Source organism: Gopherus evgoodei, chromosome 2 (assembly GCF_007399415.2).
Source record: "Gopherus evgoodei ecotype Sinaloan lineage chromosome 2, rGopEvg1_v1.p, whole genome shotgun sequence".
Taxonomy (NCBI): domain Eukaryota; kingdom Metazoa; phylum Chordata; order Testudines; family Testudinidae; genus Gopherus; species Gopherus evgoodei.
Genome location: NC_044323.1, coordinates 212,855,085 through 212,999,263, shown reverse-complemented (window position 1 = coordinate 212,999,263; position 144,179 = coordinate 212,855,085). Strand labels below are relative to the sequence as shown.

Genomic DNA, 144,179 nt, shown 5'->3' with positions numbered 1-144,179 from the left:
ATTCAGGTTTAAGAAACCCAGTTTCTGACCTACACCCCTTTATTACCAAAAAAATAAAATAAACCATAACTACTGTAGTAAGCAAGGAACTGAATTCAATTCAAAAGGGGAAATTAATTAAAAACCCATTCTTGAAAACTTCTGCAGAAACATCTGGCAATTTAAACTAAAATGCTTTTTAACTACTGATAAGTGTCCTTGATAAATTGTTTTTTAAAGACACGTACAGTTAAAGGGACATGAACTATGCTAATCATTTTTAAAGTGCAGTTCTACTCTGACATTGTGGAGTTCAAGGTTTATTACATTGCATTGATTCCAGATCAAATTCTCTCCATTTGCAGGTAAGAAGGGAAGGAGGATGGTCTTGTGCTTAAGGTACTGGACTTTATCACTGAGGGTGGGGGTTCAGTTCTGAGTTTGGCCACAGATTTCCTGTGTTTTCTTGGATTAGTGCTTCATCTCCCTGTGTCTCAGTTCCTCCTCGATAAACTGGAGATAATTCTTAAGAAAAAGTGTCCTTAATTCGACTTAGCTAACACAAGTTAATTCAAGGTAATATCCTTGTGAAAACAAGGCAGTGTGTAGTTTTCACACAAGTTAGCAGGTAAAGATAATACTTATATTCCCCTTTAGCCTGTAACTTGACCTGATAACTCATGTGAAAACTACATGCCGCCTTGTCTTCACCAGGATTTTACCTCAGGTTAGCTAACTTGATTTAAGAATACACGGGGTTTTGTAGTGAAAGCAAGGCGATAGCAAGATGTTTGGGGTAGGGGCTGTCCCTTACACAGCACCTAGCATGCCCTTAGATTTTTTTTTTTTAAACTACAAGTATTTTGCAAGTTACACATTTCATTTTAGCATTTATTCATTTCATTATTATTATTCATTTCATTATTATTATTATTATTAATATTATTCATTATTATTATTTATTCATTTCATCATTATTATTCATTTCATTATTATTATTATTATTCATTATTATTCATTTCATTATTATTAGCAATCATTCATTTCATTTTAGCATAGCAATAGTCTATGATTCTATGATTCTATGATTTCAGTCAGCTTGGACAATAAAAACACATTAGTCATCTTTGCTTATGATTCTAGTCAGCTTCCCTTTCTGGTTCTCATGCATTAAAATAATTCAAAATTGAAAAAGCTGCAGCCATTGCAGGGGACCTGTTATCACCACAGCCACCGGCTATTTTGAGTGAGCACCATCCCTCTACCAGTCTCTCCTAGATGTGTCTTTACATGGATTATTGTGCTCTCTCACCCACCCCCAATAAGCCGCTAGGAATCTAGTCCCTTCTCCAATTGCATTGTGTAATTTCAGAAGAAAGATAGAATTTTTCTCTGCCACATTGATTTACAAGAAAATGGTGGCTGTTTGAAGGTACTCAGAGGTTTGGAATGTTAGAATTAGTGCAAGAGATTTAGTAAGTACAGGGCAAATGAGCTGGTCAAAATACATACAGAACAATGTGATAAATATTATTTATCACATGCATCTGCCAATTTTCACATGGATATCACCACTGCATATGGTATATACATATTTATACACTAGAGAGGATCAAACATTTCCCATCAAAGAGTGGTTTTCTTTTAAGAAAGTCAATCACTTTTTTGTGTAAACTAACATTTTCATAATAAATTCCCATATTCAGTAATTTTACAGATTTTCGTTAAAAAGCTGAAAATCCAAAACCTAAAAATGCTTTCCCAAATAAAAACCTGAAAAATGTCCAGAAAATGAACAAAAAATGTTTTGGTTGTGTCCATTTTTTTTTTGCAGAAATACACATTTTCCAACCAGTTCTAACACACACACACCACACACCCCTAAAAGCATTTGAGAATGTTGCAATTTCTTTTCTTCAATTCTGCACGCCTTCCACCACTTGTTTTACAGAAAATATAGATGAAATAACTATTGTCACATAAGAAACATGTGAAACACATGAATGTACATATTTTCAATGCAAAGTCATTCTCACTGCCCGCATGACAGATATTTGTAAAGAATATATTTTTCTTCCTTATATTTATTGAATATCATGAATGTCCAATACCATGTTCCTCAAAAGGTATGAAAAGATCAGGATTGTTAAGTGGGTTTGCATCTCAATGGATCTGATAAATGAAACAGCGAGGGGGGAACGAAGCCCTTGCCCAGATTGGCTCTAAGTATCAAATATAGTCTTAATAAAGATCCAAATGCACTGTATAGATTAGAAAATCCTTCCAAACAAATCAAATCCATTCTGTCGAAGTTATGTAATTCATCTGTAGTTTGAAAAATGCATAGTCATCCTCACTGTAACTGCACACTGACCTAATGCCCAGCTTTGGGGTTGTGGGGAAGGGGAGGAAACTATTTTATTTTCCACCTGGTGGGCCGGAATATATATTTTTAAGAACTATCCTTTACCTGATTTACACACTTCCTGTTCATGAAGGAGGAGTATGTCTTTTATACCTGGCAATGGGTCCCTGTTCAGCGTGCAGTCCTTTGACTTCTCTAATACCAACAGCATCCTTCAGCCCTTCACCTACTTCATCACCCTCAGGCACTTGTATGATGTGAATATTATTCTGTGCCTCATCATCATCGTAACAAGTCCCAGTACTTTCTGAGCAGCATTCTATAGACTGACAGATTTGTGGAGTGCAAGACTCAGCCGCACTCACTGGCACTTGAGAAACAGAATATCCAGAATCTAAATCTGAAAAGGGAGTGAATGATGTCAGGAGGCTAAGAAACAGACTCCCTCTGGGGAGGTAGCAGGACAGGGCTTAAATATCCTGACTTTCCCCTCCCACCTGCAGCCTCACATATAACTGATGTTGGCTGCTTTGAAGAAGGAACTCTAAGAGTTTGGGGCATTGCAAAGTTCACCCTCCACAAGACTGGTGAAGGATTTTTGTGATAGGATTTATAATTAGACACTTCATTTTAAAACTCCCCTTGTTCATTTCTGAAATTGCACTCATGTAAAATGTCCCTACCTGGAGAGTCCTGCAGTTGTTCTCCCCGTATTTAAGTTATTACTGGCAGGCACTTTGGGAAGCCTGGAGCAAGAGGCGCTATCCACAACCAGGTTTCAGAATAGCAGCCATGTTAGTCTGTATCCGCAAAAAGAACAGGAGTACTTGTGGCACCATAGAGACTAACAAATTTATTTCAGCATAAGCTTTCGTGGGCTGTAGCAAAACTCCAACCCAGGATTTACCCAGGATTTACCCAAGATTTCCACAAGCTAACAAAACCTGCATGCATCAGACAAGTCAAAGACTCTCACAGTCTGTCAATTAATTAGTCAACACTAATTCACCTGTATGACAGCCCTGTGTAAAACCCAGACTCTAGTTTCCTAGCTCTCCATGAGCAATGATGCTCAGACCTCTTAACACCCCTGCTGAGCTTTAACAATGAAGCTGCCACCTGGGAATAAGCAGTTAAAGATGCACTCTGGCATAGCTTTCCAGCTGACAATATGCATCACAAAGGGTACATCACACTTTCAGAGGCAGAAAGAGAGGGGAGAGAGGGTACTGAAGCCAGCGGAAGCTTTGGGTGCTCAGCACCTCTGCAAATCAGGCCCTGGGTGCAGCGTATAAATTATGATATTGAATAGATCTCTCTCCCCCTCTCTTTTTACCAAAAATACTGGCTACGTTGTTAAAGCCCCACCTGAGTTAACTTTAACATGGCCACAATTTGGCAAAACAGCATGGGCCCTCTCCTCAGTGTGATCAGATGGCAGTATTGCTCATTGAATGTTCAGAGAATGAAAGGATTAGCAGCTCTCCCCCCTGAGGCAGGTGAGCCTAAACCCATTCAGACTCTCTTGCATGTCAGTTTACAAGTAAAACATAAGGTATAAATGCAGCTATTGTTTACATGAAGCAGCCATTGTGGCTGGGGAGTTAGATTAGCAATTTGCCCTTTGTAAAAGGATTAGCCGAGCCCTATTGTTTCAATGTTTATTTATCAATTTGCATTTTAAAAAGGGCGCATATCTGACTAGGGTCCATGTTCCCCATGTAATCTAGGCTGCTCCATTTACTTCCAGGCCCCAGTGCCAAAGATCTGCCAGAGTGCCTGTAACAGACCAGAAATCAAGCTGAACTAAATCCTTCCCATGACTACTTCTGCTTGCACTCTAATATTTTATACTAAACAAATGTGCTGTTTTGTTGCTGTGATGTATGCGTGAGAGACTTCCATCCGAGAGAAACCCTCCCATCACTGCGGGCTGGACCAGAAAAATGCTAGCACTGGCTTTCTTTGTTGTACATTTTGGGGCAGGGGAGGAGGGGATTTCTTCTATCTTTTTCTCCCCATACTATCTTTTCTAATAATTATTTAATTTACTTATAATTATTTCTATTGTACTCATTATAGTTTGAAAAACTGGGCCATGGCATATAGTCCATGTCTTCTATTTGCAATATTTGAACAACAAATGCCAAAACAATAAGTCAAAAACCTTAGATAAGATATTATAATTAGCACTTCTATCATATGTGTCATCTTCAAAGCAGTTTACAAATACTGACTAATGATGACGACCACAGTGCCCACAGGACTTAGGTTATTACTGTTCCCAGTTCACCAATGAGAAACCAAAAGAAGAGGAATTAAGTGACTTGCCCAAAGCAGATGCCAGGATCAGTATTGACAGTGCCAGGATTCCAATGTAACCATTTCTGCCTTTCGATCCTGCACTTAGGCTCTTTGATCACTCTTCAGGTTAAACCATGTCAGTGGTCAAAGGCCTTTGGGAGCCTTATAAACAAATATTTATTATTATAGCTACCAATTCACTACCTGCACATCACAGTGATCCTATGTAGAAGGGAAAGATTTCACACGGAGCAATTTCAAGTCTGGGGAGATGGAGAACTCCATTACCAAGCTAACTCTAGTAGGAGTGCAGTGTGGCCGTTTGGCAGACAACAGCTGTGAAGTTTGTTCAGGTGAAAAATCCTTCATAAGACAGAGCAAAGACTTACTGAGGGCCAGTGGGAAAGAAGGTTTAATTAAAGCGACACCAGTTTGCACACATGACGGTATGATCACATACAGCCTGTGTCATACAATAGCAACCTAGGAAGTTATCATCTTCGATGAGAGAGTTTAAAAGATGAACATAGACTCACTCATCTGTGCTGTTAGGATAGTCAATTAAAGTACTGGCTAGCTCTCAGGAGGCACACCAGAAAAATCTGGCATATATTGTATGAAGGGATAACTGCTTATTTATACAGAGCCACTGACAGGTATTGGTTTTGTTTTATAAAGCCCTAGGGGGCATGGGGCCTGCAGAGCAGACAGATGCCTCGCTGCCTGTGCCGCACTGCCACAGCTGTGTCAGTGGAAGTACCTGAGCAGAAGCCTCACTCATAAGAGGGTGCGGGAGCAGCAGGGAGGGTGTTCTCTGTGAGGGCTTCCCAGTTTTGCAACTGACTGCTCCGACCCCCTTGGTCTGTAAAAGCCTAGCTTGTTGACTTTCAGGCATGTTGCAAAGCCTATTTGTTTTCCCTGGCCATGTGGGAATGGGAAGGTTCTGGTGGGAGACTGTAAAGATCTTAAACTATGTTCTTTGCTGCTGGGTTATTGTGGCCATGAATACACTGATTAATGGTCAAAGGAGGAGTTAGATAAATGGTTTGTATAAAGACTGTGAATTGAAGAATTACCAAGAAGTGCTTAGAGCCAGGGTTAGGTGTTCCTTTTTGATGGATGTGTGTTCATGTAATAAAATAAGTAATAAAAAGCAAGGGGCATGGTGTTTCACAGACAAGAGAGACAGACGCAGTCCCACAGAGCTTACTATTTACATGTAGACATAGTACCATGAGTGACAACCGCAATGTGAGGAAGAGAGGACAAGGATAACAACAGTAAACCTCGTGACTGTTCTGCACAGTATGCATTACACAATTTGGCTTTTTAAAACAATTACACATTTTTGGGTTATAAATTAGTTGTGCTGTTGTAATTCGAGTATGTTTGACTATGAAAGAGTTCGAGTTATGGAATCAATCACAAAAATTAATATAGGAAGAGTAAATTATACACACACAAAAACATCTGTGATCAGCCATAGAAAGTGTTCTGTATATACTCAATAGAGACAAAAGTTCAGGCCACTCTATTCTGGGCCAGAGTCTGGCAACACTGAGAATCTAACAGAGCATTAACCCCCATACAATTCAGCTCAACTAGGATTGGTAGTTTGGAGGCTCAGGGCTGATGAGGTTGGCTGGTGGCAACCCAAGGGCACCCATAATTGCCCCTCTATTCCTCAATGCAACAAGCTTACATCCCACGATACAGAGATAGTTCCTCTCAGGACAGGCACAGGACAGCCTCCTCTGCTTTGTTTTTCATCACACAGTATGATCAGCCACTCATGGTAAATATGTCTCTAATCATCCCTTAACACAGCAGTTCTGTCTACTCATTTTCCAACATCCCCAGCCTTTGCTGCTACGATGCAAGACAGGTTCATGAGAACAACCTATTTCTGTACTCTTGTACATACTCCATTATGTCCCAAGCTGTCCTGTTTAATGGTGGTGAGGGTGGTGTATAGCATTGGTTCTCAACCTTTTCCATACCAGGCATCTCTCCCACCGAGCCAGAACTCCTCTCCCATTTGCCAACATGGAAAAGGCAGGACGGTTATTACATCCCCAACACGTTTGTAGTTACCCCAAGGGCCTCACCGTGTACAACGCTGCCCAGACTAGCTAGAGTAGCACAGTTCAGTCTAAATATAACTGAAAATGCACAGTTTAATAATGGTGGTGGGAGAGGCTGTAACAGGCATTGATTGTTAAAATAAGGACAGACTGAACTGGTTACCAATATCACCTGTTCTAAAGAGGGAAAGAATGGAGGCGGGGGGAGTCAGTTATTCAGAGTTCAGGATTTGTGGCCTTTTTTCATAACGCTGGCTAGAAATAGTCTTGTGACTCTAGAGCATGTTAATGTTTAAGCTCATTTATTTCCCTGTACTGTATTAGCACTAGATTTTAGCCTAACTCAATACTTTGCTCACAGAACCTCTCTCTCTGGATTTAAATGAGAAAACAGAAGTTAATCCACGCTCAATAAAGCCACATTAGCTACAGACAGTGGTCATGGGTCATGTTCCAGCAAGTTAACAATGTTCCCTGCCTTGCACAAGCACACGGGTCTGCACTGTGACTACTATACCAAAACTAGAAATTATTCTGACAGAGTCACTTACCACCATACTTCAGATTGGCTTTATGCCTCATGGCTTGTTTCTTCAAACCTGGCATTTTGGGCCCAGTGAGAGGCCAGAGTCAGGAAACTTTTTATTTTGCATTCCAAAAATATCCACAAGTAAACCAGTAATGGTTAAACAAACAAACAAAAACCAGCACACCACCAAAGCAGACAACAGTATGAACAAGAAGCCATTTTAAAAGCATATTAAAGGGAAGCAGAGGGGACCTCCCAAAACCAACCCAAGGAAACCATTCACTGACACCATGAGCAAAGCTTAGGAGCTGAGTAAAGTTCTCTTAGAACCATTCATATCAGAGGATGATGGAGAGGCCCCAAATAAATATGCCATAATAATGCATGGATGTAGGGAACCATGCTGAGTGTGCTCTTTAGAGAAGGGACTGTATGTGTTATTTGTTTGTACAATGGAACTCTAATCGCTGTTTGGGGTCCTTAGATGCTATAGCAATAGCGATAAATAATAGCAGAGCACATCAAAACATAGCATTGTACTCATAAAACTAAAAAGCTTAGCTCCAATAGATGGTTTATATTCCACAATATAAAGGGAGCTCTGTCACATTCTAGAAATCCTGTTAGCATAATAGCAGCTTTAGGTCCACCTCTGGACCTGTACTGTAGAAGTACCAGAGGACTAGACAGTGGAACATATGATGGACTAGGTGGGTACTAGGTAGGGTGACCAGACAGCAACTGTGAAAAATTGGGACTGGGTTTGGGGGTAATAGGTGCCTATATAAGACATAGTCCCAAATATCGGGACTGTCCCTCTAAAATTGACACAGCTGGTCACCCTAGTACTAGGAAGTCAGACCCTGCGAGGTGGGAGGGTCCCAGAGCTCAAGCTGCAGCCTAAGGCTGGAAGTCTACACTGCCATTAAACAGCCCCACAGCCCAAGTCAGCTGGCATGGGTCATCCGCAGGATTTTAATTGCAATGTAGACATACCCTTAGTCTAGCTTCAATGCAGGATAAAATTCTGGAGACTATGATAGGAAGACAGACAGTTTGATGATAAAAGTTTTCCCAAAATTGGAACCCATATAACATAACTTAACAAAAACAAATCAGGCCAGACCATTCTACAGTAACTTTTAAGAGGTCAGTAAGCCAGTAGGGTTATTGACAAGGGAATTGTATCGTGTCTATTTAAACCATAGCAACATGTTTCACAGAATACTGCATAAATGATTCATTCAGAGACTGGCCGAAGTAAAGAAAAAAATAGAAGCATACAACAAATCAGTTCATAGGGGTTATAATAATAAGCATGAAGTCATTGTAAATGGCAGTGGGTCATAATGGGTAGAAATCATTATCAGGATTATTTCTGAGGCTTCTTCTTTTCATGTTATTAATGACCTAACAGCAATCCTGGCTGTTCTCAGAGTGGCAAATTTGATTATGAAACCAACATTTATAACATTAACACCTTCAGTGGCACATTAGAACGTTATCACAAAACTGTAAACAGACTGGAGAAGTCATTTCAAAACTGGCTGATGGATTCTAATACTAGGAAAGTGTATAGAATACATGTATAGAAATTTATATCCTGCAGGTAAAGAACAGGAATTTAATACTAATGGTTAAGGAAAGGGACTTGAAAAATCAAGTCGGCACTAGCATGAAGCTGAAACATGAAGCTTCTTTGGGGCAAGACAGCCTACAGGATCTTACAGGCTGCACTGAAAGAGAAAGGAGATGATGCCATGGACAAACCCCACGTGGAGAGCTGCATCCAGTTTTGGAGACTTACCTCAATGAGAACATATGAACTCTGCAGAAAGTCCAGAGTAGAGCTGCTAAACTGATCAGAGATATGGAGGTTCTTAGCTATTATGATAGATTCAAGTGTTTAAATCTAAACATTATGGAAAATGGGAGGCTTGGGGGGACATGAAAGAATCTTCTTGCAGTATGTGAATATGAAACAGGATCATAGACTTAAGTAAAAATCTACTCCAATTAAGTATGAGAAGGAATATAGACACACTGAAAAACTCAGAAACAAAATGTAAATTTTAGACCCTACATATAGTCTAAATAGAGGCGCCTTTTTTATTTTTGGGGGGGCCTTTGGAGAATAATCATCAAGGTGTAGGGGAGGACAAGTATTTAGATATCAAAGGTATATCAGGGTGCAAAATGGTATCAGATGCTCAACTATGGTGATTGTTGCAAGGGATTCACAAGTGATCACATCATTTGAACTTGGGCAGGATTTTTTCTTCAACTCATGTTGGCAGGGATCAGGGGTTACCCAACACTCAAGGTTTGAGCAGCAATCATCTGTTAGCCTCAAACTTTTATGACTAGGGTAGAAATTTTATGTCCATTATTTCATATTTTTGCAATTAAATCTAGGTAGGTTGTTAACACAGGCAACAATAAGCAGAGAAGCAGAATTTACTACATTAACATGCACATGCCCATCAAAGCACAAATAATAACAGCTAAGAGGGCAGAGCTGGCTGAAAATTTGTGCTTATAATAGGTATTGTGAATTTTGGCAATTTTTAAAAGTTCACGAATACACTTTTTCATTGCCATGCTCTATTAATGGACACAAATCACAAATAAATATTTGTTATGAATGTTGGCTCTTTTTTTCAATCAAATAATTACCTATGAATAAACCTTAGCATTATTTGATCAGCTCAAAGAAGTTTTATTCCACTGTTGCTGGATATCTCTTATGTAATCTTTCACTGTATCATATGCTGCCTGTGTAGACAGACATCATTGTTTGCTTGATTTCTTTTTTTTTTTTTTTTTTTAAAAGTCAGCTGAAAGGTTGCTGGGATACCTAGCAAAATTCTAACTCTAATAAGTTTGCTCTTTGAGGATTCTAGTTTTGTTGTTTCTTAACACTGTCTGTCTGGTTTGTTGTCTGTATGGGGGGATTGTTGTTTTTTTTTTTGTATTTTTTGTTTTACTAAAAATTGTCTTTGGTTTGGCTTCCCTCACTCCTGATCTTGTCTCCATTATATTATGACTTATGGAACGTGCAGTCTGTCCTTTATTTTAGAGTTTGACTATGATAAGGTTAGGGTTAACGAGTCAAATTTTCAAAAGCACCAAGCCACTTAAGAGTAAGTCTTACTGATTTTCAGTGGGTAAGTCAGGACCCACGTCAGTTAGAGTTTTCAGCTGCCTAACTCAGCTGGGTGCTTTTGAAAATTTAATAATAGCTTGCTTGGTTTCCCTCTTTTGCCAATATGCCATGTATCTGCAATTATTATTTATTCCTCATGTTCTTGTATATCTACTTTGCCTTCCATTCAGCAAGGCTTAATTAAAAAACAGGTAATATTTCCATTCAATGGAAGTGTGGGTCTTTCTGAAGAAGAGTAGATCTGGAAGCAGAACACATCAGCTGCCCTAACATTCTTAACTGCAGCCAAGAGAAGGAGATAGGTAAGAAAAAGTTCTGAAACTGAGGGTACTTACAGAAGACAAGACAAGACTTTGGCCTCCTCCTCATAAATTTCATTTTTCATAACAGCTCCTTACAACCAGAAAACATTGGCCACATTGTAAATTGGGGTTCCAGTTTAAACAGTTTATAAAGGGTTGATACATGATCCATAGCTATTTTAATAAATGCTTAATAAATTTGCAGATTGTTATAGATTTTTAAATGTCAATAGATTGCTTATAATCATAACTCGTAACCACATAACACTTTCTACAAATGTCTTTATAAGCATCTATAACACATACTGATGTCTGCAAGATTGTAACCTTTACAAACCAGTTATAAACAGAATCGTAAAGTGTGATCAAAATCATAATAAGCCAATAGGGCAAACATAGCCATGTGGTTCAATCTGAGTAGATTGGAAGAAGGAAGACAGGAACTCTATCCAATATATTTGGATAGGTACATCTTATCCCAAGCAGAAGTAGCAGCAAAATTTTCCTAAGGCCGTGTCAGTGATGGAACATTACCTTAGATTAAAACTGCATACAGACCATTTTACTACCATTCAAGCTAAATGTAGGGAGGTTTACTGAATAAATTAAATAAGCAATTGTGATTACCTGTGATATTAAAGACAGATAAGGTTGTGTCAACTAAGCTGGAATGTCCTGGTTTTATTTTTTTCAGCAGTTTGGAGGACTATGAAAGTAAAAGTGTGACATCTCTCCGACACTAGGGATACATTTCCCCCATACAAGAGCTAAAGATATATGTAAAGAAAGAAAGAAAAAGAAGAATATATCTATGTCCTACTGGGGAATAGAGTTTTAATGAACACACAAAGCAAGTAGGTGACATCTTTATCAGCCCTCATAAACCTTGATTGAACACACAGTGATAAGGCCTGTTTAAACTGTCATCCTCATGATAACATAGACAGAGTAAGCTTGGGCCTTAGCAACAGACCTGGGTAAGGGAGGCCTTTCCAAAAGTGCAGGCACCCTTAGGTAATGTATATCCTGTAAACAGTTCAAGCTTCTGCAACTGGTTTATTTGTGCGATTGTGGGTGGGGGTGGATGAGCATGTACATGCATAATTTCTTGTGGCACCAGCTTTAAGGGCATTTTCTTCAGAGCAAATCTGTTTTTGGCGATGGTGAATAGTCTGGGATGGATGGATGCTGTGAGCTGGGATGACCTTTAGCACTTAGATCTGCAAATACAGAGAACTTCATATAAGTGGTTTTAAAGGATTTAAGAGAAGCCTGCTCTGGTTTTCTACCAACATCATAAATGAGGTGAGTAAAACACGGCACTTAGAAGCTGTGTTTAAACTGGATGGACTTGTGGGACCAGAGTCTCCGTTGCAGTCAGTGGAGGTATAACGATTTACAACAGCTGAGCTTCTGGCCTGGAATATCTGGAATGATGAAATGCCTTAATAGTTGTAATTTTCTTCAGCATCTTCTCTTGTACAGTTTTCAAACATCTTCTAGAAATGCCATGGCAAAATATGTGGCTAGTAAGATTTTAATTCTTTATCCTTTCTTTCCTTTTTCTTTATTTGCTGCTTTTGACCAGTCTTGAACTTTTATCCTTTCCGCAAATGTTTTTCCTTCACTCTCATGCCCACAGTGACACCCACAGGCTGAGTTTCACAGAAAAAAGTTACTATAGCACTCTAGCACTTTGCAATGAGGCACCATAAACCAGACACAAAGTACTGGCCTACTGTCAGCTAAGGTGGGAGACGAGATGGCACAAAGGATCAGGCTTTCACCTCTGAAGATTTATTTTGACAGAGATCAGAAAGGAGTATGTGGCCTCACTCCAGTGTACGGCACACAGCAACATCTACCACACAAATTAAAACAATGTTGAGACTCCCAGTACTAAAATAGTGGTGCACTGCTGCAGAACAAGGAGGGAAGACTATCAGAGAAGAGCAAGCTAAGAAAGCTCACACGCCCACGCAAGGGAACCCAGGCATCCTTTCAACATTTCTACATTCTGCATGGCGTTAGCTAGGGTTCTGAGTAGAGCTGGCTAATTATATAATTTATTAGATTTGTAGAAATGTTGAAAGGATGCCTGGGTTCCCTTGACAGAACTAGAAAATACATCCTAAGTGTAGCAGTAGAGTTTAAGATAACCCATCACCGATAGATAAATCAGGCAATTTAACTCTATTTTCAAATTCTTGGGGAAACAAAGATGAAGTGTACAGCACTCTCTGAAAGTCATCAGATTTGGCTATTTCAAGCCAATGTGGGGGAGTATATTCCAAAGATGCTGGCTTGGTATTCTCTGTGAGAGCTCACAGCTCTTTTATATTTATACCAGTGAAACCTTGGCTTGAGCACCTCTGCTGGTCACTCCAGTATGGCACAAGGAATGAGGTGGTCTCTCAGGTAGGTAGGTCTTTGGCCGTTTAGGGCTTTAGAAGTCAAAACCAAAACTTAAACCAGAAGTGCTCTGGCAGCAAAATCCAATACAAAATTCTGCACGTGGCCATCTATGGATTTTTGTTAAAGTATCCAATGTTTCTGTTAGAGCTTCAGAATTGTTCACACAAGTTCCTGAAGGGTCAAAGTAACATAACAACATTGCACACTCGTATGTGACCAAACCTTCAAAGATTCTCAAAGTCTCAGACGCTCAAGACCATAAACACAATCAAACCAAAATATTTACCGCTCCCAAGACTTGAACAGCTCTAGTCTAAGCTACAATTTGAGTCTTAGTTATTGCATGGTTCACACCAACTGAGGGCCTGATCTGAGTCTTTCCATTGACTTCAATGAACTTTAGATCAGGCCCTGGAACTTTACAAACTGTGGGGAAGATTTTTAAAGGCACAGGCCTTGGCACCTAAATCCCTCTGAAAGTCAATGGCAGTTAAGCACTTAATTGCCATTTGTGCCTTTGAAAACATCCATCAGCCCCAAATTTATAGGGACTAAATACATTTACTATCTGTTCCCCAGCCCTATGGGTGAATATCGTTATTTGTTTCCTTTAATGCATTAATGAATGAAGCAGCCATCTTTGCCAACAACCCTTTACAATCATTTGTCCACAGGAATTTCTCAGCGCTTTGCCACGTTGTATAATAACTTGCTCTAGTGGAAGATAGTGTAATTTGGTGGATTATTATTTTTTTACCTCAGTATTTAACTCAGCTACTAAAAACATGAAAATACAAACTAGTTGTTCCTGCATAATTCTAACAGGTGCATTCTTGTATTGTTACTACATACATTCAATTTCACACTTAGCTAATGCCCCCCACCCCAATTTGCTAAAAATCTGCAAGAATAAGTGAATTTAATGTCCACCAAATTGAGAGGCTACAAAAGGAAATCCTCTACTGGATCTGATCCAATACTCCTCGAAATCAATGGTAGACTTTCCACTGACATTTGACTGAACCGTTTTATCCACAGAACACAACAGAACAGCACTGGCAGCAGCAAGTACAAGCTTCCCTATAAAGCTCTGTGACTACAGCTCATCCTTCCTTTGGCATGAGATGACAGTAGTTAACTCTCCATGTCCATTCCGTTGTTGGACTCTCTGCTGAGATCAGTGCCAACTGTGGCAGTAGTTTCTGTGACAGGAAATTCTTTTGTTTAATTTAGGAAGGGGCTAGAGCCCACTAAGCTCATTTCACGTATGCCCCTTAACAGCTGCCAAGATGGCTGCAAATTTCAATAATTATTGACAGTGTTTATTCTAGTTGTAGACTCTAATACGACACTCTCACCTTCCCTATACTAACAGACCTATTCTCCCTTCCCTCCGGTGATGTATTATTTTGATGTGCCTCCCCCAAGCAAGGGCAGCTCCAGGCACCAGCGCAGCCAGCGCAGCAAGCGCGTGCTTGGGGCAGCAAGCCGCGGGGGGCAGCCTGCCGGTCGCTGTGAGGGCAGCAGGCAGGTGGCTTTCGGTGGCACACCTGCAGGAGATCTGCCAGTCCCGCTGCTTCAGTGGCAATTCAGCGGTGGGAATGCCAACGGCGCAGCACCGGTGGACCTCCCACAGGCATTCCGCCGAATCCAGGATTCAGGGGGCCTGGGGTCTTCGGGGCACTTCGGCGGCGGGTCCCAAAGCAAGTGAAGGACCCACTAACAAATTGCCCCCAAGGTCTCACAGGAAATCTGTGGAACAGCTGAGAACAGAATCCAGATATCCTGGGTCCCAGTCCATTGGTGTTATCCCAAAACCATCCTTCCTTGAGCTTGATAGGAAATGATGACTTTGATGGGAAATGCTGTATATCCCAAGTTAGCTAAGGAAAAAAAATGTGACACACATGGCTATTCACACTTGGATTTAAACTAGTACAAACAAAAACAGAATTTGTTCTATTATCCATAAAATGTCCTTAACAAAATAAAAAAGTATTAGTTTGATTTTATTTTGAATGCAGCATGTTGGTTTGAAAGAGTGCAGTAAAGACTTAAGACATGCAAAGCATATGAAATTGGGCAAAAAAACTGGATCGTGTCCACACTTGTGGGATAAAGTAAAAAGCGAATGTATCCTGTCCATGAACACACAAGGTACCTTTGCTGATTCTTTTATACAAAAGCATTTTAGGCAACTTTGTATTATTTCCCACACTTAGCAGCATTAATATTCTTTCTGGAAGAGGGAGCAAAGATTATATATTCATGGAAAAAACTTATTTACACAGGACTTTCCTTAGAGCTGAAAAAACTTAGCCAGTGTGCTCCTAGCCAAACTCCCTAGTGAAGTGAAAAATTCTTCCATCTGATAAGAAACTTATTTTGGGGCAGGGTTTGCTTTTGTTCCTAACAAAGGAATCACTCTCCTTTGCAATGGAGAGGTTTCACTCTCTGAGTTGGATTTGATTTCGACAGCTCTGCTCAGCAGAGACCCACTTTAACCTGATGGCTGATATTCATAGCACAGAAGGAGTGCCGTCAACCCATATTCTCTCAAATCTGATCTGTGTGCTTTCCCCATACCTTGCTGCCTAAGACGACTGGATGTACCACCTTTGAAACTTTATTAAAATAAAAACCATTATTGCATTGGTAAGTAATCCCTGAATAATGTTACCAGGGGATATGTGAATTCTCCATGTTGTTGGAAATGTCACCAAGAATCTAATCAGGGGTCATTAGGGATCTCATTTTTTACACAAAGTCTAGCTCAATTTCTGTGGGTGCCTCTGATGCATCTGAAATGAAGTTAAGTCTCCAGCTCTGTACTGTACTGCAGGATAAGCCATACCTGCCAGGGCACCCCACAGACATTTTCTCTTTTCTGGTGTTAAAAAAAAAAAAGTTTCCCCTTATTCTTGAATGGCAAGATTTTCTCTTGATACACCCCATGTAGTTGCATCAGGGGATAAGCAATACAATAATGTGTACACTTGGGTTTGGAATCTTGTCATTATTCCAGTGAAGTCTTTGTTATGTCTTAATTTAGTATTTAAGAAGGAGCCACCCTGTTTGATTATTAGGATTGGTGGGTGGAGACAATTGACAGCACTGGAGAAGGAAGTCCCCTGAAGATATACACCACTCCCATTACCCTGCTAGCAGCCCTCAACCCTGACCTGGAGGAAACCCCTGTGTGTGTGTCTGCGTGTGTGTGTGGTGGGGGGGGGTAGGAGTTTGGTATCTTTAGTTTATCTGCCAATCCAGGGCTAACTGTGATAGTGGTTTTGTGATGTAGCAATCAGGCAGCTGGAAACTTGACTGAGTCTACCAAATTTACCAAAGCTAAATCTCCTTTTGTTAATTTCCCATTGTTATTAGATCATCGCCTGGAAGTGTGACTACCCCCTGCAAAATAAAGCTATGATGCAAACTGTTTATTAAGCTTATGAGGAGCTACAACTCTATGTTCAATTCAGATTGTGCCATTTGGCTCATTCTATCGGTGTCCACAGTATTTTATTTTTGTTCCTTGCAGATATATTTCTAATATTAAAATTCATTTTCATGCTGTGACATTCTATACCTTGGGTGAGCATGCTGTAACCCCCACATTCCTCATTTTCATATAACCGTGATCTTACATATAAAGCATGCCTTGTAAGGTATCAGGGGAAAGGTTCTGATCTGCTGGAAGTCATTTCTCTGTCCATATATGTAGATCATTAGTGCATACGAATTTATGAAAACTGTGTAGTATGGTTGTCCCTAAAACATGCTGTAAGTTGGGGGAATCAGCCAGATATTAGCTCCCCAGAGGCAACAGCAAGGAAAGTAGCCAGCGCCCGGGCAGGGTGTCAAACAATCCATCAACAGCCATTGTCCAACAAGGGAGCTACAATGCAATGACTCACCTGCATGAGGCCACACCAGGAGAATTGTTCAACCTTGCTTGAAGGGAATCAGTAATGCTCACCTGGCTCTGAAGCAGGGCCACCCAGAGGATTCAGGGGGCCTGGGGTCTTCGGTGGCAGGGGTCCTTCTGCTCTGGGTCTTCGGGGCACTTTGGCGGCTGGTCCCGGAGCAAGTTAAGGACCCACCGCCGAATTGCCACCGAAGACCCGGAGCGGAAGAAACGCTGGGTCTTCGGCAGTGGGTCCTTCACTTGCTCCAGGTGTGTTCAGCGGCACTGAAGGACCTGCCGAAAACTCTCACGGGAGCCCCTGTGGGGCCCAAGGCAAATTGCCCCACTTGCCTCCCCCCTCTGGCTGCCCCCTGCTCTGAAGTGGGGGGGGGGCAAAGCCAAGAGGGAAGAAAGGACATGATAAAAGAGATTTTGCCATGTTCTCTCTCTTCCACCTACATCTACAGACACCACCACCACCAAGCGACTGAAGTGCTGATCAAAGGGGAGAGCCTGGCTGAAGAGCAGCCAGCATGTGGAAAGAGGCATCTAAGTTTGTAAGGGCACTGAAAGTGTTAAGATCAGCTTACAGTGTGTTTTGCTTTTATTTCATTTGACCAAATCTGACATGTTATGCTTTGATTTATAATCACTTAAAATCTATCTTTATAGTTAATAAATCTGTTTATTATTCTACCTGAAGCAGTGCGTTTGGTTTGAAGCATGTCAGAGACTCACCTTGGTATAATAAGACTGGTACATATCAATTTCTTTGTTAAACTGACAAACTCATATAAGCCTGCAGCATCCAGCGGACATATCTGGATGCTACAAGATGGAGGTTCCTAGGGTTGTGTCTGGGACCAGAGACATTAGCTAGTGTCATTCACTTGCAAGTAGCTGGGACCAGCTTACATGCCAGAGGCTGTACGTGAACAACCCAGGACTGGGGGTTCTCACAGCAGAGCAGGGTAAAGCTGGCTCCCAGAGTCAAGGATTGGAGTGGCCCAGCACATCACCAGTCGAGATAACACCAGAGGGGAACGTCACACATCCCTCCAGTGCAAAGGATGTCACTATACAACAGGTGATAGACAGCATTTTCTCTCCCATCATTGCTAATGCTGGTGGTGTTTCACCGGCACTAGAGTAAGAGAAGAATTTCAGACAGTCTTAAGTGCAGATAAACCCCCTTTGCACTATGCTTTCACCTGCGCAGGGTCACTGAACACCATTCCAATATGAACATGTAACCACACGTGTTGCACACACACTTTTGCAGCCAGTCTTCCCAGCTAAGTCTCGCAATGCTTTACCCCACTTTTCAGTGACCATACTGCCTACTAATCACCGCTCTCCTCAGTCCCATGGCATATTGAATTCTGCCGGTCCAAGACCACTGAGGTGATTTCAGGTCTCCTCATTATCCCCCCGATTCCATTATGCTTATGCAACACACACACATCCTGGGTGTGGTGTTCTGTCCCAGCTAGTGGCACTGAGACCACTTAAAAAGAAAGCGATAAAATGAATTTGCTTGACAGCCATGGCCAGGGCTGGCTCTAGCAATTTCGCTGCTCCAAGCACGGTGGCACGCCGGGGGGGAGGTGCTCTGCCGCTCGCCAGTCCCGCGGCTCCGGTGAACCTGCCGCAGGCGTTTCTGCGGAGGGTCTGATGGTCCTGCGGCTCTGGTAGAGCTGCCGCAGGTGTGTCTGCGGGAGGTCCACCGGAGCCGCGGGACCAGCTGACCATCCGCAGAAACGCCTGCGGGAGGTCCACTGGAGCTGCCTGCCGCCCTCCCAGCAACCGGCAGAGCGCCCCCGCGGCATGCTGCCCCAAGCAGGCGCTTGGCGTGCTGGGGCCTGGAGCCAGCCCTGGCCATAGCTAAGAGCCAGTTGGCTTTTAACTCATGTGGTAGAGGCTCAAGCACTAAGCTCCAGAGGTCCCAGGTTCGATCCCGCCCGCCAACAACCAGGGTGTCGGTGTTACAAGTGAGGGCTTGTCCGGGATTTCAACTGGGAAGACTGAAGCTCGGGTTGCACTTCCGCAGCTGGGGGAAGTATGTAACCCACACACCTCCTCGGTGTGGTGTTCTGTCCAATCTAGTGGCACTGAAACCAGAGGGGGAGCGAGAGAGAGTAGAGATAAAATGAGTCTGCTCTACAGCCTTAGCTAAGAGCCAGTTGGCTTTCAGCTCATGCTGTAGAGGCTCACACACTAAGCTCCAGAGGTCCTCAGTTTGATCCCGCCTGCTGATGACCGAGGTCTGTCGGCGTTACACTAGCACACCTATTTACCATAAATACTTACATGGCCTCACAATCCTTAATGCATCTATTCTCCTAATATCCCTGTGAGGAAGGGAAATGCGATTATACCCATTTTACAAGAAGATGGGAAACATAGAATTTAAGTGACTTGCCCAAGGTCAGACAGCAAACCTAGGGTTATCAGAGAACTGAACCCAGATCTCCCAAGTTCTGGGCTAGCACCCTAACCTCTGGACCTTCCTTCACCTCCTAATAGAAACTGATGCAGATTTTGGGTGATCTCCACTAGGTCCCCACCTAAGTGAAATATGCAATCAATGACATGTTATTATGAGGAATACAACTAAAATATTGCGGAGCGGGGGGTTTTGCATTAAAAGTTTTATTAAAATATCCATTTTTCTATTTACAGCATAATTATCTTTAAAATAGGATGTTTAAAACGGTGGCAGCTATAATTTATCAATATTTTTATTTTAGAGATATAATTCTTAAATTTGGCTTATGTGTTCTCTTGCCTTCTATACTTAAAAACAAAAAAAAAGAGAAAGAGAGAACATTAGTATAACATTTAAAGAGTCAGGAGATAAATGCATTTATATTTACCCTTACTGCAGCTCACAATCTAGGCACTGCCAGAACAGTATCTCTAGACACCTTGAAAGGAAAAAAACAGAACAAAGAATATTAGTATAAATTACACATTCAGGGTCTAAGCCAAAATCCACGGATGTTAGTGAAAACACTCCATCAACTTCTATGGGAGATGGACCTGGCTCTTGGTCACTATGCAGCCTAACCTCCTGCAAACAAAACTATCAAATTGGTCTGAGCTACCATTTCTCTCCCCCTATTTCCCAAAACGACCTATATAAACCCCAGAGGGACCACAGCCAATAGGTGGTCTGTGGTGGGCAGAATATGATATGGCAGATCTCTTTCCCCTTGCCCCTAGCCTGAACAATGTCCATCTCTGGATCTTGGAGAAGAAATGGGAAGAGAGAAAATAGTTAATATATCTTGAAAAAAACAGAAAAAATTCACTATCAGACATCCGAAGAATTACGCAAAAATGTTACAAACAATTAGCTTCCCTCCATCCACTAGCCAGTGCTCATTACAGTAGACCTTTAGTATAAAGAAGACAAAAGCAGCATCCTCTTCCCCATCTGCCATTTCATCTGGCTGGAACAGTGTGAGAGCCTAGCTTCTCAGAACACATCAGCCATAAGAGAATCAATAACTGGACTGAACCAAGAGTAATATGGAACAAGTACTACAGTTTCCTGTGCAATGGACTGGGCAAATTCCATGTGGGAATACTTTTAATTAGTTCTGTAGAGTGGATACTTCCAACCAGTGCAAGGCCGTGCTAGTGACACTTAGCCAAGCCCTTTGTGCTTGGAACAGCACATTGTCTAAATAGGCAAATGGATCAGAGATGTTTTTATTTTAGTTGTCACATCACAGAGAGGTGAGAGAAAGGGAAGAGTGATGGTTTTATTGTGCCAAGGAGCCAGCACACAGTTTAGCATGCACATTAGGAAATGCATTCAGTATAATTACTATTTATTTTATACAGCTTTCACACAGACTATCACAAAACACCTTACAATCATTGACATTGTAAGGATTATGAAAGATTAGTGGGGAGAGTATTACAGGGAAAGCAGTTTCAAATGTACTCCATACAAAGAGCCAGCACACTACACTGCGAAAGGGGTGGAGGCCAAATCCCACCACCCTTAACCATGCAAACAATGCTTGCTCACACGAATAGTCCCATTGAAATAAATGGGATTACTCTAAGAACTACTCATGTAAGTAACATTTGCAGGACTGGGGCCAGAATTCACTTCTATACAATGCAACCCTTTCATAGTAAAGTTCCTCAGGTTATCACCAAGGGAATGTTGTTATAAGAGGAGGTACAGTGGGAAGTGAGAACTGCAGCCAGCCTATGGAAAGCCAGTCATTCCAGCTGATCCTCTTCACGTCCCTCTGGGAGCAGCTGTAGCAAGACTCAGTGGGATCTAGGGCAGTCTTAACTTCTCTTCTCCATACCACTGCCATTGAGATGGAGAGTTGATGACAATCACCATATTCTCAGGGGACTAACAAGGTAGAATGAGTTCATAGTGGCAGAGAAATTTCACTATATGTAATTCAGGAATTTCACATTTCCCTATATGCAGTTTTAGAGTGAACTTATGTGTAGAAAGAGGGTCCTACTCAAGACACTCGGTCAGTCACACTTCGAGGCAGCTGGAAGCTGAAGATGCAAGGAAATGACTTTGAGAGGGAAGGAGTGAAAGGTTCTGCTACCCACCGTGAACAGGCTGACAGGAGGAGGCAGAAATTGAGGAGTCTGGAGAAGGAGTTTAGAAGAACTGAAATGGGAGGATGGAGAGAAGGCGAGGAAGAAAGGAGAGAAAATGGTGCAGCTCCCAGAGTTCTCAGGATACTGAGGCCCTCTCTCAGCTCACTGCACACAAGGAAGAATCTCAAGTGGATGCCTGTACCAAACTGAAAAACTCTCACGATTAAACAGACTCAAGCACTTTTTTGAGAAATGACTTTGGTGAAAATTTTGGGAAATTCTCCTGCTAGCCTTGTCGTCTGGTCTGCTTGACCTCTTTCTATGGGGTAGAGTGGTGCAAATGATAAAAGCATTCACTTGAAACAACTGTTTCCAGGTGCCTTGCATGCCCAAAGAGACCTTGAGAATTTGGACATTCCCTTCCGCTGACTAGGCTGATATGGTTCAAATCATGTTTAACCATTAGCGGTGTCACTATAGAATTAGAAGGATGGAGGGAAATATTAATAAAGTCTAGGCCTCTATGAAGTTTTGGGATACTCTGAGACATATAGGAGACTAATGCAGGAGAAGCAGAAATGAAATGTTCCCTTCTCCTATCCACTGGACAGTCTCATTTGAATCTTATCTGCTATTACTTGTTGCTTCTGAAAAAAAATCTGCAAGACTAAATGAATATTTTAAGCTACAGCTAAACATAAACACTCTATTGGAACTTTGCCCTAATCAATAGCAGCAATGTGCATGTCACATGGGAGTCAGAGGATAGACTATGGCTGCTTACTAGTCAGCAAATAAGTTAATTATACTTGCTCCTGCTTGGAGAATGGGACAAGTGAAGGTCCAGTCTGCCCATATTAATGCAATCATCATTATCCTTATACTTAGTTTGCTTTGTGATTATGACACAAAGATCTAAGGTTCTTGTCACAGTGGAGTGGTGTTACTGACCCCTGGTGGAAGAAACGTATTAGTACAGTCCCAATGTATGCAATTTCCACCTAGAAAATAGGTTCAGGTTTTAATTCAAGTTCACAGTTATTTCTTGCAGAATATTGTGCTTTTATTAAAAAGGAAATCTTCCAAAACAGGCAATTTCCACACACAATTCTGTGATGTCCAAGGAGATGGTACATCCTCGTAAGTGGATTTTCCCAGTCTTGGATAGATTAGCACAAATTAAATGTCTCACTTATCTGTGTATGGCAGGAGCAGCAAATTCAGTTTAAATGAATTCACATCACTATAAGTAGTAGTTGCATTAAGTATACAATGGTAGAACAGTGAAAATGCTTGTAGCAATTCTGAACTGTTACTTTCTCAGCTAGCATTGCTCTTGATTTTTAAAGTACCTTAAAATATTTAAGTAAAGAACAGCAGTTTCAGAACTAAAAAAAGTGCTTTTCTAAAAATTAAAAGCAAATTAAGGATTAAAGACAGATTATTTCAAAGCCACTTGGAACCTTTGGAAACATACTGCATCTAAATCCCCTACACAGCTTTGAAAATCTCAAAAATCTTTTAACAATAGCAAAACTACAAAGATGCTTTATTCTTAGAACAAACAAGACTCCCCAAGTCTAAGCTACCTCATTGGCTTGAACAAGAGTGTAATGACAAGATTCTCCCTCCACCACCCATGTATTCTTCAGAACCTGTTGATTCTTGCTTTTAAGTAAGATCTTTCAGATTATGCCCAGGTATGACTGTGAACAAAGTGACTATGATCTTTTTCTCAAAAATATTTCAAAAAACCCTTCAATCCCCAACAGTTACCAAAATATGTATCACATCTTCCATTCTAATACAAAACTTTAACTTGACCTCACATGCTTTTATATCAGTTATATCAACAGTTTAGTACATCTGACTGTCACATACTCCATGACACTCCTGAGGTCACTGTCAAAGTTGTCCATTAGAGTGCAAATTTGAGGTACATATTGCTTTTTGTATCTGTTGACAGCAAAAACCTTCAGGAATGTGTTAACAGTGTTGTACACAATATGAGGGTGAATTGTCATGACAAATCCCAAGGGACCTAGACTCTTTGTGGATGGAGCACCTTCCAGATTGATCTCACAGGATACCAGAATAGCCTTTTGCAAGGTTTCACTGGTCTTTTTCACCTCAGCAGCTGAGAAACTCTTGACCATTTTGGCTACAAGGACAACTGATCAGATCGTCACAGTGGCCCGTTAATACAAAGGTGAAAAGGAATGCACAAATCTTTTCCCTGATTTCCATTCTTTTAAGGTTTTTAGTGCACGGGTGTGTACTGTCACAACTTTAACTGCTACTAAACTGGTTTTTGGTTGCTAATTACCTAGGGTTTTGTTTTGTTTTCTAATATGGCTTTGGTGTACCTCAATGAATAGCTTCCTAGAGTCAGAAAGAGGAGCTATACTTGCCTGTGAATTAGAGGGAGAAACTATGTTGCTGATGCTAATCCTATTTTAACCTTCATGAAGAACACAATGCAATGACATGTCACTGTAAACTCTGTATAAATTTAAAACAGGGATAAAATGTTATTGAAAGCATACCAAGATCAACCTTTCATGTTTGCTAACCTGTCAGCTGGAAGCAACTACCATGAAGGAGTTTGTCTCATTATTTACCTCCCAAAATACCGGGTAGCCTCCCAAACTTCCAGAAATATGATATAGCCAGGAGTGTCTGCATTACTTAGGCAGGTCTATAACATGGGCATAGGTCTGAGTTGATCATTTGCCAGGAGTATGAATGTGACCACCCTTAAAAGTGCTAACACTGTGCAAGCTCATCTATGATAATCAAATGGGAGAATATATGCAAATTCTACTACCTCTGTGCAGTAAGTGTGCAAAGATCTACAAAAATTTGCACTTACACAGAGATTTAAAATATTAAGAACAGATCAAGCCTTTTATTCCTCATGTATATGGCACATGCTAAAGAAACTCAGGATAAGATATACCAAACCAAATAGTTACTTATTTGAATGTTATTCTAGAGCATTCCAAGTCAATTTCAGTCACTCTGGATGTTTTTCATGTTGCTGTAAATGCATTGTTCAATGGAATATTTAAACAATTCTGGTTCTTTAACACAAAAAATTTGGACAAGGAGCTTTCTTCCTATTATAGAGCCATAGTGCCTAGCCTGCTTTATGATGTGAAATTCTAAAACCCAGAAAAGATACCAAACATTTGCTCAGATTACAGTCTCAAAGTATTTTACATTTTTAACTCTTTGTTGAGATATTAAGATTAAGATTTCTGATTTTCAAGAAAGCTGTAATTAAATGAGCAGAAATGAACTGCCTCTCCCTTTCTAATAACCTCTAATAGATGTTAGTTCAGTGCAGTAAGTTTAAGTCAAACCTTGTTTAAAAAAAAAGTCAGAATGAGACTCATTATATAATAAGTTTTATTAACAATACGGTACATTAGTATTTGTTTTGAAAAGCTTAGGCCTTGCTAAGCAGTTTTAATCAATGCAATTATGTAAAGCTATTTGCAGTACAGAAATCAACTACATTCACACACAACTTGAATTTAATCCAGTCAACAGTCAGGTCAAATCTACAATTTACCAAAAATGCAAAGTTGATTTTCTAACAAAAGCAAAAAATGTTGTTGTGGTTCAGTAAAACCCATTTTCTACTACAGAGCAAGTTGCACCCATAACTAAGCGTGGGACAAGAAAATACTTTCCTAGAAGCCCAGAGTAAGACTTACTTTCGTAACTATGAAATGCCATGCAGACTTCTTGTTTATAGAAAGATTTGCTAGGTCCAAATTATGAAGCTAATTTTTGCTAGAAGTTGGTTTATAAAATGATTCTCCTTTCCTACCAAAAATGTCATTATGTAGAATTTTCTATCCATCCTCTCTCCCAAAAGCTATTTGTCTGATTTGGAATACCGTCCTCAGGCTCCTATCATAATTGTTCCATTGGTGCAGTTACCATAAACAAGACTTACCAAAAGCCTAACAAAAGTTAAATCTGCTAACTTTCCTTTACAGAAAGACAAATAAGTGGTTTAAATGCAACACATATACTACATATACATTTATGCTGCACAAACCCAGTTTGTAGATTCACATGTACTTCTATTCTGTAAAGGATCTATGGCTGCTGCCAATTCAATTGTTCTGTCAAGGCACTACACAACCATTAAACCTCTAATATTCTCCAAGATGCACTGAAGAACATTTATGAATGTGTTTAAGTTGTTAAAGCCCTGAGTCAGAACTTTCATACTTACTGCAGCTGTAACTATAAAAACGGCACACAATAAAACTTTATAGACAACATTATTTTACTCCATGAACAAAACACATTCTGTATTGTAAAAGGAAAATAGTATATGAATTCCAGCACTTAGGGAAGGGAAACAGGAATGTACAGTACTATGGGGAATGATACATTCCTCCTGTAGGTCATTTATACAGTCAGCAATAATCCTTTATGTCACACCTAGTCAGGCACCAAAACTGATGTATCAGAACTAAATTGTAGTGTTTAAGAAAACTCCTGCTCCTTTCCAAAGGTAAAGAACGATTACTGTAGAACTGAACACTTGGACAGAAAAAAGGCAGAGTTACTAAAAGTAACACTGCAGTGGTCTGTAAGAACTTCTGTCTGTGATCTATTCAACACAAGTTATGACCCAAGCTCTACACAATTCATCAGCAACTATTAAAAGAGCAAAATATAACTTTTGACATTTGCAATATTGTCGAGAAGCTCAGAGAGATCGAATAACTCAAAGCAACTTTCTCAAACAATTTAGTGTTTACATTAGCCACAAATTGTAAGTAATACTGCTATAAATAAGCAGGCATACTTTAGTAAAACTCCATCTCTAGATAATATCTACACAGTATCAGTGAATATTCTTATCACAATATAAAGGCAAGATCAAATCAGATTCTTTTTAAAAAACTAGTTTCACAAGTCTGTAAAACTAGACTGAAAACATGTTTAAGACTATGTTAACAAGGCACTCAAAACTTTTCTATATTCCAATTTGGCTCAAGTTTATAGTTAAACTAGTTTTTGAAGGAATTTTCACGTTTACAAAGTAACTTGTGTTTATTACCTTTCCAGTTTATTTTTTTATTTTTTCTTAAAAGGGAATTTGTCCTAAACTAATCTAGAACCACTTAACTAGTATTTTAACAAAAAAAGGAAAGTACACAGCTGTGACTCAAATCCTGCAATGTGCCAAATGCCTTGAATGTAGAGCAGGAGATATTGAATATCTTTAAGTAATGGGTCTGAAAAGTCATGGTACATTATTGGGGGAAAAAAATAGCTGAAAAATTAAGTGATTAAGTTCTGACATCTTTAAGCTATTTAGCTTACTGTACAGATCCCTCAAATTTAAAATTAAGGTCTCTTCATAGTTCCTTTACAATACTATTGCAGCCATCTCTAATTTAATCTTACTGATTACCATACAGAAAGGAAAGATGTTCAAGCAAACTTTTGAGCATACTTTGTACCCAAATAATAAACTATAATGTCGATATTTCAAGAAATAAGTCATTGAAGAAGCTCCTCCAACCAATTCTATTCCCAAACAACTTTTAATATTGGGAAATTGTTCTAAGAATAACAAAAGTGATATCTGCAATTCTCAAACATGTGTATTAAATCTAATTGTCTATTTACTGATTCTTTATCAAGTATTTGTTCTGTTTCAGTAAAATCTGTAGTGATTCACTCACAGACGTACACTGACCCATCCTCATCTTTTCCTACTTGCTATGATTCCCACTTATCTTCTGAGCCTAGGATCCACTTCCCCGCACCTCCTCGTTTTAAAACAAAGGTCTCCCATAGAAGTATGCAAGCCTTTCAGACAATATCAGGTTACATACATACTATTGCTAAGTGATGTGAATATACTGTATAAATATGGTCTGATACAGCTGGTTTCTTCAAAGCTACCTAAATCTTTAGCTTTAACATACATTCCAATCTGAAGAGATAGTGTACAAGTCTAAACATCTATTTACATATGCAACAATGTTTTGGCAAACATTTCTTAAAATCAATTAAAAGTCATTTTGAAAGTACTATATCTGACTTCATAATATCAATTGGGATAAACTCTCGCCTGTAAACAGAATGCCAATACCAGCACCTTAAACAATAAGCGCTACAAAGTTAAACTGCTTAATTACTTTTTTTAAAAGCAGTTGTCTAATTAAACTATTTGGCTTGAATTTGTGATATCATCATTACATTTTTTACATGGAATCATGCATGCAACACTGCTCAATCAAGCTGAACACAAAAACAGAAACATAATGAGAGGTCTGTATGTGTTGATGGGGACAAACCAAGGACCATGGTGTGGAAAGGACAGCTCTTGGAGTAGCGTGCGCGCGTGTGTGTGTACACACACACACACACACACACAATCTATGGCTATCTTACAGCAGCTATAGTTTTGTAGCTGAGGAACTGATGAAAAACATAAAGCAAACAGTGAACTGAACTCCTGTAATCAACACACCTGACATCTGACAGAACTCCTCTATCACCTGACATCTGTGCTCCCCACAGATGAAGTATGCTCAGCATTGCTACCCTGGATGCCTTGATTTAGTCCTTTAGGAAAATACTTAAATGCCCTGTTAAATTTGGTTCAAGTATTAGTTACATCATCAGATGGCAACATTTGGTTAAATTAATTCAGACAACCTGAAAAGATCAGGCAAATAAGACACGATAGAGGGTGAAATCACAGTCCCACTGAAATGAGAACACCCACTGACTTTAGTAGAGACAAGATTTAATTCAGACTATTTAAACAGTTGAAAATTGCATGAAAAAATAGCATCTTACCACTGGCTTGTTCCATTGCTGAATGCTAACAAAACCCTATCACAATTTACTTAAATGTTATAAAAATATCGACTGCTATGCAGTAAGTAGTGCATTGAGCTACCATAATGGGGTTTTGAGTTAGAACTGAATTTACCAAGCGATAGAGCAGGAGTGATGATCAACTGTTAATCAGGTACTTTGGACTGAGACTTTATGGAGAGGTCTTTCTGAATAATTTAAGTATGAAATAGTGCTCAAAAATGAGTCTGATCTGGCTTAAAGAGAACCATGTCACAGACACAAGATACAAGAGAATGAAATTCATAGCGAGGGGTCCAGTGTTGTGCCATATTAGAGAGAACCAGTTCTTCTGGAGAATCGTTGACGGGGGACATGAAGCCAAAGGGTCCTGCTGTGCAATACTAGCCACAGAAGCCAAGTGACCCTTATGTTAAGCGGAATGGGCTACCAAATCATTTTCCCAAAAACATTGGAAAATCCTATCAGAACTATTCTGATCATATAAGAACACAGAATGTAAGAATTTTCCCAATTCTCTCAGACTGGAATTCTAAAACCTCAGTTAACCAGGCTGCAACTCCAAAAGTATATAAAATTCCTAGAGCTAAAGCAATTAAATCAGCTGTGGGACTGCTAAACTGAGGATGAGATTTACTGACAACCAAAGATTTTGTATAGAAGATACTGAGATCTGCCTCTTTTAGAATAGGGACTCAAAGCCCCAGGCAAAGCAGAAAGCTATGTAAACGACCAAACACAGAGTGAGATTTATGGTGTATATATACGACTGCTGGAACATCAGAACAAAGAATACTGGACTGGATTGTTCCAACCCGAGTTTAAAAGAGCAAGGAACATTTACATGTTGGAACAGAAATTTTGGGGCATAGATTGTTTTGTCAGCTAATGCATTATGTATTGATTTTCTAAGAAACCACTGTCGAGTTTCCTTCTACCATACAGGTATTCTAACTGCATGATCAATACTTTAAAAGCATTGGTAAATTCTTCTGAGATTTTGGCTGAAGTCTGCAGAATTCCAAAGATCAACACAAGCTTATCACACACTTCAGAAGACTGTGCATTGTGTAAGCATGTGATTTTCCAAGTGAAGAATGCAGACTATGAATCACTTCATTCTCATCTTGATCTTCCCCAGACCAATTCCCACTTTCATGTCCCTGCCACGTGTAACAGGAGTTAAATGAAGGAGACTAATGTTAGCTGCAAGGAAGGCACCTAACTGAATACACTGTATAGTTCAAAATCTTTGAAATAAATTGTCCAAATCAGGACTAAAAGACAAAAAGCACTGATTTCATATTCTATACAATCAGTAATTCAGGTAACTGCTGAACGGCTTTTATATGCCATCATCATTTGGCTGTAATAGCTTCGAATTTAACTTTTTTCCTGAAATCCTGATTACGGTCCCACCACCAAAGCATGAAGAACATTTGGATTGTGCTCTTACTCATGTTTTAGAGCTGCTGGTAGTAGTCAAAGAGCCATCTATAAGTGCAATACAAATCCTAGCTAACTCTGACCAATCAGTTTCTAGTTGCCTATCCATGTGTCAGGAAACCCCCAGACTTATCACCACTGTCTTGCTTAATATTAGCTATTAAATGGTCTCTGCTGGGCTCTGAAATTAATACCCCATTGAGATGAATGGACAATATATACTTTACTTCCTTTGCTGTTGCTACAGTTTCCCTACAGATAATTCTTCTGTAAGAAGGGCTTAATAGAACACCACACTGATTTATGTAAGAAATGCAGTCTGCAACAGAAAAGATGGATTTAAAGAGCAGCTGATTTCTACAAAATTCAAAGGAAAAATATACCACCCAGTTTCCTTAGATCATGAGACCCATAATTTCCTTACTCTCTGATTATACACTTGTTCCTCAAAGATTTTAATCAACTACACTCTTTAGGTGTGAAATTGATAACTCATCTACACTTTATTTTTCAAATACCTCGTAAAGAAAAAAAATCAGCACTCTCCTTTCGCAATTCTATATATTAGGTTTTTTTGTCGACAGGATTAAGAAGTTCCTTATTTAGTTTAATTTGATCCTGTCAGACTGAAGTACAGTTTTGGTGGCATAACATTCCTAAAGCAAATTTATGTTTCTTTCCACTGACATTGTCCTCGAAATCCACACTGAGCATATAGGGCACATTACAGTCAGTTATCCATATGGTTATATTTTGATGTCATCTTATAGGAACTGTATGGTACTGAATACTACTTGGATATATTGTGCTGATTTTGCATTACTGTACCTTTCAAGACAATAGTACTATGAGGCATAACTTTCTGTCATTTGACAATTGAGCATATGCTGAAGAGGTGTCAAACTTGGGCTAAAAAAAATAAACATTTGAAAGCAACTGGCAGTACAAAATCTACATCGCTTGATGGCTGAAATTAAAGTCCATACGTACATATAAAAACTTTAAAGATACCAAAATAGAAAATCATGATTGTCCCTTTACACTTGGTGCTTTAAGGGGGTGGGGGGAAAAGACTGCTTTATTAATTTAGCCTTATCTTAGCTGTCTCTTGATAGTACAACTAAAAGTTGACTGTTCAAATACTGTTTTCTTTTCTGATGTGTTTAGTCTTTAAGCACTTACAATGTAGCACATATGCACTGCAGTATTAGAAATGTTTTCATTAGAACCTTCAACTGCCTTTCAAACATAGAGATTTGATGACCAAAATGTACTGACAATTTGATAAGCTAACAGAAGACACTTTTTTTTATTAATACAAAAGGATTCTTCGTTCTATAGCCTTGCGGCATATAGGGCATTCACTCATTCGGTCTCCACAAAGCTGACATGTTCCGTGGCCACAGAGAAAGATCATATTCTTCAGACGATCCAGACAAACAGGGCACATGGTCTGTAAAAGATTTTGACAAGTTAGGTAGTGGACAGCAATGGTGAGAAAAAAGTATCTAGCATGCATTCTATTAACTGTAGAAAATTTAATATATGCAACTGTTGAGTGAACAGAGATCATTGCCATAGAGAAACCAAGCCACAGAATGACAACAGATTCAATAACCTGCCTTTTGACATTAAATACAAAAATAGAAAATTCACTATTTCATTTAATCCTCAGTATAAAATATTTGTTTCATGAAGGGATAACTGATTTTTTTAAACTTCTTCTCTACAAAATAAGAAAACCAACCCCACGGTAGCTTTCTAAACAAATCTGATGGTGTTAAGTTCACAGCAGAGTAAATAAGCGATTTTCAGCTGCATCCCCCTTTATAAAATTTTAAGGAAACAGGGAACTCTACGAAGCACAGACATTTGTGTATGTAATTCAATGAACAAATTATTTACCACCCGTGCCTCAAATTTCTACCTACTCATTTACCTACCTTTCTCACACACACACACACACACACACACACACACACACACACACACACACACACACACACACCCTTACTTACCTCATGGACTAAGAAATAGTATGAATATGGTTTTGCTTTTAAAAAAATACTTAACCATCCCAGCATACATGCTAAACACCATAGATGTGAACTAACTTGCAATTTTCTTCTGGGAAGTGATTTGCTCACTGATTTGGAATCTTAAGTCAATATTTTCAGAAGCTTTACCAACAACATTTAAGATACCAGCTTTCTGAAGAAAAGTCACTAGTGTACTCCAATATATGCTTTAATTCTGTACTTTCAATGTAACTTGTAAAGGAATAATCATTACTTGCATAGGCCCATATCCTGCATGTATTCTGTTTTTTAGAAATCCAGATAACATCTATGAAAATTTAATGTTTCAATGGAGGGCTGCTCAACTTATCTGAGCCTTTTACCCCTAACTCAGATCCACACAGCAACCCTTTAAAACCAGTTTTTACTACTGAACATAAAGTGAGACCCAATACCCAAAAGGATCTCTTACAACCGTTCACCATGAAAGTTTGTCCCTTAGGAGAACCATCCTTGACTGTGCCTGCAATGTCCTCCACCTACATCATATGCAAAAATTCATCTACAAGGCACATGTTTGTTCCTTCACCATAATCACATTAAAGTTTCATTTATAAATGGTTTATAAAGCGGTAATACATAAATAGATTTTTAAGAAATACACCGCTACCTCGATATAATACCACTCAATATAACACAAATTTGGATATAACGCGGTAAAGCAGTGCTCGAGGGGAGGGAGGGCTGTGCACTCCGGTGGATCAAAGCAAGTTCAATATAACATGGTTTCACCTATAAAGCGGTAAGATTTTTTGGCTCCCAAGGACAGTGTTATATCGAGGTAGAGGTGTAATCAATTGTTACAGATTGTTAGATCAACAGATTGCTTATAATCACAACTTATATCTACTGAGGAGTTTCTACGCGTTCTTAAACGGACATCTATAGTCCACCCGAGACACATACTAATGCCTGTAATATGCTTATAACTGAACAAACGTTGTAAATCTTTTATAAACCATGTATAATTGGACCTTTATTAACAGTGGCCCACATCTCAAAAACAAATTTATTTCACTATCACCTTGCACTTGTGCACTGTTTTTTCTGATCTACTTTTTAAATCACTGCAGGTTTACCAAAGCAGTGTTACACCAGGGAAAGGTATACACATCAACGGCAGTGTCCACACAATGAAATGTACAATTTTAGGCATGCCTTCTATGGAATCAATTAAATGCAGGGACAAACATTCTTTAGTGTACTCCTGATTATCATGGCTCATGACTTCAACGTGTTTACACAGAGTTTAAAATCAGAATTTGGCCAATTATCTCATATTTCAATCTGTGAGATCAGCAAAGCTAAGGAGCTGCCAGAAGGTATCTTCTGGGTAAATCTACACTGCAGTAAGAGACCAGTGGCATAGCCATGGCTGGCCCGGGTCAGTGGATTCAGACTCGCTGGGCTAAAAATTACAGTGTAGGGTTCAGTCTGGAACCCAGGCTCTGAAACTCTTTGGTAGGTCTCAGAGCCCAGGTTCCAGCCCGAACCAAAACATCTAACTGAAGTTTTTAGCCCTGCGGCCCTAGCCTCGTGAGCTCTGAGATCTGAGCTCTGAGATTCATGCTAGAGGTTTTTTATTGCAGAGTAGACACACCCACTGCCGGATAAGACCTTGAACTTTTTGAATGAATTTGCAAATATAAAAAAATTATACATTCTCAACAAGCATATTTCATATTAAAACGTTGTCAGGGCAAGTATGGCATCACCACTGAAAATCATGAATTGATATAACTCAAAATGTATGTAATTATCTTCCACCAAAGCACTGCAAGGGACTGATTGTAAATCAGTCCATCCAGCCCCTTCCTCACCCAAGCCAAATACTCACCGGGTACAACTAACTATCATCCTTGTAATTCATAGTTGTAAAGTCCAAAGTATGGGGAAATTCTTCATTAATTACTTATTAACATTAAATTGCTTTCCTGTGCTGCATGTACATAATTTAATGGTCCCAAAGTATCCCTTTTAGAAGGGATACAAGGTATAAACCCTAAATCTCATCCTGCAACAACAGAATTCAAGTCCTCCCCACTATATGTTCTTTACTCCTATAGTTTGCCTTGGGGTCTGCCTGTATATCTTACAATTAAAATAAAAAATCTGTTTCTCTCCAATATACTACAGAGTAATTTGGAAATGTACATGCACATCATAGGACACTGCAAAAGTGTATTCTGCCTAAGCAATGGAGGCAAAAATTTGTTTTATTTTATTCATTTCATTGCAGCACACAATTCGGAAGAAATTCCCTGGTGGTAGCTCAAACTCGGAAAATAGGTTTTAGTTTAATTGTATGGCAGCACGAGCAGATTGTCCAGATTCTTCCTGCTTATCATGAAAACGGTCAATATTTATTTGTAGAGACCAGTTTCATTTTTCAATGTCATACATGTTTTAGTTTATTTACCTTCACATGGCAGCAGCTTTAAGTAACTTCACAGAACGATCAACCTACCTGCCTGCTCTCCAACTGTACTCTAGTTACGTGACTATCAGTGCATTACACCCTGCTTTTGTAACAGCAGCAGCAGCAAACAAATGGTAGATATTTTGACTATATTTTTAATTTGGCCTTATGCTTTGATGCCAAAATTTGATGTCTATCACCTCGACCTTATATGAATAAATTAGCTGAAGATCTTTTGAGGGGAAACAAATGAAAATTCTGTGCCTAGAGAAAGTATTTGATTTCTTTTTATATATTATGTATTCTTGCTTCTGAACCACCACCATAAAGGCACCCAGTCAGTTCTAATCAGTTGTAATCCACAGAGTTAAGATCGTATGGAAAGCATGAAATTATCACTGGGGTATGATATTGCAAATAAGCCAATTTTAGCAGAATATTTTGGTTTTTGTCTGATATGGGTGCCATATTAGAACCTATAACAATCTTTTATTACATATTACAGTATGTTTCCAGGCACAAGACACAGGTGCACAGTGACATTACAACAACTTTAATTTTAAATAAAAATAAATGACATACGTATGGTGAAGGAACATATATAAGGTATTTATTACAGACAGATGAGGATGATTACGTATGAAATGTGGTGGAGGAACTGCAATCACAGTCAAAGATGGTTCAAATTCAGGGAATCCCTGAAGAATGACGTGGTCATCATGTGGGGATTTTGCTGACATCAGGTCTTGCTTCTGTTTGGCACCAGAAATGGTTTTAAAAGGTTGCTGCACTAATGTATTAGATTATCACTGAAGACATGAGTTGAAACGTAGATATACCTGCTGAAAAGAACAAATAAGTAGTTTTAAGAACACACAAATACTGAATTTCACATTAGAAGTGCAGTTTTAAAGAAGAAAATGAAAAAATATGTTTAAAATGGAACTCTGGATATAACTTCAGGCACATATTTAAGATACAATTGAAGATTTTTTTTTAAAATAAAAAATAACAATTAACTAGAATCTGCAATTCATTAACCCCTCTCACAACAGTAAACAGAAAAGTCATCTAGAAGACAAATTAAAAGGTTCCAAATGAGACAGGTCAGCCAGTTCCCTGAGAAACAAAATAGAATTTCAGAAAAGCTAGATTTCAAGCAGAATCATTTCAACAAAATAACTACTTGACATGGCAGTCAATTAAGAGATGGTCAAAAACAAGCAGCCATATACATCCTGCTCAGAGGCAAAGAGAATAGTCAAGTGACCACATTTGAAAATCAGCCTAAAAATAGAGTACTGGACAGTAACTGCACTGCAAAAATCCAGGCAATAGAGAATATTAAAAAAATATTTTTTGTTAAACACTTAACTTTTTGATGACCAGAAAAACAGAAAATGAAACCAACAAAGTAGCCTCAAATGTTATAGGTGAGAAGGAACTATAGTTTTTTTTGTTTTGTTTTGTTTTTTTAAAGTCTACCTGCCATTATACAGGCACAAATTAGGTTGGAAACTGCTTTGAGTTGAACATAAAAAGATTTTCAATAATGGGGTCTCAGTCAGTTGCCGGGGTGAGGGTAACAATTATTGATAGTCAAATATCAGAGGGATAGTGTGTTAGTCTGGATCTGTAAAAGCAGCGAAGAGTTCTGTGGCACCTTATAGACTAACAAACGTATTGGAGCATGCGCTTTCGTGGGTGAATACCCACTTCATCGGATGCAATCTGACGATGCATCCGACAAAGTGGGTATTCACCCATGAAAGCGCATGCTCCAATACATTTGTCAGTCTATAAGGTGCCACAGAACTCTTTGCCAATTATTGATAGGTTTTCCTCGGAGGTTAATATCTGACAATACATCAGGTCTCAAATTTTCAAAAGGCATTTACAGATGTGGCCCAGAACTAGGTGATTCAAAACCTTCTCTCTGAACTTTCAGGTAGGTCTGTAACAGACAGCCAGGGCTGTCTGGATTAGCTCAGATACCAGCCATCTTTGAAGCACTATACACTACTCTAAGTGCACAAGAGATAAAAAGACAATTTAAATGTGAATTAAAGTTCTCATCAGTCTCTTCTATTAATCAAAACATCTCAACTCTGACAAATGTAGTATGTCTTCAAAGGTAAATCTCCACTGCAGCTGAGCATGCTTCCCAGCAAAGGTATACAGACATGTGCTAGCTCCGTTTGAGCTAGCATGCCAAAAATTGCAGTGTAGCTGAAGGTAGCATGGCAATGGTTCAGGACAGATAATGTTGCATGATCCCAGCAGATAGGAAGAAAAATAATTTTTGGGAGGGACTTTAAAGGGAGAGAAAGGGGACAAATTTAATAATTCACCATGCAAAACATTTGTCCTCCATGTTAATAAGCATTTAATCTATTCTGTACAAAGTATTAACTCCCAGATTTGAAAGCTTTTTGGCTTTCGCATATTATATTAGATGTAAAGAGAACAGCTACTTGTATGAATCATTTCACATTAAGTAATTTAAAAAACAAGATCAGGGTTGTCTGCAGGTCACTATTTTAGCTTTATCAAGCACTTGCAAAGACATCCATATTCAATTTATCTTTTGAAAGTCTAAACCTATCCAAGATTTTGATAAATTTTCCTCCTTTTCCAAGCACAGAATTTAAAAAGCCTTATATTTAAGATATTTTAAAATCTATATAATCACAAATTTAATTACTGCATCTGAAATGTATGTATGTAATGTTTTACACCTATCAATATTTCATATTGTAGCCATATATAAATATAATTTTCATTTGAGTGTGCTAATGCATTGGGACTGTACATCCCCTCTAACCGCCAACTTGTGTTCAAAAGTGGTTTGTTACTGAATAGGCAGGCTCACAACTCCTGCATCAGCTCAGTGCATACAGTTTTGTGAAGAAAAATGCCCAGATTTAATGAAGTTCTGTGAAAAAAATCTTCCCTGTACATTGTTATGAGGTCAAAAGGTAGAGTTAATATTCATTGCCTCCCTTCATCCCTATATTTATTGTTGGGTCACATAAGCCCATTCACTTACACTACAATAGGTGGGCTAAGAAATGAAATGTCAAATGTGGCTACTCATGGGGAGAGGGATAGCTCAGTGGTTTAAGCATTGGCCTGCTAAACCCAGGGTTGTGAGTTCAATCCTTGACGGGGCCATCTGGGGATTGGTCCTGCTTTGAGCAGGGGGTTGGACTAGATGATCTCCTGAGGTCACTTCCAACCCTAATAATCTATGATTCTGTGATTCTATGATGAAGAACACTGTATGTATAAAAAAAAAAGTCAGATAAGTCACAAAAAAACCTTTTTAGCCACACTAGAGCTCATCTTTATTTCACAGAACAAAAATGGCTTTGATTAACTAATCAAAAATTAAGAATTGAAGAGTTTAAACAGATTTCCCTTATTTTGTTTTGGTGTTCAATACAAAGGAACATGTGGCACTTTTACCTGTTCCTTTATGTCTTGTAACTGCTGCTGCAGCTTCTGTACATCTGCATTGACATTAGTGTTGTCCTTGTCTTTCTGTAAAACTGGAATGTTTCCACTTGCTATAATGCAGAGGAGAGTAATATTAAAAGCCTAGAACATGTTATGCAGCCCTTACAACATAAAGAATAATTACTTTTGTCTGCTAATCATAAAAATACTATTTCCATTTATCTGAATTATTGAAGCATTATCTCTAGCAAATATATTTTGATAATCAAATTATATTTATTATGACTCACTAAAATTCCATTCCTGAACTAAAATAATTTATTGGGAAACTTTAACTACATCAGTTTTTGACAAATATTTCCCTCACTGTGGCTGTTCAAATGCTAGCAGTTACCTGGAGGCCTGTCTACATGAATGCCTTCATGGTTGCTACCCATCAGTGATGCTCTACTGGTGAAAATTCTTTGGCAAAAAACCAGTGTAGATACTTCAAGTTATCCACATTGCTGCATTGTTTGGTAATTCCAGACTGGGACTGAATCAATACTGCTAAAAATATGCAAATTTTGGCCAAAGTGTTGAACAAAACTTGATTTGGCTGTGTTCCCACTTATTTCATGTTCACTTTGTGAATGTTTGGGAAACAAGTTTACTGACAGAAACAGCAAGTTTACAGTGGAAAGTTTCAAAAGGCAAATTTTGAATTTTTAAACTTGCATGTTCCCATTGGAAATGTGATTCTGTTATGTTCATCCCGTCAGGGATCAAATATATCATGTCGCTATTCCAATTTAAATTAATCAACAGCTCAAATTTCAAGTACTGAATGCATACAATAAACCACACACAGATACACACTACAAAAAATTATTCACACAACTTGAAATAACTCTCAGAATAATTTAATAAATTCAAGAAAATTATAAACTGTTTAAGAACTAGTCAAACAGAAAAAGGCAGAACTCACTGAATAATTCTGACATCGCGAATTATTTGGCCAGCTTTATCCTAGACAAAATGTTCTATTTCCCACTTCTTCTGGGGCTCCTCTGATTAGTCAAAGAGGCCAAGAAGTCAAGATAACATTTGTAATTTGTATGGGGCCATGTGCTTATGTTTATTTATGTATTTCAATTATATTAACTGACAATTCTTAGAGTTTGTTCCATGTGTCACATAGATATATGGCCATGAAGTTCTGGAAGCTAACAAGAAGGGTTCAAATCATCACTGACATATATACACACATGATGATTCAGCTTCTGGTATCATTCTTCTTTGATATTGAAACAGCCCTTTTCAGACAGGGTCTATGCTACAGTAGCATCTACCACTATCCCATATGGCGAGTGACAAACAGTAGGTGGCAGGCTGACACTAAACTACTTTCTTTAAAACTTTCCTTCAAACGGATGATGTGAGGGATACATGGTTAACCCCCTTTTTTCAATGAAAGGAGAATGGAAGTATTAGAGAAAAAAGAAACACTCACAAATGTCATCAGTGGTATCTTCTGTACCTTTTCCTCCGCAACACAAAATGAACGGCACTCTCCGCTCAACCACTGCCCGGCACTGCACACACTTCTTCATCAGGCTTGCACAGTCTTGGAAAAGCAGAAATAATTTACTCTCAGTAGCCTGTAGTCTCTTTATTCTTGCTTCTGTGATTAATCAATTCGTTTCATTCTATCCACAAACGTACTACATAAAATAGCAATGTGTATTTACACCACCAATGGCTGTATGACAGGAGGGGGGCAGTCAGGGGACAGGGAATGGTGGTGGTGGGGTTTGGATGGGACAGGGGTCCCAGGGGGCCATCAGGGGTCGGATAGGAGGCAGGGGCCAGGCCACACCTGACTGTTTGGGGAGGCACAATTTAGGAAACCCGATGCAGCTCTCAGGCCAAAAAGTTTGCCCATCCCTGTTCTACAAACTACTGACCATCAGCAAAGCCTCAGCAAGATGTCCCAGAAATTCTTGAAATTTCTGGTGACAAAATGATCACTACATCCTCATCTTATTAAACAAAGAAGGGACAGTTTCTGGAGGCTCCTTAAGTGTTTTCTATATCCTCATCAGTTGCTGTAGCATACACATCACATCAAACAGAGTGATCTGTGTTACAGCAGATTCTCTTTGAAAACATGCCCCATTCTAAGTTTTTCAGAGAAAGACAGCTCTTGCTGGAATCTTTGTATGTGGTGTTAATGGAAGGTTTAGTCATAAATGTCTTTTAAAAAATTATTTGGTTGCTATACCAACTAAAGTTTAATTATATTTACACCGCTAGATGCCCTCACAAACTGTCACAAAGGAATTACATGACAGTTTGTGTCTCCATCTCAAAAAAATGTAACGCTAATTTATTTACAGAAATGTACAATAGGACTCTCAAGACTACCACAACCCAGTCAGAATAAAGTAACGCAGGTAGGTGAAGTAAATCTGCTCTTTCAATTTTCTAGTTAAATAGCTACAGTTCTGTTATTTGTCCTCCAAATAATTAAACTTTATTACAGGCAGGTGGTTTTATTGCATTCCAAGTACCGTCAAAGCTCTGATTACCAGACCGAAGTCAATTTACTCAAATACCCTGCAATTAAGTCAACATTTTAAAAGAATTTTTAGTGACTGTTTTTAACAGACATCTTTTGTTGCACAATCATTATTTTGAAAGGTATTACCTGCCAAGACTACTTACTCTCACAAGCACACATGTGACCACAAGGCTGGAAGAGTACTGCTGCTTTCTTGTCTGAACACACCACGCATTCTTCAATCTGCAGAGAAAAACAGTACGGAATAACATGGGAAAGATTCTTCTCTTTTTTCTATCTATTCCATTTATATCTATTTGCTTACTTCCACCACTTAGCAGTGCAAAGGGAATTTAACAAGCTCTGCTTAGTGCCATGTTAGCTACAACAAAACTAGGAAGAAAAACCAGAGCTAATTCACCACCTCAAAGTGGGATTTAAATGAGAGATTATCATATCTGTATCCAGAAGTCCTTGCTGGCAATATTTACGCTCTTTGCATTACTGGTTATCTAGGAATTATAAATCATACCAGCTAGGAGAATAAGACCAAGAGGCTGGCACACACATATATTTTTCTTGGCTGTACGGTGCTCAATTAGTTTAGAAGGACTTTCTGCTGTAATCCAACAATGTGTTGAGTGTTTCTCAACTTTTACCAAGGGTGGACCACATCTTAAGAGAAATAGTCACACGGACCACCCATCTACTGATTCATGAATGCCTGGACCACCACACTTCCCATTCATATAACATCCTTGTGATAACTAGAGTAACTGCTTATGCAGAAAAATAAAGTATTTGGTGTACTTTTTGCTTTCGTAACACAAGTTAGCAACTGGAAACAAAAAGACCGCACCATCTTTCTGCAGACCAGTTTGGGAAACTGGTTTAGTACAACTAAATTATAATCTGAATTATGAAAAATGTTTATATAATAAAAAATGACTTGCTCCGTCAGAGAAGAGGGAAAGTCCTGATTTCAGAATGGGAGCCAGAGAGCAGAGTCTGGGCTACGATGGTCACCAGCTAATCACTGACCTCCTTTGATCAACTCCCACTGTGGCAAATGGTGGGGTTGTCTGGCTGATGGGGAAGAGCACCCACAGACACAGCAGGAGGCAGAAGCAGGCTTTTCTGAACCACTCTTCACCATTGTAAAACCCCTCCCAGCCTCCCTGTCCCTCCCGCCCCCAGGCTTACTAGTGGCATGTTATCAGTTTGATAGTCTGTATGCATGAGGTAGTTTGCCATATGTCATATTAAGGGGAGGGAGGGGAGTTAATAGTTGTCGATGGCACACCTTGGCTTTGAAGCAACTGCATGGTTTGCACTGTGCAGGCACCTTTGGATTTTGAAGCGACTGTATAAGCACTTAATATAACTCTTTTGTCTCCAATTCACAGGACTACATATCTGGTGGCTGATCCTGGTACCCTGGGCTACATTTCTCTCAACAGAGAGAAAATCAGGAGGCCGGGGGGAAGGCAGAAGAGATTTGGTTGGTGCTCCCAGCACCACAGAAGTAATGCACCTTTAATGTAAATATAGTGTAAGCCACATTTGGCTGGAGAAAAAAGTTGGATTTATATGGTGGCCCAGGCATTTGTAGGAGGCCAGATGGATGCCTCAGACAGGGGTCTGCATGGGGTTGGGACCATGGTACAAGACAGTCTTGGTAGGCCTGGATGTTTTAGGATGCTCTGAATTTTGAGCACTGAAAAGGTGGAAGACTGCCGACTAGTTTGGGAGGCTGTTGATCCACCCTTAACATTGCTACCTCTCGGAATTCTTATAATAAAATTGCAGCAATTTGCCTAAGACAGATAATTCTTATTTCTGTCCTCATTAGCCCTCTGTCATTTGCAATGTGCAACAAGCAGCAATATCAGATAAATGCTGCACTTTGCTCTAACCACTGACAAACTAGACGTGAGAGAAACCATGGCAGCTGAGACAGTGTAGTTTGTCAGTATAGTCTGGCTCTTCTTTTCACAAAAAAATCACAACTGCAGGAAGAATAAAATGAGAATATTGAAAACTGTGTTAAGTACCTTTGTTCTGGACTGAACTTGCTCTTTACAGATGAGGCATTTCTTGACCCGTGGTGAGCAGAGGGAACAGGTAGCAATATGTCCACATGGGCCAAATAATGTATCTCTCTTCATGTCTGAACACACCATACATTCTTCTAAAGTTTCTGAGTCATTGCTGATCATAGAAGGACTTCGAGAGCCAACCTGTCCACTAAAAAAACACCTCACAGTCAGGCTTAAGTCAGCATTACAACCTTGTGCATATTCTGAAAACAATTTTTTTAATCATATTGTACATCAAGCCGAGTCATTTGCTCATGTGTATTACTCATTCTAGTTTGCACACATATTGTGTCACCCTTTCTGTTAACTTGCAAGTAAAACTGCTGAGGTATTTGGGTGTCAGTGTCATCACTATGGAGATTACAGTTCTAATTTTACATGAGGTACAAGCAGTGCAATTTTCTGGCTGATAGAAGCATAGCTACATGCCTCGATAAACCAATCTGGAGAACAAGTTGATGATAATGGGTTGGAGAAGCATCTAGAGAGAGTGTACGAGGAGAGAACACTTCTACTCCCATATTTATGTCAATATTTATCTTGGCCTGGGGTTCTCGAACTTCATTACACCATGACCCCCTTCTAACAACAAATATTACTACACAACCCCAGGAGGCCCAAAACCTGAGCCAAAGCCCAATCCCCATTGCATGGGGCGGAGAGGCCAGAGCCAAAGCCTGATCCCCACTGCCTCGGGCGGGCAGGCCAAAGCCAAAGCCCAAGGGCTTGAGCCCCAGCAGGGAGCCTGCAACCTGAGCTCGGGCTTCAGCTTTGGCTGCAGGTGGTAGTGGCTCGGGCTTCGGCTCTGGCACCGGGCCCCAGCAAGTCTAAGCCAACCCTGGCAACCCCATTAATATGGGGTTGCAACCAGCATTTCCTCTAACTTTTTAGATCCATGCGCGGAATGAATTTTGTTATGTGAACCAATATGGAGATGATACGAGACACGTCACCTTCATATTGGTGCACGTAACAAAATTCATGTGGTAGGGGTTGGCCGAGGGATTTGGAGTGTGGGAAGGGGCACAGGGCTAGGACAGAGGGTGGGAGTGCAGGGTGGGGAAGGGAGGGCCCTGGCTGAGAGTGCAGGCTCTGGGATGGGCCTGGGGCTGAGGGTTCAGGGTGCAGGAGGTGGCTCAGGGCTGGGGATCAGTGCAGGGGGTGAAGAGTTTGGGATGCAGGCTGCCCAGGGGCTACAGTGGGAAGAGAGGACTCCCCCCAGCCCTCTCTTGCCACAGCAGCTCAGACTAGGGGAGAGGCGCCTCTCCCTGGCAGCTCTGGAGAGGGTGGGCTGGGCTGAGGGAGGGGCTCCTCTCCTCTGCAGCTCCAGTGGGCTGGGCGAGGTGGAGGGAGGGGCCCCTTTCCCCCAGCTGCAGCAAGTCTGTGGCAGCTCGGTGCTGGGGCCGGCCCGAGAGAGGAGCACCTGTCCCCCAGCCACAACAAATCCGGAGCAGCTCGGCACTGGGACCAGCCCGAGGGAGGAGAGCCTGTCCCCCAGATGTGGCAAATCTGTGGCAGCACAGTGCTAAGGCCGGGCCAAGGGAGTGGCCGCTTTTCCCCCAGCCGGGGCAGCTTGGCACTGGGGCCAGCAGGAAGAGGCACCTCTCCCCACCAACACCTTGAGCCCTTGTGCTGGGCTTAACAGGCAGATGCGCAGCCATGCAGCTTAGAAAGAATTTAGGTTATAACCCACTTTGGGGTCTCGTCCCATAGTTTGAAAACCGCTGACTTAGAACTCTGTTGTTTTTTTTTCTGCTGCATACCCAGCAAAGGGAGCATATGTTAAACAAAACTTTATTCCCAGAGGGCTAACTACGCCAATAAAGGTGCTTGTGCACAAACAAAATAGTCAAATGACTCATGTTCCATGCAGACAGGAAGGCTGAGAAGAAAATACCTGCCAAACACGGGCAGACAGTTAATAAGAAATTTCCTTTTCATTTTATTTAGAAATTTAAAAATCACAATACGGAGATAAAAATGTAAAAGTTAACAGAAATGGCTATATGGATCTGAGAATTAATGAAAGAGCCTTTAACCTCTAAATCACTAACGTGAATCTAACCTGGACAAGCAGTAACTGGAAACTTACTGTTTAATGGGTGGCTGATGGCATACATAAAATATTGCAGTCAGTACTTCCTACAGGATAACCTATTTCATAATTGCATGCCCCACTATTTTTAAGTATCAGTACTTGATACAGAGAAAGAACACTGAAAGGGCATGGATATAAAATTACTCTATAAGATAAGGAGGGATGTGCTGCTCACACTTCAAGCAGAATAGGGAAGCTTGCTCTGTACTGTTGCTCATTTTGCACGTAATTTGTTGACCTCAGTTTCCACTAATAATTTTGTAAACACCACTCAAGACATATGCAGAATATATATAACTTTACTTACCTTTATCTTGATTTTCAGTAGTCTATGATTAATACTTGAAAAAGAGACTGTTTTATTTATTCTACTTCAACTGATCTATCCCAAGGAAATGAAGACATGCAAAACATGATGCTCAGAAATTCCATATTGTGTTTATATACAAACCTGACTTTTTCTTTGTGACATTTAGCCAATGCTTTGCAGAGACTAGGATCAGGGCAGAGGTCAAGAGGAGACTGACCCTTCTTATTACGAATACTGAGGTCAGCTCCGTTAGCAGCCAGAAAGCAGGCAATAGATGCTGCACTCTTCTTCTCTGCTCCCTGGGTACCAAGTCCCATTATTAACTGAAAGAAAGTAAATAGGCAACTGACTTGAGATTCTCTATTTAAATACTTGAGAATATAGTCTTACTACTCAATGAAAATGGACCATTTAAGATGTGCACATATATAAGAATATATTTTCTAAATAGTATTTTGATGAGATCTGAGCATGCATTTTTAACTTATCTACAGTTCTAAGATGAAAACCATTGTACAATTACCCAATTTTCAACCAGATAAGTTCCCTGCATAGACTAATTCATTAATGGCAGTGACATCTAAGTATTCAAAATACAATGTAATTGCTGTGCACCTATATTCTGGAGTCACAGAACCAGTGCTCTCCAAATCTAACCCTAAATCTCTGTCACAAAGCTTAATGGTAGCAAATCATTCTTGTCAGTTTTCTTTATACCTGTTTTTCTAATTATCCTGCTTTGACCAAACAGTTAAGGGAAAGAATGCAAGGCCTTTTGAGTGTGGATCCATTAAGCCATCTTAAGCAAACTTCACCCTTTTAATAATAATAATCTTCTACAGATTTAAAACCTGCAGAGTAGGAACTAGAAGAACAAATGACTTAACACTGAAAATGCGTCTATCCTGGAAAACTAGACAGCTGGAGAACTAGAAGGATGACATCACAAGTACCAAGGAAGAAAAACCCAAAGAAATGAAAGAGGAAGTAATTTCCCTTTCTACTGTGACACTTATTTTGAATTGAATAAAATATCAGTAAATTGGGAACTGAGTAAAATGTGAAGGTAACTATTATAATTAATACAATAACATTATAAAACAGTCAGCTATGGTCCACTTAATTTTAGTAAAATAAACTTTTCACATTAACAACTTCCACTATGAGCAACGGGAAAAGAAATACGTGAATGTGCTCGATGAACCTCATGAGAGGACGTGGTTGTTGTTGTTGTTGTTGTTTTAAGAACTTGCTAGCCAATGCCATCATGTGGGAAAAACAAACCAAGACCCTTTACCTCAAAGTGGACTTACAGCATCCAGTGTAACTGGAGTTTTGTTTCTGCAATAGTTTATTCAGTTGTAATATTTTATATCCTGATTGCCATTTTAGAGACACTGAAGTCAAACTGCAGTCTCAAAGGACTGACAGCTTTAAAACTTTAATTTAACCTCAGTGCTACAATGGAGCAAGAACTTAAAGTTATCTGTTAGCATTTAGTGGTCATTGTCCCAAAGTGAGAGAGAATGTAATTTTGTTGCCAACACTACTACTTAAAAGGACAAATTCTGGGATTACAACTAATCTTCTTTCAAAAGTTTTTATCCAACTTCGGTATTCATATTACTATCCTACTTAAAGCTATAATACAAATTCTTCATCAGATGGCCTTAAAACTACAGTAAATACAATACAATAAAATTTGCATATTTTACATGCCTGCACATAACTCCAACTGATTTGAATGGGAGCAGTACATGCTCATGAAGGTAGATTGTGAACCTAAAAAGGCTTGCTATTGAAACAATAATTTACAGTTAAATCTGTTTTTTTTTAACAGGAGAGGAAATAAGAAACCACACCTGCCTTCTGTTGTACCTAAACTATCTAATAAAGGTGTGTTACAATATTATTGTATATTAGCCTTATTTAGTCAATAACAGATGGGCATCGAGATAGTTTCCTTAGATTTGATTTGACACATTTCTGCAGGATTAACAGCAACAATATTTTGAGAGTGATTCAAGATAGTTTCCAGGCATGCATTAGCTAGACTTTTCAAATGGGTACTGCTCTCATTGTATGAAGTGGACAATTCAAGCAAGATTACAAAATCTTTGCATGTAAGCACCACTCCCCTCCACATCCTGCATGCTTTCCAAATATTTCCTTCAGTTATGCAAAAGTTCTTCTTGTGACAAAGGAAACTCATGTAAGTATAAGTGGGAAAAGTCTGACCTCAGTGGGAGCTGACCTCAGTGGGAGCTGCTGCTGGTTGCTCACCACTTATTTGTGTGTTTAAATATGTATTTATGAGCTTAACATTCAACCAAGATTTAAAAAAAAAAACGTAATCTGTTCTGACAATATACTGCTTCCAAGTGAAGTACACAACTCAAAGAAATTGGAAGACTATGGAATACAATAGTTTGGCAACCCAACCTCTCAAGAATGACTTAATCAGGAACTCTTGAGATGAGGATGAGAAAACTGGTAGCCAAGAAAAAAATCTTCAATTTCATGTAGATGCTGCTAGTGCTGAATCTGAGAAAGAACATTCATGTGTGTCGTGCTTACTGTATGCTTGCTTCAAATTTAACTTCTCAAACACAAAGCATTTTTAGTAACTTGTCACAAAGTTCATTTCAGACCACGGAACTGGAACGAAACCTTTATTGTTCTTTTACTCCATTTATTTAAGAGGAGTTCTGTGTAATACTACTCCAATGTTTCCTTACAGAGGGATAGCTCAGTGGTTTGAGCATTGGCCTGCTAAACCCAGGGTTGTGAGTTCAATCCTTAAGGGCCACTTTAGGGATCTGGGGCAAAATTAGTACTTCGTCCTGCTAGTGAAGGCAGGGGCTGGATTCAGTGACCTTTCAGGGTCCCTTCCAGTTCTATGAGATTGGCATTTATGGAGATACACCTATCATTTAGGACGAACAGTAAATATTTATTAAAATAATATTTCAAATCCTTCTATAAAACACTCTGGCAAGTACATTTCAACTGAGTTAAGAATGTGTATTTTTTCCTAATATCTCTATTCATAACTTTCTGATGTTGACAGGTATGTCTGCTTGATACATCCAATTTTACTTCATTTGATTACTTGTATAGGGGTTACTATTAAAAAGTTATTAAGTATCACAGGTGATTTTCTGAGGTAACAGTTACGTCCCTATCTTATTTATATAGGTTGGTACTTTAGTAAATGTTGACCTTTTTAATGCTGTACAGTGAATTTACAGTTTTGAATAGATGCCTTTTTTTCTATAAAACTTTTGTTTAAACGAAACTGTCACCAAAATATTACATGCAATTACAGTAAAAAATGACTACATAAAACTGGCACTTTGTTTCTCAGCAAATCTAACCTCTTGGTTTATTTTGAATCAAATATTTTAGTGACAGAAAATAGTTTTTAAATCCGTTTACATCTGTTAGTCCTGCAGAGGCAACACAGACATGAATGTGATGTATGAATTCTACTCCTGGTTTCCGTAGCAACAAAAAATTTACTTCCAATTGCAAGGTAAAATTCAATCTTATACCTACACAACCCTATTGTTTCAGCAGGGTTTACAGGAGTAATTGAGGGAGGAAATTCTGCTTTAATCAAGAGAGGGAGAGTGCAATTGGTGTATGTTTGTCCCACAGATTCTTTACTAGTAGAGGTGAAGTTGCATGATCAAGAAAGAATTCCGCCTGACTTTCAGATCCCAGGTGAGTTAGCAGAACTGGCTATGGTGAAAAAAGCCCACTATTTTTAATTTAAATTGAGCAAGTTTGATCTAGAGTCACTGAGAAAAACATTGTTCTACCATAATGTCTAGAATGCTTTTCAAAGCAAAACTGAACTGTAAGGTTATGATTTAAAACAAGAGTCAAGAATTTTGGCTGAGGCACCTTATAATTACACTATGGCATGTTTACGCATCACCCAGTGATGTATTAAGCAATAACTTTACAAATATGTGGATGTTTAGAAATATTTTATGCATCAAGTGCAATAAAAGCAAAAAATCCTGAAATGTAATGTACACACAAGGGCAAATATGCACACACAACAGCAAACGAATGATAACAAAATGGTTATTTTAAAATGTGATTTGTTTTTAAAATCACCAAAGCACTTAACATTCAAAAAGGACTAGTCTAGATAATTTTTCTAAAATGAGGCAATATATCAGTTAAGAGTATTTGACTTTTTAAAATATGTGTCTAAGAAATAACTTTAAAATAATTCATCTCTAAACAGAAGCATTGTGTGTTGTGTTTTAGTCAGGAAGAAGTGTTAAGTCTCTCAATCAGAAGTTTTATTCAAATAACCTCCTTTGCCTTAACTATAACAGCCCTAGTAGGGATAGTTATTATTCTTTGTACTAAGTTATGCCAGTTCAGTCTAAGGGCTTGTCTACACTGGCACTTTACAGTGCTGCAACTTTCTTGCTCAGGGGGGTGAAAACACACCCCGAGCGCTGGAAAGTTTCAGCACTGTAAAGTGTCAGTGTAGACAGTGCACTAGCACTGGGAACTGTGCTATTCCCCTCATGGAGGTGGTTTTTTATGCTGGGACCACACAAGCCACATTAAAGTGCTGCCACGGCAGCGCTTTAATGTTGCCAGTGAAGACATGCCTTTAGAAAGAGGTCTCCTATTTCTCCATTTACGGTATACGGATTTACATCCTTGGAATAATATTTAAACTGCAATGTTGCCACAATAAGATAGTTGCCTTATTTATCTCTCTCCCCTTCTCCCCAACATCCATGACCATCCTTAGTTTTTTGGGCATTAACAATTTAACTTTGATCCTTGTTTTTCATAGTTGGTGAGACACCAGCCTCATCAGAAATTAATTTATCAGGACACAAATATAACATACTAGGTAACATAATTAAGCTACAGCTAGACAAAATTAACCTGCATAAGTTCTCAAAGTTTTAGAGCTAAACCACAAAATACAATACAGGAAAGCTACAAACAAAGCCATGCAAGAGGTTAAATCAAAGCATATTTTATTCTTAATCTCTGTACTGTATTACTGCTTATTTGTTTCTATTTCAAGTAATTTCTTCCGAATTCCTGGCACTCATACAAGTTCACTACCAAAGACAGATTTATGATAATATTTTTGGGCACACAACTTTTTCTTTAAAACAGATGAGTTAATGAGTAAGCATAAAAAAGTGCATATGTAACAATTTGATTTTAATATGGCCCTGCAATTTGGTGAAGAATGTCTAACTAAATCTGTGCTGACAACAAGCAGTTCAACATTACAGAATCTTCAGACTATACTACAGAAAGCTGTGTACTGGAAAGAAAGTAATAAATAAATGAATTTTATTTACTGTGTTCTTTGATGGCTCCCAAGCAGTATCTACCTTGCCCACATCTTGCATGTCTTGGAGCTGGCGAAGCTGTGACAAAGTATGATGCCTCAGGGCTTCATGCAGAGGAGTATCCCCATCTTTATCCTGAATATCCAGTTTAGCACCTGCACGGACTAAGAGCTGAATGAGAAAGAATCTTATTTAGATAACACAAGGAAAACTAGCAATATTATTTTAAGGGGAAAAATGTAATGAAAAATCAGTTATTTTAAGTACCCTAAAAGGCCTGAAAATTATAAAGAAATTCTGATTACTTATCTTACAGTAAATTGACCGAGACATGTTGTCCCTATGTGTATTCCACTCCAGGTGCAAATGTCCTCCATGCACCTGAGAACGGAAGACTTTTCATTAGCAGTGTCTGACGGTCTGTGCTGGTGCCCTCTACCTCTGAACTGAGGGCATAAGGGGCAGCAAGGACCAACAGCCTCTCCAGTTCCTTCTCTACCACAAATCACTTTAGAAAAGAATCTGAAGTAGAGGGAAAGGAGGGTGGGTAATGGAATCCATGTAGGGATCACACATCTCAAACTCCAGTTACCATCAGATAAGTAATCAGAATTTCTCCTTTGTGTGATGGATCTCAGGATATACGCCACTTGAGGTGACTCACAGGCAGTATTCATTGAAGAGAAGGACATAGGACCCCTGCTGTGCCACAGACTGCAGGACTGCTGTGCTGAAGGATATGTCTGCTGACGAAGCTTGTATCAGGGCACAACGTCTACTAAATGTACACAGAGAGGCCCATATTGCCACACTAGAAGGGGAACACCCAAAAGAGAATCTACTGAGGTAGTCTGGGCTTTCACTATCAGCTCATAGCAAAAGCAAGATGCAACATTAAACCCATTCAGAACGTCTTTGTGAGGAGACTGCTTCCCATTTAATCTGTTCAATAAAGGGAGATGAAAAGCTTCAGAGATTTCCTGAAGGATTTGTACTCTATATGAGGAGCATCCAAAGAACGAGACTTCCTGTCTTCTCCAGCTGCATGAAGTTTTGGGCAGAAACCTGGTAGGCTACGATCTGATTTTAGTGGAATTTAGAAAGAGTCTTTTGAATGATCACAGGGTGCAGCCTGAAAGAAGCCTTGTCCTTACAGAAAACTGTGTAGGGTGGGTCTGTGATAAGGACCCCCAAGATCACCTAGTCTTCTAGTGAACTGCAGTCACAAAGGCCATCTTCATAGACAGATGAAGAAAGGAGCAGGAGGCTAAAGATTCCAATGGAAGATTCATGAGTGCTGACAGTATGAGATCAAGATCCCAAGTCAGCATAAAAGTTTCAGTACCCGAGGAGAGGTTCTGGCAAGGCTTTCAAGAACTTCACAGTTGTATAAGGGGGTGAATAATGAACAGTTTACTACCAGAGGATGGAAAACATTAATCACTGCCAAGTGCATTCGCAGCAACATGTGAGGCAGACCCAATCATTTTAAAGAGGAGATAGTACAGAATGCTAGGAATTTGTGAGCCCTTTGGAAATACCAGATGATGCGGGCATCAGATAAAAATTTATTCCATTTTGCAGCATAACAGTTTCTTGTAGAGACTTTCTGCTATTATTGATGATGGACTGTACCACTTCTGAACATGACCTTCTAAGCTTGTTGTCCATCCAAATACTGGGCTCTTAGATTGAGGGATGCTAGGATTGGAATGGGAGATACTTGATGTCTCCATGGAAGTGCCAACTGAGGCTATCCACAGAAGTGTATATTATTCCCGAGAGGTGCCCTGCTAAAAAATGGTGATTTGGAGTTGGCTACACCTATTCCAGAGCTTGATCACTTCTATGCAAAGAGGAGCGGACTTTGCTTCTCCCTGTATGTTATATAGTATACTGTAGTCATATTGTCCAACATGACCTGAACGTATAGGGCATGGATGAAGGGCAGGAACCTTTTGCAGGCTTTGTGGAGTGCTTGCAATTTGAGGAGACTGATGTGATGCTTAGATTTTACTGGGTCCAAGAGTCTTGAACCACGTTTGTCCAGATGCGCTCTCAATTGAATAGGAAGACATCAATAAATTAGCTTCAATGAAGTCTAGAGTTTGTGTGGGAACTAAAAGGAACTTTTCTAGTTTACCAGGAGCCCTGAGGATTGAATGAGGCTGAGAAGGGATAGGGTTGTTGATTGTATATCTTGGTATGATCGACTTGTGACCAGCCGATCATCAAGGCAGGGAAATACTGGAGTACCCTGGCAATGCAGGTAAGCTGTCACCATGGATAGCATCTTCTTGAAAACTCTAGGGCCCCTCAAGAAAACAGAAGGCAAGAACTCTGCATTGGTAATCGTCTAGGTCTCAGAATTCCACAGGGGAAGCCAATAGTACCGGATGCCTAGTAACGCCTCAAATGGCCAACAGTACTGGAGAATGACAGCCCAATGTTGTGTGTTCTGCTGAACAGAAATGGACTGCTGAATCAATCCCTCTATGATTAAGGAGTACACCCACATGCAATTAGCAAGTGGAAAGTTTCCTTAGTGAGCATGTAGCCTAAAGCCATCCATCTCTACAGAACATAAGGTTTAGTTCAATTTTTTTCTTCACAACAGTTTTCTAGCAAAGTCATAAGCATACATGTGATACATATCAGCCTAACACACATTTCCAAAGTAAATCCAAATAAAATCTCTCTCTTAAGAAAAGAAATGATAAAAAATAATGAAGATATCCCATATCATTAGTAACTTATTCTGGCATTGTACATTATAAAACAACCAACTGCTGAAGAACTGAAGAATTCACCATTCTATCGCCTGAAAATACTTACAAATTCTTTACTCTTAAAGAAATTAAGTTGCTAGCCATTATGCGTGTGAAGATAACTGTCAAACATGAGTTGATGCAGCACTACTTTCCCTAGTGCACAGACAGATCACAATATCAGTGTGAAAAAACAGGATGGTCAGTTTCATTGCTGCTATTAAAAAAACTGTTAGCAGTAAAAATGTCAAAATATCAACTTCAGACTTCTAAGGATTGGCAAAAGCCATGAGTAACAGCTAGGGTGACCAGACAGCAGATGTGAAAAATCAGGATGGGGGTGGGGAGGGGTAATAGGAGCCTATATAAGAGAAAGTCCCAAAAATCAGGACTGTCCCTATAAAATCAGGACATCTGGTCACCCTAGTAGAAGCAGAGGCAAAAAGACCCCAGAAAGCAGGGATATGAGGGGGAGCAAGAGAAACAAACCTTCCCTCCAGCAGCCAGAATACTCTTTGAGAGGGATAAGGTAGCAGACATTCCCCCCATCTCAAAACACAAGAGCCAAAGCCTGGAGCGATTTGGGACTTAAACTTCCTCAGGCACCTACTAGTCAGAATCTGATATGCAAGACTGCCCTTCCTATTCCCAAAGCAAGGTCCAGGGACAGGAGCCAAGTAAAAAGCCCTAGCACTCTCAGCAAATGGCATTAGACGGGCTTCTCAATGGGTTACCACTGAATCTCACAAGTGGGTCCTATTCCTTCTTTCTTTGTATTCCTTCCTAGCAGTCGTGACTGGAATGTTTTTTCAAGCTATTGTTCCCACATGAGGGGGACAACCTGCAAGTTCCACTTGTAGAAGTTTCTCTTTAGTTACTGTTGGAGTTTGCTCTCTTTCCTTGCAGAATGGGTAGAAGTAAGCCCTCTATGCCACCAAACATCCCAAAAACTGCATGAATCTCGAGGCAACCATGGAAACCCAAGGTCTCTGCACAACAGCCTGAGCTACCCTTTCCCACAACAGCAGGGCTCTTAAAAGAACCATACTACCTTTAACTTCTACATCATAGATCCATAACGCTACAACTTTGGAAGGAACCCAATAGGAATTAATAATTTTGATTCATGGGAGCAAATATATTCTTTGCATGGCTGCCTAAGTTATTTTAGGGTTTTTAGTTAATCCAGCTTTGAGGTGTGGATACTCTGCTAGGGTTCCATTTCAACATTCTTGGACATAAGCACTCCAATCTGATACACCACATACTACTAGTTCTTCTACATGCCTATTCTCCTGCTCATCTGTTACATTAGCATTGTGCCCACAAGGTGGTATGCCAGCTCTAAAAGGGCACAGAGGCTCACCAAATATAAATTTAGAATAGCCTGAAGAATGCAAGTGACATTGATTCTATGAAAAATATTCTTCTGGTGGCAAGAAGTTCCAGATATAGGGCCATATCACATGCTTCACTGCAATAAGATCACATCTGTCAACACTTGTAAGAAAAAATATTTTCTAATAATGATAAGTACAAGCAGGACAGATACAAAATCTTGTGACGAGTGGTAAATATTAAGAAAAAAATAAAAAGAAAAGAAAGCTAGGTAGGTAAGTTGGGTTATAGGAATAATGGAGAAGCTCACATGCATCAAGTGTTCTTTGCATTGCCTGTGTCCAACTTATTGATGTACTATGAATTTTTATGGTCCAAAAATGGTGTCTTGATATCACATTTATACAGGTTAGCTACTCAATCTTCAGTTTGGTCTAGTATATCAGATGATCTGTCTAACTAAAATTTCCACTGCAGTTTCAACAACAAAAAAGTATTCTTCCTACCTGTCCTAAATTAGTTTTGCATTTCTCCCTGGAAGTGACAGCATTTCAGTAAAGTGTGAAACGTACTATATAAAATCGAAGTAAATATCCTATATGCTAAATATCAACATTCTAATTGGATTTTAATAATGACAGAAGCTCTGCATCATTCGCCCTTGGAAGTAATGAAGTTTTCCTAAACTGGTGCCATCAATTCTCAACTTTAATTTCAACAAGCAGTTTTGGGCACAAACGATTTAAAAGGTAATTTTCCAAATATGACCTGAGTCTGAATAGATACAGTATTATTTTATTAAAACAAAACAGTTGGGAATAGCTCCAGTGCTTGTGCTGCTGCTCATGGCTTTGCCCAGATGCAGAGTGAAAACTGCACCTATTCAGAACACTAAACAGCAGTGAAATTGACAAGAATCAGGGCACAGCCTTGGGGAGAAGTGGCAATACAGGTATTTTTCATCCTAGTCAATAGGGTTAGCTTTCTAGCCTAGTAGGTGTTGAGTACATTTTCAAAATCCTGATAATTGCTACCCTGTTTTGGGAATCATGAATATTACTGTATACTGCGCCCAGGCCTGATTATCAAATTAGGTCTGTGTTCATGGTTATAATTATGTTTGCACTGCATTGTCAGAAAAAAGCATTTACAAATAGCAAGCACAAAATGGTAGATATTTACAACGCACACAAAACTGTGCCCCAAAAGGATGTTCAATATGAAAAAAATCAAGCTTTAACTTATTTCTTTGGCTATTAGGGGACAAACTTCTATCAAGGGTGTTAACCTGAATAATTTCACTACCATCTATTGGCTCTGTGAAGTCTGAACAAGCTGTGACAATAAGTATTCCAGTCTTTTTTATTTTCATTTTATCTAACAAAGAAATGCTACCTGTGAAAAATCACAGATTGAAAATCTGACATCTGTAGTAGTTTCTCAACACTCATCGTTCTCATTCTTCCTTTCCCTCCCCTGTTCTTGCCACATTGTGGGTTTGTATCCTCCGCAAACTGCACACTATGGGTCCCCATAGAGGACATAACCACAGAACTTAAGGTCTGAAAGAGGCATTCCACCTAACAGAGGTTACTGTTTAAGAGATCAGAGACACAAACCTAGCACCTTATATATAAGATAAAGTTAAACATCCTTAGTTGTTTTTCATTTTAATGGCTATACAAAAATCATTTACAATTTATATGCACCTCTACTCCTTTATAACACCACCCATTATAACACAAATTCGGATGTAACGCGGTAAAGCAGCGTTCCAGGGGGGTGGGGCTGTGCACTCTGGTGGATCAAATCAAGTTTGATATAACGCGGTTTCACCTATAACGCGGTAAGATTTTTTTGTCTCCCGAGGACAGCGTTATATCGAGGTAGATGTGTATTAGTAGCGTCAAGAGACCACAGTATGGACCGGACTCCCGCTGTGGAAGGTAGTATATAAAAAATGCACAAGCCCTGCACTGAAGGGCCTAGCATCTAAGACAAGAAGAGACACATGAAGAGTTGGGGAGGAGGAAGGATGTGACAAATGAGATGGTAGGGGCCTGATGGATTTGTTTAAAGCAGGCATTCTGTTTTCAAGGAACAGAATGGAAGAAAGTACTGAGACTGTTGTGGGAGAAGACCACTTTGAACAGTAAGATTACCCATTTACCCCAAAGGGTAGCAAACAGCATGATAGAGAAAATACGTGTGTTTTGTATTTTATTTAAAATTATTTCATTAATATAAAATTATTTAATAAGTTTCCAGTAGGCAGTGTGAAACAGGTGCATCTCGAGAAGAGATCTGAATGAAGAGGCAGTAATAATCTGAACACAGCTCAGGAAGAGTGTTTCAGAGGAGGATGGGGGCTTGCCAGCATGCATGCATGGAACCTGAAAGTAAAAATGGTTATGGAAGAGGTTAACAAATGGCATCTCTAGCAGAGCAGAGGTGGAGAGGACACAACCACCACCAAGTGTGAATAAGTATACACGGGCAAAATTACATAAGGCCCCAAAGGCCATCATAGTAAGCTTGAACTTGATGCAGTGAAAAAGGGGAGTCACTGGGATTTTGAGAGAGAAGGTGGTAAAAAAAAACCTGTAAGAAGATATTTTTAGCAATTCCATTTTGACTGAATAGGAAAAAGATGATGAAATGTCAGAGAGGCCAAAGAAATGGCAGTTGCCATAATCAAGGTGGGAGATAAAGACACAGATGAAAGAGTTTCAGTTGTGTGGACAGAAAGAAGAATTTGGATCTGTTATGCTAGTTATGTCAAGAAGTTAATGCTTTTCTGCATCCAAGCATTCACCTCTAAACCTTAAGTGGTAGACAAGTATATGATTGATACTAAATGTATTTTCAAACTTGCCTCCTCATAAAACATGTTTCTTGACTGGTTGATACCAGAAATTATTTCTTGTATAAGAAGCCCAATGAAAGAAAGATACAATTAAAGTATCTGTCACCATAAGAGCATAAGTAGATGGGGTATTTCCTTTGTCACTCGGTATGCCCAGAAGGTTTAAATGAGTTATCTAAATTCAGGATACATCTTAATTAATCTTAAAGGCTAAAACAAGTGGTTATACGAGGCTCATGAATTCTACCTTCTCTTAATAATTAAAGTCACACTGAACAGAATAAAGCTAATCCACGTGGCTTATTACAGATGGCTTACCCTAACTATTTGTGTGTGCTGTCGTTCAACGGCAAGGTGCAGTGCAGTTTGCTGGTTTACATTCTGGATATCCAGGTTAGCACTGCCCTGAAAAAGATGTGAAGAATGTCAGATTTCAACAGTAAATCTAGAAGTAAGGTAGCTAATTAGAGCAAATACTAAGATTCTGAATGCGATACCTCCCAAATCAAGGAGATTAGAAAAAAATACCAGTGTCATATTTTCTAGAGCACTAGCACTAGCTCACTGCACAATTTCCAAGTTGTTGACTCTAAAGGGTTAAATTTGTTCAGAAAAGTACCGAGCAATTGAATCTCTCTGTACCTCTTACAACTAAGCCAATAAAATAATAATCCAAAGGGCAAACTTGGCACATAGCAAAGGGAATGCAGCCCAATGCTATCCCAGCTGCTTTGGCAAGGTATCTGCTTCAATAAGGTTAATCAAAGACATGAGACATTTCAATCCTCCTGAGAGAAAAGCCTTACCTGATGCACCAAGAGTTCAGCCACTTCCACGTGATTATTGAGTGCTGCCAAATGTAAAGCAGTATAGCCGTCATCCTTCTTCTCATCCACAATCCATGGCCGTGGTAGCTTGGACAGCAGTACACGCATTGCACTGAAATAATTATAAAAAAGAGTGTTATAGGAACATGGGCAGAAACATCTGTTGGATACCAACTGGACTACAATACAGAATCACAAATATTTTATTCGCATATCAGAACTATAAACAAGACACTAAATTCAACTAGCAAATTTTAGAAGTGTATAAAAAAATATACTGAAGAGCTTTAAACATAAAAATCTCAAATTAAGCTGCTTGACTAAAAAGACAAACCCCAATAAATAGCAAGAAAATGTATTCTGTAAAACATCTGAAGAGTTATGGAGCCAGCTTAATTTTTCTTCTGAAAGATCACAGAGCAATTGCAATTACATTAAGCTAAAATACTTACTATTTTCTTTTCTAGACATACATGACATATTTGGAAAGGGGAAGGTTTATGTAATTCTATTAGAAAATATCAATATCTTCTTTCACTTAATTACAAATAAGCGCGTTTCATTGCATTATGCCACTTCAAAATCTCAGATTTTAAGACCCGACTAGGCTCATTATGACTCAGAAGAGAACAATATGGCCTCTCACTGAGAAGAATCCTAATTGCTGAGGTAAAATGGGGAATGACCCAGACAAATACAAACAATTGAAATTATAGGTTGCGCATTAATGCAATATACGTACTGTCATAATAATCAGACCAGCGGTCAAACTACGCCAATATCCTATCTTACAGTAGTCAGTACTAATGTGTGAGAATGTGGTGAAGAAGCTCGTGAGAGTTTAATGAGGTTTTGATAACATTTTCAAGTTTGTGAGAATATAGCAGTTGCCTTTTAAAAATAGTTTGTATTTGACACAATTTGTGACTAGATTCCAGGCAACTCTTCAAAGTAACCCCAACCTGTATCATACATGAATACCATTACTGGATTAACTAGCTTTTGAAACATACCAGATATGTACTTTTGAAAATATATACAGATATCACAACACATTGAACTCATAGGGCTCATACTTGAAGCTAACATTTTTTACTGCAATTATTCTAACCCTAATAATAGTATTTTAAACTAACATAACAATGTTAATTATAGTAATGTTATTCCATGACACGTGTTTTTAGTGGCAATGTATCTAGAAGTGATGACACTGAAACTGAAGCTGCATTGCTTGGGGTGGGGGTGGGGGGGGCAGACAATTCACCAGTATGGAATATCATTTGTTCTATCAAATTTCTATCCCATGTCAACCTCTTATAGAATCGTAGGACGGGAAGGGACCTTGAGGTCATCTAGTCCAGTCCCCTGCACTCATGGCAGGACTAAGTATTATCTATCTAGGCCATCCCTGAAAGGTGCTTGTCTAACCTGGCCTTAAAAATCTCCAATGATGGAGATTCCACAACCTTCCTAAGCAATTTATTCCAGTACTTAACCACCCTGACAGTTAGGAAATTTTTCCTGATATCCAACCTAAACTGTCCTTGCTGTAATTTAAACCCATTGCTTTCTTTTCCTATCCTCAGAGGTTAAGGAGAATAATTTTTATCCCTCCTCCTTGCAACAACCTGTTATGTACTTGAAAACTGTTATCATGTCCTTGTTATTATGGTTAGAACAGACATTCATGCTCCTCACATACCACCCGGTCTGCTCCACTCCACCAGATTGACATTGCATAGCTTTCCCCTCTGAACATGCAGGATTCAGCGGTAGCACAAAGTAATGCAGCCAAATATCAACACTTTTTGCTGACTCATTCTTTAAAATAAAGGTAGCGAGTAAAACTAATCTTGGTTTTGTTTTTGTTTTTTATTTTTAAACTTAGCTGCTTTGGGCTTCATCTAAAGGAAACCCCGCCCCTCTCTTATAGGAATAACCATTAATCCCTACTGATATTTGCTTACTATGTCATCACCAGACAGATGGGATTAGCAGAAGACCCAAGATCTGAGACTGGGAGCTGGATGGGGTACACATTTGCTTCTCCCTTCCTCTAGCATGGGCTAGCAAAAGGGATGTGTGTGAGAGAATCATTCCTGCCCCCCAAATAGGGTGCGGGGACTGTTCAAGAAGACCAGGTATAATTAGGGAATTATACCTGGGAATTCAGAGCAGCAGCAATGAAGCCACATAGGTTAATGAGCTCCCTCTCTCTTCTCCCTGCACGGCTATGTATGGAAGCCTGCAGTGTCAATTCCGCTTCCACTTCTCTCCTTACCCAGGCCCAGGGGATTCATCATCCTCCACCTGAAGCAAGAAATTGGGGAGGAAGGACCACTTGGATTCCTTGTAGTGACAAATCAGACATCTACACAACAGATTAACTCAAGTTGATAGAATGGAGTATGTCAATAGAACAGGTAAAACTTGCCACACTGGACAGTTTCACTGTCACTCACTCTGAACTAAAAGCAGCACTCTCCCCCTTGCAACACTGTACTGATTTAGTTCTAGGGTGGAGCAGGAATAAATTGCACCTAATCCTCTAGCTGTCTTGCTTTGGGAATGGCACCTGGAGAATTGCCCCTCTAGACACCAAAAATCATCTAACAGCTGCGGCTTCTAGAAGAAGCAGTAACTGCTAGAATCTTGTGTTCAGGCAGTCTCTGCTGATGTTGCCCCATTCCCTCCCACCTGCTGTGACTGTATGTAACTCACAGCAGACGCAGATCTTCTCCCTATAAGAGCTAAATTTGTATCTCAATTACAAGTGGTGCCAGTTAAAGACAACTTGTAGGCTGCCATGCAAAGTAGACACTGGTTGCCACACTCTGAAATTCAAATAGCTCTTTATTAACCATGCAAAACTGAGATCTAGAGTCTTCTAGATGTTGCATATAATGGACCCTTCCACAATGAACCTCCTGGCCTTTTGTATTTAAACAAACAGCACTCCTGTAAGGACTTTTAGTTGAGAGGCACAGAGGAAAGCAATGTTCAGACACTTAACCACATCACATACTCATGGATTTACTTTAGGTAGAAAAGAACAACAAACGTAAGTTTCTTGATGAAACTGGAAAAATGTTTTGTTTCCTTGGTAGGTTTACCTTCAGCTGGAGGCAGAGTTGGTTCCTTGCTTCCTCATTGTCCATATTATTTATTACACAGCAAAACAAGATAATGCTTAATAAAATACACATTTGTTTACAGGTCAATTGTAGTTTAGTTTTTATTCATGATACTTCGCAGTATACTAGTAAATGTACTGTACCTTTTTAAAAGTGACATTAAACAGACCTCACTACATTATCTCTACATAACTCTTTGTAGAGATTTTTCTGCAAAATTATGAAGGATATTGTTTAGCGAAGTGCCGATTACCAAGATTTCAGTGAAACTCAGTAAAGAAGCATATGTTAGTAAATAGCGTGCATTACCTCACAGTGCTTGTTAGTCTAAACAATTAACGAATAGCAAGTTCAAGTACAAATCAACTAGCATGCCATGCACTAATCTTCCATGTAGACCCTGCTACTGTGCATTAAAAGTTCCCTAGCACACAGTAGTACAATAGGAAACTTTTAATGTGCAGTAGCAGGATCTATATGTAGAGTTACTGTGTGGAATGCTAGTTGCTGTAGATTTATATCCCAACTTGTCATGTGCTAAATTCATGTAGGCAAGTCCATGGTGTGAGGATACCAGAAATTTTAAAATACAGGGATGGATGGATATGGATATGGATATGGATATATATATATATATATATATATTATACACACACACACACATACATATACACATATACATAGACACACAGACAGAAATTTTAAAATACAGGGATGGATATATATACACACATATACACACACACTCACACACACACACACACACAAATTCTCAGCTGCAGCCAGTTACAGATATCAGAACTTTTGCTATCTAGAAAGCAGCTTTGGGAGTGAGGAGGCAGTGAGAGGGAACGGACCTAGAGCACTGTGGATCACACCTCATCTGGACTGCAGCAATGCAATACACAGTCATGAAACCATCATGCCTAAGGAAATGCCAATTACTACAGAATGCTGCAGTCCATCTCCTCATTAACACAGGCTACCAAAAGCACATCAAACCTGTATTCTACTTTCTACGTTGACTCCACACTGAAGGAAGTACAAGGTACTCAGTGGCCTTGGCCCAGCATTATCTAAAAGCCAGACTAAAACTTCAGAAAACCATGGCTGACAACTCCTCTTCTCAGGCTCAAGGTAACTCTATAATAAGGGTAAAGTCAGTCTGTCTGGGAGACAGGTTCTCTAAGGGGCCAGTCCAAGACTGTGGAACAAACTCCCACAGGAACTAAGGATCATCACAAACCTCACTACCTTCCACTCCAAGTACTAGACACACTTCAAACAGGCCTCCTTTAACAAACATAGTAGCATGTACTCTGAATGCCGCCAACCCCCACCCCAAACTCCTCACACAATTTTTCCCAGGGACTAGATTAGACAGACAGAACATAAACCACATGTGACAGAGTAAGTCACATTGCTTAGTGAACTACCGGAAGGTGCTCAGACACTATAGTAATGAGGATACTAAAAGAACCTACAGAGAATAGAATAAAGAGCAGATAAAATCTGTACCCTGTGTAATTTATATTATTCCTGTTTAGTTCCAAATTAGAACCTGTATATGGTGTATTAAACCACTGTAGAGAAAGAGGCCTATAGGTATTTTAAACTGATTATACGCTTCTAAGGAAAAATCTGTTAAATGTGGTTCTGTGAATAATCATTTGAAAAAGTCTATCACCACAAACCATAACAGAAACTAGTTGACAATTCCTCCTCATTATAAAAGGAAAGCAATGTGAAGACTAAATGACCCACTAGAGAAACCCAGGAACTATACCTTGGCAAGAAACCCATTCCCCTTGTAGCCCCCAGATCCTGGGATTCTTATTAGGCTGCAGTCCCTGGACTGTGCCTGGGAGGCTCCTGCTTTTGTACTGACCTGTAGCTAGCAGAATACTGAAATCTGAAGTTCCACCAAAGCTATTTGCTGGGTGTATTAACTTTCCTATTATTATTATTATTATTATTATTATTATTATTTCTTCTTCACTGTCAGGGTGGTTAAGCACTGGAATAAATTGCCTAGGGAGGTTGTAGAATCTCCATCATTGGAGATATTTAGGAACAGGTTAGACAAAAACCTGTCAGGCATTGTCTAGATAATACTTAGCCTGCCATGAATGCAGGGGACTGGACTAGATGACCTCTCAAGGTTTCTTCCAGTCCTATGATTCTATTTGTCTCTTTCAATTAACCCTCAAACCTCCACACTTTTCCCCCCTCCCCAGAGCCCCCTGACTGCTGAGAAGGTCTAGTTTTTCACTACTCGATCCCTCCCTCCTGTCCATACCCCACTGGCAATAAAGAGTGAAGAAATATCATTGTTAGACCTTCTCCAGCCCAGTGCTGTTTTCTGCACCCTTTTAGACCAGTAACTGCAACACTGCTTCTGCTGCAGCACAGAGCCTTCCCCAATAGCAGCAACACGTAACTGGAGTTTTGCTAACTTAACCCAGCTGCCACTAAGCAGCAGCACAGAAACTAAAGCTATTTGAAACGACAGCAAGACAGCCTGATATTGGTATACATCCTGCAAATTACCTTTAAAACCATAAAGGTTAGGTGGTCTGTTTTTGCTGTAGAGGGTGGGGGCGTTTAACCAAAAGCTCAAGTTCTTCAAGATGTGCCCCTCTATAGGTGCTCCACTGTAGCTGTGTCTGTTTCCCCGCACTGCAGATCAGAGAATTTTAGTAGCAGTGTCTGTTCAGAGCACACATGCGCTGTCCCCCCACTGTGCTCTGCCAACTAACCGGCGTTGTGTGGGTGAATCCTCCTCAGTTCCTTCTCTGTCACAGAGTTTATGATGAGAACTCTGAAGTAGAGGGGAAGAGGGTGGGTCAAGGAGTACCCATGGGGGAAAGATATCTCGAAGAACAATAGTTACTGCACAAGGTGAGTAACAACTTCGAGTAGCATCGCTATGGGTGCTCCAACATAGGTTACTCCCAAGCAGTATCCCCCAAAGGAGGCTGGCACTTCAAAGTCAAGTCTGTTATGGATGATAATACTGCTAAGCCGAATCTAGCATCTGCAGCAGAGTCCCCCAGGAGAGCATAGTGTTCTGCAAAGTTACATGCAGATGCCCAAGTAGCTGCTCTGCAGATTTCTGGTATGGAGACCACCCTTGAACAAGGCAACCAACGAGAAAATTGATCTTACAGAGCACGCCGAGTTCGGACAGAGCTGCTAAATTGCAAATCTGGTAACAGAGTTTGATACAGTTCTAGACTCATTTAGAAAGTCTCAGAGATGAAATTGCTGTGCCATTAGACCTATCCGCAACGGAGAGGAAGAGCATAAGACATTTCCTAAAAGCCTTTATCCTATCCAAAAAGAAAGCCCAGGCTCTCCTTACATCGAGTGTATGTAGAAAGACTTCCCTACTACCCTGGTGAGGTTTGGGATAAAAGGTGAGGAGATGAATAAGTTGATTCATGTGAACTGCAGAAGTCACTTTGGGGATAAACTTCAGGTGTGGTCTGAGTGTGAATTTGTCAGGAAAGAAGACTGTAAAAGGGAGGATGCACCATCAGAGCCACTATCTCCCCATCCCTTCTTACTGAGATAATGGTGATCAGAAATGCAGTCTTCAGTGAAAGGTGAGTTAGTAAACAAGTGGCCATGGGTTCAAAGGGCAGTATGGTCAGCCCTTTTAATACTAAATTCAGGTCTCATTGTGGGGTAGGATGTCTGGGTTGAGGAAAGAGATTCACTATGCCTTTAAAGAACCTCTTTGTAGCTGGGTGCGACAAAACTGAGTATCCTTCTATTTGTTGGTGAAAAGTCGGCTATTGCAGCTTAGTGCACCTTTAGTGAAATAACAGAATCCTGATTTCTTAAGAGTCAACAAACAGTCTAAGACTATTGGTAGAGTGGCCGTATTCAGAGTAATTCTTCTGGAATGGCACCACATCTGAAATCCACTTCTGTAGGTAAGTACGACACGTAGCAGTTTTCCTGCTGTGAAATAACTTGCCTTACCTCCTCAGAGCAGGATGTTTCTATGTGGTGGAACCATGAAGGAGACAGACTTTGAGCCATAATATTTGCATGATGGGATGGAGAGTGGGTCCCTCATTCTGTGAGAGGAGGGAAGGAGTGAGTCGAAGAGTTAGGCTAAGGGTACCAAGTGTGTCTCAGACAGGTGGGAGCAATCAGTATGAAGTTTGCTCTCTCTTTATTTTCAACAGGACTCTCAGCAATAGAGGGAATGAGGAAAGGCTTAAAGAAGGCCTTTGTCCTATAAGAGAAGAGAAGAGGAGAGCATCCCCCATGGAAAGCTGGCCAATGGCTGCTCTGGACCAGTACCATTGACATTTCTTGGTCTGGTAAGTGGCAAGCAAGTCTATTATCGGTGCCCCCCATCGTCGGAATAGGTCATGGAGTATCAGAATATTTCCCATTTGTGTTATGTGGGAATTTGCAGCTGAGACTGTCCACTGTCATGTTGTGCACTCTCAGTAAGTAGGCCGCTGATATTGTAAGATTGGGGGAAATGCACCACTTTCACAGTTTTAGTGTTTCTGCACAAAGGGAGGGTGATCTGGTGTCCCCTTGACAATTTATGTAGTACATGCACAGTATATTGTCTGTGATGATCTTTGCATGTGTGCCTCTGATCAGCAGAAGGAAATGAGCACACGTATGAGCACTACTCTGAGTTCAAGGAGGCTGATGTGAAGACAAACCTCGTACTGTACTGCCTTGTACTGTGAGGTGGTTAAGATGTGTGCCCTACCTTCTGAAGGATGTCGGTGATGAGAAGTAGCGATAGGGGAGTCTGTGCAAACAGGAATCCCATGAAGACTGGGTACTTCCACCAATTCAAGGATGGTTTGATCTTGGTGGGCAGAGATAGCGGTTTGTCTAGGCTGTCTTTGTTCCATCTGTAAACTAAGCTGAACCATGACTGGAGGCATCTCCTGTGAAGACTGGCATGAGCTATCACAAATGTGTCCACAGCCACATGCCCTAGCAGCTGAAGGCAGTGTCTGGTGACACTGCTGGTTTGCACCAGACACTCTCTCTAAACCACGGAGAGACTGAAGAATCTGTGATGTGAGAGAAGTGCTCTCGCTTGGAAAGAGTCGAGATCGGCTCCTGTGAATTCTAGTCTCTATACCAGGGTTAATGTCGACTTTTCTAGTGTGATCTGTAAGACCAGACTTCTGAATAAATCCAAAGTCACTGAGCTTCAAAGGAGTGTTCTGAGGTGACCACTGTCCAGGTACATTATGATGCCCTATAGGTGGGCCACCACTACAGAGAGGATCTTGGAGAATACTCTGGGAACCGATGGAGGCCAAAGGGGAATACTCCATACTGGTAGTGATCCTGTCCTAGTGTGAATCTGCAGTATCATCTGTGACACAGTATGATTGAAATATGGAAGTAAGCAGCTTGTAGGTCAAGGACCAAGAACCAGTCTCCCTGTTCCAACACTGGAATAACTGTTGCTAAAGTAGCAAAGAATCCTGTGGCACCTTATAGACTAACAGACGTTTTGGAGCATGAGCTTTCGTGGGTGAATACCCACTTCCTCAGATGCATGTTGCTAAAGTAGCCATCTTGAACTTCTGAGCCTTGACAAATTTGTTGACTGCCCTGAAGTCTAGTATGGGTCTCTAATCTCCCTGTTTCTTGGTTATCAGGAAGTAACGAGAGTAAAAACCTTTGTCTCTTAGATGTTAAGGTACTGGTTCTATGGCTCATATGCTGAGGAGATGGTCTATCTCTTGTCATAACAGGCTCTATTGAGAAGGGTCCCTGAAGAGGGATGGGGAAGGATGATGAAGAGAATGGAGTACCCCATTGTGTATAATCTCTAGCATCCATTTGTCAGAAGTTACCCATTTCCAGAAGCTGTGGAACGGAGCAAGATGTCACCCATAGAGATGGAAAGGTTGGCCAGCGTTAGATGGCATTGAAGGGAGTAGTCTCACGACACCTAGACCCACCTGTCAAAACTGACATTTTGAGGTGGATGGCTGGAAAGAAGTAGGCTGAGGGTCCAAAGGTTTCCGTTTGGGGAACCTAGACTACTTCTTTTGAGGCTCATAAGAATGTTGGGCTGAATACTGTGATGAACAGGGTCTGAATGAAGGCCAAGGACTATATTTTCTCTTCTGCCCAAGTGTGTAAATTCCAAATGACCAAAGAGTAGCCCTGGTGGCTTTCAGTGTGGGGAGGGAAGGATCCATTTCGTCTGCAAACAATTTTGTGCTTTCGAAGGGATATTCAAAAGGGAATTTTGTGCCTGTGGTTGTTTGAACTTCCTTAGGAAAGCCTAATAAGAGAAACCAAGAGACTTGTCTCATCATGATGGCAGTGGACATGGAACGTACTGTCGTGTCAGGTAAGTTGAGTGCTGACTGGAGTGCCATCTTAGTCACTAGATGACCTTTGGTAATAGCAGCCTTGAATTGGTCCTTGTGAGAATCTGGGAGCTGCTCAGCAAAGGAATTGAGTTTTGAATAATTGATATAATCATATTCTGCCATTAAGGCCTGATAGTTTGCAATACGGAACTGTATGGTGGCTGATGAAGTAAGCCTTTCTCCCAAAGAGATAGAGGCACTTCCAATCCCTATAATACGGAGTGGATTTCACGTGGTGTTGTCAACCTCTAAAGTTCACTGCATCCACAATGACTGAATTAGGGAGATGGTGGGAGAAGAGAAATTCCGTGTCTTTTGCTGTTATGTAATATTTCTTATCAGCCCACTTACATGTTGGTGGGACCGATGCAGGAGTCTGCCATATAATTTTTGCAGGGTCTAAGAGAGCCACGTTAATAGGAAGGGCTACTCTGGATGAGGGACAGGAGTGTAAAATGTCCAGTAACTTATGGTGTGACTCTGTCACCTCCTTTAGTCGTAATGCATCTGCCCCCTTTTGAGCCAGCTCCCGAAAAAGTTTGAAGTCATCTGCCAATGACGGTGGAGGGGGCATCACTGTTTTATCTGGTGATGAAGATGAGATGTTAGTCCAGGGGAGGAAGGGCAACCTCTTCCTCAATATCTGCCTCTTGTACCTCCCTCATTTGTTCAGGAGGCACAGATGCTCTAGCTGTGGTGACCAAAGGAGGAAGCCTCACTGGCTCCTGATAAGCCATGCTACAGCTTCGAAAGGCATGAGGCCTATATGCCTGCCAAGGGTCCCAGTAAGGCCACTGTGATGGTGGGAAAGGCCCTGGTACTTGGTACCATCGCTGCCCATATGAGGGAAGTTGAGGGTCAGAAGGACGGTACAGTTGAGGTCCCTACCGGTAATCAGTACCATAAGGTGCATGAGAGGAGCGACGGGAGATTATGTCCTCCTGCTCGCTGTCTGACTTCCCACTAGAGAATGAGGATGGCATGGCACAATGCCGATGGAGAAACTGGAGCTCAAGACAGACTCGGTACCAGAGACCCAGGACCGAGTAGAGGCAAGTCTAGTGTGTCAAACACAGAAAGGTCTCTCAAGTACCAGAAGTTTGGCGACCTTGTAGGCATTGGCACCAGTAGTGGTTGACAGTGCTGGGATGTCTGAACGGTGCTGGGATGTCTGAATCGATGGAGCTGGAGATGTGGTCCTGGCCTAACAGTCCAACAATGATTAATACAGTAACTCCTCACTTAACGTCATCCCGGTTAATGTTGCTGATCTGTTAGAGAACATGCTCGTTTAAAGTTGCGCAATGTTCCCTTATAACGTCATTTGGCCATCTGTTTTGTCCATTACTTGCAGGGTTCTCTGGAAGAGCAGCCCACCCTCATGGGGGTTTGGAACCAGAGTGGGCTGGCAGCCCCCCTATCAGCTCCCCTAAATTCGCTGTAAGTAGGTGTGAGGCTGGGCAGGCACTATCCATTGCCGGACAGTTCAGGTGTCCCTCTCCTAACTGCAGCATGCTGCTCCCGCCCTCTACCTTGGAGCTGCTCCCAGGAGCCTCCTGTTTGTCGTGCGGAGGGGAGAGGGACGGGGTGCTGTCAGGATGTCCCTCTCCCCCACTGCTGTACCCCATCTCCACAGAGCTGGGGGAAGGGGAGGTGACAACATGACTGGGCTCAGGATGGAGGGAGCGTGCTGGAAGCTGCTGTTGTGTCTGAACATGCTGATCTACTTAAAAGGGCAGTGCAATTAAAGGGGCAACACATCTCTGTCACACACACACGGTGTGCTTTTTTCTGTCTCTCTCTCTCTCTCACACACACACACACACACACTCAGGCACTTTGAAGAGTTGGCGCCTATGCAGCCGTGCATATGCTGTCCAGAGGAAGGATAAGTGCACTCCAGCAGGATAGCATGGGTTCATCATCACGTTTAGTTTCCACAGGGAAGTGTTTGCAGCCACTGTCGTGCATCTATTTGTTTCCTCCCTCCTGCCTCAGTCCATGCTGCCTTGTAGAGTGTGACGCTACATTAACAACATGTTAACCCTTGAAGGCTGAGCTAAGTGCTAGTTCATCATTTAGCAGCAAGGCATTCCTGGGAAAATATCCCATCCTCTGACTGCACCACCTCAACCAAGCTTCACAATCATCATTGCTGTGTACAGTATTAAATTAGTGCCTTGCATGGTATCAAGTATCAGGGGGTAGCCATGTTAGTCTGTATCCACAAAAATAAGGAGTCCAGTAGCACCTTGAAGATTAACAGATTTATTTGGGCATAAGCTTTCTGCATCTGAAGAAGTGAGGTTTTTTACCCATGAAAGCTTACACCCAAATAAATCTGTTAGTCTTTAAGGTGCCACCGCACTCTTTGTTGTTATAGAATTAAATTGTTTGTTTAAAACTGTTTTAAAAACTTATATTGCATATGTATATATTATCTTTTTCCCTGGAACCCAACTCTCCTATTTACATTAATTCTTATGGGGAAATAGAGTTCGCTTAACATTTCGCTTAAAGTATCATTTTTCAGGAACATAACTACAACATTAAGAGAGGAGTTACTGTATACTGAAGAGGTACCAATGCCGTTCTCTATACCGAATTAGCCTTCCCGGGCAGAATCTCTACTTCCTCTTGTCGGTACCAACGTTACTCTGTCTGTGCCCATCAGGCAGCCCAGCGTGTTCTGTTAGGACTTTTCTGTGCGAGCTCTGGGTACAGCAAGCTCAGTGGCCATTAGTACCAATGATACCCATCTTTTTTGGCTTGATCGGGGCTCACTGTGAGGACTCATGGCTCTTAGAAGCCTTGTGGTGGCTCATGGTTGTCTTCTTAGGGCATGTCTTCACTGGCAATGTTAAAACACTGCCGTGGCTTGTGTAGTTGCAGTACAGTGCTGGAAGAGCACTTTAAAAAAAACCTACCTCCATGAGGGGTATAGCTCCCAGTGCTGGTGCGCTGAAACTTGCAGCGCTCAGGGGCGTGTTTTTTCCCAGCCCTAAGCAAGAAAGTTGCAGCACTGTAAAGTGTCAGTGTAGACAAGCCTTAGGCTAACCTTGCTTAGGGCTTGGCTACACTTGCGAGTTAGAGCGCATTAAAGCAGCCCCAGGCGCCCTAACTCATTACCCATCCACACTGACAAGGCACATAGAGCACTCTGACTCCAGGGCTAGAGCGCTCCTGGTACTCTACCTTGGTGAGAAGATTAACATTTGGTGCGCACTGGCTGAAACGCCCGGGCATCAGTGTGAATGAGATGTTGCATTACTGCGCCTTGATCAGCCTCCGGATACGTCCCATAAGCCCCGTAAGTCAAATGGCCACTCTTGTCATTGTTTTGGAATCACTGCAGGCATGCCGACATGCCCTCTGAAAGCTCTGTTTCTGACAGCCGGCATGCTTATCTGCTCTGAGACAAACAACCACTACTGTGGAATGCTGTGGGGGGGCGGGGGAGAGAGGTGTCAGTTGCTGTCTGAACTTACAAGACAGCATGCTGACATGCTCTCAGCCCCCCTCAAAACCCACTCTCCCCCTCCATACACACAACACACTCCCTGTCACACTCCACTCCACCCCCTTCATTTGAAAAGTACGTTGAAGCCACTTGCATGCTGGGAAAGCTACCACAATGCAATGCTCTCTGTGGCCACTGCAAGAGCAGCTAATGTGGCCATGCCACTGCGCTTGCAGCTGTCAGTGTGGACAGATTGCAGCACTTTCCCTACTGCGCTCTACGAAGTGCTCTACATCTGCAAGTGTAGCCATGCCCTTAGACGTAGAAGGCTGTGGTGAGGATTCCCGCCATCCTGAGTCTTGGCGCAGTTCTGAAGGCAGTTAAAAAGCCACTTCTAATAGAACAGAAGACAGTTTAAATTCAAGATTTTTAAGGATAAAAGAAAGGTAACGTAAAGGAAACTAAATAATAGTTAAAAAAAGGAGAATGATTAGCAAGTCTTTTGAAAGTTAACAATCTGCTAACAGACAGCTAAAGCTCTGTCTCTAGCCAGGGGCGGTTGAGAAGGAATTGAGGAGGATTGGCTCTTGCAACACTCACTAGCTTTGCAGCAGAGCACAACGGGGGAAAGTGCATGTCCGGGAAGAACAGATGCTGCTTACAAAATTCTCCAGTTAGCAGCACAGGGGCGCCAATACACCTACAGTGAAGCACCCACAGGGACACTACTCGAAGAATGTATGTTTCCTATAGCATTTAACTACCTATTTAATGTCCACTTAAGTGGAGGTGTCTATATACATGAGAAATTTTAGTTGTTAAAATTACACTTAAAGACTTTAATAGATTACATTTTTCAGTCTGTCAATTTATGAGATATCAATTGTTGTGGGAACTCTGGATTTGAGGGATGTGCCATTTTATTTATTCATGTATAGATATAGTACAGTTTTAAAAGAATACAAAATTAAAATAGGAATGTAGTGTGATACTCAACCATCTATTGTGGGGACTATTTCTTTTGGCTAGGTGAAACCTGGGTTTCATGTCAAAGATACACATAATCCAGTGTTTTTGTAGCCGTGTTAGTCCCAGAATATTTGAGAAACTAGGAGAAGTAAAAGACAAGGTGGGTGAGGCCTGAAGAAGAGTCCTATGTAAGCTCAAAGGCTTGCCTCTCTCACCAATAGAAGTTGGTCCAATACAAGATATTACCTCATCCACCTTGTATTTAAAAGATATGCACAGCTAAAAAAATAAGCAAAAAGCAGAAATAAATTGATGAGCTTCCTCTCCTGCTAAACACATACTAAGAGAAGCCCAAGTAACTGCTATGTTAGTCTGGTCCAGATACTGGTACTAGTTACTAGCTCACTGCTGAGCATGCTTTTCAGTTTGGATGGACAATTGGCCCCACAAATACTATTCTAAAGAACTCTAATTTTTCCTCAATGTTCAGCTACACTCTAGTTCTAATTTTAACTGTTACACTAGTTAAACTACCAAAATAGAGATACTGAAAGAAAACGGGGGTTTTCACAAAATCAAGTTTTTCACAAAAATTAAAAATAAATGTCTCCACAGATTTTCAATTTTCAGGTTTTTGATGAAAGATTAACTTTTTTTGCTAGGAAGAAAACATTTTCTGATCAACTCTATAAGAGACTTATCTGATTTCCTGAGCTGTGGCAAATAGATACCTCTGGAAGTAGATTTTTAATATGGGAATGTTAGTGTTCAGTATTCAAGTCATAAGCTTATTTTCACAAATAGGAAGCAATGAAGGGCTTCCTATCTCCTTGTGGCTCATTCACTTTTAGGGAGCAGAAAAATGAAGGACTGCTGCAAACATATCCAGATAGGCAATCACAGTTGGAGCATCAAATACAAACAGTTTGATCAGGCAAGAAGTTATTTTTTAATTTATGCTCCATACCTCACAAACCACACAAGCACCACCAGCTGCCAATTCTGAACTCAGGCTGTTTGGATCCCTTCCCCTCCTCTTGTCAATCAGCTCAACACACCATCTCCTTGCACAAAAGTGGCCAGTAAGGAATGTTGCAGGGATTTTTTTTCTCTCCATTTCTGAGTTCTCAGAACACCTATTTTTTTCAGTTAGAATTAACTGCCACATTCATTTCAAGGGCAATGAAAAGACAGTGTTCTTAGATTACTTGTAGAAAGTGATTTGTACATGAAAAATTCAACTTCAAGCAGGGAATTATATTTATAAGAGCGATTCTGTATGAGAAAGCCTGGCTGAGGTGCAGACAGGAGCAAATATTGGGACATAACAATGGACAAACACACATATCAATCTTTCCTTCACATTATATTTAACAGTAGTTTCACAATTATTTAGTTTAAGAAAAAACTAAATCAGTTAAAATTTTTAGCTAATCTCTAAGTCAGGGATCAGCAACCTTTCAGAAGTGGTGTGCTGAATCTTCATTTATTCACTCTAATTTAAGGTTTCGCGTGCCGGTAATATGTTAACATTTTTAGAAGGTCTCTTTCTATAAGTCTATAATATATAACTAAACTACTGTTGTATGTAAAGTAAATAAGGCTTTTAAAATGTTTAAGAAGCTTCATTTAAAATTAAATTAAAATGCAGAGCCCCCCACACCAGTGACCAGGACCCAGGCAACGTGAGTGCCACTGCAAATCAGCTCGCGTGCCACCTTTGGCACCCGTGCCATAGGTTGCCTACCCTTGCTCTAAGTGAATTAAGGAAAAATCCAATTATTCAAATATTGTGGGTGGGCACTGAAGAATTCCAAAATCTGAAAATTCCAAGTTAGTTCTTTTTGAGAATGCACTCCGCCCATAAATGAAATCAACTGTCACTTCACAAAGACCCTGACTATTGAGTAATGAGCAGCTCTGAATGTTTCAGAAGGGATTCTATTCCAGCCCTTTTTGTCCGTAGGAGTACCAAATGTAAGGTGTATTATTTGAGAGATTCAAGGGTGGGTGGATGAAAGCAGAAAAAAATTAAGGGGTACATTCTTAAACTTTAACAGGGGCACTGAGGAACCCTCAATACACCACTTTGGGAAAAGCAGGTGAAAACTTTGGAATAAAGTTATTATGCCTACAAGAAGTGAATAATACATACATTTTACATTTATTTTATTCATATAGAAAAGATTTTTATACACACCATGCTGTGCACTAGCTGTTAAGTAACAATCTTATTGTTGTTACTCCTGTCACTTCTCCTTCAGTCCATCCCTACTATTATGTTGCCCCAAACTTCCAAAGTATCATATCTGAAGTTAGATTGTAAGCTCCTTGGGGAATGGACTATGTCTTACTATCTTGTGAACTGCCTAACACACTTGTGTGCTGTAAAATACATACTGAATAGGTTTCTATTGTGTAATGAAAATTATAGCATCCAAGGTTTATGATTAATAGCAGGCAAGCTACTTCTACTTTGCTGCTCTTAGTGAACAACTTGCAGGTGGAGGACTGTACCTGGTGGATGCCATCCCTGAAGGGAAAGGTTGGAGGATAGCATCTCAGGATTTCTTTCGGCCAGTACTAAGCAGTTGGGTCAGAGGAAGAAGTTAAGAAGGATGTATGACAAAACTCCTTGAATCTTGCTAATATTTCAGCCAAAAATGGCAAATTCTATAGGATTTCCAGTGGTTTCCTTTCCTAATTACCTTGTCCCGTAAGTCCCTGCTCTGGTTTCATAATGCAACAGTCTTTCCTTTATTATCATACTGCTTTAGCTTGTAGGACTTTATACAGCTCCTACCAAAATTCTAACAAGTAGATGATCAGCATTCAGAACAGTATTAACTTGGACAGCCCTGTGTTACACTAGAAGGCAAAGTAATTTTGATGAACAAATGTTACTTTCCTTTTATGCAACATTTGTTTCAGCATTCAATTTTCAAAGTCCTAATGAAAACAGACAACTTATTACTGTATTTACCAGGAACATAATCCTGATGTATATAAAACCTTGCTTTCATCTCTCACGCTTGCAAAACATGCACAGTATTGCCCTAAATACTGTTTTATAGAGCAATAAATTAAGCAATAACCATAAACAAAGTTAGCTTGTGTAGGTTATACTGCTCATCTAAAATTTGTGAAGATTCTAGATAAGATTTTTCAATGCTTTAAGATACTAAATTCATGCCACCCTCCCTAAACTAAAATTGCATTTAAAGATTATTACAGTATTAATATAAATTAAGAACATAAGACCTGCCATACTGGGTCAAACCACAGCCCATCTTGCCCAGTATCCTGTTTTTGACAGCAGCCAGTACCAGAGCTTCAAGGGGAGTGTAGAGAACAGGCCAATAATGGAGTGATCCACCCTATTTCCACTCCAAACTTCTGGTAATCAGACATTGAGGGTCACCCCAACTATGTGGTTGCATTCCTGACCATCTTGACTAAAAACCATTGATGAACCCATTCTTCATGAATGTATGCAGTGCGGTTGTAGCTATGTTAGTCCCAGGATATGAGACACACAAAATGGGTGAGGTAATATATTTTATTGGACCAACTTCTACTTGTAAGAGAGACAAGCTGTCAAGCTACAAAGAGTTTCATGTGATTAGTTGTGCCTTGTGTGAAAAAGTACTTCCTTTTGTTTGTATTAAACTTGCTGTCTACTAATTTCATTGGGTGATCCCTATTTTTTTTTATTTTCTCTTTCATACTTCTCTACTCACTTTTTCTCACCATTCATGATTTTATAGATCTATATCCAGGATTGGCAACCTTTGGCACACAGCTGGCCAGGGTAAGCACCCTGGCGGGCCAGGCCAGTTTGTTTACCTGCCGTGTCCGCAGGTTCGGCTGATTGCGGCTCCCACTGGCTGCGGTTTGCCGCTCCAGGCCAATGGGGGTGGTGGGAAGCTGCAGCCAGCACATCCCTCAGCCCACGCCACTTCCCTCAGCCCCCATTGGCCTGGAGTGGCGAACCACGGGCAGTGGGAGCCGCGATCAGCCGAACCTGCAGACGCGGCAGGTAAACAAACTGGCCAGGCCTGTCAGGGTGCTTACCCTGGTGAGCCGCGTGCCCAAGGTTGCCGATCCCTGATCTAGATCATATTACTCTGTCCCCAGCTGTTTCTTTTCTAAACTGAACAGTCCTATTCTTTTTAGTCTGTCCTCATATGGAAGCCGTTCTATACTCTTGATTATCTTTATCACTCTTAACCTTTTCCAGATCCACTATATCTTTTCTGAGAAGGGGTGACCAAAACTAGACACAATATTCAAGGCATGGATGCACCGCAGATTTATATAGTGGCATCAATAGTTTGTATTATTTTCTATCCCTTTCCTAATACCTCCTAACATACTGTTAGCCTTTTTTACCCCTTTTGGACATTTAGTGGACATTTTCAGAGAACTATCCATAGTGTACAAGAGGATGTTTTTTCTACACCTCTGGGCAGCAAAGGTTTTGACAACGTGTTAGTGTAGGCATGGCCTTAGTCATTTTTCCAATTTAACCTAGTGTTATATACTAGAACTGGTTGATATTTTCTGAATTTTGGATTAAAATTCAAATGTCCAATTAAGTTTCACTGAGAGATTTTGATTTTGGAGAGAGTGAGAAAACTACAGTTTACTTTTCAGAAGGGTAAGAACCTCATGAGAACAAAAGGGAAAAGTGGGGGGGGAGAGGGTTGTGAGGGGGTCCTCCTCCCTCAATATTTGCCATTTACCAGTGCATTTTATGTGGGCCCAGCTTTGGACCCTACTCCCCACCTGTTTAGTATGGCTCTAACAATTTCAACATATTACACTTTCTGCAATATCAATCAGCAGATAAATATTGCTTAAACGTAGTTTTTATCTATAGACTTTTTGGTGGTGTTCATCAACTGTATATGAGCATGTCACAAACAGTAATGAATTTATTATTCACAGACTCTGAGGTAAGGAAGTATCCCCACTTTATAGATGGAAAACTAAGGCAGAGAGATTAAGTGCTTACCCAGTGTCACACAAGAAGTCTGTGACAGAGTGTGCATACCCTGCACTGGGCCGGAAGGGATTAACCTCACACTATGGGTGGAGGAAGGGCCCCTCAGACTGTACTGGCATGCTTCAAATGCTGTGCTAGTATAAAAGGGAGTGGCCTGGCTCAGTCTGGTCTGACCATTGGAGAAGAAGGACTATTGGTTGAGGCTTCAGCTGAGGAGCTGTCACAGCCCTTCTCTGCTGGAGCTGGAGATCTGCAGCCATTGGAGTCCCAGGGAATTAACTCAGCCGAAGTGTCCAGAGACTCCACTGTCCCATGGACTGCAGCTTCAGGAAGCGCAGTAGGAAGTGATCCAGGAAGGCTGAGCGAGTGGTATCTTGTACCTGTGCAAGGTCAGCATGTTTCGGTGGGATTCCCTGCTGACTCAGTGGTGGACTATTCCACTACTGTTAGGGCCCTGGGCCGGGACACAGTGGAGTCGGGTGGGCCCAGGCCGCCACTCTCCTGGTGATGGCCCCCCAGGTACTGGCCATTAGGCCACACTATCCTGTGTCGGACGGCTGCCATATTGACTCTGGCCACTAAGCCACACTGCCCTGAACACAAGGGCTGCGGTATTGACTCTAGCCACTAGGCCACACTGCTCTATGCCCAAGGGCTGCTGCTTAGACCCTGATCCATGAATCTCATTGTGGCAAGTCCCAAGATAGTCTGGTAGGCTGTAGCCACAGTATCAGCACACACCCTGCCCACCCCGACAAGGGACAGGGCATGCATATACCACCACAAAATCTGAATGACATTGGAAGAGACCCAAGATCTCTTGATTCAAAGGCCATGGCTACACTCACTTTACAGTGCTGCAACTTTCGCGCCCAGGGGTGTGAAAAAATACCCCCCTGAGCGCTGCAAGATACAGTGCTGTAAAGCGTCAGTGTAATCAAGGCGGCAGCGCTGGGAGCACAGCTCCCAGCGCTGCACGCTACACCCGTAAGGGATGTGGTTTACATGCAGCGCTGGGAGAGCTCTCTCCCAGCCTGCCGCTCTGACTACACTCACACTTCAAAGCGCTGCTGCGGCAGTGCTCCCGCAGCGCTGCCGGGGCAGCGCTTTGAAATTCCAAATGTAGCCATACCCAAAATCACATACTTTACCAACGACATCCTTCCTCTCTGGTTAAGGTTCTAAAATAAGACTGAGAATAGGAGAATATTCTCTTTCAGCAATGACAAAACAGCCCAATAATTTAATTACATTTTGAGGTCTATCATTAAGGAAAAGGACTAAAGACTTGTATGAAAGAAAGATTAGGACTCCAATCAGTCATTTTACACTCCATATTAAACTTGCCAGAATGATGAGTCACAGCAATTTTCCTATTTAAAAAGGTTAATAACTTTTCAAGTTTGACTAATCAAGTAACCATTGATGATATTCACTGGATCTCAGCTAGCTGAAAACTAAAATCTAGGTTCTCTTTTTCAGTTCTTTGAAAGTTTTTTTAAAAACATTAGGATACACTTGTTTATGGTGTTATCTTTCAAGAACCCCTTGTACAATTTAGCTCAAATTTGATAGAAATATACATTCGCCCTAGGCCTAATCCACTAATTTTAAGGCCACTGTGTCATGTGGATTTTGAAACAAGTGAGGGGAAAGCCACTGAATTTATAATGAAAAGCTCAGATGAAGCCTCGGCTACTGAATAGGATGTTGCTGCACAATGTGATTAATTCAAGTTACACTCAAAGGAGCAAAAAAAGGGGAGAGCCTCAGAAAATACTGGTCTCTTCCAGTCAATCTTTTGCATTTCAACCCTTCTATCCTGAAAATACTGTAACTCAATGTATTAAAAGCAACACTTGCTTATGTCAGGATGGGGTAATGATGCAGTGATTTCTTATATTTATGGGGCTTATATTTAATCCTAAACATTGAACTGTTTGGTTATATTTGGCATTTACTCTTTTCTCTCTGCAGGCAAAAATATTTATGATGCACCTGAGTGCATATAACTGTTTCCCAAAGAACCACAAAGCATATTCTTCCAAAGGGATTTTTGTCTAGAAAGACACAGGAAGTCTTAACTGAGTTATTTTGGTTTTACTTACTACTGTCTGTGGTACTTAAGTGAAGATGATCAGCAGTTACTCCTAGCTACTCTCTTCTGAAGCAAATAACTGTCCTATATTAAAATTCAAAATTTAGTTTTGAAAGTATAGCTACTGTATTTGTTAGAAGACAGTTTACATGAATGGAAATGAAATCTGCAGAATGAATATTTTTACAATTTCTTCACCAGGAAACATTTTAAATTTTTCTAAAATACTGGCACTCTGCTTGTTAGTAGTTTTTAAAAAAGCAAATATATGCAGATAGTATTATAAAGACACTACATAATGATCATTTGTTTGTTAATAAAGCACAAATGTTTTCCATTTGCCAAATCGTTTCTGATTTTGCGTAGAACAGGCAAACAGCACAAAACTTATCGGTTAAATAAAATGTAAGTTTTCAAAAAAAAACCTTAAAACTAGTTATATAATTAAACTACAGGCCACTTAGTCCTGAGGCTAAAAAGCCTATTCTTCTTCACAGCACTTTTCACTGATCAAGAAATCAGGTTACACAATCTGTTGTGGCAGCAGAAGGATATTTATTGTTTCATATCTGCCTAAAGACCCTATCTTGCTACTACCAAAGCTTTTTCTTTTTCTTTTTCTTTTTTTTTTTAAAACTCCACAGCGTTTCTAAGTATGGTGACAGCCGCATTAGACTTTACTAGTAGCAATGCAAGCTCAGTGAAAATCTGGGAAATATCAGTGGCAACATGAGAGACGGCTTTATTTGGCAGTGCTAAAAAAATATCAGGACAAATGGTTAAACAGTGTTAGGACAGCAGGATGAATAATCAATGAGCAGAGAGCAAGATAGAGGCTCTCTCAGATTCTGGATCGACAATCGACAGCTGAGAGATTATTTTTTGCAATGGTTGACTAAATATGGTCAGGGAAGAGAGAGGCACAAGAGAGCCTGTTTGCCTGGGAGTGCATGTTTCAAATGCTTAGCTGCCTATAAAGCTGTAACAGTTTTGCTCATGCCCTCTGAGTGGGAAATACAGCTAGTTTCTTCTGTAGTGTGCATGTGGGAGCCCTGACCTCACTAACAGACTTGACCTCTGGAGATGGAAAGTAGCTTCAACACAGATCTGCCTACAGTTAAGCCTGGAAACTTAACCTCAAGCATGAACAGATGCGGTGCAATATTTAAGGAGCTGGATGATTTTTTTTTTTCCTCTCGTCACTCCAACTTTTTATCTGATTATTTTCATCTGCCAATGGGCTGAGTTCACCATCCCAGGGCTTTCTAGCATCTTTCCTTGGACACTTAATTCTTAGCCCAGCAGCCACAAGGCATTAATTTCTACGCAACATCATCCATATTTTATCAATCCAAGAAAGGTAGCAACACCAAGTAAGCTTCACTATTCACACTATTTTGCTTTGAAGTTTTATCTATTTAAGGTGGTAAGGTACTGTATTCACTGACACTTCCCCCCTACTCCCCCTCGCATATAATGAAGAGCTGAATCAGACGAACACTCAGGATGAGATGGCTGCTGCTGATGTCTCTCTCTAGGTCATTACCTCTCTTCCAACTGCAAATGCTGCATGATACTAAGCTTACAGGTAATAGAACACCAGGAGGCCTGTGTTATTCTGCACATTTAAAGGATACCTATGACTTTCTGCATGTTTAACTATTATTTACTAGATTGTTTTTATTGTTATATTCATACCTCTATTCTGGGCACAGCTTAATTTCAGTGTATTAAAGTATCAAGCATTTGTAGTGTAAAGAGCAGGCTTAGCGACAACTCTAATCCAAATTTCACAGCAGATATTTGACAGATCTTTCATGAGATATGCTCTGGTAGTGTATTGCCATGCAATGATTTCTAAAAATTAAAATGATTTAATTTTAGTGAAAAGCATCACCGTACCTTACAAATCACAACTAACTCAAACATTTTAAAACTATTTTTTAAAGACGTCAATAGTACAGTAATTCACTGCTTAGCTCCAGACATTTGGTAGATTTTTAGTTATCTACCTTAGATGTACAAGAAAACAACCTATTTGAAACCTAGAATGTGCACGCTGTAATTCTAATGCTGCATTGCTGTTTCTCCTTGTAGTACTGTGCTAGCTACTGCCACACTCTGATTTGCTCTCTGTCAGCTGCACTAGCTTTTTGTCATGGGCTGCAGAAATTTTTACTTCCACTGCTCTCCCCTTTTCTCTGGACTATTAAATTTACTAATTTTTAAGCTTATTTCAAATTAGCGTTTCTAACACTGGAAAGGCAAAGTCTACTATAACTGACACCAACTTTATTTTTTTTAAACATCTACTAACTATAAATTAGACAGTCAATCTACTTCTGTCAGCTCTTTAAAAGTCACATCCTGCCAGCACACTGAATGTTTACTGGTAACTAAAAGCTGATTGTGTACCTCGGAACCACATAACAAAATGGGAAGAAAGGGGATAAAATTCAATTTAAACAGATGAACATTTATCATTTTTGTAAACTGGCACAGATATTGCAAGCCTGAAAAAGATTTTGCGACTGAAGCAGGTGAGCGACTACACAAACTCAAAAAACCTATTTTAGAAGTGCTGAATAAGCATTGGCTCTCACATATGTATGACCTATGGCCCGCTAAAAGCCCAATCCTGCCACAATCATTTTTTTTAAAATTCGGTTTCATCATCTTTTCAATTAGCAGGATCATCAGCACTGTGGGAGTTTGGTTTTTCTCTGTTTTGTTTTTTGTTCTAAGTCTGGATCTGCAGTAAAGAGAGATATTAGACCTGGGGGGAAGTGGACAGGATTTTCTGAGTCGGGGAAAGGGGTGAAGGTTATTTCCTTCCATCATATTAGATGAGTTTATACTTCCCTTCAGGATACTAAATGCAATCTGTATACCAGCATGGAAATCTGGCAGAAGACTCAAAGAAAACTGAAGTTCTTATGGTGGACTACAATTATCCATTCCAGGAAAGTACTTTGCAAAGCCACCCATCAATGACATCTCTACCTTCAAAACTGGCTAACCAGAATGAACACCAAGAAACAACAAAAATCTGGATACGTGCTTCAAATGTCCATGTCATCACGGAACATGGAACCGTAATACACTTTAAGTCACTTTGCAGGTAAATTGCATTGTAAAAGTTCAGTCTTAGAGAAAAAGGTTAGCTTATTACAAGTTTATTATAAGATTGTTCTTTCAAAGAAATGACAACATGCATTCTGCATCTTCTAACAAGGAAAGGAACGAAAAAGCAAAATACTTTCAGATTCACTTGACAGATAGCTGAGCAACTATATGTATTCCTGCCCAGAGTACATACTTCTTTATGTACCCATATGAACATACAATGCTATGGAATGTAAAGAAGTATGTATTTTTGGCAGGCACTGAACGACCAGTAAGAGGAAACTAAACTGCAGCTGGAAGAAACAGGTCTCCTATTGTTTGAATGACTTTCATGTGGCAAATTAACAAATTAACTTGGTAAGGGTCAAATGACGCTACTGCCAAAGTAAAATCACTTACTGCTTATGAATCTTGAAACATTATCCCAAGTCACTTATTCAGAGGGTGGGTAGAGAAAGTTCTGTTATTTGTTGTAGATAAGTTATGAACAAAACTTCAGGGTTTTTGTTTATAAATTCAAAATTAGTTTGGAAATGCAAATAGTCACACTAGAACGCTCTGGATGAAATATATAGCCTATTTACAAAACTGATTATCAGTCCTATTCAGAATAATTTTTCACCCTAACTTTATTCAACTAAAGTAGACTTTTTTTAAAGATTATCTAAAGAAATGAGGAATATGATTTTAAAAAATCTTAAACCTGCAGACCATGCTCTGATTCCAAAATTAAGTTTGCCTAATAATCCGTAGACACTGAGTCTAGTAATAATTAACACTGTTATAAGAAACTGCTTGTCAGTTGGTCTCTGATTTAGCAAACAGAAGAGAAAAATGTTTTCAAAATAATTTTAAATTACCATATACAAATTCTAATATTTTAGAGACATAAGTTTGGGGTTTCTCCAAATCAACCATTACTAAACTCACAGAGCTTGGATGGAATAAACTGCAGTGTCAAGTTCATGCATGTAAAGTGACAATGCAGAGATTTCTAGGCCACAGCTACCAGTCAGAGGATTAAGGCTAGTGACAGATTCCAAAATAAAAACACAGGAATGACAGAACACAGGATTCCTACATTATTCTGAAAAATGTAGTCTAATTTGAACAAAACTGGCTAAGCAATTCTGAATTACATATGAAATTATCAAATTTATACTGCTGCTCCTTCAATTCTTCACCTAAAATTTCAGTTTTAAATTATGAAACCCCTAGTTTGGTAAGCTGTAATTATAAAAACTATATGGAAAACAAGAGAAAGATGAAGCTGTCAACAGAAGCATGACATTTATTTCTAAAATTAATGTTAACTAAAACACATCAACATAATCACTCAACACAAAGAAATTTTTAAGTAACGAATGACTTGCGCTGCACTTACTCATCTATGTATAGATATTACGGGAGACGACGAACAGCAATGCCTGCATATTAGAAATGCTTGTCGTAAAAGGCACAATTGGCCCAGATTAAAGAATAAAGATTCTGAGTCCGCTCACTTTTTTATTTTAATATTTTTAAATTCTGGGATCATTTTTTGTGTCAGGAAAAGAAAATCACAAATGTAAGAGACCCAAAGGATAATTATGCCTTCAAAAATATTAGTTTATTGGATGTGTGCCGTTTTTCAAAGGAGACGTATTTTAACCACTACAAAATACCAAAAATTATTAGATATCACCAGCTATTTCTTTTTAAAAAGGATTTAGCCAGAACTATAGAATTACACTTATATAAAAAGGAATCAAACTAACGTAACTGTATTCATAAGGTAATTTTTAATAAATTGGTCTGAGTTATTTTCCACATGATAAAATACCTTGGAATGCAGTCTGTATAGAATACTAACCTTCAAATTACAGGCTGTTTTATAATGGAAAAAAGCTAAACTATTAGCAACTCTACTGGGTTTCATAATGCTGTTTAGCTTTTAGGTTCGTAACTGACAGATTTGCAGACTGAGAGCCCAATTCACTATGGGAGTAAGTGGACACAACTTCATTTACTTCTCTGAAGCTTTCCTTATTGTGCCAGCACTTGATATGTAGGTTTCAATCTACATATCTGACTATCTTTACTAAAGATGAAACTTATTGTGACAGGTTCTTTATAACGAGCCACTGATGCTGAATCCTCTCTTGCTATGCCATAATAAGACAGCAATTCTACTATGAAACAAAATGACAGTTCTCAGAGAGATATAAAAGTTAAAATTACATATTGACATTGCTTCTTGCTAGCTCATGTTGACATATCTCTAAGAATATACTCAGTCACTCTAAAATGTCACATCCATCACTTAGATCAGCTGTTCAATTTTAACTGAGCACATGCTGAACTCTGGGCATCTGCTGACACTGTTGTAACTCAAATATTTCAACTGTGTGACTGACAGGGATAACAGATGCTGACATTATCAAATGCTACACTGCTGTTTTCCATGGCCACTATTTTTGCCCCGATATGGCCAGTACATGAAACTGTATTGCCATCCAAAAGCATACTTGAGCAGCTGGATCTGTAAAACAGCTCCTGTTTAACTGGTAAAAATAGAAGCCACTTTTATAGCTGTCTTTAATGCTTAAGTTCAAATGACACACCTGCTATGTTTCTATTAGGATAGATGGTGTAAAAAATATATTTACATAAATTTCATCACTAGATCTCACAACAAACAGATGAAGACTACACTTGACAGGAGCATTATTAGTGCATGGTTTGAACTAATGTCTCCCTGGCAAAGCTTAAAACCCCCCCACAGGTTTTCAAATGCAGTATGTGTCTGTTTAGTGTATCTACTTCAGTTTACCAGCACAAATTACCTTTAAGAAAATGCATGAAATATAGCACGTTTAACTCTACTTATAAAAGATATGTAATGTGTTTAGGAACCTTTCATCTAAAAGGGCTTTAGATAAAGAAAATTCCAGATTGATAACATCAGGTGTTTGTACAGAAAGAGAAAGCACGTGTAAACAGAAAAAAATTCCCTTGTAAAGCAGCAGAAAGATTGGGGGGGGGGGAAGTGTTGCTTTCTCTAGTGCACTTTAATTTAATGAGCAAAAGGAATAAATGTAAGTGGCCCTAAACATAAATCCAAACATTACTCCAGAATTAAACAATTAAAAGGAAAAAGGTTTAATACTGCAATTTTACTTTGACACGAGACTAGTTTATAGTTACAAATTGTGCCTACAAAGATGCTAAGAGAGAGAACAAACTGGTATACTGTATAAGCATTCTAGGATAAATGTTTTCTTCCTGCCCTCCCTCCAAAAATGAATTAAGTTACATCTTCAATTACTTTAAAAATTAAAAGCGAAGTGTCAATAAGTGTAACATTTATAGCTGAAAAAATGTGTGTACTTTTAAAATTGCACTTGTACAGTAAAAAAAACAACTCAGCTGTTTTGTTATAAAAAGTTACAGCCTTCCTGCACTCCAATGCTTTGCTAAAGCTGGTAAAATGGAACCAAATCACCTCTTCAATGGATTTGGTCCCCTTCAACCAGCTGTAGCTATGCATTGATCACTACAGGACATCAAATATTTTCAATAATGGATTTAACACTTGTATAATGGCAACTTTGAACATGCTTCAACTATTCTGGACAGATTAAATGCACACTGTCAACAGAAGGAAACAAATGTGAAAGTATGGTATTCAGTTATACTTCAGGATGTCCTAAAGGCTGTATTTCGAGATAAACAATTACTTGTGGAATTACTTGTTTCACTTTCTGTTCTTATTTAGTAAAAAAAATGGTCCAATGTTAATTTCTATAACAAAAAAAATTAGGCATTCAAATAAATGGATTGTTCAGTCATGTACTGCTTCCTGTTTTTTCTTAAGGTTTCTCCCCCCTGCTTTAAAAACACATAAAAAGGGAGGTGGGAGAGGGAAATGTACTCTACTATCATATTTATTCTGCTTCACAGGTATTCTTTTTCTAACCATATTGTACTAGAGAGGAAATTCCTCAGGGGAGCAACTGAATTTGTATCTTGTACATGTTGAGATTATTATTTACAATTAACAGCTAATACATTTGTGCCTGACCTTGATGCTACTTTCTAATTCACCACCTAATTGCAGGTCTCACCCTCATTTCTCTATTCCATCACCACCAAACAGTTCAATATCTCACCCATATATAACATGGATTCACCCAATACAAATACCAAAACAGATAATAGCAAAAGGATTTCCAACTCCATTTTAAAGACATGTAAAATCTCCCAAATTGTATTTACTAGTTTATGAACAAATTAGTCTCTGCAGCAAAATATATGCCATATGCTATTAAAGAAAAGTATCTGAAAAGTGCATCTTACTGTCAGACATTCAGCTTCTGTTCCCATTTAACGCTAAACTATACTAAAATTATAACTTTAAATTATTCCTTTGATGAACTGGTAATATGGATGCCCAACAAAGGATGGTAGTCTGTATGGCCATTACTTAAGTCCTTTTGTGCAAAAAGGTGATTCAATTTAAGATGTTAATTGCACTATTCTTTAAGTTTTATTCCCAAGACAGAACGCAGAATCAAGACGTTTGCGGCTATAGGGACACGTGCACTCACTCACTCTTCACAGCTACATTCTTTAGCTCAAAATATTTGAAGCAACAGAAGATTTCTGGACAAGTTAAATATAACCATGGTTATGGTAATTTGGAAAATATATGATTGACCCGTAATATATACTCAATTTCTATTTTTGTTTCTATTTGGTGCTTGTAAAATTTGGTTAAGTAATAAGAAAGGGACATATCTCAAAATTAGGGAAAATGTCTTTACAACTTTCAACAATGGGGTTCATAATCTTTAGGGGGAAAAGGCTGAAGCTAATGAGTTTGTAACAATGTGGTCTATTTAGGTGGACTCAAACATTTTAACAAGGTTCTCTGTTAAATAAAAATGAAATTTCTACACAGTTCCTCCATCTATCTTGAACATAATAGTTTCTTCTTACTCAGGAATTCCTTAAAGCAAGAAGTATATCTATGGCACATATAGAATCAGGTATCCTGTATCGTATAAATTTCACATACTACTACAAAAGCCAAGAAAACTCTTATTCTGTACTGATTGTTCTTTCATATGTGTACACACACAAAGGTAAAATATCTACTTGTTACAATAATTAAAACTCAAACATTAAGATGTTGATTACTGGCTGTAATCAACATACGATCATTTAGACACTTACTATGTCCGCACAAGCGCACTTTCACAGAAGGATAAATGCAGAGAAAAAAATTCTGAATGATCTAAAACTACAGTAACTATTTACTGTCTTACTTTAATTAAATATTTTCTACTAAATATCCAAAATCAATTAAACATTTAGTGATTTTTCAGATTAATTAAAACAAAACATTAGAAAGAAAGTATTAGGAAATAAGCAAAGATCAAATTAAAAATCAGTGAAATGGCAATATATTAAAACCTTGCAATTCAACATAATTCAATGTGCTAGATATAATAGGCTAATAATATCAACAAAGTTGAACCACATTTACCTCAATGATCTACAGACATGTAAAGCTATCAGTATAAAAGCTAAACTGTAATTTTACAATAGCATGCCTCTATCTCCTGTGACCAAATGATGTTGGTACTCAAAATTGACAAATTTGCACAAGGTTTTCTGAGAGTGAGGCTAAAAGTGAAGGATATGGTAGTGTACTGCTCTGTTAACTTAATGGTCTCTGTAGAGTGGTAGCACAAACAGCTTGTTGGTTGATCTTTTTTTTTTGTGGGGAGAGCGGTTATCTTTGCTTGAGTTTCAGCCATAATGTTCACTGTCACTCTTGCGATGCTAGAATGTATGAGCCACAATGGGCATCAGTTCCAGGCCCCTACTTGCAGGTGAATGCCAAACGAGAGGTGGCAGAGGCCACTGCTGGAGACCAATTTTTAAAAAAGGTTGTTAAACCTTTATTCAAACAAATAACATTGCTTTACTGACACATCAACTATCAAATCTATTTCTGGGAGGCCTGAGGGTGGGGGAGACTAAGTCATGACAGAACTCTTCCAGAAACTTCTAAGAGTCCTTAGCTGTATGACCCCATCGCCATACTATCCTGGCGTCTCCCCTCATGAGGGAAAAACACAATAGTTGTGGTGGGGAACAATCTGGGAGTCAAATGTCTATGGCAAGTCTTTTAGAACAACTGCCTTCAATACTACTGACAAGGTGTTGACAGACTTGAAGATGCTAGTAAGGTTTACACAGTTGCTCTTAAAGAGGTCTGCCTGCTGTTTATTAGTAGGACTAGCAACCTGTCATAAAGTGGAATGTAGGGGTGTAGCAGACACACAGCTGCTTCTGGATGCCCACTTGGCAAGTGTCAAGGAATCTTTTGCCACCATTCATCTAACCTTTTAATAGTAAGCGTTGCTGTATAATCCAAGCACTTCTGAAGTAAATTAAACCTATCTAAATTTGGGAAGAGGTTTGGGTCCTTTTGTGATGTGGTCTTCACACTCATGTCTGTCTTCTTAAGACTAGATTACTACAATATTCTGCACGCAAGTATATAGCTTCAAGCTATGTGAAAATGATAGTTAATCTAGTAAAACACCAAGATTTCACAACACCATGGCAATTCATGAGGTGCAAAGACAGCACTAGCTTTAAATTTATTTCCAGATGAAGTTAATGTTCTTGTTTTGACTCAAAGATTTAAATAGTTTATGTCTCTTCTATTCAACACACTGCCATGCTATATGTGATACAACACAACAGTTAAGAACAAAGTACCTGAGCTAATAGTTCCCTAGTTTTAACTGGGAAGAGGCTGGCAGGAGGGTAATGAAACGGACAACCAATAGTAGAAGTTTGTGAGTGCTGCATACAAAACTGCACCTGGGACTACATAAGCCACTCTGGCAAGTGACGAGGGGCCATGAAAATTTCAGAACAAAATGCAAACCTCATGAGATTTTCTCTTAATTTCTTCCCATATCAATGTGGAAAATACTCATCTACTCATACAAAAAATGTATGAAATAATCGAACTATTTCTTCTATTGGTTAGGAAAGAAGAAAAGGAGATTAAAAGAAAAACCACTTAGATTTATGTAGGTGCTTGTGTGGCTCAAGCACCTACATAAATCTACCCTTTCCTCTTCAGTCACAATAGTATCCAGGTATCACTGTAGGGTTCAATCAATCACTTCTACCTGGAATATTTTCCCACGTCTCAATCACTGTTCTTAAGCTTGCTACTGCAGGAATGCTTCTATGAAATGTAGGTTTGCACCCAGGGCCGGCGCTACCATTTAGGCAGCCTAGGCAATCGCCTAGGGCACCAGAATAATTGGTGGGCACCATTTTGCCGGAGGGGGCGGCAGGCAGCTCCGGTGGAGTTGCCACAGTGGTGCCTGAGGAGGGTCCGCTGGTCCGCGGCTCCGGTGGAGCTGCCGCAGTGGTGCCTGCAGATGGTCGGCTGCTCGCACGGCTCCGGTGGACCGCCCACAGGCATGACTGCGGCAGCTCCACCGGAGCCACGGACCAGCGGACCCTCTGCAGGCACCACTGCGGCAGCTCTGCTGGAGCCGCGGGACCAGCACGAGGGGCGCCGAAATTGCCGTCTGCCTAGGGCGCTCAAACCCCTAGCGCCGGTCCTGTTTGCACCACACTCTGCGAACTGTCAGAGTAGAGCTCATTCGCCACACTGGGTTCCATCATGAAGAAAAGGATTCTAACTCCCAAAATCCCCCCCCGGATCAGACAGCTTCAGTGGCCCAATAAGCAGTTGTCTCAATGAGTAAGAGTGGTCTTGACCCCAAATACAAGAAATCTGATCTTGCGGTGAAGAACATATGGATCACAGTCACTAGGCAGGGTCCTCAGAGCAATAGCCATTGAATCCTGGCAAGCTGGAGACAGAAGATGGTATTTTTGGCTACTGCTTTAATTTTAATAATTAATGGAGATATCCTATCTCCTAGAACTGGAAGGGACCTTGAAATGTCATTGAGTCCAGCCCCTGCCTTCACGAGCAGGACCAAGTATTGATTTTGCCCCAGATCCCTAAGTGGCCCCCTCAAGGATTGAACTCACAACCCTGGGTTTAGCAGGCCAATGCTCAAACCACTGAGCTATCCCTCCCGCCAGATATCAAGGAGCTACCTAGATATCAAAGAGCACTGACAAATCTAGCAAAATGCCAAGGCTTCAGATTCTGGTAGTCAGAAAGGCAAGTGCCTTCAAATGAGTGCAGCTAGTCATGTTCAGTGACTTCATTAGCTCCTTGAAGTGTTTCCTATCTTAGATACTATGGCAATGAGTGCTGTAGAAAAATTTGAGTGCAATTTTTCCTATTCTTTATAACATTTCCACTGGATTAAAGTGCAGTTCCATTCAAAACAACTAACACTGTTACTATCTGGTTCTGTGTTTATATGTGCATCTAATTCCATATGGACATTGCAATTTACAAGTAAATATTTTCCTAACTGCCAGTCATGATAACGTAAGAGTTAAAAGTCAATCGTGGTTCTCTTCCTATGTATTACCCAAAAAATAGTAAAGATTCTACAGGCCAAGCAATACCCATAGTTACACCTCCAACTCCATTAGCTTTTCTGTTACTAAACAATTCCATTACCTTTCAGCTCAAACAAGCAATGAAATAAAAATATTAACACTTCATTTATTCATAAAATGCTGATTTAGTTGCATGCAAATGACATCACATTTTCCATTATATTTGCACTTAATACTAATGAAAGTGCTGGACTGAAACTCCATTTATCCATAAATAGCTCTTCAGAAGCAGTGACAGAGAAAGCTTTCCAAACAGCTTAAATCATGCAAAAAAGCCAACCACTAGAATTATTATATACAAATGAAGATTTTGAACCCAACAAAACATGCTTACAGATCAACAATTAAAGAATGAGCTGTTGCGCACAGGTGAAAAATGGCAAATCTACTTCAATAAATATGCTATTATAAATACATAGTGTTGATGTTTTAAATTATTGTACCATCAGGGTCAAACTTAGCATGACAAACTTAAACATGCTCACTTTACTCTGTACAGGGCTTTAGAGGAATAATCTTGTAACTCTGCTTTGTAAATCAGTTTGTACTATTCTAAACAGAAAAGATTAAGACATTATGGTTACATGGTTAACCACTCAAATCACATAATGCCATTGGAGCATGCATCCGACAAAGTGGGTATTCACCCACGAAAGCTCATGCTCCAGAACACCTGTCAGTCTATATGGTGCCACAGGATTCTTTGCTGCTTTTACAGATCCAGACTAACACGGCTACCCCTCTGATACATAATGCCATTGTTACAGTTGTACCTGCAACCCAAAACTGCCTATTTATGAGTGTGAATAATACAATCTTTAACGACATGACCACATATTTTTTAAATATTACACAATGTTTCTATAAGCTTACACATGCAACTTCATCTACTGATGTATAATAGTCTACATACGGCAGACAGAAAAAAACTCATTACTATGCTAAGGAATCCACACTCACTCAGCAACTTACAGTACTCATAGCGCGTTACATGAAGACTCCTGCAAATCTGTGCCTCATTCACTGAGGTTTATAAAGATATATTACATTGTTACTTGAAAAATAGTAACTTAAGATCAGATGACTCAAGACATGAATGTTATAATCACACAAGGGGACAGAGGTAAGGATACATATGGTACCATAAACATGGCATTCTGTATCAGAGCGGTAGCCGTGTTAGTCTGGATCTGTAAAAGCAGCAAAGAATCCTGTGGCACCTTATAGACTAACAGACGTTTTGGAGCATGAGCTTTTGTGGGTGAATACCCACTTCGACTGACGAAGTGGGTATTCACCCACGAAAGCTCATGCTCCAAAACGTCTGTTAATCTATAAGGTGCCACAGGATTCTTTGCTGCTTTTACATGGCATTCTCATATCTGAACATCTACTATTCCCCCACAGTACTTTTTACGAAAAGTCCTAGGCTAATATTTTTTAATTAATTAATTAGGCCAGGACAGCCTTTGCTTCATTCGGAGCATACGTTGCACTATTAGACGCTCATGTGAGAATACAATTAACCATGCAAACCACTGTGCTCCCATGGAGCCCTTGCTCACTGCACAATTTCTTAAATACCCACATTCCCAAGTATATGTATCTACCATACATGTATGCACAACCCAACCAACCTTCCTTCCATTGGTAGAAAGTTGTTAAAAACATCTCTATTTCAGTTATTGTGCATGTGCAAAATACAGTTTTCAAAGCCTCCTAACTCTCAAATCTCAAATTTTCACTGAAATACTCAATGACTCTTCTTAATATTCATTCCATTCAAAATTTCAACTTTTTACCCTCAGTTGTTCCAGCTATAGAACAGTTTAATGGATGTATACAAAAATGTTTTTTAAAATGATTGGGAGAGCATCTCCTTCCCCTCACCACATAGCCAACCGTCTCACCCTTCCTTCTCATACTCAATAGCTGAACCATTTTTACATAAAGTCTCTCTCCAAAATTTCATTTTTGGGTAAAAATCTGGCTTGCTACATTTCAGCATAATAAATCTACTATAAAAGTTACAGAAATACCAGAATGTTTTCTCATTTTTCCTCCTTTAATCAAACATCATGAACTAAACACTAATGACAACAAGACTTTACCTGGGATTCCCTCTTAGCGCAGCATGATGGAGAGCATTAAATCCATTGTTGTTTGTAATAGTAACATCTGCCCCAGCTTCTAACAGTACAGCCAGGATGTCATCACGCTTTTTACTTATCGCATCATGGAGCGGAGTATCACCTTCAGAATCCTAAAAACAGAAATGATTTTCTTCAGCTTCCATATTTACCTATTTAAAAAGGAAATTTATGGGAAAAGAAGGTCTCACATGTCACTATAGGAACTAATGAGATGCAAATACAAGATAACTTTAATACCGTTTTCCAGCACTTAAAAAGTATAACTTCAGTCCAGTCTGCACACTTTACACTGCTTTTTGGTCAAAATAGTTTTTGTGAAGTTTAATCACAGAACGAGGACAGTCTGAAGGAGAAGTTAATATTTATTTATTAATTGCATTACTATAGCATCTAGGACCAGGACACCATACAACTATGTACCACATAAATACAAAACAAAACAAAATACAAAACAGACTGTCACTGCCCCAATGAGCTTATAATTTAAATGTAAGACAGAAAGGGAAGTAGAAGGGAACAATGATACAATATTAATCAGCATGATAGGTAATTGTCTCAGAACACCAGTGGCCCACTTATCAAGCTTTATGTAGGTTTCACGGCAGAAGACGGTTTTACGGAGGAATTTGGAGGAGGTAACTTTGCAGTTGTTTATGAGGAGATCTTGCCACAATAGTGAGGGAAAGCACGTAAGAAAGCATAAAGGTGCTTTTTTAAAAAGTTAACAAGTGAGTGACGAGGCTGGAATTATTGGCCTAGCAGAGGCGGGAGCTGACATCTCGATAAAGATGATAAGTAGGATGAGGATAGGGCATCAAGGGCCTCGAAAATGAAGACATGTTGTTTATGTTTGATACAACAGAGAAGAGGTAGCCAGTGCAGGGATGCAAAGACAGACAACATGTCAAAGCAACACATTAGCAGAAAGATTTGTAGCAGCATTCTGAGTAGATGATTGGGGCAAGAATGCAACATTAACACCAGGGAAAATAATGTTGCAGTGACTAAGACATGAGTTCATCAGATCCTGGTCAAAAGTTTTAACTGTGTGGATGGGTAGGAAAGGCTGTATCCGAGACGTTATACAGAAAAAAAATTAACAAGATTTACACATAGCCTGAATGTGAGGAGCTAGAGAAAGGTCTGAATCAAAGAGGTTACAGGCCTGAGCAATAGATGGTTGTGCTGTTCACAGTGAGTGAGAGTAAGAAGCAGGGAGAAGGAAAATTAAGAGCTCTGTTATTGTCATGTTGAGCTTTAGCTGTCTGCTGAATATCCATGAGGAGATGTCAGAGACACAGACAGACTCAGGTCTGGAGCAGAGGTAGATCTGTGTGATCTGCACACAATGAAGAGCTATGCACATTTTTCAAGTATGTAGGCAATTTGTAGTTCAGTATCACCTACAAAACTCATTAACTGCCATGTTTTCTGCATGTATTTGCTATAAAAAGTGTCACGCATCACAAAAAGTTAGACATTAAAACAATTCAAGTTCATGAATTATAAAAATTTAAATGTCTACTAGCATGAATTTCAAATATATATTTCATAAATTTAAACAACTGTCATACAAAAATTCAAGCTAAAACCTCCTCTAATAAAAATAATATGAACAAAGCAGACTAATGAAAAATGTGCACCCCCTCAGGATAGTTAAACTTTGTGCAAGGCTGTATGTTAAATGAAGCAAAAGGGAAGCTTTCATGGGGCATCATTAAATTTTATAAATAATTTAGGGCTTGTACCAACAAGACAATACATGGTTTAAAGGTGCCAGAAATTTTTCAGCACACACCTGACCAAATAATTTATATTCATTTTTAGCTTTCTGGGGTTTTAGTTTTGAAAAGTCCAAATTAAAGAAAAAAATACACCATTACTCCAAAAGCAAAACACCTTGTGCATAATTTGTTCCAAAAGCCAACAATTTAAATTAAAAATAAGCTTCCTATAACGTCTACAGTAGGAAAATGTGTTTAGTTGAGTTCATTGTACTGCTGCAGAGATGCATATTCTCTGGATTTATGTTTCTGGGTGAAATCCTGGCCCTACTGAAGTCAACAGGAGTTTTGCAATTGACTTCAGTGGGGCCAGTATTTCACCACTAGTGTTTCTCAATTAGCAGGACACTGCAGCAGAGTGTAAAAAGGATCCCTTAGATTTTTACTGTGGGAATAGCAGTCACCAAAACTGCAATATCTGCCAAATTTGGCAAACATCCTGCACTGGCCCACCAAAATGAAATGATATAGTTTACTCATTCCAACCAATCAGATTTCTTGAGCTTATTGTATGTAGACTACACTGTTTTCCTTTGTGCAGTGGGTTGGCTTGAGAGCTAAAGAACATGCCAGTTAGCTACAGCCAAGTCCCAACCCCAAATGCCTTCTGTATTCTCGTCTATCTCAGTGAAATCAATTGCTTAACTGCATGTGCATTGGACTTCTCTGCACATGTGCAGAATCTGAAAATGTTTTATTGTCGTAGGGATTTTCATTGCCTGCAGATGGTGTAGTTTCATAGATTCATTGAGTTTATGGACCAAAGGGAGCAACAGATATAGCCCAGCCTCCTTTATGTCACAGGCCATTTGAATTTCATCCAATTGCCCCTATTATTGAGCCAAATAGAACAGGCTGGTTGTTATATCCAATACTTCACAGAAACTGGGGTCTGGATTAAAGTTCACTAGCTAAGACTCTACTTCAGCAAGATGGAAGTAATACTTGTAAATAATACCTCAGCCCTAGTAAGATGGAAGTAGTAGGCCAGGAGGAAATAAACTGAGTAAATAGCAATTACTACATTAATTGTTTTAAGAAAGTTCTCATCTCTTTTTTCCAAGCTGCACAAACAGGAAACACTGGTGGAGTCTGAAGCACAAGGATATCCAGATGGCAACAGTAGAAATGTGTTGTATCATTCATATTTGCCTAGGGCTTTACAACCTTTTCTTTCAGATGCTGACCTCAGCACATTTATCCATCCTTTTTCATCTTTAGATTTACACATGCAATGCACTGTGCATGCAGCTATGTTGAAGCTTCAGCTCATGCAGAATGTAACTGTCTGCTTATTTAGAAGTGGGGTTTTGTTTGTTCATTTTTGAGGCAGTATTTCTCCCTTTTGCAGTACCATTTGCACTAGTTTCCAATTAGTTTAGTTTACAGAAGCAGTTTTTCCTCACTATGTAATACCATCACAGCAGAGGCTCTCAATAACAGACTTCATGTTTGAATGGAAGTCTTGTGGCAGACATACCTGATGGGTTCAACTCTGGAAGTTGTTTTCTCCCTTTTTCTAACAGATTCTAAATTTGCTGGCCTTTACGTCATGCTGCAAAGCCTCTCTTACCAGATTACATATGTGGGGAGGATAAGGGGTGCTGACTAGATGAAGAGAGTTAATCTGCATGTTAAACATATTTGTACATTGACCCAATCTATATAGGCTTAAAATATTGTACACATGTCTAGAACAAGGTGCGTTTTAAATGTCAATATGAAATAAAGAAAACAATTCAATGTAACAGCCTTAATAGGAAGATTTATACATCTACATGCAGCATCCATATACTATATTTGCATAAAACTTAGTTTGAAGACAAAAAATGAAAGTCAAAGTTTGTTTTACCTGGAGACTAGGATGACAGCCAAAGTCCAGTAAAGTCTTCACAACTTGTAAATGACCTTTGTTAACAGCAATATGAAGTGGAGTCTGTCTTCGTTTGTTGCGAGCATTCAAATCTGCACTGCCTCTGTGCAAAACCTCTATCACAGCACCTTCATCTCCAAAAGCTGCGTGGTGAACAGCCCTGTCTCCATCTTTGTCCTAAAGTGTAAACATTGATTTGAAACAAATTCCGTTTGTACTACACAATTATAAAAAGCTTACTTCAAAATGATCAATTAAGGGATCTTTACTGCATTTTCACAATTAGAGAAAAAGCTGTCCAGGGCACCACTCAATCACTCAGCTAATCTGTATGAAATTAGTTCAAAACCGATCAAGCCCCAGCAACAGAAGCTGAACACACATCTATGTGCAATATGCAATGATCAAGGACGAAAACTGAAACATTACCTACATCTCACAACGAGTGGACTGTTACTTATCTACAACAGTAAAAGCTTTGTTAACCGGCATGTTGAGGGAATATGGGGGAGCTGGTTAGTGAAAAATTCTGCTTAACTAAGAGTATATATCTGGGAGGAAATTTGGGTGCGGGATGAGGCTCAGCACAGGGCGCTGAGGCACAGGAGAGTTTCAGGGTGCCGGATCTGGGCAGAGCTCACCTCTGGTGGCCATCTGCAAGCAGTGACATGTCCCTACTGCTCCCAGGAGAAGGCACGGCCAGGCAACTATGTGCACTACTTCTGCCCCAGGCGCTGCCCCCGCTACTCTCATTGGCCGCAGTTCCCAGCCAATGGAAGATCCAGAGCCAGAGCTTGAGGTGGGCAGGGGCAGCGCACGGAGCCCCTGTGGCCGTTCCTCCACCTAGGAGCAGCAGAGACATATCGCTGCTTCCAGGGAGCTACACAGAGTCACGTAGAGAGCCTGCTGGCCCTGCGCCAACCGGACTTTTAATGGATATCAAAAACGCCGGTTTCTAGAGCTTTCCGGTTGGTAAAGTGCTGGATAACACAGCTTTTACTGTAGCTATTAAAGTCTTCCAAGAAGAGTCAGGATAAACTTTTTGTCAAGTTAATAAAATTTAAAAAAAAAAAATTCTATAGGATGAGCATAGAATTAGAGAGAAGCTGGAAAAAAAATGACATGAATACAGAACTAAAAGGATGTTTTAAGATAGTCTTTTAAAGAAGAGTTAAATTGACAAACAAGAGTTAAAGGATTGCAATGCCACGTCTATGCAAAAAAGCGATTAAATGAGCCCTTTGATGGGCATATAAATATAAACTCTTTACAATTAGTGACAATTATATATGAAGATCATTAATATTCTAATATTCAAAACTGGATGCTATATAAATGAGCAATAGCTAAATAAAATTAACAGAATTGTTGGATTTTTTTTAATGTCAAGATGTGCGCAAAGTGCAATATTTCAATATGTTACCATACACTAGCTTACTAACATTTGGAAAATATCAAAGATGATAAATAGTAAATATTTTTTTTCATAAAAGGTTCCTCTGGATTCCACTACAGCTGTCTTCAGAACAGTTTGACTTATAAAACCAAATATTATTTCCCACAATCAATCTGTGGCTTTAAAAAGTTTAAAATTATGTAGATTACATAAAACATTTAAATAGTTCACATATTAAAAACATGTCTATGTGCAAAGGGACAGAAAGTAAGTTGATATGATCAGACTAGTTACCAATAGGATATGAAAAGTCAAATACAGGTTTTTGTATATTGCCATTCCTAATAATAATAATAATGGACACAAATCAGATATTAGGAATGGCAATATACGAAAACCTGTAGAAGAACACTTCAACCTCCCTGGCCACACAATAGCAGATCTTAAGGTGGCCATCCTGCAGCAAAAAAAACTTCAGGGCCAGACTTCAAAGAGAAACTACTGAGCTACAGTTCATCTGCAAATTTGACACCATCAGCTCAGGATTAGACAAAGACTGTGAATGGCTTGCCAACTACAGAACCAGTTTCTCCTCCCTTGGTTTTCACACCTCAATTGCTAGAACAGGGCCTCATCCTCCCTGATTGAATTAACCTCGTTATCTCTAGCTTGCTTCTTGCTTGCATATATATACCTGCTCCTAGAAATTTCCACTACATGCATCTGACGAAGTGGGTATTCACCCACGAAAGCTCATGCTCCAAAACGTCTGGTAGTCTATATGGTGCCACAGGATTCTTTGAAGCTAATTTTAAGTACTTTTAAATACTATGTTAATGAACTAAGCTATTAATTTTTTCCCCCATTTAATTTCCATAACCAAAAGACTGAACTTAAAGACTACTGAATCATTAAAATAAATGCAGGTGCTTTTATTTTAAAAGTGTGGAGTTCCAGATATATATGAGCACTATTTCTAGAACTAACTTCAGTAAGTTATTACTCTAAGGAAAAAATATCAAACCACATATTTTCTATACAGCAGATCTTAACTGTACTACCCAGAGCTGCCAAACAGCTAGCTAAGAAGTTGTCCCAAATAAAAGGGGCCTTTAAAAAAAAATCCAAACATTAAAATGAAAAAAAAATTTATTGAACAAATATTTATAATATTTTATCTACTTTTTATATACGTATTCAATAACTTCTGCAGAAAGACTAGAATGCTAACACTAAGGTGACCAGATGTCCCGATTTTATAGGGACAGTCCCGATTTTGAGGGCTTTTTCTTATATAGGCATCTATTACCCCTCACCTCCGCCCTGATGTTTTACACTTGCTATCTGGTCACCCTAGCTAACACCTAGATAAGCATTTGAGCCCTATGCCACTAACCAAATGCATCCTGATTAAGTGGCATTGTTACATATTGTCCTGATTAAGCAGAAGTCATCACTGTTCAGTATCAGGTTAAATCAGTTCCCAGGGGAGACAACACAATGAAGCAGCCACCTCAAGTGAGCATGTCCTAAGTGCAATCCTATTTGTGTTCCTTATAATTCACATACTCCTCACCCCATGTCCCAAGTCAGTTTTTTAACACTCCCATTCTCTATTCAATCTATGGTTGCCAATTTTCTAATCACAGAAAACTGAACACCCTTGCCCAGCCCCCTACCCACTCCCCGAGACCCTGCCCCTGCTCACTCCATCCCCTCTCCCCCCACCCTCTCTCACTCATTTTCACTGAGCTGGGGCAAGGGGTTGGGGTGTGGGAGCGGTTGAGGACACAGCTGTGGGTGCGGACTCCCAGGTAGGGCCAGAAATGAGGGGTTTGGGGTGCAGGAAGGGGGCTCTAGGCTGGGGCCAAAGGATTCGGAATACAGGAGGGGACTCTGGGCTGAGGCAGGGTGTTGGGGTGTTGGAGGGGGTACGGGCTCTGGGCTGGGGTGAAGGCTCTGAGGTGGGGCCAGAAATGAGGGGTTCAGGGTGCAGGACAGGGGTCTGGGCTGGGGCAGGAGGTTGGGGGTACAGGCTCCATGCAGCTCCCAGGAAGTGGCTGGCATGTCCCTGCAGCTCCTAGGGGGAAGGGCAGCTACAGGGTTCTGCGCCCTGCCCCCGCCCACAGACACCACCCCTGCCACTCCCATTGGCCGCAGTTCCCTGGCTCTGGCTGAACTCTAGCTTCCCACTCAGCCGCTTCCTGATCCTTGCTGCAATTCTCTTTTTAGGAGTTTCCCCACCAGTCTTCCTCTTTGCATCTCTCCCCATACACAGTAAGCCAGCTATAGCAGCAACCTCCAGCACCCATCCACCCATCCCCTCCGCCCCAGCAGATCCTCTGCTTGAACAGTCCCAGTGGAGAGCATATCAAAGCTCCATCTCTGACCCCACGGTTCACTTATTTAGAAGCCTAATCCAGCTCTCAAGTGGAGTATGATGTATATGATTTTCAGAAAACTGTTTTTCAGTGACGTAATATGATTCAGAAAGTCAGATCATGGTAAGCAAGTACTGCCTTTTTAAAAGGCAAGCCATTTGTCCCATTCAACAAGCCAATATTTCCAAAGAAAATTCAAATTTGGGAATATAAATGAGAAATTTCAGTTGTCTTCTCTCACCCCTCCACAGACTTTTAGTACAGATCTGTGGCACTTCTGTACAATTTTACAAGTATTTAATACATATGAATTAAATAAGACAAAATGTTTAACCACCATCTGAATATACTTTAAGATAAATTTCTTCTATACCCAAAGATGAACAGGACTGAAAATGATTTCAGAGCATTTTGCATAGTATTAAATAACTAAGCAGGTATTTAACTTTAGTTCTCATGAACAATCATTCTGAAAAACACGAAAAAATTCCTTCATCTTGCATGAAAAAAAATAAAACGGAAGCAAAGCTGTTCTAGAGCAATTCTTGCCAAGTTACTACGTCTCCTTCAACTCAAACCTATTTTACTTTCAGTATGTGAAACCCTCTCTATACTGTATAATGTATGCATAATAAGAAAAGTATCTACTTTGGAGAATGCACTACCAGCTGCCTGTTTTGTCTACATGCCACATGCAAAGGGCTGGCTTTGTGCTGCTTCCCATTCACATGAATGGAAGGAAGTTAGGAAGCGCCTCATCCAGCACATTCACACAAGATGGTGTATCATATACAATTTTACAATTAGTCTTTATGCTGCCAGAATCAGTTATGTAATTCTGGTGCAAAACAATTCATACTGCTTAAGGAATTAGGTCCTAAGAAATTCAACATTTAGGCTGGGCTTCCTTCCTACTACAGTTTTATGATTTGTATTACCATAAAGTCTAGGAGCTTTAGTCACGGACCAGGACGCCACTGAGCTAGGTAATCAATTTTTTTACTTTGAATTGTAACAAACTTGGAACCTCAAATGATCCTGCATTCAGGAAATGTAGTTTCAATGATCATCCCCTGAATAACAGTGAAAAAACTTAGAGAAAAAGGCAATTCTGTGCTCAGTATGTAAAAACACTTGCCTGTGCTAAAAGAAATACACAATGAACACTATTGTAGGGGAGTTCAACTACCGCTTTATAAAGACTTCACTCCCATAGGCAGAAAGATTCTACAAAGAATTTAAGAATTTAATATATTTTATCCCTCAGAGATTTTTCCCCTGTAGATGAGGGAGATGGTGTGTGGAGAAAAAGTAGAAACATTTCTCACATATTTGTGCATAATAATCCTACACCTAGTAACAAATGGCATAATGTTTATTAAAACATACATCCCTGGATTTTATTAGCCAACCAATATGATTCAGCCAAACTACATTCTGTGTAATTATGTAGAAGTAACATAGTACTAAAGACTCCAGTGAAAACACTCAATAAATGACACTAGCTAAACTGCTAACCTCAAGAGAAGGACTATTTTCCCTTACAAAACAGATCATGACAGAATTAGCTGAGGAGCCATCTTGGTCACTCAGACCAACAGGAAAACAAAACTACTTTCTCTCTTTTCAGAAGATCTCAAAATGCTTTACAAATATTAATTGATGGCATGAAATGCAATTAAGATAAGAAAACCATATTTTAACAAAAGAGAATGCTACTGCAGAGAAATGGAGAAGTCAGTTAGACAGCAAAGAATAGAACCCAGATCTCATGACCCCCAGCGTTAATCACAATATGATCCTCCCTCACACACAGCAAGAGAGACATGTTGCCATGAAAAATTTTCAATTTAATTTTTTTTGAAAGCTCACAAAAAATATCACTGCACATAAATTTACTGCTGCTGTCCATCCACCACTAACTTTTTTGTATTTTAAGTCCACAGATCCTAAACAAAGAGCACTCCACTAGGAAGAGTGGCCACCCTCACCCCATACCTGATCCTGCCACCAATGGAGACCAGTGCTTATGAAAAGATAGGTGACACAGAACCTCCTGAGACCACTGATGGTTTGGTATCAGTATCCCTCTCAAACAAGTATTACTTTATACAAAATTACTTTTACATCTCTGGTGTAGTTGAGATTGCAATAATCATCCTGACAGGTAAAGGAGTAAAAAAAGAAAGGCAAAAGTTATACTTAAAATGCTTCAGCGACATTGCTGCACCACTACAGCAGCAGGCATAGGTAATTCACCTCCCCAAGAGGCAATATAATTCTTCTGTCAATGTAGCACTATCTACATGAGGACTTAGGTCAGCTTAACTACACCACTCAGGGATGTGGATTTTTCACATACCTGACTGATGCAGTTAAACTGACCTAATTTTATCATGTAGACAAGGCCTAAGAATGTAATATTGCCTTGGGACACAAAAAGCATGCAGATGTTAAGTGCAGGAGTGCAGTGCAGAAGATAAAATGCATCTGACCCTCCCCAAAATATGGAAGTGATTAATAGATGTAGTGGTATAGAATCATAGAATATTAGGATTGGAATGGACCTCAGGAGGTCACTAGTCCAACCCTCTGCTCAAAGCAGGACCAATCCCCAGGCAGATTTTTGCCCCAGATCCCTAAATGGCCCCCTCAAGTATTGAACTCACAATCCTGGGTTTAGCAGGCAAATGCTCAAACCTCTGAACTTAGTAGTTAACAAAACACAGTCATATTTTAAATTAAATTACCTCTGCTTCCACATCCACATTCTGTTTCAGAAGTAATTTCAAAATGTCAACATGTCCATTCTGACTGGCTGCTTGCATAGCTGTGTGTCCAGCACACTGCCCATTCACCTGAAAGTATATTAAGAATAAAAGTTGACTTACAGTGTACATTAATATATACACATACATATCAGATATTTAATACCAATAATATCAGCAAATATCCATGCTCTAAAAACCGTTTACTGTGAAACTTTCATTTTACCTGCACTCTGCCTACTAAATCATCTCCATCAGGGCTAACATACCAAACATCTGAGCAGCTTTCAAATAGAGAAAGAAAGAGAGGGGACCATATTTGGGGACAGTACAATCTATTAGGTCTTTTCCAAGTTTAATTTTAAATTGCTAGCTTGAAGATTTTAGTCAGGCTGCTGCAAAGGTGGACTTTTGAAGAGAATCAGGTTTCTTGGAAGGGAATCAGCTGTGTTCTGCAGAATTTATTTTTCCCCTAATTTATGGTAGGGGATTTACAGCCATGATGTACACTCCTTTTTATTGTTTGTATAAATCTGAATTAATTTAAAATTCAAATTAACGTTTAAGGCCAGTGATGTCCAACCTTTGGACCTCAAAAGCAAAAGTATTAAAAAGAAAATATGTATTTGATTGGGAACTGAAACACATTCTGAACCAAGCTGAGCCCTATGATTCTGAAGTGTTTTGACTATAGGGAGGAGGAAGAAGCTTCTCCTCTGTGATGCAAGATCATCAGGAAGAACAAGCTAGCAGCTCGATTGGCTCAGCAGCCTAGGGAAGTGCCTAGATGAGGATGGTTCTCCCTATCCCACAAAGCCACCCAGATGATAAAAGAAGTTAAGGACTGCCTCCATTTATGACTACTCAATTCTCTACCTCAGCCCTACTTAGAATAGCTTGAAGGCTGCTCTAATTCATGCCATATGGTACAAAAAAATATGTTCACTGTGAATGGCTGCAATACAGTGGCTTCTAGCCCCTCCCCTACCTCCAGAGGCTGTGGAAGAGAGGCACAGGTGCCAGCTATGCCAGCTCTCTGCACACAGAGGATTCATCCACGTAAGGGGAATCCCCAGCAGAGGATTTGGGACTTCTTGTATTTCCTGTGCGTTAGAAGTCACACAAAGAGAGACACTCACATCCACATCCGGTCTCTTTAGCAAATCTTCCACTTTAGCTACATCTCCATTAGCAGCAGCTTTAACAAGTTCTTCATTGAGGTCCCCAGATTCTTGTGTTTCGAACAGTTTCTTCAAAAGTTGGGACAATCTCTCTACAGATATCAAACAAAGCACGTAAGATCACAACTCCAAACAGAGAACAACAAATTTGGCTGTTTTTCCTATCTGAAGAGACTTACACAAGTAGCCAGTTTATCACTTAGTATACCACCTCAACACTACAAAGCTCTAACTCACTGACATCAGTTTCTCATAAGTTCAGAAACTTCAAATCTACTCAAAGATGATCAGTTTCACTCTACAGTTAGGATTCCTGCCTGAGTGGTTTTGACAAGACTGAGGGGAAAAAGAACTGAGGAGAGTTGGCAGTATTTCAAAGGGACACTATTAAGGGTCCAAAAGCAAGCTATTCCGCTGGGTAGGAAAGATAGAAAATGTGGCAAAAGACCAGCTTGGCTTAACCATGAGATCTTGCATGATCTAAAAAATAAAAAAAAGAGTCATAAAAAATGGAAACTAGGGCAAATTACAAAAGATGAATATAGGCAAACACAGGAATGCAGGGGGAAGATTGGAAAGGCAAAAGCACAAAATGAGCTCAAACTAGCTACAGGAATAAAGGGAAACAATATTTTTTATCAATATATTAGAAGAAAGAGGAAGACCAAGGACAGGGCAGGCCCACTGCTCAGTGAGGAGGGAGAAACAGTAACAGGGAACTTGGAAATGACAGAGATGCTCATTGACGTCTTTGTTTCGGTCTTCACCGAGAAGCCTGAAGGAATGCCTAACATAGTGAATGCTAATGGGAAGGGGGCAGGTTTGGAAGATAAAATAAAAAAAGAACAAGTTTACAATCACTTAGAAAAGTTAGATGCCTGCAAGTCACCAGGGCCTGATGAAATGCATCTTAGAATACTCAAGGAGCTAATAGAGGAGGTATCTGAGCCTCTAGCTATTATCTTTGGAAAATAATGGGAGACGGGAGAGATTCCAGAAGACTGGAAAAGGGCAAATATAGTGCCCATCTATAAAAAGGGAAATAAAAACAACCCAGGGAACTACATACCAGTTAGTTTAACTTCTGTGCCAGGGAAGATAATGGAGCAAGTAATAAAGGAAATCATCTGTAAACATTTGGAAGGTGGTAAGGTGATAGGGAATAGCCAGCATGGATTTGTAAAGAACAAATCATGTCAAACCAATCTGATAGCTTTCTTGGATAGGATAACGAGTCTTGTGGATAAAGGAAAAGTGGTGGATGTGATATACCTAGACTTTAGTATGGCATTTGATACGGTCTCGCATGATATTCTTATCAATAAACTAGGCAAATACAACTTAGATGGGGCTACTATAAGGTGAATGCATAACTGGCTGGATAACCGTACTCAGAGAGTAGTTATTAATGGTTCCCAATCCTGCTGGAAAGGTATAACAAGTGGGGTTCTGCAGGGGTCTGTTTTGGGACCGGCTCTGTTCAATATCTTCGGCCATGTCTACATCTAAAATTTTGCAGCGCTGGTTGTTACAGCTGTATTAGTACAGCTGTATAGGGCCAGCGCTGCAGAGTGGCCACACTTACAGCAACCAGCGCTGCAAGTGGTGTTAGATGTGGCCACACTGCAGCGCTGTTGGGCGGCTTCAAGGGGGGTTCCGGGAACGCTAGAGCAAACCGGGAAAGGCGACCAGCTTCGCCGCGGTTTGCTCTCGCGTTCCCGGAGCCACCCAGCAAACCGCAGGGAAGGAGACCTGCTTGCTCGGGGTTCCGGGAACGAGAGAGCAAACCGGGGAAGGAGACCAGCTTCGCCGCGGTTTGCTCTCGCGTTCCTGGAGCCACCCAGCAAACCGCAGGGAAGGAGACCTGCTTGCTCGGGGTTCCGGGAACGAGAGAGCAAACCGGGGAAGGAGACCAGCTTCCCCGCGGTTTGCTCTCGCGTTCCCGGAGCCACCCAGCAAACCGCAGGGAAGGAGACCTGCTTGCTCGGGGTTCCGGGAACGAGAGAGCAAACCGGGGAAGGAGACCAGCTTGATTACCAGAGGCTTCCTCCTTCCACGGAGGTCAAGAAAAGCGCTGGTAAGTGTCTACATTGGATTACCAGCGCTGGATCACCAGCGCTGGATCCTCTACACCCGAGACAAAACGGGAGTACGGCCAGCGCTGCAAACAGGGAGTTGCAGCGCTGGTGATGCCCTGCAGATGTGTAACTCCCTCACCAGCGCTGCAACTTTCTGATGTAGACAAGCCCTTCATCTACAACTTAGATATCAGCATAGAAAGTACGCTTATTAAGTCTGCAGATGATACCAAACTGGGAGGGATTACAACTGATTTGGAGGATAGGGTCATAATTCAAAATGATCTGAACAAATTGGAGAAATGGTCTGAGGTAAACAGGATGAAGTTTAATAAAGACATATGCAAAACGCTCCACTTAGGAAGGAACAATCATATTCACACATACAGAATGGGAAGAGACTGTCTAGAAAAGAGTATGGCAGAAAGGAATCTAGGGGTTATAGTGGACCACAATCTAAATATGAGTCAGTATGATGTTGTTGCAAAAAAAGCAAACATGATTCTGGGATGCATTAACAGGTGTGTTGTGAGCAAGACACAAGAAATCATTCTTCTGCTCTACTATGCGCTGGTTAGGCCTCAACCAGAATATTGTGTCCAGTTCTGGGCACCACATTTCAAGAAAGATGTGGGAAATTAGAGAGGGTTCAGACAAGAGCAACAAGAATGTTTAAAGGTATTGAGAACATGACCTATGAACCTATGGGTTTGTTTAGTTTGGAAAAGAGAAGACAGAGGGGACATGATAGCAGTTTTCAGGTATCTAAAAGGGTGTCATAAGGAGGAGGGAGAAAACTTGTTCATCTTAGCCTCTAAAGATAAAACAAGAAGCAATGGGCTTAAACTGCAGCAAGGGAGGTTTAGGTTGGATATTAGGAAAAACTTCCTAACTGTCACGGTGGTTAAATACTGGAATAAACTGCCTAAGGAGGTTGCAGGATCTCCATCTCTAGAAATATTTAAGAGTAGGTTAGATAAATGTCTATCAGGGATGGTCTAGACAGTATTTGGTCCTGCCATGAGGGCAGGAGACTGGACTTGATGACCTCTCGAGGTCCCTTCCAGCCCTACAATCTATGAATCTATAAATAGATGGGACTGAAACAGGAAAAATGTTACAGATTTACAGGCTGGTATATTGGCTTTCTGCTTTTTCAGAGGAAGTTAATTAAAAATACAGACTTTCCTCCAGGGCTTTACACACAAAGTGACGTGCCAGTCGCATAGTTCATCTGCTACTGCAGCATAACTGTATCTCTCACAGGAAATTCATATGTATTAGGGAAATTTAACTTAGCATTCAACAACAGGAGACAATGGGAAAAAGTATGAGAGCTACCCAGAATGTTTTTGTGGCATCAAAGCCAAATATGACGAGCAAAGGAGACTCAAGGCATGCCCAAAGAGGAAAGCACAAGTTTAATAATAAAAAAGTTTCTCAGGAGTCCACCTCAAAATAAAGAACAGTATGAAGAAGACAGACTGGGTATATCTATTCTTCCTGCCTCATAATTGAGGTTATAATTGTGTCACGGTTATTTTTAGTAAAAGTCACAGACAGGTCATGGGAAATAAACAAAAATTCACAGACCTGTCTGACTTTTACTTTAAAAAAAAAAGGGGGGGACGTAACTGTGGGGGAAAGGGAACTAACAGCTCCAGCCCCCTTCCAGGGTACCGGGCTGAAGCTGAAAATGTCATGGAGGTCTCTGAAAGTCACAGAATCCATTTTACATCTTTACCTTGCTCCCACCTATCGCCTCTTGATTGTAAGCTTTGGGAGCAGAGAATATTATACATGTTTGCAGTGCCTAGCACAATGGGACTCTAATCCTGACTCTGGGCCTTTAGGAACTATTTCTTTGTATTCTGATAAACAGTGCTTTAGATTTTCAGCAAATAGAGGTGAAGATTACACTTTTTTTGAGAAGCAGATTATCCCACATCTGCCTACTATAGGATTCCTTGTACTTTCCTCTGAAGCAAGATACTGGACTAGATGGACAACAGGTATGATCCAGCATGGAAATTCTTTTGCAACAGGCGTTTTCCCCAGCATCAGTAGGAACTACATTCCTAGAGATTATTATTCTTGCTTCATATAGGCGTCATACCAATATTTATTAACAATTTTTTAAGTTTACACAATTTTATTTACCAAAACCACACATTCCTAAATAGTACACACACTTACCACCAGATGCATTGCTTATAGCTGATCCTGCTGATGCCACCTTTGAGACAGCTGCTGGATTGTATGTCCAAGAGGTCCCACAAACCTCTACTTTTAAGTCACTGTCTGAATAAATCTGTTGGACCCGGCCAACTTTACCTAAAGTCTGTATCGAGGACAAGGAAAAGACCAAGTAAAGATATTTAGATGTTAACATATTACAGCATATGAGCAGTTTTATAAAGTAAAAGGGTTTTTGAAACCCCACTTTAATATCAGTAACACCTTCACCTTAATTTTAACAGGCTGAGTTATAGCCTAGGCAGATTGTTAAACTGAGTCTATGCTGCAGTTAAGCAGGGCTTTCCACAGAATTATACCAGCTCAACTTAGCTAATTCAACTGAAAAGTATTTTTTCCCTAGTCTAGACAAGGCCTAAATGTCACCCCAATTCCAATAATTTGAAGGTTCAACCATTTCCAAGTGTAATTAAAAATACCATAGCAACATACCATTGTGTACACACACATACTTACGGGGAGCATTGCTTCAGCCCATTCTCCATGACCTCTTTGAAGAAGCTTGATTCGTTCTAAATCATAACAAACTTGAACAAGGTCACCCACTTGAAACTGTGAGGTACCTCCTTCTGCACCTTGAGCAGCATCTCCACTTCGGACAACATTGGCTTTGGTGAGAACAGCTGGATTAAATGTCCACCTAGAAAATAATGTATTTCAAACTAATGATCTTTTCTTTTTCTTTTTTAATATAAAAAGTGGGGGCTATATTTTAAAAGGTTACTTGTTGCCTTAAGTTGTGCTTTTGTGCCCAGAAATGTGTGTGATTGGACACTATGGCTTAGCTGCTGTTAATCACTTTCCCCATAAATTTCCACTTAGTTTACCAGCAGGTGGCTGCAAGGGTAATCTTCTGAGAAGTGCACCTGAAGCAGTCAGAACGTTCCCATAGTTTATTCTTGCAGCCTGAGGGGAAAAGCTACCAGCCATATAATGGCAGCTGTGTAGTGACTGGGTTTTGGTTTGTTTGCTTGTGGGGAGGATGGACTCATCACCTAGAGTAGGGATTACTGGCCTAAGAGTCTGGCATTCCTCTCAAAATACAGTAAGAAAAGGGAAGAACCCAGGATAACTGATAAGGATGGATTGCTCTGACAAGAACTGATAGGGAAAGGAGAGGGCTTGGAATCTAAATATAGGGTTTTCTTCTTTCCTCAGAGATGGGGTTCGACAGACAGGAAAATGCTATTTCAAGTAGATGTATAGCCTGCAACCAGACATTTGGTTAAACTATTTTGATTTGTACTATGCAACGTATTGGTTTGTGTGCACTTAGGTTTTTTTATGCTAATTTATATTCACTTAAAAAAACAGCACATGATTAAGGGCATGGCTACACTTGTGAGTTTGAGAGCATTAAAGCAGCCCAGTGCACTCTAACTCACAACCCATCCACACTGGCAAGGCATGCAGAGCGCTCTGACTCCATAGCTAGAGTGCTCCTGGTAATCCACCTCGGCAAGTGGAATGTTTGATGCGCCCCCGCTGGAGCGCTGTGGCACCAGTGTGGATGCCCTAGTCTGTTAATGCGCTCTGATTGGCCTCCAGAAGTGTCTCACAATGCCTGTTCTACCCATTCTGGTCATCAGTTTGAACTCTACTGCCCTGCCCTCAGTTGACCAACCATCAGACCAGCCCTTTAAATTCTCTGGGAATTTTGGAAATCCCTTTCCTGTTTGCTCAGCCAGGCGTGGAGTGCTCTCAGCAAATCTTTTCAGGTGACTATGCCCCCACGCACCAAGCGATCCCCAGTATGGAGCAATGGCAAGGTGCTAGACCTCAGTGTTTGGGAGGAGGAAGCTGTCCAGACCCAGCTGCACTACAGCCTTAGGAATTACAATACCTTAGGGCAGATATCAAGGGACATGATGGAAAGGGGCCATGACCAGGACACGCAGCAATGCAGGGTTAAAGTGAAGGAGCTGCGGAATGCCTACGGCAAAGCCTGCAAGGCAAACAGCTGCTCCGGTGCTGCGCCTGTGACCTGCCATTTTTACAAAGAGCGGAACGCGATACTTGGGGGGTAACCCCATCTCCACTCTGAGTACCACCATGGACACTTCAGAGCCCAGTCCAACAAGGCACGAGGAGGAGGAGCAGCAGCAAAGTGGGAGCGAGGGTGCTGACGAGGAGGAAGACACCCCAGCATCCCTAGATACATGCAGCCAGGAGCTGTTCTCAAGCCAGGAGGAAGGTAGCCAGTCGCAGCGGACGGTGCTTGGGGAAGGACAAACACCAGAGGAGGTTCCCGGTAAGCGGCTTTTATTTAGGGAAGGAAGTTATTCAGTGCGGGCTCTTGGGGTGAGGAGGGTTAGGGCTGCATGCCTGCCTAGATGCGGAATAGGGCGTTGATGTGCTCTCTCACATCGCGGTAATCTGCCTTAGTGATCTCTTCAAAGGTATCAGCCAGAACTTGGGCAATGAACTTGCGCAGGTTTCGTGGGAGAGCCACGGTGGTCCTTGTCCCAGTCGGGCTAACATGTCTGCGCCATTGTGCCGTGAGGGGCAGGGGGACCATTGCTGCACACAGGCAAACTGCATATGGGCCAAGGCGGAAGCCGCATTGCAGTAGAAGACCCTCCCTTGCTTCCCAGGTCACCCTCAGCAGTGAGATTTCTTCCAGGACGAACTCCTATGGAAAATGTGGGGACAGTGTTCAGTATAGGTGGCCCTGCAGCTGTTGGCTCTCCCCAAGGCACAGAAACCCAGAGGACAGTACAGCCATGAAAGAATCAGTCTCCCTTGACTCTGCTTACTCACCATTTTGGGGCTCCAAGGGTTATGTGCTTTGGGATGGGCAACTTATGTTATTGTGTAGGCTGTGCTTGCCCTCCTTAAGTAAGGGGGAATCATCACTCTGTCTGGTCTGAACAATGCTGCCTCTGTTAAGTGTTGCATTTTGCCTTTACAGATGCAACCTTGAGATCTCAGCCGTCCATGTTATCACCGGCCAAGAGGCTGCAAAGAATCAGGAAGTGGCCACATAGAAGCAAAGAGGACATGCTGCAATGAAAATCAAAAAATTCCAGAAGTGGCAGGAGAACAAAAGGAGGATCTGCCAGCAGAATGCGGGTCGCCAGCACCAGAGCACGGAGCGGCTGATAAGCATCATGGAATGCCAAGTGGACTCAATCTAGGCACTCGTAGCTATGCAGGCAGAGCACTACTGCACCCACCCTCCACCTACAGCCCTTGTCCCAAAACTCTTTCCCTTGTGCCCTCACATCACCTCCAACCCATTTTCCCCAACATCTGGGTTCTTATCACCACCAGCTGCCTCCAACACCAGCTGCTTCACCACCCAGCCCTGAAAACTACAACCCTTACCCACTGCACTCAACCCCCATTACCACGCAGTATAACCATCCTGAAGTGCAGCACCCATTGCACAGCACTCCAAACAGGAAGGCTGAGTATGATAACAGGACATATGTAAAACTGTGATTGTACCATTCCCCACCTCACCACTTTGCCCCTTCTGTTTCCCAAGCAGTTGTGTTTCTTTTCAATAAATGGATTTTTTTGCTTTGAAAACATTCTTTATTATTTTATGAAGTAAAAGATGCCTTAGCCCAGGAAAGCAACAGGCACTGCAAGTCAGTGTATCATACGTAGCAAACACAGATTCCTACTAACATTGGAACCACTGCACTTCACTCCCATTCAGGGCACCAGACATTACTGGTGGCTTTCAGCCTCAAATTGCTCCCTCATGGCATCGCTAATCCTTGCAGCCCCGCGCTGGGCCCCTCCAACAGCCCTGCTCTCTGTTCAAATTCAGCCTCCAGGTGTTGTACCTCTGAGTTCCATGCCTGAGTCAATCTTTCACCTTTCTCTTCACAAAATGTTATGGAGGGTACAGCACATGGATATGAACGCAGGGATGCTGTTATTGGCCAGGTCCAGCTTCCCACACAGAGCATGCCAGCAGCTCTTTAAATGGCCAAAAGCACACTCCACAGTCATTCTGCACCGGCTCAGCCTGTTGAACTGCTCCTTGCGGCTGTCAAGGCTCCCTGTGTAGGGTTTCATGAGCCACAGCATTAAAGGGTAAGTAGGGTCTCCAAGGATCAAAACGGGCATTTTGACTTCCCCTACGGTGATCTTCTGATCTGGGAAAAAAAAGTCCTGGCTTGCAGCTTTCTTAACAGGCCAGTGTTCCGAAAGATGCATGCGTCATGCACTTTTCAGGGCCAGCCTGAGTTAATATCAATGAAACGCTCACTGTGATCCACAAGCACCTGGAGAACCACAGTGAAATAGCCCTTCTGATTAACATACTCGGAGGCTAGGTGGCTGGTGGCAGAATTGGAATGTGTGTCCCATCTATCGCCCCTCCACAGTTAGGGAAATCCATTTGTGCAAAGCCTGCCACAATGTCATGCACGTTACCCAGAGTCACGATGATTCTGAGCAGGATTCGATTAATGGCCCTGAAAACTTGCATCAACATGATTCCAACGGTCGACTTCCCCACTCCAAACTGGTTAGTGACCGATCAGTAGCTGTCTGGAGTTGTCAGCTTCCAAACTGCAATAGCCACCCGCTTCTCCACCGTCAAGACAGCTTTCAATCTCCTGTCCTTGTGCTGCAGGGTGGGCGCGAGCTCATCACACAGTCTCATGAAAGTGGCTTTTCTCATCCGAACGTTCTGCAGCCACCGCTCGTCATCCCAGACTTGCACGACAATGTGATCCCACCACTCAGTGCTTGTTTCCCGAGCCCCAAAGCGCCGTTCCACGGTGGTGAGCAAGTCTGTGAATGCCACAAGCAATCCCGTGTTGTATGTGTTACTCAAGTCAATATCAGGAGTCCTCACTGTCACTTTGGATCTTAAGGAATAACGACTGCCAAACGTGATGTGCTGGCAAGACTCATCAGCATATTCCTCACAGTTCGGGCGCAGAGCGCGCAGTACAAAAAACATTGAAAGATGGTGCCAATTGTGGATAGAAGCAGAGGGATTGCTGGGACGCAAACCAATGCATCACAGGGCATTGGGACAGGACCCAGAATGCCCCACACCCTCCCCACAAGCCACAGCACCAGAATGGGAAGAGGTGCTCTGTGGGATAGGTGCCCACAATGCACCGATCCCAATGCCACTGCAAGTGCCGCAAATGTAGCCACGCCAGTGTGCTTGCAGCTGTCAGCGTGGACAGACTGCAGTGCTTTCCCTACTGCGCTCTATGAAGACTAGTTTAACTCAAAGAGCTCAACATTTGCAAGTGCAGCCATGCCCTAAGAGAAACATGTGCATCCAGAGCTATTTTTCTGCAGATATTCTGTGTGTGTCTAGTACCACAGCCCCAGTAAACCAAAAGCAGATTTTGTAATCAAACTGTTACTTAAAAGGTTACTATGGTAGGGAAGGAATTTGTCCTCAATCAAGTGCCTGACACAGGGGTCAGCAACCTTTCAGAAATGGTGTGCTGAGTCTTCATTTACTCACTCTAATTTAAGGTTTTGCGTGCCAGAAATACATTTTAATGTTTTTTTTAGGTCTCTTTCTAGAAGTCTATAATATGTAACTAAACTATTGTTGTATGTCAAGTAAATAAGGTTTTTAAAATGTTTAAGAAGCTTCATTTAAAATTAAATTAAAATGCAGAGCCCCCTGGACCAGTGGGTAGGACCTGGGCAGTGGGAGTGCCGCAGAAAATCAGCTTGTGTGACGCCTTTGGCAAGTGTGTCATAGGTTGCCTACCCCTGGCCTAACACTTTTGAGCACTATACAATTCTCTTTCCAGTCACTTTTGTTTTAGAAATATGGAGCTCTCTTATTTTGGAGAAATACAAAGATTACAAATATATGTGTTTGTGTAAGAAGCCTCTATATTTCAATGAACAAGTTACAGGCTCCCTTTTAATATCATCACACAAAGTATATGATGGGATGTTATATGGGATGGGATCTGAGTTAGTGCAGAGAATTCTTTCCTGAGTGCTGGCTGGTGAGTCTTGCCCACATGCTCAGGGTTTAGCTGATTGCCATATTTGGGGTCGGGAAGAAATTTTCCTCCGGGGCAGATTGGCAGAGGCCCTAGTGGTTTTTTGCTTTCCTCTGCAGCTTGGGGTATGAGTCACTTGCTGGAGGATTCTCTGCAGTTTGAGGTCTTCAAACCAAAATTTGAAGACTTCAATAACTCAGACATAGGTTTGAGGTTGGTTATAGAAGTGGATGGGTAGGATTCTGTGGCTTGCTTTGTGCAGGAGGTCAGACTAGATGATCATAATGGTCCCTTCTGACCTTAAAGTCTATAAGTCTATGAGTATATCTTCTAAGAAATCATGAGACTGGAGGACTTACATCATTTCTCCCTACAACTAAATGGTTTGCTGAAAGACAGTTGCCTAGAAGTTAAGATAACTTATTAAAAACAAAATCCAAATAGCTATTGTAACTTAATGTTGTGACATTGCATTCTATACGATTTTATGAAAATATGCTGATGAATGTGAATATAATGTAACTAAAATATGTTCATGCAAAAGGTCTCTTTTAAGGTATCATTATCTTACAAAAGGCCTATTATAATCTACTGAGTGTGGTTATCCTATTTACATAAATGTATCACTCTTGTATCTTGTATCTGAAACTAGAAATATGAAATATAACTTTGAGGGCCTATTGTAATTATGGAAAGGTGGGCCATTAATGGTGGTTTGGAATCTTGATGGCTCCCATTAACCTAGACAATTGTCTGTAGATGTCTCTCTTTACTTGTAAGTCTTCCTGTATACCTGTGTGCTGGCAAGTGGGTAATGAAGTCTTATAGTGATGTGATCACAGCACCTGAACTGGAATCCATCTTTAACCTGGTGCTTTTCCACTGGGGGGGGACGGGACCCAGAGAGACAAAAGATTACCCCCTTATGCCAAAGCTATGTAAGTGGGTGGAACAGAACAAATGGGGCAGCCATCATGAGAACTCCCTTAGCTACCACCTGAGCTGGAACAGGGGCTGAAGTGGGGAAAGGATTGTGCCCAGACTAGGAAGGTGCCCAGTCTGTGAAAAATTTATTGAAATATCTCTGAGGGTGAGATTTTATCTGTATTCAGTTTTATTACTGTACTAGTCATAGGCTTGCATGTTTTATTTTATTTCATTTTGCCTGGTAATTCATTCTGTTCTGGAACCACTTAAATCCTACTTTCAGTACTTAATAAAACCACATTTTACTTATTAATTAACCCAGAGTATGTATTAATACTTGGGGGGGAGGGGCAAACAGCTGTGCATACCTCTCTATCAGTGTTATAGAGGATGAACAATTTATAAGCTTTATACAGGGTAAAACGGATTTATTTAGGGTTTGGACCCCATTGGGAGTTGGGCATCTGAGTGTTAAAGACAGGAACACTTCTTAAGCTGCTTTCAGTTTAAGCCTACAGCTGTTAGGGAATGTGGTTCAGACCTGGGTCTGGGTCTGCAGCAGACTAGCAGGTCTGGCTCAAACCAGGCAGGGCACTGAAATCCCAAGCTGGGAGGGCAGGGAAAGCAGGGGCAGAAGTAGTCTTGGCACATCAGTTGGCAGCTCCCAGGGGGTTTCTGTGATCCAACCCGTCACAAATGTAACTGAACAAACATATTTAGGTTGAGAAAAGTAAGTCATCACTTTCAGCTACACATGACTTTCCTTCTGCTTTTTACTACATTAGCAAACTGGGAAGGCAATGCATGCTCACATATCAGAAAAGCAATATCCTCTAGAGCTTAGCCATTCGTGATCAGAACCACTTACGCCTCACTCTCCTGTGTAAGAGCAGCATCTTCAGAAAGCAAGAACCTGTTCAAACCCAAGAGGCGATAAATTTGCAGCTTGGATTAACAATTTGGAAGAGAAACAAGGATACGAAGTACAAAGTAATACACTGAGCAGATGGACTCTGCTGTGAAATCGCATAACAATAAATCTAAGCATCTCAAAGTATATTTATTGAGCAAGGCTATATTTATCTTTACGATTTTGTTCCAAATATAAAACTGAGTAAGTATAGAATATAGTATAGACATGTTGAAATTACTGGAAGTCTTAATTTGTTCTCCAGTGGTCACATTTGGCAATATGTATTACATATGAATTAAGGGATTGTCTGCCTTCATGCTGGACATAAGTATCACATTAACCTCTACTGCATGGTAGTACACTAGTTCTCAAAAAATGCTCTCTTAGGACACAGACTAAAGAAATAAACAGATACACTACTGAGAGCTATATGCGATCATGGCTTGATGCTTAGTGCATGGAGCTGTGAAACATTCATACTGTGAAATTTTTGGAAGTAACCATTTTAATTAATTATCTAAGTAATAACTTTAATAAATACCTTTATCTGACAGACAACATACATTAAAATAAAACGTAAAGGGTATTTTAGAAAAAAAGACATCATAAACACCACAAATATTAAACTAAAGGCAATTTAAAGGTGAGAATATGGCAAATAATCTCTTTCCCATCAAAACCTCTTACACATGCTAGAAAAGTTTTTATCATTGGGCTCTAGTAGATGGGAACCCTTTATTACACAAGCCAAGAAGAAGACAGAAACTCTTATTTGGATGGTGGGATGTGGTGAGAAACAAAGCAGAGCAAAAAAAAATTTGAGGCCCTGCAACTTGTGAAGTTAAAGGAAGTCTGTCAGAGGAAAGGTTTGAGAATATATAACAAACCTGTTGCCGCTTGGATACTGTACTACTATGTCATGATCTTCATCAATGCCACAAACTGTGCCAGTGGTGGTTAAGGTCTCAAACATGCCATCAGTCCATCCCCCATGACCATGCTGCAAAGACTGTACAATTTCTAAATCGAGGTCAATGTTTACCAGATCACCAATCTGCAACCCACCAGGATTCCTGTTACCATTTTGCTCACCTGAAATTGAATTAAAGAAACAAGAACACTCAATATCCAAATCAACATCTGTAAGTGTAATAAAGGTAACTTCAAGATAGCTAACACCTGCCAAGTGCACAGTTTTAAAGATGTGCTACTTCGCACATTCCTTTCCCTCTTAAGTCAAGGTCTACTATATACACTATAATACATTCTGCACCAAACCTCCCTGGACCTTATCTCTTAACTCACCTACACTTCAAAAACCAAAGACAGCCTGCAACTACTTTTGTAATAAAGTACACCTATATACCAACACACAGCTTAGATACTAGAGTGGTGAGTGTAGTGTACAGATTGTATATAGAACCTGCCGTATATACTAGTTCATTAGCCCATTTGTTTATAAGTCGACTCCCCAAGATGGTTAGGTAAAAATAGCAAAAATGTACTACCCTTTCATAAGTCGACCCTATTATTTCAGGAGTTGGCAAATTTTGGCTCCTGGCCATCAGGGTAAGCTGCTGGCGGGTCAGGATGTTTTGTTTACTTGGAACGTCTGCAGGAATGGAGCCCCTCAGGTCCCTGTGGCCACGGTTTGCCATTCCCAGCCAATAGGAGTTGCGGAACGTGACGCACCACTTCCCACAGCTCCCATTGGCTGGGTATGGCGAACCACAGCCCCAGAGAGCTGAGGGGCTCCATGTCTGCAGATGCTCTAGGTAAACAAAACAATGTATTAGATATTCAATTCAATGATTCCATAGAGTTTAAAATCATCAAATTTTGGTGTAGACCCGTTTATAAGCCGACTCCCGCTCTTTGATGCATCATTTTTTTACCCAAAATATTCGGCTTATGAACAAGCATATACGGTATATAGAATAGCTCACAACCTATGTAACAAAATAAGCCACTATGACTAATTATAGATATTTAGTTAGAAATGTGAATGCTGATTACTTCCTGTTTATGATCAAATTTGCAATATTGCATTAAAATGATGTTTAAACCATTCTACAATACTGTGCCGTTATCTTTTGATATTAAGAGAAAAATGTGAATGCTGAACACATGCAAGCCAGAAACATTAACTAGACAGCCAACTTTAACAACTTACCAGCTACATATTTGGTATACTGTTTGACATCAAACATCTCTACAGTTAAAACATTTCAATTAAGATACCAATTATCATTGCAGCATTTAAACATGATAATGCACAGAAATGCCACCATTCAAATCTCAATTATTTTGTGCATCCCGCTAAGGAACATTGATTTACTTTGGTTCAGTTCTCAAACAAACACTGACTTGGGACACTAATGTGTTTCTATTTACTTAAAACTATTTCTTTCCTTCTCCAACTCACCTAGCACAGGACAGTGGTCCCTGTAGAAAGAGCCTCCTTTGGCATCCTGAACACATTTCAGGTCAGACTAAAGAAAGATATTTAGACAACTTTAGTTTTAACAGAGTGAACTTGCAGGTTGACATAAATTAGTGAAATCAGAACAGAAATACACAAATATCAGAGCTGAATTGTATGCAGAGCTGAAAAGCTCATGCATACAAAAATAAATGGATTACGCCAATTCTGAATGCAAAGAAAATTTCAAATATTTTCCAAAATTGTAACCCATCTATTTCTACTACCTATTTCTTTAAGACAGGCCTGGGCATTGATAGGATTTCATAAATTTTACCCAGTATTATTAAATGCTTTAAATTTAATGCTCAAATTAATGCTTTCAAGATCTGACAAGCTACAGTGACCAAGAGACATCAATTCATAATTGCTATTAGAATTGCAAAGAGAAGCTTTACACTGTTTCACAATGTTACGTTTCTTTTTTTAAAAAAATCAATACAAGTAGAGGAAGAACACAAAATTAACACTACAGAAATCAGGTATGTCTGAATACCTTACTGGACACGATAGCCTTGCCTGTGCAGCATCAGCTTGGGTAAGGATTTGTCAGTGTTACCATTATAAAGCTTATACATTTTTTGTGTAAAATGTTTATGACATTCATTTTAACTTATTATAGAGGAGTAAAACTTGACTTCTAACTTCTGGGCCCTGGAGAATATCAGAAAAAGCAGAATAAAAAGGTATTTTGGTTGCTTTCAGAATTCTGTGTTGAACTAACATCAGCTTTTTTTTATTTAAAAAGTTCTACTGGCTATTTCTCCAAAAGGGCCTGTCCCATAATATGAAAAAAAATTAAATGTGAAGAACGGCTACTGTATAAACCCAATTAAAAGTTCTCATAATTTCCCCTTCATTTAGCTTCTGCATATCCCCTAATCCCAATTGCTGCCATCTGGTGTTACTCTTTATGGAACACAGTTCCCATCAGGCAAAGGTCATTCTATGTTTGAAGGGATGGGAAGAGAAAACTGACTGGGCAATGCAATTCAGACTATAGTAATGGGGGAGAGAGAACAAAAGAACAGGTGGTGGAAGATATACAAGCCAAACGTGCTTTCATAAAGGCCTTATCTCATTCTCCCACTTCCCCAGGTCTCTTGCAAAGAGAGATGAACTGAAATACATTCATGTCTCTCCTGATCCTTAAGATAGTGACAAATATAATGCTTACATCCCTTTAAACACAGAATACCACCTCCTAGCCACTACTATCTCTAGGCACTAGAAACAGTATGATTTGAATCCTTCTCTCAAATAAATTCTCAGCTTTTTAAAGATATATGCCACTATTTAATTATGATATTATATATACATGCATGAGAACAGATGCCAGCATAAATATATATTCATTTTTAAAACTGTGCACCAAATTTTATACTCCTACAGCTCTTCTGATACAGTACCAGTACAGATGAAGTATATTGTCAGTACAGACTATTTGTACTATACTGAGTCCATAAAAAGACTTGATTTCAAGATTTCATCTACTTTACTAGGATTGTATATAGTAAATACACATAGTAGTCTGTTTCAAACACTTGTGTTCACAGCAAACTACAGTGTGTAACACAGTGGTTCTCAAACTTTTGTACTGGTGACCCCTTTCCCATAGCAAGCCTCTGAGTGCGACCTCCTCCCCTTATAAATTAAAAAAACACTTTTTTATATATTTAACACCATTATAAATGCTGGGGGCAAAGTGGGGTTTGCGTTGGAGGTGGACAGCTCACGACCCTCATGTCATAACCTTGCTACCTCTTGAGGGATCCCTACCCCCAGTTTGAGAACCCTTGGATATTGGTCAGTCTCTTAGAGAATCTGGTATTGTACCTGCAGAAGCATAGTCAGCTTTCCAATATGTATGGGTTACTCTTGGATAGACAAAAACCTTTAATATATAAGTATTCTAAACAAGCAAAATCTCAAATTATATCAGTTTACAGCAATTCTCTCCATGTTCTGTCAACATAACAAGGGATATACAAGTCAAAACCAAAGGAACTATCATCTTCACTCTTCTTTATATTATGCTTAACCAATGCTTTTCAAAATTCCACCCCTCCTTTTGCTCAAGAATTTTTCCTGATTACTATAATAAAAATATTGATACTTCATGCACCAAAGGGCAGTTAGTAGATTTTTTCTTGAGGTAGTAACTAACAATTTTGTACCACTGATTTAAAGGACAGCCTATTAAAACTGATTCTATTTTTAACTTAATCCTAAAGGACACACATAACTTGAATGAAGCAGTAACAATGGTCAACCCACCAGTACCTCACTATAGTTGTTCATGCCACAGAATCATGCCAAAAATTAGTATCGACACTAAACTTTAGAAATATGGCTATTTAAAAACAAAAAATGAGACTGATCTCCCTATGTCAAAAATGACAGCAGAAACAAGTGTTCAGAGATAACTGTCAAAAATAATTAGAAACAGTAAATGTCTGCTGTATCAGGAAAGATTGAAAATATTGGGACTGTTTAGCAAAAACATGGAGGTACACCAAGTAATGAATGATATGGAGAAGATGTATCAGACATTCCAAGCTACCCTCTTCTCTCTCTACAAGAACAAGGAGCTTTTCAATGAAACTGAAAGACAGCAAATTAAAAATGGGTAAAAGGAAATAAATTTACCAGAACACATTAGTATCTAAGGCCAAGAGTTTAGCAGATTTCAAAAAAGGATTTACATGGCAAAAGAGGCCAAGAACATTAGATAGGATTAAAACCCTTACGCTTCAGGCCACATGCCAACGGCAAACTGAGTTAAAATGAAAACATCCCTATGAAAAGTTTCCATAATTGCCCACTGCATGGTTTCTTGCAATTTCCTTTTAAAGCATCAGCTCTGATCAGTGCCAGAGACAAGATACTGAAGTAGATAGGCCATTGGTCTGAGCCATGAGGCAGTTTCCTCTACTGTAGTGTACTACCCTAATTCTGGGTATGAAATTCCCCAGCAATATCGTAGGTATAATGACAGATTTCTCTTACTTATTCAAAAATTTAACTGTGTGTCAATAAGCTTTGTTTTTAATCCACTCAGAGAATTTTGATGTACTACTTTAAGGTAACTCACAATGTGTGTGGATGAACAGCCTTCAGATGGCAGTCAGGAAGAGAAAAAGTTGAAAATAATGCCAAAAGGAAAACAAGGGCAACGGATCCTTTCAGTTTCCTTCACCCTCTCAGCACTGTAGCTATTCAAACCTTGCTGGCAAATATCCACACACAGAGATAACTTACAGAGAACTCTGACATTAATGGATGATAAACCCAAGTTATTTCCTCCAAACTCTCCACAATTGAGGGAAAGCTCCTTCGTAATGAAAAGAAGGAAAAGGTTGAGGCTAGAATGGACACTGTAGAAATGCAAACAATTTTTAAAGTTATTAAGCAAAGGAAATTTGGTAGCTGAGTGAATAAATGAATTCCCAGGGAATAAGATCTACTTTAGAAATGTGTAGGTTTAAGGCACCCCATAGTGGTGACATGTTTGTAACATGTTACTGGCTCTAACTTGTTTTTGGATCCAAACAAAACGTTTAAAGTCTTTTAGCAACCATGGTCAGTTAACCACATTTCACCTCTGTGATATAAGATAGCAGATGGCTGTGTTCCTCTAACCAGCACCGTACTGTTTGAGTGCAGGCCTTCTTCCTCCCAGTTCCATGCAGTAGAGTCCACCACACAGTACTGCCTCAAGTGCTGTTGGTGCTTCTCTGAACACGTCCTTTTAGCAGTGAATCACTTCCCTAGGCACCATGAGATAGCTGCCCTAATTGTCCTCAAATTAACATATAAATATGGTGTAGCGGTAGGTGTGGATGCACAAAGGTGGTTGTGATGGCAGCACTAAACCATATTTCTTGGTATCTTAAGTGATCATGTCCACTTTCTGGTCACAAAATTGTAGCTAAAACTTGTGTAGACAGTGCCCGTTTGCTACAGACAATGCTGAAGCTCAGTTCTGTTTCCATCCACAGTTATAACTGATAAACCTAAACACTTTGAAACAAATAGTAAGTTACTGAAGAAACTGATTTATAGCAAGATAAGTTTTAAATGTACAATGTGAAAAATAAACTGTCAATGTAGAAAATTAAAGCACATTTGATACAAAAATGGCAATGCAGTTTTTTTAATTGAAGCTTCTTTTTAAAAATGGGTTACTATTCTTTATTAAATGGCTGATCATCTCTGATTTGTACAAAGCAGTATCTATCAAAGAGGCTTTCACATACTAAACCATTCTACTTATGGTTGGGGTATTAAGAGCTCTAATATCTATTTAGCTGATATTGTAAGAATATTGATAATTCCCCCAATTATAAATATTCCTCTTTGAGAATATGAACCTGTTCAGTCAATTATGAGGTATAATCAGATTAAAATCGGATGGAGAAGTAACAAATGCTGTATTTTGATTTTGTCTTAAATTAAACTACACTTGATCCTGTAAGTGCTGATACGGTGCAAAATTTACTATTTTTACAAAAGCTGCTTTGTCATTCTGTTAAATTTAATTATTGTTGCAGGAATATGACAGAAGGACATTCTAATGTAAGTCAGTATATCTCCCTTCTGCAATATATAACCAAGAAAAAAAACCTAACAGAAAAGATGCAATGATAATGCTCATTAATATGTTTCAGCAGTTGACAATCAAGGAAACTTTTCGTTGGTCCACACTAGGGTAAGAGCATATAAAAAGGAAACAAAGATATCAACAGAAGTCTCATGACCAAACCTGACCCACTTTTTGTGCTCTTGTTATACTCTAAAAGTTGTGAAATCAAAATGAGAAACCTAGTGCTAAAGTCTGAAGTACAATAGCTCCAAAGTAGGAAAAAAATACTCTAAAACTATCTGAAAATGTTTGGACTGTTCTTCACAGTGAAAATTAAATGACAGCTGTAAGACTTGCAGTGCTCTAATCTAGACACTTGGCATTTGCGGAGATTTTCAAAAACCAAATTCTGAGGCATTAAAGAAAAAGTTAGGGCCTTTTAAGGAACTTCACAAATAAATAGTTCTGTTTTTTTACCAATTCTAATTAAAGTAAAACATTAATGCCAGGAGGAAAATTGCATTTGTAAATGTAAATATCTGTTATATTCAGGCAGAAGCTAGCTCTAAAGTTTAAATGATTTGCATCGATGTTTAATAAACTCTCAGATCAGACTTCCTTCATAATGCATATTCATGATCCATCCAGCTGTATTCACAATGAACTGATTAACAGCATGCAAACGGACAGAAGGATATCACAAAAGGAGAATAAAAGCACAGCGTAAGCTATTCTTACTACCCTTCCCCCACAAGTATTTTACCCTTTGTGTTGCTTTACTCCTTACCATGCCCTCGAAGCCAACTCTGTAAAGATTTTTAGCGCCATTGTCCCATAAAACATATGCTGCACTGTGTGGGCTTGATGCACTCCAGTCCTGGATTTCAGTTACCTATTGAATTTAAAAACAGAAAAATGGGTTACAAAAGTTTAGCAACATATTTTGAACTTTAAACTTCCTCCACCACTTCTACCTATAGTTAAAAGCATGATACAGAAGGGTTTACTGAAGCCTTTTTTTTTTTTTTTTAAACCAGAACTCCAGTTCCCCAATGCCATTTTATCATTTTCTACCAAAAACGTTCATACACCTTAATTAATGCTATCCCTAGGAAATAAACATCCAGATTGCCACTTTCATAAGATACATATTTTTTCAAGTAAACTGGTTTAAAAATGGTAGAGAAGTACAAAATGAAATTTACTGGTTTACAATCCTTTTACAAGTCCTTACTAGAAAAAAAACTCACTAAAAATACCAAAAATGGCAACAATTTATTCTCGGCACTTGCTTTTGTTTTAAGCTAGTTTGGTTACATCAGGCTGGTAGCCTGCAGGTAGCAGTCTGTATTATATAACCCAATTTTAAGTCTAATCCCAGTCTTTAAATACCAGGACAGAAGGGGAGTGAAGATGAAAAGATTGGGGGGTCTCTATTTTTTCTTTGCATTTCTGAAATACTGATGCCATGTAACAAATGCAACCCTGAAGTGGCATCCATAACACATAAGCATCTTTCTGAATGTACTGTCTTCACTAGCTTTCTCCCAACACTTATCCAAAAGCCTCTCTCATTATTTGCTGTCTCCCTCTTTTCTTAAAGTAGACCCCATCCTGAAAATATTTGTTTTTGTGCTTTACTTTAAGCATGAAAATAGTCCCACTGGTTAAAGTTAAGCAAACAAGTGTTTGCAGGAGAAGGACCTAAAGTGCGTGAGCTCTTCACAGCAGTAATGCCACCTTTGCTTTGTAACATGGCATAGTAATATATGGAGCTATGTGATTAAGTCACTCATCTACAACACCCATGATTACTACCACTGAAAAAAATAAATATTTATATTTTTCAGGTTTCATGGGGGAAATGGTGAAAATGACTATTTAGTAATTAATTAAATTCCCATTTATTGCTTGTAAGTTCCTCTGTGTAGATTTCTCATATCAATAACAGATTTATTGTAAATTGTTTTAATAAATAGGAAAAGGTAATGGAAAAAATACAGAAACTGTCAGGGAGATATAGTCTCAAGGTGCAGTATCTGAAATTCCTTTTAACTTATGTTTTAAAAATTGGATTTCAAGTTTGTTGTTCCCCTTTAGTAATCATCAGATCCCAAAATGGCTAACTCCAGATTGTATATAGATTTTTCATAATACCAGAATACACAGTAACTATGTTCGCACAGCAAAATATTTTATTTAAATTATGTTTAGACCACAAAATAAATTTGATTCAATGCATCAATTCACTAAAACAATAAAAGTTATTCTCATTTTCTAGAATCTCTCTTTTATGTATGTTAAAGAAATTATACTAAGCTTTACTTTGTTTAAAATCCACATTTAGATCAAGTTCTTCTGGGCACATAATTAGTTCTCCTGCATGTTTTCTATAGTTTGTTTCCTAGAGCAGGGTGGGCAAACTTTTTGGCCCAAGGGCCACATCTGGGTGGGGAAATTGCATGCAGGGCCATGAATGTAGGGCTGGGGCAGGGGGTTGGGGGGCAGCAGGGAGTGCGGGGTGTGTGTGTGGTGGGGTGCGGTGTGCAGGAAGGGGCTCAGGGCAAGGGGTTGGGGCAGAGGAGAGGTGTGGGGTGTACAAGGGGGCTCGGCGGGGGGTTGAGGTGCAGGAGGGGTGCAGCGGGGGTTGGGGTGCAGGATGGATGTAGCAAGGGGCTCAGGGCAGGGAGTTGGGGTGCAGGCTCTGGCCCGGCACCACTTACCTGGAGCAGCTCTAGGGTGGCAGAGGCGTGCACCGGAGCCAGGGCAAGCAACCTGCCTGCCTGCCCTGGTCCCGTACCACTCCCAGAAGTGGCTGGCACCACGTCCCTGAGGCCCCTGGAGAAAGGGGGGGGGGCGACACAGAGGGCTCCGTGCGCTGCCCTTGCCTGCGGGTACCTCCTCCAAAGCTCCCATTGGCCACGGTTCCCTGTTCCCGGTCAATGGGAGCTGCAGGGGGTAGTGCCTGGAGGCGAGGGCAGTGCGCATAGCCCTTTGCCCACAGCTCCCTGGGGGGCCACAGGGACATGGTGCCGGCCGCTTCCAGGAACGGCGTGGGGCCCGTAGAGCCATGGGGGTGGCAATCCCGCAGGCTGTACTTTGCCCACCCCTGTCCTAGAGTCATGATTTGTCAATTAACAGAACTGCATCTGATTTTATATTAAGTTTTAACATGCTGAAGAGATCTTTATTCCAAAACATCAGGCTAGCACATAAAACTTTTATGAACAAGTCAGTAATGTAGTACCTCCAACTAAAGAACTTCCAGAATTGTCTAAACTCCTAAAAAAAACCCCAAATCTAATACAACTGGAAGAGCCTCAAAATAATAGATCATAAAACAGAAACCTGTTAAGTAAGCTCTTACATTTTAAAATAACCTGCTGAGCCAGTGATATACAGAGTAACTTGGTTTGTCTGACAGCAGTGAAGAGAAAGCAAAATCCCCTGTTGTGAAGGTTGATTGAGTGGGTATGTCTGAGAATGTTAGCTTTTACATGAACTCCTGAATGGTCCTAAAGCTCACCCAAAATATTTTCATGAACATTCCAAAAATAGGGAATTGAGATAATCTGCAAGTCTCATATTTTCAATTTTGATCATTTAAGCTCAAGACTACATTCTGTAAGAGTGGTCCTCAAACTTTCGTACCGGTGACCCCTTTCACACAGGAAGCCTCTGAGCGCAACACCCTCCACCCCCTTATAAATTAAAACACTTTTGAAAATACTTAACACTATTATAAATGCTGGAGATGAAGCAGGATTTGGGATGGAAGCTGTAGCTCACAACCCCCCATGTAATAACCTGTGACTCCTTCAGGAGTCACGACCCCCAGTTTGAGAATGCTTGTCCTATAATAACTTACAGCAGCATAAGTGGTACCCATTTTAAAACAAACGCTTTAATGGTAAACAACATTATGTTTCAGAAGTTTATAGAGACATAATCTAAGCACTTGTTACCCATAAGTAATATGTGATGTATTTTCTTATTTAAGCCATTTTCGTTTTTACCTTCCCCCTACGTCCATTGCCACCATCTTGATCTTCCCACTGCCAGTCAACTCCTCGTACCACCCTGGCACCTGCAAAGATTCCTCTTGCTGTAATTTTCTTGGATTTACGACGAGACTCTAACAGCACCCTGAAGTTAAAAAATCAAATGACAAGTTAATAAAAGCAACACACAAGAGGTCCTGAAATGGAGCATTTAACCAACACAACATTACTGAACATTAAAAGATCCCACAAAATTAAAAGAACTAGGAAATGCAGGGTTAAGTGAGTAAGTTCATCTTTATGAGAAAGCTCAGCACATTGTATTGAAAATTCAGCATTCTGAAAAGTCACATGGTGAAAAGCTCTTCTTTCCATGTCTAAATTTTACTTTTTTGCAATTAATATTTTAAGTAATATTAAGATTATTGGATTTGTATCTCCAGGGTTCCTGATAATACATTTTATTGTTTTGGCAATAAGATGCTAACACCTACATACAGGTATTATCAGATATTGTTAAGATCAGTAAAGCAGCATTTGTAAACAATGTATTTTTGCTCCTGTCAGGGCTCACTCTAAGCAAATTTCAAGATCTATGTAAATCTATATTTTCCCCTAATTCTGTATCCTCTTTTTATTCTGGCAGTTATTGTGACACCCTGGCATCGCCATTTTCACCACTGTCATATAATTTTGGTATGTTTTGTACAACGTATGCCTTGTGAGGTATCATTCTAAAAGTCCTGATCTGCTGAATGTTAATATCCTGTTGGATTGTATGTGCTATCACATGTGAAGTTATGAAGTTTTGCTGTGTATGTGTGTTACTGAAAGATGTTGTGAAGTTGGAAGCACCCACAACAAGCCTTTCAGGTACAATAATGAAGAAGCTAGCCAGAGCTAATGGCACATCAGCAAAGACAACGGCCATGCAAAAGGCTTGTCCTCACCAGGGGATGCTTCAGATAGCCTATGGCTAATGGCTGCCATGACTCATCAAGCATGCATGGGCATGTGACCAGACCACATGATACTCAACTCCATTTTGATACCTGTATTTTTGCACAAACTGGGCTGGGAACTTGGCTTGGGAACAAAACTGGGCTGGGAACAAAAGGGGTTCCCACCTTACGGAAGAAACTATAAAAGGAGGAAGTGACATCACCAAGAGGCCTCTCTCCCTCTACGACGCAATACCTGGAAACACCTGAGAAACAAAGATTGAACTGGGGGAAGTGCTGGACCCAGGCTAGAAAAGAGGATTGCTGCCTGTGTATAAAACATCTACAAACTGCTTGTACTATCTAACAAGATGAGACACTGTTTGTCAAAACCTGTGTATTGTATAAGATTTAGATTGCGTTTCTGTTTATTTGCTAGGTAATCTACTTTGATCTGTTTGCTGTCACTTATCACTCAAAATCTGTATTTCTGTAGTTAATAAATCTATTTTATAATTTTTACCTAAAACAGTATGATGTGAGTGAAGTGTGAGGGGAAAAAATTGCAGCTCAGTTAACAAAGACTTTGTGCATATTCCTCTCCACATCGATGGACTGGACAGAATGGGTAATAACTTTCATATACTGGTCACATTTTTGACCAAGGCAGGAAGATATAGCTCTGGCATCCTAGGCTGGGGAGCTTGGCGTATTTTGGCTGAAGCTTCTCTATCGCTGGAGCATGCATTCATGAACACAGCTGGGTGTGGCTCCTGCCCGTGGATGATGGTTTGAGTGCAAGCTTGGAAGGCTTTGCACAGTGTGAGGAGGGAGCCCAGATTAGTAAAACAGAGGGCTCAGTTGTACTCTAGTACCAGGTGGCACCCTAGGTGGCAGGACCCATCACTGTTATATTTTGGTACCAGGCTATTATTCCCCCTTGTTTTCATATTGGAGGTCATTTGACAAATTTTTTTTTCTTCCTATCACACATTTTGGAATCCTTCACTCAATATTTCAACTTGTCTTCCATCACTCTTATTTTTCTGTAGCGCAAAACTGTTCTCAAAATCTCCTCCTGCCCACCCTCAATTTTCTGCAGAATGTAAGTTACATGTCCCCAATGGATCTGCCTGAACTCAGTACTTCCTTGACCCCAAGTGGAGGTAGGGACAGACCTGAACAGGTAAAATTAAAATTCTCTCTGAAGAGCCACCATTCTGAATGCCCATACTCCCCCACTCTGTTCCCTAAAAGCCTGAGATTTTTGGCAGACAAAGCATATCTTTAATCTAAGCACAACTTTAGAATCCTCCTCTCCACCCCTACAGCCCCGCAACCATTTTAGGGAGAGAATAAAACTCTCCTGCTGAATTTATCAGAGTCAGCAGATGAGGAGCCATAGAAAGAATAAGCTGCTACAGCAAACTATGCAAACAGCTGATCAAAAGTCTTCTTAATGATTCCTTCTACTTTTTCTGTCCAGCGAATGAATGAGTGTGATGAGTCCATTAAGAGATGTTTTGTTTGGAATAGAATTTTAGTCTTCTGTCAAAAAACTTTTAAAATGTCTACAAAATAAAGGATTTATCAATAGTAGATTTGACATCAACATGCAGCTCACCATACTATTCTGGATTCAGGAATTAAATTGGCTGAGCTCTCAACTTACTCCATTATTCTTTGGTGAAGGTATCTCTGAACACTTCTTTTGAACCTTCCCTCAAATTCCATGGAAAAAAAGTTAAATATTTTCAGTTCATTTTTCACAGCTAAGGTGGATCCAACAGCAACAAGTTTCTGGAAGCTAATGGAGCCTTTCTGTGTATATGAGCTACATCATCAAGGGAGAAGTCAAACTGGGCTACAGGAAGAAGCTAAGGGGATGAGCATTAAGAGGCCATAAGTATATGGTGAGCCTATGGATTGCTATCACTGCTTATCTCTGAAAACAAGACGAAAAGGGCATGTGCTGGAACAGACAAACATACATTTTGGCTACATCAAATACCTCTTTTTAAAAGGGACTGGAAAGTTCAACTATCAAGCAATATAAAGACGACTAATTCTTCCTATCAGTGCAATGGGATTTTAAACAGAAGCAGATTTGAAAAAAAAATATTTGTACAGAAATCAATTTATCTTCCAGGTCATTTTCTGTGTTCTAGTAAATATTATTAAAGACGTGTGTTTGAAAAAAGACATCTTCCCCTCACTGTCCCAGCTTATCCTTTATGCCTCATCTTCCAGCAAAGTCATAATCCTGTTTCTAATTCAGATATCCTGTTGACATTATGTATTTTGGTGCCGGTATACTACACTGGCACAAACATCAGAAATGCACAGATAGGTGATTTGTTAATAAAACAATTACTGTTGGCATTTAAGTGGTCATGGTTGGGCTTCAAAGATAAATGAACAGAAAAATACACTGCAGACTCTACTGGACAGTCTGGAAGATCAAATGTCATGTCTCTCCAAACATATACTTGCGATGTTAAAGCTCAGGCATGAAAAACACTATACTTCATGTGTATGTTTCAGAAAATATATGAAAAGCAGTCTCAGTCTTTCATAGAAAGAATGAAGACTTTTCATTGACATTACTTGTATATGAAACTTTTTCTTTCAAGAATACACTGTTCTGCCTTCTTTCCTTATCACAACCAGAAGTACAGCTAGTGAATTAGGACTCTGACACAGTAACAATACAGAATGCTGTAAGGAAAAAGAAATACTGAGTTTGACACACCATAATACTCAGCACCTACATAATAATTTTAATTGTAAATCTCATAGCATTTAACAAAGGGCAAGTACCATATTCCCATTTTACAGAGAGAGAGCATGACAGAGGTTAGGTGACTTGTCTACGGCTGCAAAACAAATCAGTGGCAGAATCAGGAACAGAATCTGTGTCTTGAGCAAATACGTTAAATTGCTAAATTTACAGTAACCAAATTAGCAGTTAGAAAAACTATTTATCTACAATAAGTTACTTCCCCTATTTAAACTCAGGAAAAAACACACATTTTACCTTTCACTTCCTGGTGTGGTTATTCTATAAAAACGATGCCTCAAGTGATGTTTGTCCCCATGATAACAAACTGTGCATAAGTCATAATTTGTGCATTCAGCACATTTCCATCTGATGCCAATGATTGGCTGCTGTCGACAAGTATCACACATAGTTCCATCATGCTTGATACCTATGAAAACAAGAATGTGACAACAGTATGATTTTTAAAAATACTACTTAGATATTTATTGACATCCAAAATTAAGTTAAATGTATTGTCAAAGAATACTTGAGCAAGTAGGGGTTCAGTAGGGGCAACCATATTAGCCCATGCCAATCAAGGAATTATGGATGGGGGGGGGGAAGATTTGGGGACTATCATTCATCTTTCTGGTTGCTAGTCCATGGCTGAAAGGTCCTTCCCTTCTCAAAAATTAAATATATATTACAGACCACATTTATTTTTTTTCCCAGCTATATACTCAATACAGATATTCAAAGAGGAAAGATAATGAAGTTTCCCTTAACTTCTAGGGATTAAATTGTCAGAAATCCCCATCAAAAATACTATCTCTTGGAGAGTTTTAACAGTCAGGTTAATTCTCTATCAATGGATCAAAAAGGAACTGTAACAACTATTGTGCAGTGACACAGTTTATGTTAAGGATCTAACAGCTGATGCTTTAGTGTGATTTATATTTAACATCCATAGGACAACGAAGGAGCTTAAATTCTGTCCATCTATATTTTTAACCACAGTTTGAAAAATGTACTTGCTCGTGACCAGTAGGAAGCTCTCATGGACAACTGTCATTATTTCAATAGAATCTATGCTTTGATTTTTAAAAAATTAAGTGTCTTGCTCTTTTGGTTATTAAGGTAACTTGCTAAACCTGAACCACATGCAAACTGCCGGGGCGTTGTTTCCTAAGTGTGCCAAAAAAGAGCCCCAAAGTCTCTCCATATGCTCATAGCTTTTCCAAGCTATAGCAGAGCAAGAACCAAGCAGGCCTAAGAGTTGTCACTGCTGCTGTTCAGAACCCTGTGAACAGCAGTGAAATGGACAAGAATCAAGTCAGCTTCACTCTGCTAATGTTTAGGAATGTTATGAACACCAGAAGCTATAAGCAATGGTGCTATTCAGTGATCAGGACAACACAAAAAATGGATGCTAGAGGAAGGTTAGAATAGCGGAGAATCCCACCAGTTACCCAGCCTTAAGACAGCTAGGCACCTCTGACATTAGAGAGGAAACAGACCAAAAAAAAACAAAAGGTTCCTTCTCTTGCTCAGAAGGAACAGTGGTTTGGGAGTGACGGTTTCAAATTTAATAGCCACCTACTAGCTAGATGCTGATTTGAAAGATGGAAACAGTGTGCAAAGTGGCCACAGTGGTAGGAGCCAGTACTCCTTTTACCAACAGCTAGGAGGAGGGGGACCACAAAGGCGAGGAAGAGAACTGCCTTCCCATCTGGCCATTGCTCCAAGGCAAACAAACATCCTCTCACCCCATCTTTTATCAGTCTTTGACTATAAACATATATAGCAAACGTCTAAGCTTGTGTGTGAAGATTCCCCCAGCCCAGGAACAGTGGAAAACAGCCATAAGGCTGCCTTCTGAGGACCCGCTTCTACGTCCAGGTATCGGAGGCATGTCATTTTTACCACACTAAATTGTAAAAATGACTCAAAAGCACCAAGCTCGTTATTTCCTATTTTGAGGTCTTAATGGAGTGACACTGTCAATTCGACAAAGTGAATAAAAGTGAATCCTTTTTGCTTGTAGAGTCGACAACATCTCTAACCACTTACTATTCTGCCTCTTATATCATCCCAGTGCCTACCTCAAAGGGACTTGACAGAAAATAACTTATTTTTTTTCCTCATTCCTTGGTAGATCTAAAATCATCCTCTCTTCAGAGACTATTTCCTCTTCTTTTTTACATCCCTGACTCAGTAACCCCCTTCACAGTCAAGATTGCATCTTGTTTAGTGCAATACTGAAAGTTAAAATAATGATCGCCAAGAGGCTACCAATTTATACGCCATGGGAAAGGGAAAGTTGTGGGGGGGCAGGCAGAGGGATTTGTCATTCTTAATTAAAGTTGGGCTACAAATGACTACTCTAGAAAAGTTGGGGGTAATATGCATCCCACCTCCACACCATGCAAGATACTAATCAGCACTACCAAGGAGAAGCGATGCAGGAAAGGAGATAAAGAGACAAGACTTAAAAAAAATATCAAGGTGATTCTGTAGCAAATGTGGGGGGATTAGCTTTAAAAAAATCCACAGTTTTAGTAAATAAACATATGGAATTACATCAGCAGCAGCATTCATCTGGTCATCGTTAATACAGAAGAAATACAACCAACACACATGGTGTTATGATGAATCCCAAATATCTTGGCAATCCACAATTTTTCTCTTTGATTGAATCAAGCTGTCTGTTACTAGATCAATATAAAACATGTTTTATTCACTTAAATGAAAATAAAGTTTCAACAACTGAAATTATAAAATATTTAAGGCAGGACTTAACTATTAAGACAGGTGTAAACAAATGTGGAACACGACTCTTCAAGTTAAATATTTTTAATGAAGAGTCTGACATTTTAATCCAATAAATTATTTGTATTAACCATGTGCATATTCACAAGAGGGAAGCAGAAATTCACTTTAGAATTTTCACAGATAGAGGGAAGGGGAGTTTGAGGTGGTGGTCAGGGGATGGGGGTGTGGATGGTGGTTGGAGGGGAAACAGGGGTTTGAATGGGGGCAAGGGTCCCAGGGACAGTCAGGAAGGAGGAGAGGTTGGATGGGGCAGCAGGGTGCAGTCATGGGCAGGGGGGGCAGTCAGGGGACAGGGAGAAGGGGTGGTTGGATGGGGCAGTGGGGGCAGTCAGGAATGAGAGGAGGGGTTGGATGGGGTGGTGAGGGTCTGGGGGCAGTCAGGGGACAGAGAGCGGGGGTGTGTTGATGGGGCAGGGGTCCCAGAGGGGCCATCATGGAACTGAGGGGGTTGGATGGGGCAGGAGTCTGGGGGGGGGCAGACAGGAGGTGGGAGCCTGGCCAAGACCCCCTCCCCTAAGCAGCCCTCCATACAATTTACGAAACCCGATGCAGCCCTCGGACCAAAAAGTTTGCCCACTCGTGGTCTAGACAATACCTTTAGACATGGAGTAAGAACTTCATTTCAGAAGTCACTGAACAATCTTCAGACAACACTGAGTTTTAGTAAGCAACATTACTCTGGTCTGGAGTAAGACTGCTGATTAAGAGATAAAAGCCTCATTTTCTCCCATGACCCAGCAGGACAATTTGGCACTTTAACCAAATTTTCATTTTAACCAAAAACAGGTGCAGAAAGGCTAGGGAATTGCAAGATTTGATACCTATGAAGCATTAATATAACCTTGCAGTAGTGATTACAGTCTGTAACTACTACATCAAACATTTAAAAGAAGTAATTTTTAAATACAAATAGCATCTGTCAATTGCTATGTGTCTACAAAATGTATTTTGACAAGTGCACAGCCTGTGAGCAATGAAATCAAATTATTAAAGTCAGTGTTTGATATATATAACTAAACACATTTTTGTAAAATAAACTATTTTGGAAGTCTAAATCTGTTTAGAGGCCTCAAGTTTCTTTACGATTGACAGTAGGAACAGCTTTTGGCTTCAAGCACTTCAATCAATAGAATTGACTATACATTCCATATACATTCTAAAAAGCAAAGTCCATAGATTTCGTGGCAATCTGGTAGAAAAACCAGAAAGTTCCAACAGTGGAAACAAATCCACAGTGTGTATTATACTGATAATTCCTTTTATTAGGTATTCAAAACAAGGAATGATTATAAAATTGAGCTAGCACACTTGTAGTTATTTGAAAACCAACTGAATTTTTATTTTATAAATAGTACTTTAACAGTATATCCCAACGAATTACATGACAAGCAATTTCATTTCAAGGTCCCTATGCATTAATCAAGATGAATTTCAATATTTTGAGATGAATAAAAATATCATTCCATGATTTTTGGTTATCTATCTAGCTGTAATGCACTTATTTCAGTGGTATAGTAGCCTGGTAGTAATGGTGGAGTGTAAAATGGGTTAATTTTATTATATATTATAATAAAACATCAGAGCTACTTGAATATCTCCAGAAACACATGAAACGTATTTTGGGCTTGCTTTACTGCAGAATTAACTTGAACCCTGTCTATACACAAAAGCCCTTAACTCGAGTATGGCAGTGCTCTTAACCTCAGCTGGCTGGCCTGTCGGGGGTACAGGTTAATGCTCAAGTTAGCACAATTCATCAGGTGCTAACTTAATCACTTTGTGTAGTTCAATATATTTCAAAAGTGTGGTCCTCTCACTGGAAGTAGGCTAACCTGAGAGGAGTTAACTCAAATTATCTACATTTGAATGAATTCTGCACTGAAGACAACTTTAGAGACACCGTCAACTCAAATTTTCTTAAAATTTAAAAAATGTAGTTTCTGATACGCCTCATTCAAACAATATGTCCTGCTTGGGTTTTCCCCGCACTTCTTTCCCATCCCTTAGGGAGTGAGGGATAGCTCAGGGGTTTGAGCATTGGCCTACTAAACCCGGGGTTGTGAGTTCAGTCCTTGAGGGGGCGATTTGGGGATTGGTCCTGCTCTGAGCAGGGGGTTGGACTAGATGATCTCCTGAGGTCCCTTCCAACCCTAATAATCTATTATTCTATGATTCCCTCTGTCCCTCACCCCACACACACACTTTTTTTTGGGGGGGGGGAAGGTTTTTCTGTTCCTTTGCTGATGTTTATAATGGTCTTTTCAGTAAGGAACAGTGAGCAGACCCAAAACCAACAAACATGTTTGGGTGCACACCTCCCTTTGTGGATTCCTTCTCAGTTGCCTCTCTAACAGTACTGAGGAGCTGATTCCCAAATTCTAACATCTCCCCACAATTTCTTGCTATTGTTTATATTACATTAGTACTTAGAGGCCACAACTGAGATCAAGGCCTCCTTATGCTAGACAACAGACAATCACACAGTGAGAGAGTGTTTAATCTAGATAAGACAAGAAGCCAGTATAGAGGTGAAATGATTTACCCAAGGTCACATAGCAGGTCAGTGGCAAAACAAATTAGAACCTAAAGGTCCAGAGTCCTAATGCTGTGCCCTATCTGTTGATGAGACTATCAGATAATGTTTTCAGCTCTTACCTCAGGCTTGGTCTACACTACGCGTTTAAACCGATTTTAGCAGCGTTAAACCAATTTAACACTGTACCCAGCCACACTACGAGGCCCTTTATATCGATATAAAGGGCTCTTTAAATCGGTTTCTGTACTCCTCCCCAATGAGAGGAGTAGCGCTAAAATCAGTATTACCATATCAGATTAGGGTTAGTGTTGCCACAAATCGACGGTATTGGCCTCCGGGCAGTATCCCACAGTGCACCACTGTGACCACTCTGGACAGCAATCTGAACTCGGATGCAGTAGCCAGGTAAACAGGAAAAGCCCTGCGAAATTTTGATTTTCATTTCCTGTTTGCCCAGCGTGGAGCTCTGATCAGCACGAGTGGCAATGCAGTCCCAAATCCAAAAAGAGCTCCAGCATGGACCGTACAGGAGATACTGGATCTGATTGCTGTATGGGGAAACAAATCTGTTCTATCAGAGCTCCGTTACAGAAGATGAAATGCCAAAGCATTTGAAAAAAAAATCTACAGGCTACACAGTACTGCGTGACAAGCGTAACGGGAAGCCAGAGACTCAAATGGACGCTCATGGAGGGAGAGAGGGGGTACTGAGGAGTCCAGCTATCCCACAGTCCCCAGGAGTCTCTGAAAAGTATTTGCATTCTTGGCTGAGCTCCCAGTGCCTGTAGGTTCAAACACATTGTCCAGCGTGGTTCAGGGAATAGATCGTCAATTTACTCCCCACCCACATGTGAAAGAAAAGGGAAATAAATCGTTTCTTGACTACTGGTAGAAGTGATGCTGCAGCGGTGAAGAGCAGTATCCGCTCCTCTCCCCTCCCTGGTGGCAGACGGTACATGCTTGATAACTGCTGAATACCCCTGGCTGGCCTCAGGGGCGCCTGGGTAAAAATAGGAATGATTCCTGGTCATTCCCAGTAGATGGTACAGAACGGCTGGTAACCATCTTCATCATAGCCACTGGGGGCTGAGCTCCATCAGCCCCCTCCCTTTCCTGTGTAAAGAAAAGATTCTGTCCTGCCTGGACTATCATAGCAGCGGCACACTGGGCTCCTCTCCCCCGCACCGCTTAATGTCCTACCTGGACTGTCATAGCACGGGGAGGCTGCCTCCCCCTCATTATTTCACTAACAAGTCACTGTTTCTTATTCCTGCATTCTTTATAACTTTGTGACACAAATGGGGGGGACACTACCACGGTAGCCCAGGAAGGTTGGGGGAGGAGGGAAGCAATGGGTGGGGTTGTTGCAGGGGCACCCCCCGTGAATGGCATGCAGCTCATCATTTCTGCAGGATCTGACACGGAGCAGCTGTGCTCTCTGATACACTGATTCTCTAGTACACTTGCCCCAAATTCTAAGCAGGACTGACTCTATTTTTAGAAACTATAAAGGAGGGATTGACTTGGGGAGTCATTCCCAGTTTTGCTTTTGCACCCCCGGCCGATCTCAGCGAGGGCACCCATGATAGCAGCAGACAGCACAGAAGGACAGATAACTGTCATCTCATTGCCAAATTACACTGGCAGCAGACAGTACAGAATGACTGGTAACCGTCTCTGCTATCATGCAAAAGCAAGTGAATGCTGCTGTGTAGCACTGGAGTATCGCCTCTGTTCGCGGCATCCAGTACACATACTGTGACTGTTTAAAAAAAAAAAAAGCTGAACGGGCTTCATGGTTGCCATGCTATGGTGTCTGCCAAGGCAATCCAGGGAAAAAGGGCGCGAAATTATTGTCTGCCGTTGCTTTCCTGGAGGAAGGAATGACTGACGACATTTACCCAGGACCACTCGCGACAATGATTTTTGCCCATCAGCCACTGGGCTCTCAACCCAGAATTCTAAGGGGCAGGGGAGACTGCGGGAACTATGGGATAGCTACGGAATAGCTACTCACAGTGCAACGCTCCGGAAATCGACGCTAGCCTCGGACCATGGACGCACCCCGCCGAATTAATGTGCTTAGTGTGGCCGCGTGCACTCGACTTTATACTATCTGTTTTATAAAACTGGTTTTTGTAAAATTGGAATTATCCCGTAGTGTAGACGTACCCTCAGAGAGCCCCGCTGCGTCCCCTTCTTTCCAAATTCCTATTGCTTCCACACCCCAGGGAACTGTGACATGAAGAAGAGATTTACCATTCAACCCCAACTCCAGCTACCCCTTGGTTCCATGCAGGTGTTCTCTTAAGAGGAGACACCCATTAGCCTAAAACTCAGAAACAACTCTACTCCTCTTTTATGGCAAACACCTTCAGGTGGAGCCTGGAGAGAAGTGAACATATGAGCTTCTCCCAAACAAGTGCATGAGAAATACTGTCATCAGGCTAACACATGAGACAAATTAATACTATCCACAAGTTATGTCAAAAATACAAAAACTGAAAAAAAGCAACAAAAAAAGAGTGGTGAAAACTTCCACAGTCATTTGCAACTACAGTAGCTAAGAACTTTCAGATACATTTCAAGTTGACAATATTCCTTTGAAATCTACACATTGGATCAAGAACAGCAGGCATTCAAGGTGCCAATCCTGCAGACATATAGGCAAATGCTTAATTTTAAGCAGGAGCAGGCCTGCTGATTTCAGTAGGCCCATTCATGTGAATGGAGGTAAGAACAAGCATAAACATTTGCAAAATCAGGATCCAAGACTAAAACACACACACACACTCTTTCCTTATTGTTTCTGTAACAATTCATAAAAGATTTCCAGCTTACATTTTTAAACCATATCCCTCCTGAATACCAAGTCCAATCCTACTGCACCAAAAGGACACGTAGAACAAGAACAGTGCCACATTTAGAATAATGCGTATCCATCTCAAGTGTCCAATATGACCAAAGTTTTCTCCCTATTGCACATCTGTATTAACAATAAATTTAAATAAATTCTGTGTTTCTGTATCTTATGAAGTCTGCTAAAGAAAATAACAAACATCATAAGCTTTCTACATCATTTTTCTTTGTATATATAATTTGGACCCTTGGCAGAATGAAAGATGGCCTTCTCCTCCTCCCACTCATTTCCTCTTCTCAAGGCAAAATGCAAATATAAGCCATGAAATGAAGAGGAAAACACTAGGAATTCCAATAAATCTGACTAATTATCCTTCCTCTGAACCAATCCCGTCCAGTAAGCCTATGCCCAAATTTTCATTGAAGAAAAAAGAAAAAAGCTAAGGCCACTGGGATTTTCCTTTTTCTGAACATTTCAATTAAAACAGGGGTTTTGGTTTGTGTTAGGCTGAACATTCCCTGCAGTAGGTACACCACCAAAATTGCTGCATAGTGTCGGTGCAAGAGAATGTGAGAGTTAAACCAACAGCTCTATACTCATTGTCCAAGCTGAGTGAATTCAAAATTCAAATAATAAAGTTTTTAAAATGTACTTGAGTGTTAACATGCTATGGCCGTTTCGACAGCAGAAATAAAGGGAAATGTACGGTAAGTAAAATATGTTTTAAATTAAATTATGTGTTTAGCTGTAACAAAGAGCTGCTATCAGTCATCTTGCTGCCCTCAATACAAAGTAACTGAACCAGTTTGAGAGGTATTTTTAGAATAAAAAGTAAAGATGAAAGAAATTTTGGGTCCCCACCATCTCCCTCCAACCCCACCTATTCCTGCAGAACTGTTCCCTATTGTACATTTACACATGCCTTATCTAAACAATACTCCTAAACGTCTATTAGTCTATAAGGTGCCACAGGATTCTTTGCTGCTTTTACAGATCCAGATTAACAGGGCTACCCCTCTGATACTTATCTAAACGAGACTTAAAAGTCCACAACAGAGACGTCCAAACTACTTCCTCTACAGGGAGGGCCAGCCTACAATGCCCCGCGGCTGAAGTTCATCCCATCAACTCCAGTGGGAGGATTTCGGACCCTGAAGAGGGGAAGAGGAAGAAATCACTGGTCCGGTCCACAGCCCGCCTGCTCTCACCGAGGACCCCAGCCCCCCGTGCCCTCTGCCAAGTGGGGCGAGACAGAAAGGAGCATCCTGTCCCGTCCCCCCTTACCGGTGGGCGCGCTGTCCAGGATGCGCAGGTCATAGGCCCCGGAGCAGCGGTAATTGGCCGCGGTGCCGTTGTCCCAAACCACCACCACCTCCTCCGGGCTCTCGAAGCTGCGCACGGTGCCCACGTGGCCCTCGCCGCCGTCCTGCTTCCCCCACTTCCAGTCCGGGCCCCGCACCACCCGGGCCCCGACCCCCTCCACCATCACGCGGTTGTTCCGGGCGCTGCTCATGCCGGGGCCGCCCCTCGCGCACGGGCCCGGTGGAAGGACGCGGGGGCCCGGCGGGAGGCCCGGCCACGGGGGTCGTCTCCGCGGGGGCTGCACTACAGGAGGGGAGCGGGGCCTCTCCGCTTGGCCGGGGCCGGTCGCTCTGCGGGGCGAGGATGTGGCTCGCGCAGGCTCCGGCTCGAGCTGCTCGCCAGCCACCTACACGTCCTGGGGGCAGGAGCGAGCCTGACGCTGCCTCATCCGCTACATCCGGGAGCCGGGGGGCGGGGAGATAGTGAGACCACCATCACCGCCTCATCTTCTGGCCAGGAACACACACGACGCATGCGCTGCCGCCTGCCGCTCACGACGCATGCGCATCTGAGGGCCCTGTGCGTGAAAGAATGCTGCCACGCAGGAGCGTGACGCTCATCAGCGCCACCTAGGGAGAGGAGTTGAGCATTGCACACGATGTTGGGGCGCATGGACCGCTCTGGCTTGAGTACATTGGCAGGATGGGCACCACCCCAACCCCTTTGATCAGGGCCGTCCTTAGGCATAGGCAGAACAGGCAGCCGCGTAGGGCCTCACTCTCCCTGGGGGCACCACTCACCAGGCAGCCCAGGCAGTGTAGAAGCAGGGCTGCTGGGTACTAGAGAGAGCCAAATGCAGCACAGTCTGAGGAATGGGATTGGCTGCTGGGGTCTCTGGGAAGGGGAGGGGGTGGGGGTTGGGAAAGGAGCTCACCTGTGAGTGTGACTCTTTTTCCCCCCCTCCCCCCGGCTGAGGTGAGGGAGGCAGGCTCTGTGGCACCCCTCTCTCCCTCCTCCCTCTCCTCCGTCAGGGCTGGGTTGAGTGAGGTGCTGGGGGGAGGGGAGGCTGCCTGCTGAGGAATGAAAGTGAAAGTAACTCACTTCCTAGGCAGCGAGCCAGAATTGGAATGTCACACAGGGCTGGGTTAGGATTAGCCAGATGTGTGAAAAATCAAGATAGGGGATTGGGGTACAGTGAGCAGATATCCTTATTTTATAGGGACAGTCCCAATTTTGGGCTCTTTTTCTTATATAGACTCCTTTTACCCCCCTACCCCCATCCATCCCTGTCCCGATTTTACACACTTTTCTGTCTGATCACTCTAGGTGGGGGTAATTGGTGCCTATATAAGACAAAGCCCCAAATATCGGGAGTGGCCCTATAAAATCAGGACATCTGGATCTGGCCACCCTAGCTTGGGAGCGCCTCTCCCCCAGGCTGGCAGCTGCCAGCGATCCATCTCATCCGGGGGGAGCTGCACAGGGCAGGATGAGCTGCTGTGGCTCCATGGGTGCCCCGTCCCTGAGATCAGATGCTGTGCTAACTTCACCATGGTCTGTTGGGCTGGCGGCGGTGCCCATTGGCGTGTGATTGGACTTGAGGGTTTGCTGCTGCTGTTGGTATGCAGTAGCAGGCTGAGTGGCTCAGCCCATCACTGCTCTGGGGTTCCGGCTGCTGCCCTATTGCCAGCTGGAATACCAGCCATCGGCCCCACTCAGCACCTGCTGCTGGCCTGGGGACCCCCAAGGAACCCCAGGCTGGCAGTGGGCTGAGCAGGCCAGCTGAACCATTTAACCTGCTCTCAGCCTGGGGTTCCATTCACTCAGCCGGCAGCGGGCTGAGCGGGCTGGTGGTGGGCTGAGCAGGGCCGGTGGGGGGTTGAGTGGCTCAGTCTGCTGCCAGTCTGGGGTGCCAGCAGCACTCAGCCTACTGCTATTCCGGAGTTCCGGCTGCCGGCCCCTTGCCAGTCAGGAGCTCAGCCGCCAGCCCCACTCTGCCTCCTGCCAGCCTGGGTGAGCAGAATCCCAGGCTGGTAGCGGGCTGAGGGGAGGTTGGCGGCCGGGATCCTGGCTGGCAGGAGTTGGTGGTCAGAACCCCAGACCAGCAGCGGGCTGAGCAGGGCCTGGGATCCTTGTCTAGGGTTCCAGCCACCAGCCCGCTGCCGGTTTGGGGTTTCATTTACTCAGCTGGCAGTGGCCTGAGCAGGACCGGTGGCCAAGACCTCAGATAATAACAATAGTTTATTTATATATATAATATAGACATAGAAAGAAACCTTCTACAAACATTAAAATGTATTACTGGCACGAGAAACCTTAAATTACAGTGAACTTGGCACACCACTTCTGAAAGGTTGCCGACCCCTGGTATAGAATGACCATATGTTGTACTAAGATTCTCCTGCTCTTTTTTTCCCTTGTGAGTCAGTATAACTTTTGCCAGCCCAGAAGTTGGGCAGCCAATGTTTTACGTTTTCACAATGTTTTCTCCAATTTTCATAAAGTAAATACATAGTTAATATGAGTTTAAAAGGCCAGGGACACTTTGTGAAGAATCTGTACAGCAGATCATGCCCATAGATGATCCAGAAAAGAAATTTGAGGTTGAATTTTTTAATGTTGTGATGGATAAAGCAGTATCTGCTGTTGATGAAAGGTTTAATACCTTCCAAGTACACCATGAACAGTTTGGATTTTTGTATGACATAACTAAATTCAATGAAATAGGAAAACAAGAGCAACTAATGACAAAATGCAAGAATCTAGAGAGCCTCCTGAAGCATGGTGATAGTTTTGATTTAAATGGACTTAAACTGTACGAAGAATTGAGTACACTGTCATCAATGTTACCACAAGCAAAATCGGTGATGGATATTGTACAGTTTATTCATACCCGCAAACTTGTTGATATATATCTTAATGTGTACATTGCCACTCGTATTCTACTGACAATTCCTGTAACAGTAGCATCAGGAGAACGGAGTTTCTCAAAACTAAAGCTCATTAAAAACTATCTCCGCTCTACAATGAGTCAGGAACGCTTGACTGGTCTTGCGTTCTTGCGATCAAACAAGACACGACTTTTTCTTTGTCATACGATGACATTATTACTGATTTTGCAGCCAAAAAAGCCAGAAAGATTGCTTTTAATTAAAAACAAATCTTTGTTTCAATACCTCTTCATATAAATTTCCAATAAAATTTTGATAAATTATAAAATATATATTATTTGCATCATTCTGTCATATCAGAATTTTTTCTGTAGTGCTGCTTCTTTAGTACTAGTCCATCAGCATTACAGTGTGCTTAATTAAGTTTAACTGGTTTTAATAATGTGAATGTGGCAAGTTTTCCAATACTATA

The 144,179-nt window shown here is 40.5% G+C and overlaps 1 protein-coding gene and 1 long non-coding RNA gene across 4 annotated transcripts; one reads left to right on the top strand and one right to left on the bottom strand.

Moving 5' to 3' along the window:
* Positions 1–25,029: 25,029 nt before the first annotated feature.
* MIB1 (mindbomb E3 ubiquitin protein ligase 1) lies at positions 25,030–141,791 on the bottom strand. 3 transcript variants are annotated; one of them, XM_030552902.1, is made up of 22 exons: positions 141,751–141,791; positions 131,563–131,734; positions 127,600–127,729; positions 124,371–124,475; positions 118,942–119,008; positions 117,404–117,608; positions 116,472–116,516; positions 109,182–109,365; positions 108,666–108,810; positions 104,350–104,483; positions 103,193–103,300; positions 96,645–96,842; positions 92,967–93,118; positions 58,086–58,218; positions 57,598–57,684; positions 50,317–50,478; positions 45,101–45,282; positions 42,507–42,699; positions 40,617–40,695; positions 39,403–39,516; positions 37,920–38,020; positions 25,030–31,407 (listed from the first exon to the last, which is right to left on the bottom strand). In XM_030552902.1, the coding sequence occupies exons 2-22, from the start codon at positions 131,712–131,714 to the stop codon at positions 31,267–31,269; spliced, it is 2,817 nt and encodes a 938-aa protein (XP_030408762.1). In that variant the 5' UTR covers positions 131,715–131,734; positions 141,751–141,791; the 3' UTR covers positions 25,030–31,266. The 3 variants fall into 3 exon arrangements, with proteins under 3 accessions (XP_030408762.1, XP_030408760.1, XP_030408761.1); XM_030552900.1 differs by lacking the exon at positions 141,751–141,791 and adding an exon at positions 140,799–141,361; XM_030552901.1 differs by lacking the exons at positions 116,472–116,516; positions 141,751–141,791 and adding an exon at positions 140,799–141,361.
* Positions 80,124–86,117, top strand: LOC115646717. Its single transcript, XR_003999111.1, has 2 exons — positions 80,124–80,534; positions 80,644–86,117. It is a non-coding gene; the product is annotated as an uncharacterized LOC115646717 (long non-coding RNA).
* Positions 141,792–144,179: the final 2,388 nt, after the last annotated feature.

Coding starts and splice junctions, on each gene's coding strand:
- MIB1 (XM_030552900.1), bottom strand. CDS start 141,027: ATGAGCAGCGCCCGGAACAACCGCGTGATGGTGGAGGGGGTCGGGGCC. Junction 109,366..116,471: donor CTTACACAGGAGAGTGAGGC/GTAAGTGGTTCT, acceptor ATTATTTTCTAG/GTGGACATTTAATCCAGCTG. Junction 108,811..109,181: donor GGGCTGAAGCAATGCTCCCC/GTAAGTATGTGT, acceptor TCCTCGATACAG/ACTTTAGGTAAAGTTGGCCG.